Raw genomic sequence first — 144,179 nt, forward strand, 5'->3', positions numbered from 1 at the left:
TACAAATGATGACTTCAGTGATCTACTCAAGTTCTATTTATTCTACCACTTTTTCTTTATACCTATGAAGTACTGAAAATTAAAACTTGAGTGCTGAGAAAGGATCTCCATACTAAACGCAAAATGACTGGTTTCATAAATAAAAGCATAAGCACAAGCAGTAGGAAGCTAACTCCAAAGCCTGTATATTTTAGAACATTGTCTGATAAATCTGTTGGAAAAGCAAGCCTATTCTGTCTGGTCTTTGTACGGACCTCTGGCTGAAAACTGTCATTGTTATTGAAGAGTATCAAGTGGTCTCTCATAGGCCATGGATTCCTGAATCCGAAACAGGTGCAGTCACACCCTCTCTATAAACAAAGATAGTTTGTTTGAATAAATACAGCAGAGAAGAATGGGATGTATTAATAGCTAAATAGTGTCCTTATTAACAGTGAAACAGCTGGCAGTTTTGCATGACAGCACTCATTCCAATATATTTCATCCAATTGCAAAACTATAAGCACACCACATCAGGGAACCAAGGGACCACACACAAGCAATCAGCCATTCAACAGCACTATAATTGCTTCACAGTTGGAAGTTTGCTCTACTCAGCCACTGTTATTCTTTCAGTTTGAATTGTCAGTGCACTGCAACTGTCTAGAATCAAGTGTTTTTAATGCAAATAAGCTTGCTCAGAGGAACTCCTTTTGTTTTACAAAATGTGTGAGCAAGTCTGCTTCAGGAACAGCTTGCTTCTGGGCTAGGGCTGAGCCAAAAGGAGACAGACTTGAGATCTTGGCTAAATCGATCACAAAATGGTTACCCTGACATTGGAAAAAATTAATCCCCAATAAACTCTAATGATGCTATTAGACCCTGCTTGCAAACCTTTCCTTAAGACTTCCCACTGAGCAAAAGAGTGGACTCTTTAATTCCATCTGAGATGTATAAATGGCCGAAATGGTACTAGTAGCCTCCATAGAGCAGGGAAGCTTTTCTAGAAGGAATTGGTTTCAAGTACAACTAGGTTACACGGATAGAGATGTGTGTGTATGCACGTGTTAGTGTGGGTGTAGATAATAAACAGCAAGGGATAGGGTATTAGGCAGATTTATTAGGGCATACAGAAAATTATCATTCAACTTTATACACTTATACTCCTAAAAACCTAAGAGCTAGTAGGAGCCTAGTCTGAGGTTTCCAGTATTATTGTTGATTACTGTCTGATCTTCTAGTTTGCAATATGCATGCGTGCTGTCACTGGTGCAGCTTGATTCTGCAACTTCTTTTTTCCACCTGCCTGCCTCTCAGCACCCTCATACATGAACATTTCTATATCCCTCCTACCATAGCATAATGTTCATTTGGTATGTTTTCAAAGTGTCCTTCAAGAAGAAGATTAAAAAGCTCTTGGCTGTAGCTAGCCTAGCAGAATACATACAGATAGGAAATTATAACATCTCTCTAATTTGCAGGGCTTTTTGCTTTCTGGTTTGTATCACCTTTGGGGATTAAATACTCAAGGACTAATTCTTAATTCAAGGTCTGCTATTCAGTAGACCTCTCAGACTGTACACACAACAGGACTTCAGTATATCATTGTGATTTTTTTTGTTACTCCTTGACATATGGCTCTAGGTAATAAAATAATGGGCTATCCCAACTTGTTATCTGTTGCTGATGTTTCAGGATGACTTTCAGGTTGTCTGTTTTTGCTCCACCTCTACTGATGGCACCTTATAAATAAATGAACAGTTCTTATAGGCAAGACAATAGATTTGTATGAAGAAAGATTGCTGTTAAAACTAAAGGGAGACTCAGGCTAGCTTTGGAAATTCTGAGTCATGAGGAAAACAGCATTTAAAGAAGTCACCAACTTCACAAGAGCAAAGAATTTTTAATTAAAATTGAGTTATGAACTAGGATGTGCATGTGAATGGTCAATAAATGTAAACAAAACCTCACCACAAACCACAAAATGAAAATAAGTAGAAAGTCATCTACAGTCATGTTTAAAAATAAAATATTGCCAAATCTAGGCATAACATGAAGGTACATGCTGTAACTCTGTGTGTAAAACTAATTGGAAACAAAATCATTAATAAACACCACCATTTTATTTGTCATTGTCAGAATTATTACTTTAATAACCATGAATGCTCATTTTGCCTGTGTCACTAAAGTTTTTGCCACATGTTCCAGGAGTCAGGTTTGCACTATTCTCTAGCTCACGGTGCTTCAGGCCATTTCTTTCTTAGCAAGAGGTGAAGCACCTTAGAAGCAGATTCATAGAAATAGTGGTGATTCTCAAAAGGCAAAGAGCACTTCACACCCAGTTCAAAAGGAGTGGATCCAGTAGGATCCTTTGTATTTAATGTCCATTAACAATGGAAGTTGGTTACACCCATATGCTGTAATCCAATTCATGCAGTACAACACTGCTTTGCCATGTGAGCCATTGCCTGGTAAATGACAACAATCAGAAAATGTGCTTTGAAAGGGTTATTCTGAGATGAAATAAAATGATAGTACAAATTGTATTTACCATCATGATTTGAACCAACAATAAAGGAAACATCCTCTGCAAAGCACATGGATTGTTTATTTAAGGGTATTTAAACTTAAATGCTACAGAAATGGAATTCTCCCATTGTCCTCAACAGACATTTTGAAGAGACTTATCTTTTAAATCTGGACTGTTTCTAGCAATTTTGGCTTGCTATTCCATTTCCTTCCACTCTCTCCGAATGAGCCATTAAGGTTTAGAATGTTTTAAAGGTAATGCTGCAAGTATAAAAAAAAAAAAAAAAAAGGAAATGAAATAAACATATAATTTGAAAGGCAGAGGATTTGGAGTATTTGGTCCTTTTAGGTACCTGCTTCTAACACTAAGGATTTAAAGTCAGTATTAAAAGGTAATTCAAATCACCTAATTCATACCTTAAGATAGGTAATATCTCTCTAATTTTAACAGTCTTAGCAGATGCATGAAAAATTACTTTTAGGGACTGTATTGCACTGAGGTTTCTGCCACCTGAATATTTCACCACCACCATACCACAATGGCAGGGAAAGTCCTAGAGTGATCACAAGATGAAAAACTAAACATCAGGAAGAAAATGACTCATGTTCCTTAATTGATCTTGGAAAAAAAAAAAGTCATGGAGATCATAACCTCAAGAATATCCCTCTAGCAATCTGTATAGTTGAAATACTGAAGCATTATCTCCACAGCACTCTGAGCATTACTAATATAATTAATACAAATGCTGGTGTATCTGTATGTCTGTTTAAGGAACATGTAAAGTGTGCACAGAGCAACTATCTTCATGTGTATGCTCAGGACAAATTTTTTGATAAAACATTTCAAAATCATACTGGGCACTCGCTCTCCTTATTTTTCATTCTTATCTCTGCTCTTGTTTTTTTACAAGTTCACAGAGTAAAAGAAAAGTGCAGGGAGTTCATGCCTGTTGAAAAGGAATCACTGCTGTTGGCAGACAGTACCATATTGATGTGGATGCACTCTTTCTGAGGGTGCCTGGTATAAATGTATGCTTGTGAGCGACAGACTTCTTACTACTTTTATTTAGGTAGCAAGATGGATAAAAGATACAGTATCTCCTCACAAGAGATAACCCCCCCCCAAAAAAAAAAAAAAACAATCTCTTTTCCCATTTTGACTGTGCTGAGAAAATTCGCTTTGTTTCAAGGCCAAGAATAGGTTTAAAGACATGAGTTCAATGTTGTCTGCTAATTAACTTAATTAATTTACATAAAATCTAGGCTCAGAAGCGCTGTGTGCAGTCTAAGCTGTCAGAGTATATTCAACAGTGAAGCACAGTTTGGAATATATACCTCTGCTTTTGAAGAAAGAGTGATTCACCCACCTGAACATATATTGTGGGTTCTTGAATTCTCCCCTTTTTTCACATTTGATGGAAAATGGTTTATCAGCTGCTTTAACCACCTCCAGCTTTCCAAAACCTCCAACAAACTGTTTTTTCACTTTTCCTTGGACTGTTCAGGATAAAAGTCACCTTCAAGGTGCACACATGGGATTTAGGCGGCACAACTGAATTATCAGTGCCCAATAGAGCTCCTCATGCTGTTGTCATTATCAGTATTGTATCTGACATTATATCAAAATGTCTTGGGCTGTTTGCAACCAAAAATTGTGACCTCCTATTTAACGCTTCACTATGGAATACTAATAAATCATTGTTATATGACTGCTAAATCAGAGGAATAGGTACTGTTAGTAACACCCTCATATGACTATGTCCAGCATATTTTTCCAGTTTTCATTCCTCAGATGGGTTTTAGAGAGAACTTTTAGCACCTAGCAGTGTCTGACAGCAAGCAGATGGGCTGGAAACTGTTAGGAACAGGGGAGATGCTACCCATGCTGTGAGAAAATAGGTAAGAAAAATAGCTGAAAAAACTAGTGATTTGTTCTTTATACACTTTCTTCATGCAGCTATGCTGCATCTTTTGCAGTCTTCACATCAGCCCATTTCATGGAGGGGACTGAACTCAGAGACCCATATTCTGACCTCAGCTATGCAAAAAAAAAGCACTGCAAAAAGCAAGTCAGATTCTGTTGCTGTCTACATGAATGCAACCCCATACAACTCTTGCTTAATACATGGTATGAAAGCTATTTCTGGTGGAACTGCTCTCTTTCTTTTTTTTTCTTTTTCTTTTTTTTTTTTTTTTCCCCCTGAACTTGTATCAGCAGACTGTGCGATATCTTTCTTATCAGCAGAAAAAATGAACCTGCTCTGGAATGCAGTTGCACAGCCACTCCTTTCTACTGCTACAAAAAAAGGAAGAATTATTTAACTTCAAGGTTTCATCTATGATATATTTGAGTGAAAAAAAAAAAAAACACCACAAGTTCTTCATGAACTTTAAGGAATGCAGGCAGGCACTCTGTGTGACTGTTAGCCATCATGGCATGTTGAGGAGAATGAAGAGAAGCCCAGGCCTGAACAGGAACCATGTCCATCCTGAAAAGGAAAGGCCAAACAAAAAGCTCCAAGCCTGTGCTTCTTCAGCAGCTGGGGGTATGGGCTGATTCTTTTGAGCTTTCTGACACCTGACTAATTACCTGCCTTTTTCAAACTATCTTCTCCTGGACATAGTGTGAAAAATATCTCCTGAAATATCTGCAGTTCTTTCTTCTACCTTAGGTAGTCTGCCTTCGAATCTGTTACAGTACAGCAGCAGGACTGTGCTGGTCAACATTGTGATAGCCTGAAAGAAGATCAAATATCCACTGTTATTTTCTTTTTAGATTTATCAGCTGCTTGCAGTGCTGTTGATGATGTGGTATTAAATTAGTGGCATTAGACCAAGATGAACTTGGCCCTCTTCCTTGAGCATAATAACATCCAGACCCAGCTTCACTTTTGGAGCTGTTGCATGTCTTGAAATTTGTCAGCTTTTCCCACTAGTGATTTGAATTGTGGTAAATTGGTTTCCTCCTCTTTGAGTTAGAGGCTTTGCTGTGCTGTAGATTCATTCTCATGAGCACTGCAAAAAAGTTTCGGGAATCTTTGTGCAGACCCATAACTCTGACAGAGGAACCTCTGTGGCACTAATTAAAAGGTTCATTTATTGCATTTGAATCTGGCTTTCAGTGAAGGATGCTGTGTGTAATGTTGTGTGTAACATCTCTCCCTGAACTCAGAACGTATTCATGCAAAGACAAAGCCAAATCCATATTACAAAAACGTTACAGTTTAGGAAAAACAAACTAAAACATATTGCTCAAAATCTGCTTAGCAAGGAGGAGGGCTGGTGAATCAGAAATGTAGAAGCTATGTTGCAGCTATTAAGATCTTTGGGCTTGACTTAAAAAATAAAAATACATAATGACAAATAATAATGATAAAAAAAAATCTATAGCTGCTCCAAACAACAGCTGAAAAAGGATTAAAGTTTGATGCAAATTTTAATATGCTGTGAGATATTTCCCAGATGTAGGCATATAATATTAGAATTGCATTTAGTTTAATGCTGCATTTGGCATCCAAATACAAAAGGCAGGGACTCTTTTAAGCTGTATATAGATCACATACGCTGGACAAACAACTATGAAAAACAGCATAGTCTTTCCAAACAAGACCAGAAATCACATATGCTGGAGAAACAACGATATAAAAAAGGCATAGTCTTTCCAAACAAGACCAGAAATAGTGAACTAATCCTGTGGTTTTAGGCATATGACCTTTGTCTCATTTGGTGTACATTTAACTGTGTTAAACATTCACTTAAATGAATATCATTTCTTTACAATTACAGAAGGGTCATACATAATACACAAAGTTCCCTTGGCAACATATATGTTAGTCATGGATATTTCACGATCAGTTTTATTCCCCCCATTAGCTTCAAGCGATGCTCAAGTTCATGGCTTTAGTGTGTAGGAAATGAAGGTTTTGCCCATAAAAAGATTCCAAAGCATTGATTGTAACTCTGCACTTTATCAAGAAGAGTAACAGAATTACCTCCTTGTAACATCTGATGGGTACTCATATCAATTTTCTTTGCAATACACGTTAATTTCCCTTATTTGTCAGTTGCTATGGATAACACATAATTTCCATGTATGTGCTTGAATGTAAAAATTGCAAATGATACTCAGCACTGAAGGGCAGTTAGGAATGTTGCAGTTACATCAGAAAATGTGGAAGAAAAGAAAAAAAGAAGGTGTAGGGAAGACTTAAAAATATCAGTCAAACATGTTACATGCTAAACTTTTATAGATCAAACTGCCAAAAAAAAAATTACGGTCTATGATCTGGGTAGGTAAAGCAACATCTGTTTGTACATTATGATGGCTTTTCCTGATGTAAAAGGGGAAGGCTATAAAGAGCTGGAGGAGTAACAAGAATAAAAAAAAAAAAGTCTTCAATAATGACACTTAAGACTCTTTAGAAATTCCCAGTACCACCAGCAGCAATTTTCCCATTTTTTCTTCTCAAGAAAATCAATGTTATCAAGGCAGCTACATCTCGTTGATATTTTTCACCATGGTAAAGACACTATTTGGAGCCACGTAAGTCACAGGTGTCAGCTCAGACAGTGAGCGCATTCTGCTTTTGTAGCAGGAGAGTTTCATCTCAAGTCAAAAGGAAAGGTTTTTCTCTTGTAATCTTTAAAACAGAGCAGGGCCATGAAAAATCAAATCCAGCCCCCCTTCGAAGTGTGTCCAACGCCCAGAGTCTGTAATGCCATGTTTGATGCCCTGTGTTTTGGGGAGATATTTTCTTTGAGCAATTGCAGTGAAGAAAGCTTGTTCTCCTTGATGTGCTAAATTAATATTTATGTTGTTAAAATATCAGAGACACCAGAGAAAAATATTAATATAAAAAGGTTATAATTATCTTTAAAAATGTGGCAGCAATTGAAATGTAAATCCTAGTGAGCTGGGAGACTTGTTTGCATTGTGCCTGGGGCCCCCTGCCTGCCTGCTGCAGCTGCCATTGATCATTTCAAATCAAAGGAAGCTGAGGATGTCTCTGGTGGCTCGACTGGGAAAAAAGCAAGCAGAGAAAGATGCTCTGTTCTGCAGAACTGTTATCAAAAAATGAGCTAGAATGTGTTTCAAATATTGCTTCTGTTGAATATGGAGCCTTTCAAAGCTTTGCCCAATAGTTTTCAAAACACACAGAATCTAAAAGATACATTTAAAGTCCCTCTGAACTAAGCATTTGCTCCTTTCTTGTCTTTATTAGAAAATAAAAGTACAAAACTAATGTGCATGTGGTGATTAAATCAGAGGACTTTGCAAACAGTAAGACACCACCATTTTAGAGTGGAGTTTCCTGTTTAAATTCCAGTAAGTAAAGTTATTTTCAGAGGAATGGGCACATAACACAGGAAAGAAGAAATGCAAATTTACATTATTATTGTTTCCAATCATTATATGTCTATGCTATACTGGTCAAAGACAAAAAGTATGCCTTCAGCTGTCTACACTTCTATAATAGGAGATAAAATGCATCTTCAGTAAACCCTGAATATTACTGACTATGTAGACATTTCTTGAGGTCCATTAAATTCTATTTGACATACATTAAAAAGATGTAATCACAGATGCCAGTCAGCTAACCAACCTATTAATCTAGCTGTTTTTCCTATGAAAATTGTATTTAAAAAGGTCTATTTCAGTCCTCAATTTAATTTAGTCATCCATTTAAATTTCGTGTATTTATAATGTAAATGTGCCTTATTTGCAAAAGAAAAGCTCAGGACTCAGTGAAATAAATAGTTATTTCATTAAAATGGATACAAAAAACCCTGTGATTAGGGTAATTAATTTGCACACTAAAAGCTATTTTCCTAGTTCAGATCATTAATATTGATGGTGTTCGATTTTGTTCTCAGTAATGTTCCTTGAAATACACTCAGAACTGGCAAGCAAGGATGAAGAAGCAGCCGCTTGAACTAGAAATGAGGACTCAGTAAGCACTTGGCTACTTTCCCTCTTTCATCATTCAGAATTAATAACATACAATCATGATGCCTATGTTCCAAACTGAACTGGATTACTTGGACTGCATGGGATTATGTGACTCGTCACAAGTGAATTTTATTTATATATGCAGCTCTCATTGCATTTCTCTGATTTTATTTTATTTTTTAATTGAAAAATAACACTGGAAGAGATTATATGTCTAGGTACTCCATGCTGCTATACACATCATTGCCAGGTAACAAGGCAGAGTTTGCCAATAGAGTCTTTTGTCATTAGTTTTTCATCTGCATAATATACAAATTGTGCTGAACAGTTTCCCAGTTTGAGTCCTTTGAGTCCTACCACCAGATTCAGTCAAGACTCATATTTTGTTTTCCCACTGTACAGTGGATGTATTCCACAAAAGACCTTTCAGGAAAGGTGTCACATTACTGTGGTGCACTATCAATTACAGCTGTAGGCAAAGTGCTGTGAGAAGCAAGTTCTGGAAAAATTTCAGCCACATTATGCTGTTTGCATCTATACACTTTGTGGTGGAGAAGTCAGACTTCAGTACAGGTGCTGCATGTTTTAGTTGTACAGAAAAATTATGTGGATACATGGTATATGGCAAGGCAATATCTATGTGAGATATTTACTTAGCTTTCTGCTAGACTGTGCAGTTCGCTCTCTGCTCATTATCGTTCTCTGACATTTATTTAGAATCTCAAAGAAGTATCAGAAAGTTTTGGGTTTCTTTTAAACAAACTAGCAAAGTCAATTTTTCCTCTATTTTCCCAAATGTGGAACTTTTTTGTAGAATCTTACCCACTCCCAAGATGACCTTTGAATAACTTTTGTCTGAGTTCAAAGGCAATTTGATGTAATGGCAACTTAAATATCAACACTTTTCACTCATGAATGAGTAGAAACATGCATGTTATCTTATTATAGAGACAGTATTTAATTCACATCTGGTAACCTTAGACAATAGAAAACAGACATTTATTTTACATATATTCTACATAAACATGTACATCTATATATTTTTTACAGAAAAGTTCACATGGGTTTTAAAATAATTTCAAATTTATGTTAAAGTTGTTAATTCATAATATAAATGTATAAGTTAATATCTTCCTCTTTCACTGTCCTTCCTTAGGCACCATATTTGAATTCTTGATTTTCCATGTAATCAGATACAAAAATCCCATGAAGTGGTTTTAATGCTGTGAGATGGGTAATTTTTTGCAACATACATGCCATATAAAAATAATATATTAGAATATGAAAGGATTTAGAGCCATTTCTTTCCTCACAGTCTGTAAATTCATCAGGGCTTCATTACCAATGAGTAAGAATTAGTTCTTAGTTATTACAAAAACATCTTTTGTTTCCTTCTATATGTTTTGAATAAAGTATCCAAAAAACAATGCGGGATTTGGCAATCTGAATGTTGCAATGCAAACAATGAGAATGGTACCATCTGGAAAGCAAGACCCTTCAAAAAAAAGCATGCTGAATTACTAGCTACTTTTAAACGACATTCGTATGACTGCATATACACACCTATGTGTAAATATATGTACATTTATATATATATAAAAAATAGGCACCATATTTTTTCACTCTCATACACTGCATAGAACTCAAAATGTATGTACACACTTTTCATTTCTGCACTCTGCATGATTACATACATATATGTCTCATGAAAACACTATGGCATTTTGGGCTCCATACAATTTTGAAAAATTTTTATTCACTGTTAGAAGTTTGGTATCTGCTTATCTTACACCTTTGACATTTCTAAAATCTTATTTCCTAATGTGTTTCATTTAAGAAAATCCTTACCGTGAATAATACAGCAAAAACTTCATGATTCTTCTACTGTGGCACTTGTTGAAAACCAATAAGTCACTTCAAAAAACAGGAATTGCTGAGGAAAGTACTGTAGATTTCTCTAATATCTTTCTGTATTATTTATTGACAAAAGTATTTAACCATGATTTAGAGTGTAGGTCATAAGACAGCCTCGTTTCTTTTCACTCTGGATAGTTTCCAGTACAGTGTAGGTATATGAACAATACCGATACTTTCACAGGAATTTCTTTGAAAGCCTGCTTTGTCTCTTGGATACTTTAATGTCAATCATAACTCAGGAAGTTACATTCCTTGTGCAGTAATGGAGATGGTTTATGCACATTTCTAGTGAGGATCCACTGCCAACCTTGCAGAAAAGCAAAACCAGCAGCAGCCATTTGCACATACCTTTTCCTGATTTCACTGAACCCTCATACTGGCACACATGTACACTCACCTTCCACAGGACATGGCAGAAGAGATTCCTGAGGCAAAAAAAAAACCTCAGAGGTGACAAGAGTCTTCTAGGTCTATGTGAGAAAACATTAGGAGAAAATCTTAAATATCCCCTGGGTGAGAAGACTTCATGAATAAATTTGCTTAAAAGTCTCCAAACAGAATATTTCCGACATCTACAACAACAGAATAAATTTAAAATTGATTTAGCCATTCTATTTCATTCTTTGATATGTTCTATGATTTTTTTTATGCAATAAAAAAGGTATGTATTATCTTGGAGAGGATATTTTCGTGAATTGCCGGAAGCCTCCATTAAAGAGTTCAGCTGTGACCATGAAATACAGGTTCTTCTTGCCAGCTCTTTTCATTCTTTCATTGTCTGAAACTTCTGACAAGATTTCTGATAAGTCTTCATCCTCCCTTTCCTTTAAATATAACCATAATGTTTTTTTATTTTAGTGTTGCTACTTCAAAATTCTGCTCTTTCTGGAATAGCTGTGAGAAATTTCAAAAGCATTTAGAATAGTATATCAGACAAATTTATAAAAAAATGTGATTAAAAAGATTATCTTTTCCAATTACATATAAGTCATACAGAAATGGTTTGCAACAAGAGAAATTGCTAACAATGCTTTTGGTTTTAAAACAGCATATACACATTCCAGCTCTGGAAAATAACCCTTCCCCTACTATGCTTACAAAACCCTACTTTATTCTAATGCAAGACAATATCTATAATTGAATTTACTCAAAGCTTTGACAGCCAATTCTTTCCATAAAAAAGATGAATAGAACACTGAAGTTTTTTTAACCAATCCCAAGAATACTTTATTGCATTTACTTTCTAACTTGTTCCATGAATTGTTTCAAGTACTATCTACTAGGTACATTGTAATAAGACAGTACTCATCCATACAGAGACAACAGCAGCCAGGTTATAGCAATGTGCTAATTAAAAAGAGGAAATCTACTCTTTACTATTCATGGCAAGTGTACGGCAAATCACTTAGCTGTTCGCTTTTAAAATAAAAGCTTTTGTCTGTCTTGTTTACAAAGACATGCATGGGCTAAAAAGACTTTTACTAAAGCATGACGTTGAAAAGATATTACCCTAAGGTTTGATAGAGTAAAAAGCTGAAACTTTTATAGTTTAATGTTAGACCTTATTTTTTTTTTCCCTGGCTATACACCTTTCACAACATGTTTCCTTTAATTCACTCCAAATCAACAGCTAGGGGAGCAATGTGAGGAATGTTCCAGGATATATTTTGTTCCAAAGAAAATTATAGGAAAAGCACCCTTGCAAATTGAAATAAAGAGATCTCTAATGCCTAGCACTTAAATATTGTTCATCTTTATTAAAGCACTAGCAGAACAGTACTGCAAATAGTCAAGAAAACCATTACTCTCTTAGGTACTCTCTTGGGCTGCACTGTAAATAACTGATTCACTGAAAACAATAGTGTGAAGAATGGGTGAGCTTTGTTCCTAGAAATGCACAACACAGAGTGTTTCATGTTATTTGAAAAGTAGAAAGAGAGAAGATTGGGTAGTGACATACTATTTCATAAGGTTAATTACCTAAAATAAGGGCATATTAGGAAAAAGCGTGTCAAATCAAAGTGCTCCACTAATCAACATTTACTAGTAAAACTTATTAGAAGAAAGGATGGAAAGAATATTGTTTCTTAGAATTGTATTCCAGTAGAACAACAAACAGATTTTATTATTCTCCTAGGATAAGAACAAACCCAAACACCTAACTAGGCCAAAGATAAGATTTCTACTGTTCTCAGAATTGGCCTAAATTCTTGGCTCTGTCAGAAGTAATTTTACTGCTGCCTTTGATGGGAAAAGATTTAGAATAATCCTTACGAGGTCTGAAAAATCCCATTCCAGCTGTACACACTTTGTGCAAAAGATGGTGTTCCCCAGAGAACAGTAAGAGTGGGGAAAGACCCATGTCTTATGACAATCCTCTGCGTTATGTATCTTTTTTTTCAACAGAAGTTACAGTTTTTTCTGTTGTCTGTGCGTAGCCTAGCATAGATTTATAGGAAAGTATTGAACTGAAAAAGCTTTGGCCTCTACTTTCATTCTTCATTCTCATCCCCCAAAAGGCACTAACTGGTATCATTCACATTTTGGTGGGACCCTGATCATGACAGTACTGTGGTAAGAGAGTCTAAAACAAAGTCTTTCTTCATAAGCATGGCAAGTTTCGGGGGGCCATAGAGCCAGTACTGCCATTGCCCCCCCAAGGTGTTCAAGAAAATGTCTGGTTCTGGCAAGCTGAGCAAGAGGTCACACTCCCATTGTATGTCCAATAATGGGTGGGCTTGGCACACTGACTTCTCTTTAAGGTTGCACCTGCTCATGCATGCTCCCCAGCAGAATAGCTATTTCAGCTTTTGAATCTGTATTTCAGTTAGTTACAATGCAAGATGTAAATGCTGTCTTTTACTTAAGGACACATTGATTAAAAACCATAAGAAAAACAGAACAGCACAGATAAGATGTGGAAATTGCTGAGCAGTGGACAAGCTATGGGTATAGGAAATGCTCTTACTGAGTAAGTCACACTTGAAAGGACTGGATGAACTACTCTGCAGTGACTAAAAGGAAGGCAAGTGCAAAGCATTCAAAACTAGCCATCAGTATCGATATGAATCATTTAAAAATAGGTAGAAAAATTCACTTAATGATTAAATAATTCTGCCTTTTTTGTTCTTTTCTTGCTTTATGAGGAGAAAGTGTTTAACTGGTGGAAGCAGAAAGCAGGGAGAGCAAGAAATATTAATTCTGTAGGCTGGCAGCACTTCGCACAGCAGGGGAAAGTGTTGTGGTTGTATCATCAACACCACAGGACAATGAGCCTTGGCACCAGTGGCCATGTATCATCGTGCATGTTTTCTTTTTGTTTTAACATCATCACAAGGGATGAATAAAAAGTCTCTAAACAGAGGAAAAATTGCAAATTGCAGTGGGAATAAAAAAAGCAAAGTCAAGTCGGTGCCTTATGCAACTTACTGCAAAATTTTTATTAGAGGAGGTTTGGATACAAGCAGGATACAAGGACAGGAGACAGGGAATTCTATCATCTTAACATTCAGTGCTTTCCGCAGAACCTTTAAGTGATAAAAAGTCATCAAAGAAATGTCCTCCCATAATATTAATGACTCACTTGCTGTATCCAGAACCTGTGTTACACAAAACGCAAAGAGGTTTAGAAATCAGCTGCAGTGCTGAGGTATTCAGTAGTACATATGAATACAAATAAACAAGTCAGATGGCTGTCTGCTATCTACATGTCGCTGTAAATAAAACAAGGTGTCTCTCACTTACATTTCCAGCCATGTCTCTGAATCTACATAAAGGCTTTGCTATCCACAACAATGAATAACTGTATTATTGTAGCCACTTCATCCCTCAAAACACACCTTTGTGTTGTGACAGAAAAGAAGAAATATCACCCCTATTTGAAGCAGAAAAGAAACTTTGAACAGGCAGAATTTTGTGGAAGGCACTGATGTTATCATAGCATTTGAGAAAAGTTTTGAAAACCTCTAACAGAACCAGAGTGGTTTAACTTAATTTTAAGAAATGCTAACAGCTATTATTTGTATCCCATAATGATTAACAGGAACAGAAGTCAAGATACCTTTGTAGTGCTCTGTCCCTTGGATAATTTAATAGCAATATATGAGCAGCCACAAAGCAAGTTAGTAAATTGTGCATCACCCTGCAAGCCATTAATGATGAGTGAAGAAAACGATTTGTTCAATTCTCCACAAACAGAATGACAAAAAAGTGGCTTTTAGATCACAATGAATGACAAAAAAGTTAAACTGGCAGTAGATACATGATCAACACTTCGATAGTATCACAGACTGAAGGAACATGTGCTAATAAAGCATAATTTCCTAGTGAATACAAGCTGTGAAATGACGCTGTCAGAAATACATTTTACTATTGCCCTTTAACAGAACCAACAGAAAGACGAGATGCTAATTTTCCTTTACATGCAAAATCTTTGTCATGGATTATCTAGGGAATGATGCCTACAAGTAATATATTACCTTTTTTTCCTGCTTTATTTTATAGTGGTCTGTCCTGGGTTCAGCAGTAGCAGTCATTTTTCTCCTTCTTAGAAGCTGGTGCAGTGTCGTGGTTTTGACTTTCAGCCTGGGAACAGCGCTGATAACACTGATGTTTTTAGTTGTTGCTAAGTAATGGGTACTCTGACCAAGGACTTTCTGAGTCTCATGCTCTGCCAGGGAGGAGGGGAAGCCAGGAGGAAGCAGAGACAGGACACGTGACTCAAACTAGCCAAAGGGGTATTCCATACCACAGCACATCATGCCCAGTATATAAACCAGGGGCAGTTACCTGGAAGGGCTGGATCGCTGCTCTGGTTGGGCTGGGTATTGGTCAATGGGTGGTGAGCAGTTTTATTCTCTTCCCTTATTTCCCTTATCATTATTATTATTGGTGGTAGCAGCAGTGATTTGTGTTACACCTTAGTTACTGGACTGTTCTTATCTCAACCCGTGGGAGTACATTCTTTTGATTCTACTCTCCATCCCTCCTGGAGCAGGGGGAGGGAGGGGGTTGGGGAGTGAGCGAGCGTCTTCGTGGTTCTGGGTTACCGCCTAGGTTTAAAACATGACATGCTCTCAGCCAATGCACACGCAACAGAAGGGTGCACAAGACGCATCTGTATAGGAAGTGTAAGAGAAGAAAACCTCAAAGAGCTGTGATGGAAATTTTTTAATGCAGTTGCATCCCTGTATCTGTAGAAGAGTTATCTATGTAACTATGTCTCTGTAGTTATCTATGTGAGACATAATTTTTGGAAACATGTTTTCAGTCATGTCTGAAAGATTAGGAACTGTTGCCCGGCAGCAATTGTGGAGAACTGCCCAACTAGAATGGCAAAATATGCAGAAATAATTTTTTAAATTAAAGCACTTACTTGAAAGCTAAAGCTAGTTTTGCTAGTTGTGGAAAAATTGAGGCCATACAACATCAAATGTTCCTTTCTGTAATTTTTTACAAAAAAAAAGCACATTATACTGACTGCATGGCAAAACCACAACTCTTAAGAAACAGATGATGTGAAGGCTATAAACCTTATCACTCCCAACAGGACATTTTGCACCAGCATTTTTTTTAAAGAGAGCACTTGTTCCAGGTGACAGTACATTTGTCATTTTAGAATATTAAATTGTAAAAACTAAGTAAAGCTATAGAAATGGGATTAATTTTGTGTTGTCATGCTTATTCAGAACACACGGTCCCCTGGCACACACAGGAGTAGTAGAGTTAATCTGGAGTGCAATAACACAGACATTGCACTATTGTAAACCAGGAAAAAAAGCACAGTGGGAGGAAATGGAAGTCTCTTCTTTTTTATACTTTGACAGACCCTCTGGTTGTGGTTAGAAAGCAGATACCTTTTGCATTCCCTGGGCTTCCAACACACATCCATGAGCAATGCTCAACCTCTTTTCAGTAATAATATTCTGTTTAAAAAAATCCATAACTGCACAAAGATATTGTGACATAACACCTATCTAATTTCAAAGCACCTGGGCAGGAACATACCCTGCATTTCACCCTACATATATATATATATAAATGGAGATAATATAATATTTGAGATTAAAAAAGAGCAGACATAATTACCTGGAGGTAACAGATGGCAGCATTCCAGATTCTTAACGTGAAAGAAAATCCATATTTCAGAAATTGTCACCTACTTGTTAAGAGGAAATAAACATAGCTTTAAAGCCATGTTTGAACTCTCCCAGGCCTCTGCTACTATGGGTATGAGGAAAAATCCCTTACATTAGTTAGACAGGTCCTACAGATTTACCAGGGGCAAGTGTATGGCTTTGGTTTAAGAAGAAAAAGATAAAGAGGACAGCATCCACTGACTGAACAACAAACACCACAGAGTTGTGTTCAACAGCTCAATATTTAAGTGGCGACCAGGGGTTGGTGCTGGGACTGGTGCTGTTCAGCATCTTTGTCAGTGACATAGACAGTTTGCCAAGCACACTAAGCTGTGTGGTGAAGTCAACATGCTTAAGAGCTGGGCCAGTGACAACCTCATGCAGTTCAACAAGGCCAAGTGCAAGGTCCTGCACCTGGGTTGGGGCAATCCCAGGCACAAATACAGGCTGGGTCAAGACTGGATTGAGAGCAGCCCTGAGGAGAAGGACCTGGGGGTGCTGGCTGATGAGGAGCTCAATATGAGCTGACAGCGTGCCACAGCCCAGAAAGCCAACCATATCCTGGGCTGCATCAAAAGGAGTGTGACCAGCAGGTCAAGGGGGGGATCCTGCCCCTCTGTTCCACTCTCATGAGACCCTGCCTGCAATCCTGCATTCATCTCTGGGGCTCCCAGCATCAGACGGAGACCAGAGGAGGGTCACAAAGATGATCAGAGATCTGGAGCACCTCTGCTGAGAGTTGGTCTTGTTCACCCTGAGGAAGAGAAGGCTTCAGGGAGACTCGTTAACAGTCTCACAATACCTAAAGGAGGCCTACAGGAAATCTGGAGAAGTACTTTTTACAAGAACATGTAGTGACAGCACACTGTGCAATTCAGGTATACAACTCCTTTGGCCACATATAGTTCACAAAACCACTACACGCACTTTGGAAACACTTTTCAGGTGTCAGTCACCTTTAAGGAATAGTTTCAGTAAGACCAATATGTTCACCGCGAGCCTTCTGGTGTGGGTTGGTAGTTGAGTTTTCACAGCTCTGTGGCACTTCCTGTACAATGGAAGCTCAGTGCAGTAAAATACAATCACAGTCACACTGAAACAGGTACTGTTCCATGACTTAAGTACACCTTTCTGTTCTGTGTTTTCCCTTTCTTTCTTTTCCTGCATGATCATGTCTGGTTGTGTCTCCTGACCTCTGCTATCCAAAGTGAGTGGAAGACAGAAGGGTTCACCCTAACCTATAGGTATATGGTATAAGTTGCTGTTGTAAGAAAAGGAGAACTAAGTTCACGAATATGCTGAGTGTGTTGGAATAATGGTCCAAATGGACTGGGACTTCTAAAACTGCATGTGGTAGATTTCTGAAACATCAAGTGAAATCACAGATTTTGATAGCAGCATGTGAAAATAGTCTTGAAATAACACGCCATGTTACATAAGTGGATGTGCAATAAGAGTAAGTTTTTTGCTTTAATTAAATAAGCCCCAAAAGGCAAGGAAGTATCTGTCCTAGACAATTACTTTTTAGAGAATTGACAGATTGCTTATGAAGGCAAAAAATGGTTATTAAAATATTCAGATTATCTAAAATCATGTGGTTAGAAAGAGCACAAGAAGAAAACGTACAGTCTTACAACCAAATATGCTGTACCATGGACTTGGAATGATGTGCAATGTCTGTAAACAACTGCCTAAATTAAACTTTTATAAATGGGAAATGAAATTATTACATCAATAAACTTCACTGCTGGCTGTGTACTCTTTTTTTGTCTGAGTAGCTCTTATATCACTCACTTCTTACAAGTTCTTTAACTTGCTATTTAGTTAGATATTTTGTAGTCAGAGCAATGTCTGTACCTTGTATGAATTTTGATAAAAAGTTAATACATTTGGAGATGCATTTTAATGTTCTCAATTTCCTCAAGTGCACTCTTGCTTAGTGGTTAACCTGTAGTCGAAGATAATATCTGTAAGACAAGGAAGAACAAATACTAAGAAAAAGGAAGAACAAATACTAATACCAATTGCTTATTTAGGTCAGTTTTTTTCATATTTTTACAAATCACAGAAATCCCCAAACCCCAATTCTGGAAAACATATAATGGAAAAGAATATAGGAACACAGGAAAATTATGTATTGTGTCTTGCCCAGCAAATCCATAAGAGCGTGTATGGGGAGGAGGAGTGTGAGATAACTGGCCAAATACCGATAAAAGTCTAAACTTTATTCCAAATTTGTCTGCAGTTTTGCTTGACTTTTTCCTCATTTGTATCTTTATAGATACCACAAATAAATCTGTATTTATAAGTTGATCTGGTAATATTACTCTCGTCGTATGAGAGCTCATTTATAGCTTTATTTTCAAAGGAAACTAATATTAAAGTTGTACACAAGGAGTGTACTGGTAACATTCACTTCTGCAGCTATATGGTCTCTTCGTTTACTCTGTGTCTCTCACTATATTCCTGGTTATTCTCCCTAATTAATTACTTAAAGGTGTTATTGACATCGTGGTTTTAGGAAGAAAGAAACTCTGGTAAATATATGGACAGCTTCACTTAACTTTATGAGAACTCAAAAGGATCTTCTTGTATTTGACCTTCATAATACAACTGAATTAATATAGCTAAGACTAATGAACCAATTATTTTTTTTACGAGATAACAAGCACATAGGATTATTTGCCTCAAGTTTCTTTTTCATATGACTAACAAATGACTAACATTTCCACCACAGGTTGGTGTTTACATCCATAATCTGTTCCCAAGGAATTAGTACCTTGAGATTTACATTTAAATCCTAGGGTCAGAAGATACGCTGTAAAACTCATCCTTCATTGGATCTTTCCCTCCACTGGGAAGGGCGCAATGTGCACCTTTTCATAGAAATCCCTCTAGGAATGTGATTTTAAAGTAAAAACCAGGCCTCTGGCAAGTCCTGAAGGATAAGATAAAACTGCAGGAGGCGGTGTTGGGCAGGAGGCACCAATGACAGAGAGCTGGAATGTGCACAGCCCTCCTATAGTTTCATAGAATCATAGAATAGTTAGGGTTGGAAAGGACCTCAAGATCATCTAGTTCCAACCCCCTCACCATGTGCAGGGACACCTCACAATAAACCATCCCACACAAGGCTTCGTCCAACCTGGCTTTGAACACTGCCAGGGATGGAGCATTCACAACCTCCCTGGGCAATCTATTCCAGCGCCTAACCACCCTAACAGGAAAGAATTTCCTTCTTATACCCAATCTAAACTGCCCCTGTTTAAGTTTTAACCCATTACACCTTGTCCTATCACTACAGTCCCTGACAAAGAGTCCTTCCCCAGCATCCCTATAGGACCCCTTCAGATACTGAAAGGCTGCTATGAGGTCTCCACGCAGCCTTCTCTTCTCCAGGCTGAACAGCCCCAGCTTTCTCAGCCTATCCTCATACGGGAGGTGTTTCAGTCCTCTGATGATCCTCATGGCCATCCTCTGGACTTGTTCCAACAGTTCCATGTCCTTTTTATGTTGAGGACACCAGAACTGCACACAATACTCCAGGTGAGGTCTCACATGAGCAGAGTAGAGGGGCAGGATCACCTCTTTCGACCTGCTGGTCACGCTCCTTTTGATGCAGCCCAGGATACGGTTGGCTTTCTGGGCTGCAAGTGCACACTGAAGCAGGCTCATGTTCCTTTTCTCATCAACCAACACCCCCACGTCCTTCTCCGCAGGGCCGCTCTGAATCTCTTCTCTATCCTGTAGCTGTGCCTGGGATTGCTCCAACCCAGGTGTAGGACCTTGCACTTGTTGTGGTTGAACTTCATAAGGTTGGCATTACCCAACCTCACAAGCGTGTCGAGGTCCCTCTGGATGGCATCCCTTCCCTCCAGCTTATCAACCGAACCACACAGCTTGGCGTCATTGGCAAACTTGCTGAGGGTGCACTCAATCCCACTGTCCATGTCAGCGACAAAGATGTTAAACAAGACTGGTCCCAACAGGGTTTGCACTAGTATGCTTGGGGTGCTTCACCCACAGCATGTCAGTCCTCTGAGTCACATCTCCTGTGAGAGGGCAGTGGAAGATGCAGCAGATCATGTCATAGGTTTTGTCTGCATTGCATCTTCGCTATGCAATTGTGTTTCTGCCTCTCCCTTGCTAAGGTGACCTAACCCCAGACACTCCATTGCTTAATACTGCTGTAAAAACCTACTGATTGTGGCTTTCTGCAAGAGGATGTGACTTCAGTGAACTGTAATACTGTAACTGAATAACAGAAAACATCCTGCAGGGAGGTGAAAATGAATGTGATGTCAGGCTAAGGCACTATTTGATCCTCCTTTGCAAATCTGCATTTACTGAAGGCTGCAAACTGGAGGAAAAAAGACTAGAAATCTATGTAGCAAAAGGCAAGATGTTTGGGGGGGGGGGGTGTTGAAACTAGACTGCTAGACTGAAGTAATGATGACTCTGTCCAACACCATTAACACCATTCAAAATCAGTCTCAACTGGATAGGATGCCAGGAGTTCTGACATTAAAAGTCTCAGACTAAGTTTGGAACACATAAGAGACCCATAAGGATGGGTTTAAAGCTTTAGTCAATAGAGTTTATTAACCATGTTGAAATTCCTGTACGGCAAATGCTATGAAATCATTTAATAGGAGAAAACAGCAGTTTATGAAAATACAATTAGTCTGGGCATGCTTTCATGAAATGCTAGTTTAATAAAAGAAGAGCAAATGTCACAAATTGATGATGAACGCCATGATGGCATTTTCTTAGTCTAAAATTGTTTGTTTTTCTCACCTGCACCCTCCCAAATTTGCATAACATAGCAGGTATTTAAGGAATTACTGGAAGAGAGAAAAAGGGAAAAAGTCTGTCCAGACCTACAAGTAACACCTTGCATTTGATGCGCTCCATGAACACAAAAATGAAAGTCACACAGTGTACTGCATAAGAAGCTCATAAATTATTAACCAGCAGTCTCTAGATCTTTAACTAACAATAGCTCGTCAGCTGTGAACAGTTCCGGTCCATTTTTGTACAGCTTGCACTGTTATTATTTTTTATATTTTTTCTCAAGTAGGAGTACAAGTATCCAAGCAAACCTATCAGCAAATTTTCTCAGAAGCTAAAAAACTGCAGGCAAAACTTATCCTTGAAGTGTGTTCAATTTTCTGCCTCTTGCAGTTAGAGAGACAGAGATGTTCAATTACTCTATGTACAACATACCTGGTGATTCCATCATTTTAGGGCATGATCAAGCAAGCTAAAGGATCATGAAATACAGTAGGTTTATCAAGAATTTGCCTTGTGATAAAATCAAATCCTGGGAATAACAAACAAAATGCAAGTTAGAGGAAAAATGTCATTTTATTAGCTCCTTTTTAACACATTCAAAAGTGTGTATATGACAGCTCTTTGTCTTTACAGACACAGCTTTCAAACATTTTATCAAGTGAGGCTAAGAATACATAATCCCAAATAAAAGCTTTTTAGTACCCTGGAATCCTGAAAAAATCCTTTTTACTCATAACTATTTTTTTCATTTTTAATTTGTGCACAGCAGTAAAATAGTTTGTCAAATTCTCTGCAGAAATCCTTTTAGCTATCTCAAAAAATGCATTTTGGTGCAAACCTACTTAATTTCAAAAATGTACTTTGTCAAATTTTATTCTTCAAAAAGGTCTTTTGGCTGAGTTAAATATCTATCTTGTGCAAAACAATGACTATGCATCAGCTTGAAGTGATTGCGCAGTAGTTATTTAACCTGGCAAATGACAGCAAAATGTCAGCTGAAATGAAAGACACACAGCTCTGGGCTTATTACAGAAAGTGCAGATGATTCCTGCAACATCATAAATAAATAACACAGACTTTGTGTTGAGGTAGGCTTAACAGTAGAGGTTCTCTTTTCACCTCCAGCTCACTTCAAAGCACCCATAATAGAAGCTTTATTTGGTGATAGTGACATGCAGCAAGATAAGGTATCCTGCTTTTAATGCTCATATTTCAAGGTCACAGAGTGTTACATACCAAGTGCACAAGCAGAAAACTCAATCAGATAGTACCTGCATTAATAGATCATCAAAATATTGAAGGTAGATTCTTTTCGTGCCTGTAGGAAACGTTTAGCCTGGTTGGTAATTATGCAAGTAGGAGAGAGGGAGGTATGGAAAAATGTGTCAACATTTGTCACAAAAATTATGAGCAATTATTTGGCAATGGGGTTTGAATCCAGGATTTGTAGGCAAGTAGAAGCTTTTACGGACCGATCTTAGAGATCAAGTCTATCAGTTTACAGTGTATAGGCAACACTTACTTTTCTGTTCCTACAAGGGATGTGAGAGAGATATCCACTTCTGTTGCTAACAGTCCCTGCATTTCTTGCCCAACAGATACAAACTTCAGATCCACTTGTTCTCTTTCTTCTAAATTTGGTACTAAACCTCAGGTTCTAATCCTAAGCATGTGTTGGTTGCTCAGAATGGTAGACTGGACAAAAGAGAAAGCAGTGATTAAATATTCAGAGAAAAAATCATATATTGATGAAAGCACTGTGAGAAATGGTAGAAGAGACAAATTCTTGTACCAGCCTATGAATACATATATTTACAAAGCTCAACATTATTCTAAAAGCAGGTTAAGCAATGAACTTTCTATCAGTTCCTAGTGATGATCAGACTATTTCCTACAAGACAGCTCGCAGTATTTATTATGTATGGTGTGATGCACCCAGCTGCAAAGAGCGCAAAAGTTACATTCAGAATATGCTAACAGAAAACAAATTTTCTTTTGTATTTCAGTTATTTATGCAAATTACATTTTAAAACAACGTGTTATATGATAGTGTATTGACATTTGCTATCCATTTAGATTTGGTACTCTCTGAAAATCTAAGTTAATTTTATAGTGAGCATAAAGTAAGTGTTTAGTAACTTTGGCACTCTGTTCAGTATTGATGAACATTTTTACTTTTGTGGTCACACTATGTTAGGAAAAAAAAAATGAAAATAATACGTTAAGTAAAACTCTATTACCTTTCGCCTTAGCTATCTAGTTGATCCTAGCATGTATCAAAATCTTGAAATCTCTGCAGGTTCATAAGAAACATGTGGTCATCAAATGTTTGTTTTTCCCCCATTTCCTACAGTTTGGTGAGAACCTTTATATAACCTTGTTATCCTTTAGACAGCTAGTTTGGAAAGCTGGATTCTGGCCACCTTCAAGGTTTCTAAACAGAAAAACAACAGGCTGTCTCCAGGTAGTAATTCCCTCTCAGACTTCCAGAAATACCTCAGCTATTTAATACGAAAAGTCTTTGGAAACTTTCCACTATGATGCAGAAGAACATGGTAAGACAACTTTTGTTCATTGTTTTAAAAGGCTTGAATCTCTTTTAAATTTAAACCATCTCAAAAAGGTTTAAGTATGCGAAAATTCTAAAATGCCACATGAAATACCCAAATGATTTTCTGCAATGCCGTCTGTCTTAAGTGAAATTTTTCTTCCTTCGCTCATAAGATCCTAACTTCCATCAGCAGTAAAGCACCAAATACTTTTTCCAGTGCAGGTGTCACAAACATACTTTTTTCAGTGCTATTTATCCAACAGTAATCTCTTTTCATTTTATCATGACAGTGGATAGGGAACTGGGACATTAAATTTCAAAGTTTGTCATTAATCTTCTATATTCTAGTAGGAGGACCTTATGAAGACTTCATTACATATGAGTCTGTTCTCCAATTTATGAGTTGTTGACTGCCTTGCATCAGAAAGTAAAACCTTCCCTAAAAAATCTGTATCCCGGTAAAACTATACTGAATGGCTATCCTAAAACTATGTCTATTTTAAGATCTTGATTCCTAGACTGTATTGATGATTGCCTTGCAAGTTTCTTAAAAATTCAAACCGGCAATGTTAGAAACCTGCAGATGATCAACAGGGCCTCGTCTTCTCACATTAGGGCTGCTGGCCTGATGTGAGAAATAAATTCCAGCAGATCGAAGGCACTCAGGAAAATAATGAAAATTTAGCAATAAAGCTACAGAGTAAAAAAGGAAGTTCGGTTTTGGTTTTTAATCTGAGAATAAAAACAAGAATGTATGGTCATGACTGCTGGAGACAGGTTTATCTAAAGACAAATCTTGAGGTCTGCAACAATATCCTTACTTGGGGAAAATTAATGAGTGAGTAAAAACAGGAGTAAATTGACAGCAGATACATCTGGAAAAAGGGAATGTAAGAAAAGAACTGTAAGCACAGCTGGAGTGCAAGGGAAATCAGTCCTGAAAGAAAGATCATAAATGTTGTAGAAAAATAAGCTAAGAATAAAGGGTAAGGATGGAAAAGCCATATTAAAGCAGTTCCTCTGTACTGTTAAAAGTAGAAAACAAAAGTGACTTGACATGGAAAGCCTGTGATCTGAGTCTATCTCAGGAAGATCTTAGTACCTTTCACCAACTTCACTCAAAGTTATTGACACACTACAGAACTGGAATCAAACTCAGGAGCCATAAGCAGTCCAGTATTGTTTTAGAAAGGAGTTACTTGTGTCATACAGCTACAGATTTAGGTCAGACTTGTATCTGGTGAAAGGGTCTGAAAATGTAGAATTTTGAGAGATGTTTGAAATTCTCCTTTGTCTCTCTTTTCTTCACCATGTAAATAACTTCTATGAGGTATAAGCAAAACTGTAATTTTTTTCATAATTTCTCTTTCAAAAGTGTATTTTTCCACACATACCTTGAAATAAACAACACTTCATAGACCGTCAAATGAAGGTCTTAAAAACATTAACCTTTTCCATAAGCAAGAGCTGTATAAAATGTGCATTAGCTCATTAGCTGACATAAATTTGTGCAGCTTCACTGACTTTACTAAAGATAGTTTATATGTCATGAATATTAGGGTCCATATGTTTCAGAAGTGCTCTGCTATAAACCAAAAATAAATAATCTGGAAACTGAAGAATAATTAGAGAAATCTGCAGAGAAGATCTAGTTAAGTGGGCTATCAGTCATCTAATACCACACAACAGTTTAGACTTCATCTTTGAGGTGTCTTTGAAAAGACTCTAACAGAAATCAGTTTATGGATCACAAAAAAGCTCCATCTTAGGAACTTAGAGGGGAAAAATTTTAAAAGGAAATACTAGATGATATCATGAATGCTCAAGAACTTACTAGTTACAGGTAAGAAGCTTTTAGCTTCCTTAGATTCCCTTCAAAATATGCATTCTAATAATGCTGGTTCAATACTTCAGATTTGCCACAAAGCAAATAATTAAGATAGATGCAACCTGATGCCTTTATTTTGTTAGGCAATTTACTCCCATCTTTCTGCAGTCCATATTCTTTTGCCATTCTTCTTGACATTCACAGCTACAAGAGATTTAAGTGGCACTACCTCTTACTATTAAATTCTTCAAAATTATTTGAGGTTCTTAAAGCTAAGATTTTCAAAGCTAAAAAAAACCCAAGTGTCCACCTTCTGTAGTCCACTGCAGTTCATTGTTCCCACTTCTAATTATATGTTAAACTCAAACCATACTCCCACCCTATTGTTTTGGATTGGTTTTTTTTTTTTTTCATATTCCACTGCTTTATATTTATGCTTCAACTCCTTGAACTTTTCTATCTTTCCATGGGAGATATGGTAATTGACAAGCAATCACTGTCAGCCCCAGTAAAAGATTAAAATACCTAACTAAATGAAGAAAACGTTAGTTGTGTAGTTTTATGCAAGCCAGAGTACAGTATCTGAATCCTACTGATACTCCTACTGCAGCATGAGAACAGCGTATCAGATGGTGAAGCAACAAAACTTAAAAAAACCTTGAAGTGAAAAAACTTGCAAATAGCCTGCAGCTAGGATTTAATCTGAACGGCCAGTTTGGAAACAAGCTTAATGAATAAAATGTTCTCAGCAGAAGGTCAAATAAAAAAGCAGAGAGAAAAAAAATCTTGTAGCATAGTGCTCCCCAAACTCATTCCAAATACTTAGCAATTGCAATCAATGCTTCTGAAAGCCTTGCACAATTTCCATCTGCTTTTCACTACAGAAATAAGTGTAGAGGTTTGTAAAAACAAAAGGATTCAAAAATATCGATCTGAGGGATTATATGGTAATAGGAAAGGAATGCTCCAAGGTAAAATGTGAATGTCTTTTCCTTGGCTAAATATTCTTCTGGTCACATTTCTGTTATAATGCTGTTACATTATTTCTCTTGCTGAAATATTACATACATAGGAAGGAAGAGACTTTGGGACTTGCACAATTTGCCTACATTTACCCCTATTAATATCATTAGACAGGAGAATCAGTAACACTACAGCTAAAAGCTAGAGCTGGACTAACCAGTGCTGTATCTTCTGTTGCCATGGACTACATGATGAACTCTGCAGTGACCTAAATTTATTACAGAATAGTGCTCATTGCCGCTGTACCAAGCACTCTGTTGCAATTACAGCACATTAGGCAGAGGAGTGAATCTCAAGGGAAAATGTCTAGTCTTTTAATCAAGCAGTAGAAAAGTCAGAGTGGACAAAAATTACACTGCTGTATGTATCTGCAGTCAATCTGTACATGTACTTCTAACAGCAGTCTTAATTTTGCCCAGAAACTGTTTTTATTATATACAGGGGTCATGACTGTACAGTTCACTCAATCTTTTCTGTACTTCAAGTCTGGTTTTTTCTGTATTATATTCTCAACCTTCCTGAACTTTACTGGGAACACCAGAGATTTAAAATGACCAGTCTTAGGATTTCACCCTTAGACTGACCTATTTCAAATTAGTATATTCCTTTTTCTGTATTTTGTTGGTGCATCTCACAAATCCGAAGATCTAGGAAAAGCACACTGTGAGCTGAATGTCTGAAAACAGGCACACTGCTCCTGCAAAAACCTTTTAACATTTAATGGGATCTGTAAAGCTCACCTTACAAGTATTCTGAAATCTGGTAAGTCAGTCATTTGTTTTACTGGATAAGACGAAAGCTTTTGTAAACAGAGTATTTCAAATCATTTCTAATGGGATTTCAAAAAAGAAACTGTCATTTCAGAGGCAATATCTGAAAATGCTGAGGTTTAGAAAAAGACTAATTTGAATTGCAGAAGAAAATAGGTCATGAAAATCAAGGTGTATCTTAAACTCTGCTTATGGGCTATATAGAGGAGAGAGAGGAAGAAGTCTTTTTACTTCTATTCAAAAGAACAATAGGATGCCTAAAGATTTCAGGAAAAGCAAAAGCAGACAGAAAGAGATGATTCATATAACCCAACTTTAAGCACCTGTCTGAGACATCAAAGCCAGGAACCTCTGTCACTCTGGGCTTCCTGTAATGTGACTGCAGAGGGCTGGTGACCTCCAAAGGGATAACCAGCACCATGCAGCTCCGCATCACTGTCTGAATGTGCCTCTTTTCTCTTTCCAAAATAAGTTACTATTTAAGTGCAACTAGGGTCCTAACTTTGGTGTATGATATTAGATTCTATAAGATGACTATTGCAAACTTCCACTGTGCTCAATGAACAAAAGTGACATCAAAATGATGACTGCATTTTACGGCAACGTAAGAATATGATCTTGCAAACCCTGTTGCAAGTCAGGTTTCTTGGTCATTTAGTGGGCCATAGAGATGAGTGTCACTCAGCTGAATATTTGCAGAGCCCAAAAATGAAAAAACTTGGTTTTCTTATTCTGCTATTTCAGAAGTACATGACTAGATGCTACGCAGTAGTAAAATGCGGATGCAGAACAAAACAATTTACCTCCCAACACCTTTGTTATTTTGTTTTCACTGTAATTGCAGAATTATGGCCACAACCCTGGAAACAACCTTTGTGAGTCCATTAAATCAATCATTCACATTTTCTGAAGAAGTTCAGTTTCACTAGAATTATGGAATTATAATGCATATTTGTAACTAAAATATCTTTTGTAAACTGTCAGTACTGTTGATAAAATAAAAATTAAGGATGAGACAGTGTGGCATTTCACAACACTGACTCAAGTTGATGCAGAGACTCAAATCCTCGTTTATGATCACCAAGCCCTTTTTATCCTCTTGTTCGGTACTTTCCCAACCTGCACATACATACAACGTTCAATCTCACTGGCCCCTGTAAAACTCCCCAGGTAAACAGTCCAATCCCAATGTTGCAGACCCTCTCACAACCCTCACATCCTCTGGCCTACAACTGAGATTCCCTCCACAACTACATCTTGGCCCATGCTCCCAGGGCTTGCTTGTTTACCTTTCCTGTCCTTCAATGTTCCAACTCATTGCCCCAGGGCTTGTCAAGCACCAAGGCCTCAGAGATCATCCCCAAACTCTTTTTCATGCAAATCTTATCGCCTTCACTACCCACATCTCCCCCTTGTTTTGTGTATTCACTATAAACACCTACTTAAGGGCTCGATTAATAAGAAACTGCATAAGTTAACAAAAACTAACAAAACAAACATTCTTAATAATTTTTTTTTTTTGCCTAGCAAATAAACAGTTAAAGAACAGTTAACATTCTGTACTAACAACTGGTTTCGAACTATATAATTAAAATACAGATACATACCCATTTTTACAGATCTTAACAATTCAATTTCTTGCCGCTGTGTTGTTATACCCCCCAGCCATCCCACGCGTCCACAGGATTCGAGGCTGCCATTGCGGCCAACAGCAGTCTGAAAGGACTGGTAGGTGTGGCAACGAAGAGGCACAGGGTGTCTTGTCCTGTCACATTGTTCTCTTTTAGCTGGGCAGGAAACCACGGTAGGGTCAGTCGATGAAGAAACAGAACACAAGGCAGGACGAGCCCATCGTGCAGGGACCCAATGAGGTCCTTTATATGTGGAAACAGAAGCATACCCTCATCCCCAGCTTATTAAAAGGAATGGGGCTTGCCATTCATGAGTTTCAAGATTATGTACTTTTAACATGAGCTTTCCCCGTTCAAAATTCTTAGAACCCCCGAAATGGCGCTGTATAAGAGGTCCATTCTCCATCCAGCGATTTAAAAATTCCAAACATAACAAACTTTCACTATACGTTCTTGTGGGGTTAACCCTGAACTCCCCCTCTTTTTGTTTCATATATCTACTATCAATACCTGGCTTATAACACTACCATCATATTAGAATCTTTCTAGCTTTTGCCTTAGTATTTTGTAGCAGCTGCTGCAAATTTGCATGCTCTAACATCTCTTTCACAAGTGACAAATCCATACAATACAATGTGTAGTTTCTTTTTAGCAACTGGCTAATAAATACAGGTGGTTTCATACACAAAATCACAGCCTCTAATGATAGCTATTTTACAAGCACACATATTCAAGTTGTTACGTTTCAGTTGCCCCCAAATGATGTTTTCCAATCATTTGTTTTTCTCTCCCTCTATCTCATTTTGCCCGGGGTATTCATGGTCAGGTCCTGTAGCTTAGGCATCGGGTTCTTCCACTCGGCTGTCCAACTCATGGTGCGGGCTTGACAAACTTAGCAGGCAACTGACATGTACCTGTAGGTAGGCGCACACAAATATACCCCCTCTCCCAGGTGATCAGTTCTTAGAAGACAGGTATTCTGATGCACAAGGAACGTAAAGCAGCTGCAGAAGTAAACTGCAAAGTGTTAACAGTCAAAGAGTTTGCTGCGTCATTACCCGCAGTTAAAGGGCCAGGCAGGTTGGAAACAGGAGCTGCGCTAGCTCCTTCCGTTTTCAGGTCTGCATCGTCTCGTGGTTTTTTTTTTTTTCCCCTTCTTCTGCCACCCTGATGCTGCTTGGATGGTGGCTGATAAAGCCTGTGGTTGTGCTACCCCTCTCACTTTTTCAGTTAGTAGTTCTTGTTTCAACCGATCTGTTCCTCCAAGTCCTGGATTCACCCCCAGGTTACTTTAAACACACTAAGCAGGGCTCCTCCCATGCGCCCAGCATGTCGCAGACGCTGTTTAGGCTTTGTTTGGGTGTCTCTACAAACTGCCCCAATACTTCAAATAGGTTGAAAGGGTTTGTCTTCTTCGTGGGTTTTTTTTTAATGCACTACACGGCTCCGATGCCCATCCTGGCCATTCCACATGTGGCGCACTGGGATTCGAATCGGAGGGCAGCTTCTTTTGAACATGGTTATCAAACAAATAAAGGGGCCTTACTGCCTTTATACTCCCCCGGTTAAAAACTTTTACGGGATCCCCACAACACAAAAAACACAGAACACCATCTGCCCTCAACACACACACACACACACAGAGGATCCCACAAGCACGCTTCACACAATTACAGTATCTGAAACGCAAAATCCAGACACATGAGTATCACAGACAGACTGTATCCAATGAGTTGTATATGGAGCTCCAAGTCCATGGTCCGTCACAGTTCACCTTATATCTTTGATAAAAGCATACAAGAGACCTTCCCACCGCGGGTCTTGATCTGGCAGATACACCACCGGGAAAGCACACAATCCATCTACATCCCCCGTCTTGCGTCTCACTTTATAGCTGCCAATTTGTTGTAAGGATCTGGGGGATACAAATCAGGCTCCTTTTTTCGGATCCACAGGCCACGGGTCAAAAGGGCCATCCAGGTCATCATCAGAATTATCAAGCGGCAGAACCACAGGAGCAACAACAGCAAACTGAATTTTTGATCTCACGGCAGAGTCTGGCAAAGAGGGTGGTGGTGAGGAAGCTGAAGGTGCCGCTTCTGCCCCCTGTGCTTGTGAGCCGGCATGAAGTTTCAAAGTTTCAGAAATGGTTTTCCCAAGAGCTCAATAAAGGGTTGGCAACTTCATCATTTCTTTGTAGCGCAGTCCCACAAATTAAAACCAATGTTGTCCCAAATCTCTGGGGTATAAATATTAGACGGATTGACTTTTGATGCCCAGAGAAGGATACGTTTCAATTCTTCCCTGCGAACTTTTTTCCCATACTGCTTAAGAATCATAGCAAAAACGTCTAGAATATTTCCCTGCTCCCTTGTTAAAGTAGACCCCGTAATTCTCAGCCGCTTACCACCGTCCTACAAGAGGCAATCCGTACAGTTTGAATTCGCTTCCTTTCAGTGTACACCTTTGCTTACGTTCAGCAAGCAGTTCAGCTGAGCCACGCCACCTTGACAATTAATCGCTTTTCATGCCCCATGTTGGGCACCATTTGTGGCATTTCACAACACTGACTCAAGTTGATGGAGAGACTCAAATCCTCGTTTATGATCACCAAGCCCTTTTTATCCCCCTGTTCAGTACTTTCCCAACTTGCACATAGATACAACGTTCAATCTCATTGGCCACTGTGAAACTCTCCAGGTAAATAGTCCAATTACAATGTTACAGACCCTCTCACAACCCCACATCCTCTGGCCTACAACTGAGATTCCCACCACAACTACATCCTGGCCCATCCTCTCGAGGCTTGCTTGTTTACCTTTCCTGTCCTTCAATGCTCCAACTCATCGCTCCAGGGCTTGTCAAAGCACCAAGGCCTCAGAGCTCATTCCCAAACTCTTTTTCATGCAAATCTTATCACCTTCACTACCCACAAGACAGTATACACTTATGCTGTTATATTTACACTTCTCCCTATTCATCTATTTCTGCAATGGGGCCTTAGCAAAATATTTCACAGTAAGCACTCTCTGGCATATTCTGTGGAATATATGGCTCACCAAAACACCTTCTAAGAGGTGGCAGCAGATATGTCACATTCATTATAGCAAAGTGAAGATATTACAGGCTCATCTCTTTACGATGTATTTTTTCCCATTATGTGTTTTAATCACTAAACAGGCCACATGAATTTGGAGGGCATGGCAAAAATATGTATGAAAACGCAGAAGGAATTGTCCCTATACCTTCAGGCTGAGTAATATTCAAATACTAAACCATTTAGTACAGAGAACAGATAGCTGTCTTTGAGACTTTCTGTATCTGCGTTTTCACAGTGCCTTAGCATAAGTGCTGTCTACCTCAGGTATTTTTAAAGTGTCACTGACATATTTTACAATGCTTTCTTTTCCTCAAGACATACCTCCAATCTGCATGGAATAAAAAGTGTGGAGGACTTGAGAAATCAGCCAGAGGTAAGCCTGCAACACTGTTGTCAGAAGGTCAAAGAAAGATCTAGAGAACTGAAATAGGCCTCAGATGTGAAATATTTCCTGACATGTGAACAAAGTTTTGAAGAAATGAATACAGGTGGTTTGGAGGGAGACCTTAAAAAAAAAAAACACAAAAAAGCCAACAAATGAAAACAAGCAGAGACAGAAGGTAAGAAAAAAAATAAAAGGCAGATTACTGACTTTTAGAGTAATGAATGAAGTTTTCTCAAAGCAGAAATCAAGAAAATAAAATGAGTCTTCAGGAAGAGAATGACAAGTGCAGCTCTCTCTGCAAATAATATTAGGAATCAGAGGCCAAAGACAAACCCACTAATTTAACACCAGTTCTCACATAACACATGACACATTTAGGTAATTTTCCTTCTTTAAAGGGAGTAAAAATTATATTTTCAGTCTCATTGCATGTCTGTGAAGTAAAATCATGTAATTCCATTTTACAAATGGTAGCAAGGGGGGGTAAAGCAGGAAAACAATTTGCTATGCTAATTCAATTAACTACAAATATCACCTGGAATGCTTAACATCCTCTACTAAGTTAAGCATTTCTGCACAGAACTGCATTTAGAGGAGCAGTGAAGATCAAGGAGAAAGACTAAAACAGATGTCCCTTTCTTGTTACATTCCTCATTTTCACCCTGAGGAATAGCTAAAACCTTGAAGTAAAAAAAGGACACATTGAAACATTTAAACCTTTAAAATTATCTATTTCATGGTTGTGGAGCTGAACGTATATACACAAATACACATATATATATGTATATATGCATTCAGCAACATAGGTGGACTTTTTTCCTGGTACACTTTACTGATCTTTATTTATAGTTATAAGCTCCTTTACTCTTAGGAGAAAAGCTTCAGAGACTTCAGAGGAGCTGAGCTACCTGGTTTAACTACATTCAACATCTCAAAATTATTATAATGATAGCTACACTCTAGCTGCTTGATGGGAACATTTTGGCAGCATAGTAATTCCCCTGCTGTTATTATTTGATGTGCTTTCATGATTATTTGTATGAGGACAAAGCACTATAAAAGGGTTAGACATAAGCAAGCATACATCAGCCCACACACACACACAAAAAAGAAGTCTTAAAATGCTAGTAAAAGAAAGGGAAGGTGTAAAGGCTTATACAGCTTCTCAGTCTAATATAGTTTTTCACTGTCTTTATTACAGCATGTAAAACAGCAATCTGGGGTGAAATGGAGGACAATGTATAGAAAATAATTGAGTATTTGGCACTCATTTTCAAGTACTACTAAATGTTTAGAATCACTTGGAGTCTGCAATGGCATTTCAGAGCTTTATTACAAGGAAACTGCTACCACGCACCAGTAATACTAACAAGGAACAGATTTGTTGAGTGAGTTCCTTCCTTCTGGCTTCCTGTTTAGAGCTATTCTCATTATTCTGGCTGAAGGAAGTTAGAAGGTGCTGCAATTGTGTCCCCTCTTGCAATTATATATGGCAGCCTTGGTAACTGGAAATAGGACCCATAGTTTGGGGAAATAATCAGACAAGAAGCTTAAACTGTTGGTGAAGAACCCTGAAAGCTGTGGTTCCTGGCAATGCCACCGGATACAAATTCTGGCTACTGCCACTTAAGTCGGGAGAATTAAGATCATCTGGACTTGCTTGTGTTATTTCAAATGAAATAGCTAAAGCTACAGGCTGTGTCTCTGAAAATGAAAACGCTGCATCATGTCATTAAACACCAGTATTCAGGGAGCAAGGTCCCAGACACTGCTGGTTTAAAGAACACGGCTATATAGTTAATGAAGTCTAGATAAGAATAGCTGCTGGGTGTCAAGCCCAGATGAGACAGCACAACTTATGTCTTCACCAGTAAGTTTTCCTGTTTCAAGAAGAGGAAGACAAAGCAAATTGCCTCATGGATAGGTCCGCAGGACAACCTTGTTACCTAAATGTGCTCAGAAGTTGTTTGAGGGGCTGTTATTTTCCATGAGCTGTAAACATGGTAACAGCTCAGCGGTAGCAGGTGTTGTATCAGGACTTGCTAGCACACAGACACCTTTCAGAGTAGTTGTATACCATGGTCTTAGAGGACGCTTGTAGGAGTGGACCTGAGATTAGTGTATGTGGGCAGATGGTTAAAGGATAGGCAGCATGTCACCATCATCATTCAGCAACCTGGCCGCCTCAGCCAACTACTTCATAACCTTAACTACTTCTCAAAGACTCTATTCAGCCTTGGAAGCTTAGTAGCTGAAATGTTTCCTTCCCAGCAGCTAACAGAATTTACCTTTTGTTGTTTCTGAGATTTACATAGGTACTAAAATAGAGAAAAAAATGAGGTATAAAATACCTAAATTATTTCTGCAAGGCTACATTCTATAATAAGACTGGGAATTAGGCCAAGGTTTCCTGCAAAACTGAATCCTTATCTTGCATTCTATCTACTTAGACTCTTCCTCATTGTCTCATGATTTGCTCCTCTGTGGGAGAGATCAAGAGCTAAAACCTGGAAGATGCCTGGTTTCTGCACTGAAAATACTGCCAGAGATAATCTCCTCACAAGACAGCGTGTGGGAGGACTATAGCTTAATTAATCCCACAATGACTTTTCCCTTTTCATATTTTAAAATTTTGTGAATAATTCCCTACTTAAAAGATCACAGACTTTTCTCTGCCACACAGCTTTCCATAGTAACTGACCAAAGTATTCTGGTCTTTTTCCTACAATTATCAGAGTCTTCAGTCCTTAAGTAAAATGATTTACTCTGTTTTACATTTTTTAACTAGTCTCATGCCTTCTGGGCATGAAAACTCTCCCTGTATTCCTAGCTGGCATTTGCTAGATCACAAAAAGAGAGTAGTAACATGAACATTATGAAAGGAATAACTGTTCTTGGGTTTTGTTTCTCCTTTTTTGTTTTAGTGGGGTTTTTTGTTTTGTTTTGTTTTGTTTTTTTACCAGCAAAATAATGTTCATTCCTGTATCTGGGTTGAAATTCATTGGAAAAGTAAAAGCTGTACGTAGTATTCAGACATTTGCTGAAGCATCCAAACCACCATCAGCTTAACTTGGACCAGATTTTTTTCTAGCAGTAATTCAAATTAATATTTCTTAGTTGTTTTATGAAAACTGATCTGTAAAATATTTGGTGACTATTTTTTTACTTTGACACTTTTTATTGAAGGGCTGACCTTCAGTACATTCACAATCCAAGGCTGTTGAAGCCTCAGCATGTATGGAATATAAAAACTGAAAAACAGTTTTTTACAGAACACTTTTTCAGATGTGGAATTAATTTCTTAAACAGGCAGACAAAATGTACTAATAAAATATGCTTGTCTCCTGCTTCTACATTTCTAGAATATAAACATTACACCAGTGTATAATTCAAAGGGCTATAAATGTTGAAGGAGAAGGCATCATATTAGGTTAAAAATCAGAGACAGTGGATTGATTGGGAATTAAGGCTGGTGACAGAATAAACATACTCAGTCATTCGCTGTTACACAGAGAAATATTCCTGAGATATGAATAGCACTCCATGATTTGTTCAGTGCTTTTTTTCTTTCAAGGTCAGTGCTGCAAAGGGGGAGGAGGGGAGGGAGAAGCAACTCATTTCTCCTTTTCATGCTTCCTATGCCTTTTGAGAGGCTGCTGCATTTTCTAACCACATTACAGTGAGTTAGGTTTGCTTTCTAGATGAATTTCCAACAAAGAATATATTCAGTCTTTATCAGTCTGCACCTTTCAGAAGCAGACACAGGAATTTGAGCTTTTGAAAAGAATCAATGGTAATAGAGTTGCTGTTTTACTATTTGACCACCTCTGTCCCATGTATTGTTTTGAATTCTCTTCCCTTGTGTACATATCCAGACCTTTTCAATGACAGCACAGGTGCCTGCTGTCCTCCAAACAGGACAATTGTGGGAGGCTGCCTTTCAAATAGTGTTTTTCTATAACTCATGAACTTGGTTATCTTGTTTCTTTGATAATACTAGACAGTAGAAGTGCGGGCAAGGACACCAACTCCTTAATGCTTCCCTGTCATGGCTTCACACAAGGTGGGGATTAGGTGCTGCAGGTAGAGGTGAAAGACTCAAGAACCTTTCCCAGGGTCACTATAGCTAAAGAGCTTGCAGAGATCTTGCTTTCGTTTGGATACCCTCAAAACAGAAATTCCCAGCACAGCCCATTTTAATTTTGTGTTTTTCTGAAGAATGACACCATCCCCTGCCACAGACAGCACCACACTGTTTCAGTGGTGATACAATCATTTTGAAACATGAATACTTAATGTCAATGTGACTTAGGTTGTTGCTGCCTGCAATGAAGTTTGAGCTGAACCTTTCTGCTTCCACAAAAGAAAAGTTGGGTTTTATACCTGTTCAAATAAGGTAATTGGTAAATATATTGAGTACAGTTTGGTTTTGAATTTATGAGCAAAAAAAAAAAAAAACAAACCCAAAACAGTTTCCAAATTATCTTTGGATAATAATTTCCTTTAGCATCTATTGTGGTTCTTCAAAAGTGGTTACTACCAATATATCATTGCTTGAAAAAATTGTTTTACATGCTGTGAAATAAACTATCGTGAACGCATTTCTTTGTGAAACAGCATTCATTAAAATTGAATACTCTCTTATCTGGAAATTACACTTTTATCTAGTTACTTTCGTAAAATTATATATACTTTGTAATACTGTGCTAATGAGGCAAACAGAAGCAAACCAGTCATATTCCATGGTCAAAATGTGCATCAAACAGACCATATACAAAGAAAATGTGTCAATTAAATGGGTGCTGGCTGTTAGTGCTTACTGTCATCTAGATTCACAGGAGTCTTACTATTCACATTCTGAAGCTCCTCCTTCTTCAAGTGATTTTGTCAAATATTGATTTAGAAGAGAAAACTATTAACCTAGAAGTAACCAGTTAAATAAACATGATATAGATCCTTCTATTTATGGATATGATGACATTGAGGTAGTTGCTGCTGACTTACGAGCACAGCTTCAGTATCTGAAGAGAGCCTACAAGGGTGTGGGAGAGGGAATCTTCATCAGGGACTGTAGCTGTAGGACAAGGGGGAATGGCTTTAAACTTAAAAAGGAGAAGTTTGGGTTAGGTGTAAGGAGGAAGTTCTTTACTGTGAGGGTGGTGAGGCACTGGAACAGCTTTCTCAAACAGGTGATGAATGCTCTATCCCCAGCAGTGTTCAAGGCCAGGCTGGATAGAGTCTTGGGTGACATGGTTTAGTGTGAGGCACCCCTGTCCATGGCAGGGGGGCTGGAACTAGATGATCTTAAGGTCCTTTCCAATCTTAACTATTATACGAATTTATGATTCTATGAATCTCCTGTCCTCCATATTTTGCCGTGGCTGACTCCAGCTCTCTGTACTAAGGAGTCAAAGACAAAAAGAACAGTATCTCAGATTTTAATTTTGCCTAGGTGTTGCTTTCAGAGGAGACTTGCAAACAGGACCAGGTGTTCAGTTTTGGAAGGACATACAGGGCATGACAACAACAAATGAGGAAGTGTTACAATTCGCTTTGTGAGCAACGTAAGCAGATTGTTTTATGTAGATAATCATCTACTTAAGCTGCCATTTTGTCTGATATTCCTTGCTTTGCAAAGCAGAGTTGATTTTCAGTCATCAGTGACAAATTTCCTAACCAGATATCCATCTGTGTTTTTCCTGCTACACCACTACATCCTGTACAGAAGATCCACAAAGCAGCATTTGAGAATATTTGGATTATTACATTTAATTGGTTTTTATATGTTAAAGTACTAAATGACTAATGGCTGTTTACCTGGCAACCTGTTGTGATAATGTTATATTTTTTGTTTCCATGGGTCACATATTTTTTGTTTCCATAGGTCACAGCACTGTGAGGTATCATTCTTGAAAGCTCTAACCTTTCTGTTCCTGAACACTTTCTGACTCATTGACTGCATCTTTTGTTGTACAGGAGAATGTTCTAAAAATTATTACCATCACTGCAAATAATAAAAAACAGGGTATAAAAGTCTGTGTGTGTAAGGGGAAACCTGCAAGGGAACAGTAAATGAGAAAAGAACTGTGTCAGAAATAGTCTCTTTTGCATTACTATGTTGAACATGATATTCTAGAAGCAAGGAAAATACTCAATTACATATGGCGGAGGCATTTTAGAGGTTTTGTAGTACAGCAAATGGCAACAACAGTTAAAATTATCCATGTAGTTTAATCTAGTTTACATTACTCATGTAGTCTCTCATGAGTAATACCTTAATATGATCCATTCGAAATTGCACAGCGTCCCTCGCCCCAACTCAGTTTGCTGCTGCACCTGCCATTGCAAACTTACACAAAAGCTGTGATTTGGCATAATTTCTCTTTCATCCTAGTTCTGCCTGGTTTTTTTTTTGTTTGTCATTTCATTTGGCGTTTTGTTTTTTTCATTGGTTGGTTGGGTTTGTTTTTTTGGTTTCCTCCTTTTTAATTTTTTTTTTTTTTAATTTTTTTTAACTGCTTTTAACCTAGATATCCTGGGAGACTTCATACTTGATACTGAGTGAAAAAAATTATTATATTCACATAGCTTACACTTTGGGATAATAATTTAGCTGTGTCTCTGCAACAAGAAAAAAATAAAGCAACAAGAATTTGGAATTTCAAGGAAGAGAATTTAGCCTGTGTACATGTTATAATTCTAGAACATAAGCATAATTGTGACAACATATCAAGAGGGGTGTAACTTCTTTTTGGTCTCTATTTGAAAAATCTGAGAGCCCGTTATTCAGTTTTCTGAGATGCTGTATCCTATTGACTGCATGCAATGTTTAGAATACTTCCAGAATACATGGTCAGATTTTAACTAGATTTCAACATAACCACCATTTCAGAAGACCTTTCTTCTAACTCTTACATAGTAAGGCTGCTTTTATTTGTAAGCTATGTTTTAATACTGAAGGGAAATAACATGGCTGGTTAACCACAATTTAAAAATAAAGATGAGGTTCTTGAAAATAACCATCGTACACAGAGAGCCATGGGAATCTCAAGACATCATTTAGTTTTCTTCCTACCCAAAGGCAGGATCAATTATGCTATAGTCAGCTTTGACAGATGTTAGTCTGACTCCTTCTTAAAGACCTCCAGTGTGGAAGGGGTTGAAGGGGAGGGAGGCTCCTGGACTTTCTTTTCCCGTGTTTTGCTGTCCTGATCCTTTGAAACGTGACTTTTTCCACCCACAGTTTAAGGCTACTTTCTCTTGTTCTGCCTGCCACAGGCACAAAGATGAGGGGTATGCAGGGTCCAGCCTGAGTCTCCAAACTGTGGCTTTGTACTCTGTCTTTTCCTTAGCCAGTACACCTGCATATGTTCCCCACTTAAGGGCTCCTGCCATCTCTCGTTGAAGCTCTAGTGCGTGAAAAAAGGCAATAAAAGCAAAATATATGTCATCCAATTTACCAGAAATTATACACTATTATGATTGCTGAATAAATGTTAATACTACAGCTAAATATCCCAGTTCAGATATTTCAGCTCTGAAATGGATTATGAAACTCCTGAGGCCACAGTACAACAGAAAGGAAGAAAGGTGTTATGTACATATAAATGTGTACATATCTATCTTTTGCTTCCCCATTTGCATACTTGCATGTGTATATAACATGTTATTACATGTATTAAGTTAGGCCAACACCACCTGCTTTTTTCACCAGCAATATAGTGGTGTAGGCTTCTCAAATATCAGCTCTCCCCTCCACAAAACCCCCTAACAGCTGAAAACGTAAATCTTGAAGTCAGCAAAATAAAAAAATAGGCATTTTATTACACCACAGCATTTCCCTCCACTTTTTCTGTGGTATCATTTGAAGCCTGCTTTCTAAATCAGAAGTTGAACAAATGAATACTTCTGTCCTCACTTTCAGTTGTCAGCAGTGCTTCAGCGTGAGATGAAATAAATTGCCAGGCTCTTTCATCTTCTATAATCAGCTATGCACAGCTGAGTACACCCACAGCCCTGCGAGCTGCCTCTGCCAGCACTAATTCTGTGTGGAATACAAGGTCTTTGTTAGTGCAATGTTTCTAATGTTCTACACAGGAGTAGGTTTTGTTATTTTTATTTCTTCCTTTTTCCCATGTACACTCTTCTCCAACTGATAAGCTATTGTACAATCTATTTTCTGTGGGAGAGAAGCTTTTAGGTGGTAACATTTTCAAAATGTGCTTGATGTAGCATACTTCTTTCCAGTGGGTGCCGCTGATAGTATCAGTGCTTTTGCAGCATAATACTTATAAATTGTAGTCAGTTCTAAGGAGCCTTTAACCAATCTAACAGCAGGTCAAAACATTTCATTTTAGAAGTGTTAAAACTCTAAATTCATTGCTTTTACGTCAGTGCAAGATATTGTGGAGATTTACTAATCATAGGGTTATTTTTCCCTTTCCACCATGCTTGCCCTGCTCAATAGCAGTGCAGATCAGGGAGGATCAGAGTTTTCAAAGATTCACAGGTAGCCTGAAATCCTAGGGTGATATCTTGTACCAAATTAATCTTTGGGGAAATGCGACTCAATCAACTGAAAATCTGGCACTGTACATGTGTGGTCATGCATGTACAGATGGCTTTGCTAATGCACTTACTGGGCCAGGTGAAGGGTAACACAGCTGTGGCAACCCTACACTCCAGGTCACCAGCACAAACCAAGGGCAGTAGAATGAATTGTGGTATGGGCATCTGTGCAAGTCCCAGCAGATGCAACAAGAGCATCATCCGACCCACCACTCTTGCTGGCAGCCTCTGGGAGTGTGGCAAGGACCATCTTACCACAGAAACTGAACTATGATTCTCTAATTCCTTCCCAGAGTTAGTCCTTGAAGGCTAAAACTTTACAAACTTTGACATTTGAAAATGACAAGGCTGAAGTTTTCAGTCTCTTGTCCTATCCAGGTAAGCATTAGATACAGCTAAAACAAAAAGGTGAATGCTACACTTCAGTAATTAATGAGCTGAAACTGCCCAGCCAAAGCAAAATAAGGCAGAGCAAAACATCGACTTTCTACAGCCTTTTAATTGCAAGAACAGAAAACAACCCGTTTTCTACATGTTAAATGCTGTCAGTAGTACAAGCCTAAGATCTGACTACAGCCTGGTTTCTCATGGACAAGTACGTTTTTTGAGAAAGAGTACACTCATTAAGCAGTGCAACCTAGCAGGAGGTACAGTTTTATCCTAAAATAACCACAATCCTGGCCAATTTGGAGGCAGAAGTAAGATGCATACTACCTGTGAGAATCTCATTATCCCAAAACAGCATTATTTAGTTTTTTTAGACAGATTTAGTTTTTTAAAGCTCTTACAATTTAGTGGTTTTAAATTTCTTTATAAAATTAATATTTTAGAATCTGATCAAAAGAATCTGATCATTAACAAGGCAGATACCGTGGTGGGAGTTGGTTATAGACCACCCATATAGACCATGATGAAGGGGGAAACAAAATATTCTATAAGCAGCTGGGAGAGCTCTCACAGTTGCTACCCCTTGTTCTCATGGGGTACTTTAACTTACCAGATATTTGCTGGAATTATAATACAGCAGAGAGGAAGCAGTCTAGAAGGTTCCTTCAGCATGTGGAAGATGCAGCTGGTTGGTGAACCAGCTAGGGAAGGCACCCCAGACCACAACACTAGACCTATTGTTTGTGAACAGAGAAGACTTGGTCGGTGCCGTTATGGTTGGAGGCCATCTTGGGCACAGTGATCATGAAATGATAAGTTTTCAATTTTCGGAGAAGTAAGGAGGGGGTCAGCCGAACTGCTACCTCGGACTTCTGGAGGGTTGACTTTGGAGTGTTAGGAGCCTGGTTGACAAAGTCACTTGGGAGACAGTCCTGAAGGTAAAAAGAGTCCAGGAAGGCTGGGCATTATTCAAGAAGGTCTTAAAGGAAGAGGAGCAAGCCATCCCCATGTGCCAAAAGACGAGGCAGTGGGAAAGACCAGTCTGGGAGAACAGGACGCCTTGACTAGAGCATAGGAAAAAAAAGGAATTTATAGCCTTTGGAAGAAGAGGCAGGCAACTCAGAAGGACTAAAGGATGTTATGAGGTTATGCGGGGGGAAAATTAGAAGGACCAAAGCCCAGATAGAGCTTAATCTAGCTACCATTATGCAAGACAATAAAAAGTGTTTTCCCTGTCAGTGTTCAGGGCCAGGTTGGACAGAGTCTTGGTCAACATGGTCTAGTGTGAAGTGTCCCTACCCATGGCAGGAGAGTTGGAACTAGATGAACTTGAGGTCATCATCCCGCTGTACTTGGCACTGGTGAAGCCGCACCTTGAATTGTGTATTCAGTTCTGGGCCTGTCACTACAAGAGAGACGTTGAGGTGCTGGAACAGATCCAGAGAAGAACAGTGAACCTGGTGAAGTGTAGGAATCACAGCTCTGATGAGGAACGGCTGAGGAAACTGGGGGGGTTTAGTCTGGAGAAGAGAAGGCTCATGGGGAACCTTATCACTCTCTACAACTACCTGAGAGAAGGATGGAGTGAGGTAGGGTCTAGTGTCTTCTCCTAAGTAACAAGTGATAGGACAAGGGGCAACGGCCTCAAGCTGCACCAGGGAAGATTTAGATTGGATATTAGGAAAAATTTCTTCACCAAAAGGCATTAGAACAGACTTCCCTGGAAATGGTTGATTCACCATCCCTGAAGGTATTTAAAAGATGCATAGATGCAGTGCTTAGCGACATCATTTACTGGTGGGCCTGGCAGTGACAGGTTAACAGTTGGACTTGATGATGTTAAAAGTCTTTTCCAACCTAAACAATTGTATGATTCTATGATTAAGGTTACTGTCTAGCAGTGCAAGGCTTATTTATTATTCTAACTTTTAAAAACGTTTTAATAGTCAATAAAATTTGTCCTTGTGCCAAGTAATCTTCAGTCAGTCTTGAAGTCATAGCTGAAAGTGCTGTTAATTTTTAAATTACCCCATATTCACTGTTGATCCCCAAATCAACTGCCTGACCTTTGGGCACAAGAAAATAAAATCAAGATACACAGTGTTCTAATATGTCTGTATCCTTCCTACATTGAACTGAGTGCCACTTATGTCAGGGCTGAAGGGTGCAGCAGGCAATCACTGTGCTCTCAGAGCTGCCGAGGGAGGGGAAGGGAAGTGACTGGGAGATCTTGTCTCAGGCTTCTGCTCATTGACAAAACTGTAATGAGGGCTTTCCAGAAAACACATTTCAGCTCATGGCTCTGATGATTTTATGGCGTGCCCACTTCCATCCAGCTACGTTGAACATCACTAAGGAAGCTGTACTGTTACAGCCACAGTTCCAGTGGACTTTCTTTTGCAAGGATGCTGTAAGCCTGGCTTTCAAAAGCTGAATGGACACACCACATAATAACGTTTTTAACTGAAGGATAACCATGCTTCCACAACGGCTGCCAAATTTTTTATGAGTACCATATAAACATAAAATGTAGACTTGATGTGCCCCCTTCCCCTTGCATGATCACTCATAGATCATAATAATAGTATCTTTATATAAAATATAAGTATGCAAAGCTCTGGAAATCCAAGCTCTATAGCTACATCTTAAGTAAAAATGGTCTGGGCCAAAAGCAATACCTAACTACTAAGTATGTCAAAACTTAAAGCCAGATGTGAATTTTGTTCTCTATAAGAGAGAAAACCAGAACATTTAGAGTTGAACTTCCTTGAAATTTGGGGGTCTTTTCAAATCTGAAATCAAAATGGGAATGCTGAGTTTATTTTTAATGTCAAGAAAAGGTAAATAAAGTTAATACAGCAATATAAACAACAAAGTGTAGGGAAATTATAAATTAAGTCTAGTTGTGACTTTAGACCACTGCACAGAGAATTTTAAACTTTTCCCCATAGATTTTATCTTGTGTTTTCTTCAATTAACTCTAATGTACTTTTCAGAAATCTCTATCACAGGCGTGAACATAATCAGGAAAAAGAATAATATACACTACTTTCAGAAAATGGCTAATGGGGATTTCTTTCTGAATCAGCTATCCCTCATAGTTGTCTGTACTTCTAACAGGCTCTTGCCTACTGTTAGTGATGTTGAAATCAAGCGAAGGTCAGAGATTCCAACAACAGGTTCAAAGCTGACGTGTTTGGACCTGAATAAAGGAAAAGGCTATCCTTTTCCAGCCACCTTTAGGGAAACTGAGCATGGAGGTGTTTCAGGGCTCGCCTCCTGGCTGTAGCAGCTGATAGAGTATGATGGCCAAATCTCCAAGGGACAGGGAGGTCCAGCCAAGGTGCAGGTATGAATCCATGTGCATTATTTCTCTTTCTGTGTTGGTGAACCTGAGAAATAAAACTAAAAAAGGAAGAAAAGGCCTTGTTTATAACTAGGAAGGAGGGAATTCTGATGTCCATAAGCAATAAAAACATAAAACTTCTCCTTTTCATACCTGTCTGATGAAAAATAACCACCTACCTGCTTTTGACAAAGCTAGCAAGACCAAAACACTGGGTCCAACATGTTAATCAGACAGCAGCCCTACAGGTTGTATTATTTTTGTCAAAATGTAGTTCATCCAAAGCAATCTCCCAGCCCATTGGAGAAAGGAAGTTACCTTCCAGTCACCTGGAATAAAATTCCAACACCTGTCTCCCAAAACAGGGAGTTTTTTGAAAGATACTAAGGCTAACAGTATTTTCTCTCTTGCTCAGGCAGTATCTGGGTGCAATAACCTTCTCTGCACAAAAACCTCGATGCTGTAAGCTATCTACTGTAACAAATTTAAAATAAAATCCACATGCATAAAACAACATATATACATGCATATAGTACCTATATTATTGCTACTGTTGAAATATTTAAGAAATCTGCTGCAAGCTAGTTCCTTTAAACTTGACCAGAGATGTATTTGAAAAGTTTAAAACAAAATTTAAGATACAGTGTGATTATTGCTATTTATTGCAGCTAGCATAAATCAGAACATTAAATATTAACACAGGATATTGTCAAGTGCCATCATTTGTTCTTTGTATAACACTAGTTTCATCTAAGGACTGCTTAAATCATTTTATTAGTTAAAATAAGCAAATAAGCACTTTAAGGCTCACAAAATGGTTATGTTCCAGGTAACGTTTCCCAGTACTATCTGTCTTGTTCCCACTTGTCTGTTGTCTACAAAAAAGCTCTTTGTGAGATACGTGGATTGAATTCAGCTTTTCCCAATGTGGTTTAGTAAAAAGTGATACACTTTGTATAAAAATTATATCCAGCTAAATTAATAAAGAATAGCTGGAGCTGGAATACAAGTCAGTGAAATGAAAGGAACCAAACAGGTGCACAGTTAGATCTCCGCACGTTAAATGTCAGTAAAGATGGTATTTGCTTTTTAATCTTTTCTAGCTGTGTTTGTTTTTAGAGAGAAAGGTTTATTCTTGCAAAACATGTTTCATAACCCTCTCAGCAGTAGACTGATTGGCAAAAGCTTCTTTCTTAACTTTCTGTTGTATAATTAACTATTAGATATTATTACTATGTTTCCTGTGTTTGACAGTGGTTTTCCTTTTGAAATCAAAAGAAACTGTCTCCTTATCTACAGCTGGCACAAGGCTGAGACCACTGACAGAGAAATTTGCTTTCAGTCGTATATTTCCATTACCACTAATACACAGCATATGGGTAAGAGAGACACAAGAGGCAAACAGTACTTTTGGACAATGCAGAGTATCACAACCTTGCCATATTGTACATTAGATTCACGTTATACCCAGCAGTCAAGGAGAACATTGAATATGTTGATACTACAAGTTCGTAACATCCTTTCTCCCAAAGTACTGATATGATTTTACAGTACAAGGATTTGTATGATTCTAGACAGAACTGACTTTATTAATGGTCACTTATTAGATTCCTAAGATCCAAAGTACTCTGCAAGGCAGAGTTCATAGATTGTGGCCAAATCCTGAAGGCTCTGTAGAGAGTCTTCAGAATGAAGTGCATGACACATTATTGCATCAGATTTTCTACAAAGTACTTTTTTTGGTCTCTTTTTGGCTTATTGGCACTATGTTTTCATCACTGCAGTGTCAAGGGACTTTGTTATATTCACTAGTAGTAGTGGGGGTGACAACATTTTAAGCACATTGATAATACTGTGTAGTGGGAAAACCACTTCCATAGGTGTAGATATCCTTCTCAGAGAATTAAGAGTTTGCAGAGATACATCTGAATCCCAGGCTGAACTTTCTGAAAGTTTAAGACTTTCTAGAATTAACATTTTGGCTCCACTTACTACAGAAGTGGGACCTAAGTGCAATACTTGGATCCACCCCTACACATGGATCCAAATTTTCCCTATTTGGTGCTTGATAATAACTTCTGCTGAAGCCAGTGAGAGACTTTCCACTGACTTCACACAAAATACATCAGGCCCTTGGCTGAGAAAATATTTAGACAGGGGAATTCATCCCATCACTAATTTTAATAAACATGTTCTTAAACTTTGCTTTATAGCATTTTCCATTAAGAATAAAATCTAACAAACTGAGATGACTTTCTGAATATGAATTCTGTTCTAATGATATATTTCAAAGACTTTTCTAATGACAAATTTAAATACTTATATGAAATACATGTGCTCATTTATTATATATACACTGCTAAGATTTACAGAGGACAAAATGTGCGTGGTTTAAAAAATACAAATAAAATTTGGGTACTCTGCCTGAGTCTAGATAGTCATAGAAAACCAGCAATATCTATATGGTTCAAAGAAAAGCCAGGTCGCATTCAGTATTAATTTTAGAGATTAATTTAGAGATTCTGTAGAGGTCTCCTGGGAGTACAAAATATGTGTCAGTCTTTTTCTTGTTGATTCTTTGTGAAGAATGTAGTCTGTATAGCTAGAGTTTTGTACATGTAACAGTATCTTGGTTTTACACAGAAACAGTGGAAATCTCTTTAGCACATTAAAAAAAAAAAACTCTTTAAAGAAAAAATCCTACTATGAAAACAAACTATCCACAAGTGCTGTCTCGCTAAAGCTAATAAGTTCCAACAACTGTTAATTTTTTCTGGTTCCTCAGTGGAAGATTTACATTCCCAGTTATGCTGTAATCCATCTCAAAGGTGGCATGATACCAACACTCTTGGAGCAAGGGTCAAGTTGTGGGTAGAAGGGTAAGAGAAGGGCTCCAAAAAAGAAATAAATCTTGGTTCCTGCAGTTCAAAGAGCCGTCCCATCAGAGGACAAGAAGCTTATTTTGATTTTATATTTTGTTAAGAAAAACTGACATGAATTTGTTTGTGTCTGTTTGGGTTCTGCCAGATGGAAAGGTTTGCTCATAAGAGGCAGCTGTTTTAGCAAATTACTTCACTGTGATATAATGACTGAGTTATAACAGAGTATTGAGGAAAATCATTTCCCAATGAGATCATGATACCTAGAAACAATTTCAACAAGATTCTTCATTTACTTTGGAAAGGATTCAATTGGAAAAACTGATGATACAATGATGTATTTCTTTTGTTTGTGTTTCTTTCATATATGTATTAAGCATTTGTTTTTGCTTTGAACTAATGTATTTATTATTTTCTCTACAGTGATATATTCCCCTATTTAAAAATATAACTGCAATTAACACTGGGAAGGAAGTTACCCTGTATATAATATACCTTTCTGAAATATCTATTCTAAAAACTCACAATGAGTTCATTCTTTGGTTTTTATACAACTACTCTGCATGGCACGATTAAAATGATTTCAAGAGAAAATGTAAAGCAACACAGATAGGAAAACCTGCCTCCAGGAGGGTTATTTGAAGGTTAAATAAGGTTATTTACCTTTTATTTTTTGAAGTTTGAGTGAAGCTGGCTTGGCTAATTTGAAGAGCTGAAGCAAAAGCCCTACTTTTTCCCCATTTTAATTCTATTGCCGTAACTTTTTCTACAATCACAATTAGCATGCTGAAGAGTAAAGTGCCACAGAAACTTGATATTGGCAGGAACTTGGTCCCCTGGTCACAATGGTGCCTCTGGAGGTGTAGTAAAAATTGGCTGTAACAAGCTCTGGCAGAAGCTGTGCTTCCTGTGGCTGCTGCTACTGCGGCTGCCCAGCACTTGCATTTGTAAAAGAATCATCAGTTTTTTCTACGTTTTTTCCCCCAGCTCCATTTTAGGATATTTGTTACAGGCTGTATTCATAAAATGTGAACTGAACTGCACATACAAAAGACCTGGGTCCTGATAAGCATAAGGTGTGTGTAGCAGCGAACCTTGCCCATGCACGCCCTAGCAAGAATACTCTTTCCAGAGCCCGTTCCCACACCCAAATTGCTTAAAAAACAAAATCTTTGTGGCTTCCCCTCTGATCAAGCTGTTTCATTTAGTCATCTTTCCTTTGACTGTTAGGGCAGAAGATAAACTTTTAGTCCTGCTTACAAATCATTTAGGACACAGCTACAGAGATTGTCCAGGCACTAATCCTTTATGAGCTCCTAGCCTCTCACAGAGTAACTTCCCTGTGGCAAGCACTTACAAGGCATTTGGTAAAAAAATCTTGCAATTGCCTTAGGGAAATCTGTTCCCCATATATGGATTGTACAGATTAAAGTGATCAGTATATGTGAATTGCCTACACATCAGCAGTAGAAACTTGATTGCAATAAAGCTTGACATGGTTTATGACATCTGGCCACAGAAAGGGCATTCCTTATGCACCAAGGCATCATTTTAGGCCCTTCTGGAGGGGATATAATACTTTAACTCAGTTAGCCAGTTCTGTGGTTGCACAGTTCACTGGCCTGGGACAGCCTCTGTGGGCTAGCAGCCACAGCAGCAAATTTAGTCTAGACAGAACTCTTATTTACTTTTATGACGGCAAGCGTGTACTTTGAATGGACAGCTTCACTGAGCTGCTTACAGGGAAGCCCATATTGTCTTTCAAAAACAGTGACCAAGGCAGAACCTACCAGGAGTTTAAAACACTCCTTTCCCCATACATGGTTGTATTTCATTTAATCTTACTAGTTGCCCATTTTTGTTACATTATTATGAAGTTCTTTACAGTTTCCTTCACCAGTGAATCACTTCAGCACTTGTGTGGTCTGCTGTGTGTACTTCCACCATAGTATCTCTACCATCTTATTAATAAATAATCTAAATGCCAGCATCACTTCTTACCAGTTGGGAATGAGTCATTTATTCTTCTTCTTATCTTCCTGTTTCAGAACTCACAACACTTACACAACAGGACATCAGTTACTATATGCTGAATACACATTATAGGGTGCACTCAATTAACACTGTGTGGCAATATACAACATTTGTGGCTCATGTTTGCATTTGGATATCCAGCTGTAAAGTCTGTATTTTGCTTACATAATTCGCATATTCTGAAACCTCACGGGCTTTGTAAATATTTTCTGTATTTGGCAATAGGAAATACCATAATATCTATAACAAGGGAGTTCTACTTCAGGAATATGTTATTCAATTCCCAAATAATAATAAAGTCTTCATGATTATGCTATCTCTAGTCCACCTGGGAAGGAAGCTCAGTTTAATGACTTGTTTTTCCCTAAGCATACTTCAGGGATTTATTAACCTGCAGTGTTTCCTTCTTCATATCGTCAGACATTATTTGGGAAGGGACCTTTAGAAGTAGTGTCACTTGGGAAATCTGCTGGGGACTTATACTCCTCATAAACCTTGGTTTTTGCTGGCATCCAGGAGAGAAGGCTGGTGCATGAGCAGGCATCATCAACAGGTTACAGGCAGAAAAGTGGGCTGCTGGCGGGGAAGGCACCAGAAGCACGGAAAAACGTACTGGGAAGAACTCAGGAGAAATTCCTGGGAGCCACTACAGGAGTGTAGCACTGGTGGGGGCTGCCTGAGTTGTTACATCCCACCCCTTGCCAAGGCAGACAGTCTTGTAACCAGCCAGTCATCAAAAGGGTCCACAGAGCCCCTGTCTCAAGTCCCCTGCATATTCCTCCAGCAATAAAACCTTTTCCAATACCCCACAGCAAAATTAAAACCTTTAGTACAAAACCAAAGCCACAGAAGCTATAAAGTGTCACAGGAAATGAAGCAGAAAAGAACAAAGACACTTCTAATGTACTAAATCCGCAAAGTAGCAGGAAATGTGAAAATTACCAGATGACTTTAGAAGACAGATTACGCCACAGAGGAAGACAAAATAACGGCAATGGACCTGCTAATATGACCTTGGGAATTTTTTTTTCCTGAAGACATATTTAGCAAACTATAAGCATGTGTGCAAGTGATACTAAAAAATAACTGTTAGGCAAAGTAGGAAATTGTTCTTGACAGTCTGCATTCAAATTCGATAGCTTTCTTTCTCATAGTACCTAGGATCAACAAAATTTTTATGAAAAAGTGAAAGGGAGTCCTTGTTCTCATTTAAATGCCCGTGCATACATTGTACTTGGAAAGTCCAGTTCAGTCCTAGGATAAGGCCTGCCCAATGCTGAATGAGTTTCTAGGTAATCCAGATATCCCTGCTGACTGTGAAATGAGGTACGATTTTTCAAGGTTTTATAGTCCTTGGTCACTGTTCACAGGGGTGGCAAAATATACTTTTCTCATTAAAACATCCACATACTATTTCTGCCCCATGACGTGGGGAGTGCTGATTCTCAGAGGGAAGTTTAGTAGAATTTATTTAAAACACAGGTAAAACGATGCATTTTTTTTTTCTTTTCAGTCCAAAAAGTGAGTAAAGCATATTTCACAGAAAGAAAAGAAGCTCCATCCAAGACAAACAAAGCTTTTCAGACTAACCTGTTACAATTAATTCTCAATTGCTTATTAATGTTTATTAGTAGGAAGGGATAAGTGGGTTTAGAAATGGGGAATGCTCTTATCACAAAGTTTGTTTGTTACAGGATAGCAAATAAAGGAGTATTAAACTGAAAACACAGTGTTTTGTGAAAAGACACCCACTGCCTTCCAAGGGATTTTAGACACAGTATCTAACAACGCTGAATAACAGACAAACTGGAAACAGCTGGATGAGACAAAGGACTTTCAAATATGCAAGGTTTTTGTTTTATTAAGCAGAGCACATGTAACTTATCTTGGAATCCAGATAACTATTCTTTTCACAGCAATTAGCCTTGCTTCATTAATATGCTGCTTAACACTTGCTTGGGACTTTCTTTTCATTTTTTTCCCCCTCATGAGTCAAATATATTTGAATTTTTAAAAAAGATAATTAGAATAGATTGCATGCATTAAATCTGGGAACATCTACAGTCAGGCTCCCCAGAAGGCAAGAGACTGACATCTGACCTTGAAGCATTAGGGAAGTTATAGACATTTGGACCAGGACACAAAAGCCACAATTCCCGTTCTCATATATTACAAAAAAAAGAGACGGATTTGGCACTAGCCAAGCAAGAAAACCTTAGCCAGGATGCTCAGTAAACTTAAACCTTTCTGCAGCTCTAATTTTGCAGAAAAATTCAATGAGATAGTAGCATAAATGAGAATCAAGCATGATGCTGCAGCATCATAAGGTATAATTTGGAGAATTACTTATTATCATAGACTCATAGAGTCATAGAATGGTTTGGGTTGAAAGGGACCTTAAAGGTTATTCAGTTCCAGCTACCCTGCCATGGGCACCTTCCGCTAGACCAGGTTGCTTAAAGCACCATCCAGCATGGCCTTAACACTGCAAGGGAGGGGCAGCCACAACTTCTTTGGGCAACCTCTGCCGCCATCAGGCCACCCTCACAGTCAGGAATCTTTTCCTAATATCTAAGCTAAATCCACCCAGTTCCAGTTTAAAGCCATTCTCCCTTGTCTTGTCACTATATGCCTTTATAAAAAGTCCCTGTCCAGATTTCTTGTGGACACCTTTTAGGTCTGGAACACTGCTATACAGTCTTTCCTGAATTTTCTCTTCTCCAGGCTGAATAAGACCAGCTCTCAGCCTGTCTTCACAGGAGAGGAGCTCCAGCCCTCTGACAATATTTGTGGCCTCTTCTGGGGTTGCTCCAACAAGTCGATGTTCCTCTTATGTTGGGGGCCCCAGAGCTGAATGCAGGACTGCAGGTGGGGTCTCATGAGAGCAAAGTAGAGGGACAAATTCACCTCCTTCGGCCTGCTGGCCATGGTTCTTTTGATGCAGCCCAGCATATTATGTTACCACAGATAATATAGTTACATCCCGATTAGAAGTTAATTAAACAGGTATTCTTATGCATCCTGCTATCAGCTAAGAACATGAAAAAGTGAAATTCACCAGTTATCATTCTGTCTTGACGTTGATCCTGCTTGGAATCTGCTAATGGGTCTTGGTATGACAGAAGGCATGAAGGTGATGGCATTTCATATCAGCCAGTTGAAAAGTTCATAGTAAATGTCAAGCTGTAGTGCATAAACTTGGATGAATCTTTGCTTAACAGCACCTAAAGCCAGAGGCCTTGCTCAGAACTCATCTACTATGGTAACTAACTTTTAACAAGTCCAATGACATAATTTGAATCAAAGCTTTTCAATTCAAAGCAGAGAAAATGGGAGAAATTGAGGTACTACTGCCAGATGAAAGTCTTTTGGGAATAAGGGAAAGTGTCACGAGAGTCAGTGACAATAGCAAGTTGCAATGTGTCTCTTCACACTACAAAAGATATGTGTCCAAAGCCTTTTTGAAATAGGAGACTTTTTTCTCCTTACCTAAGTTTTGAGTAATCTTTGATTCGGGTCTGCACACATGACCCAAACACACCGGGGTCTAGAGGGATCACTCTGCCACCAGAGAGAAGTAGTCAGCTCGGTTTTGTTTTTAGCGAGGAGCAATTTCAGAGGAAGGAAGAAGTAAGAGGAAAACAAAACTATTCAGAATGTCAGATCAAGAGATCTTTCACCTTAAACCTTCCTGTGTTTCACTTTATCAGACAGCAGCTGGATCCATTCCTTCTCTTTTCTATTCAGTGATAAGCAGTCTTTATTGGTAAAGCCCAGAAGTCTGTAACCCTATTACCATTACTCTTGAAAATTCAGAGAAAATCACTGCTTAAAACCGAGTTTGCTCCAGAAGCAAGGACAAAAAACAAAAAGAAAACCAAACCCAAAACTGTGGGCTCTATCTCTGCTGGATTCAGCTGAGGCATTTTCTGCTGCTATGGCTTGTGCTGGTATGTGAGTTTTGAACTGGGGTAGCTAAGGAAAAGATGCATATTCATATCTGCCACGCCCACTTCAGGGCAGTAATCTTCAGCAGTGGCACAAAGGGACAGCTGAGAGTGCTAACCTTGTAAATATTCCCATTATGGCTTACCAGAGACAGTGATTCAGAGTCCTTGACATGAACATGTTATCTGTAAGATGATGGAAGATTTGCAATGAATTTTATTCATGTCTCAAAACAACATCTTGTCCTTCTCCAGTCTGTGTGCCTCCTTGCTCCCACAGGCACATCGTTCCTTGTCATCTCTTTCCTTCACATTGCCACTGCAATTAATTCACCTGGAGCAAAACCCTGCTCATTTTTGTTGCCAATCCAGCTGATCAGCACAATGCAGTCTCAGGGTTATTTTCCTTTTACTGAAGCGTGGTTAACTGGATAAACCCTCTGCCAGCAGCATTACAATTGACAGCCATTTCTCAGAAGCAGTCCCCCTCCCTTGGCGTGCTGAACCATTACACAAGCTAAACTCATCATGTGTGAGGGCCAGGCAAAAAATGGAGCCCCAGGCTTCTTGAAGCACAAGCCAATAGCATTAAGCAGCTAAGTACTCTGCCTGCCTTCCTTATGCTGTAGCTACAGCAACACTGTGACCATCTCATGGGGCTTACTGTAAATGAACTGGTACTTCTTAACTGAAATGCCTTGGTACAGTACAATAATGACTCCATGACAATAGCTTTGTACAGTAAATTACTATTCTAATCAGATATTTTATTGGTAGCAGTATACTTCCTAAAGCTAACATTTCATTTGCCTCCTTTGCCTTGTAGGAATCCTGCTGCTGAAACAATAGATAGCTATAAAGCTAATGGTCTTGCTTAAGCTCCCCCTTCTGAGAGAGAGAAAGAGAGAGAGATCATAGTCGTTTCCAGCCATTTGTGTTAAAATACAAAGAAAATAAGAATCATTCAAAAATGATGTGCCAGGCAGTCTGTATTAATATTTATGTTGTCATTAATATTGATAAGAATGCACCTTATGCTTTGTTGTCTACCCCCAGCATCCTTAAGTTCCCTGATATTCAAGCTAGTAGCCATTAGCTCGCATCTTCCTCTATACACAAAGCTTTAAAAAGCCTTGGCAGGGCTCCAGCTCACTTACGCTTAAATGGACACTCAAGCTTCAACGGACACACAGCTAAATATACGCCAATAATTCAAAATAGTATGACTGTACTGGGGCTGCTAGTAAATCCATCAAGCAGTAAATATCATCTGAAGCCAATGCAAGCTTTTATCTTTCCAATTTTGTGTATGTCTTTGTGAAGCCCAGGCATTCAGTGAATCATGTAATTTATTCTGCAGTGCAGAGCCTGGGCTGTCTCAGACATCATATTGACTTTTTTCCATCTGTCAGGGGCAGTCACTGCTCCGCTTTTGTGCAAACGCATCACATTGCATTTATTTATTTATTTAATCCCACTCTCTAGTGCAATTGGGCAAGGACACGTTTTTGCAGATCAACAAATACTAAGAGAAGGATCTGAATATCATTGCAACAGCATGTTAAACACTTGTCCTAACCAGTTTGTTAAATCAGCAAATGCACTTCAAGCAAGCACTTGTAATGGCTTAGAAAGGACTCCCTACTGCAATGTTTTATTAAGCCTCAAATATGCCTTGTTATTTTCTTTTGCTCTTTAGGTCAGCAGAGATGCCAGTATAATGTAAATAATACCAAACAGCTGGGCTTATTGACTTGTGGTCTGTGTTTGCATGGATATTCAGAAACGGTAGAAGATACAGAGATAAAAATAGATGGTATTGACTGGGTTAACATTCTCTCCCAGAGCTGGAAGGAACAGAATTGCCCTTAGAGGAAGAAGAGATGTCATGCGCATCCTGTGAGAGCAGCTGGGCTGGCCACAGCCTTCCTTCCACAGACGGCTACATGACATCACTACCAGCTTCATCCTTGCAGATTGCCCATACGCTGGCAGAGGTGGCAGGAGAAAAGGACTAAGTCAGTGCATTTGCCAGCAGTCAAGGATTGTCCTGCTGGGGAGATACAAAGCCAAAAGACCTTGGCCCAGAGGTAAAAGGTCAAATTGAAAAACTGTGGAAAGTTTGTGACTGCATGGCATATTTTAGTAGCTGGAAATGAGTCAGAGTCGAAACCTAATTGCCTCAATTCCTTGACATAAAAAGAGGTTTTATTTTGAGGGGAGAGAGGTGAGACTTCACTAGCTGTCTACCTCAAAATATAGGTCCTTTTTTTTAAAAAAAAAAAACTCGCACACAATATATACATATTCTCTAATTGCCTGTTCTCAACAACATTGAGCCCATACCATGTCCATGTGCAAATTCTGATTCAGAAATTCTCCTAGGTTGTACATGCAAGGAACATGCAACTATGGCTGTTCACCCAATTTGGAGCCCAGATCCTTGTATTTCTACTGCCTTTGGGGTGTGTGACTGATTTTAAATTCAAACTCATGGGTTTTAGGACAGTCACAGCCACGATGTAGTCACAGTTCCCTTTTGACTTTACCCAGTAGTAATAAATCTGCAAGACCAAACCTGGAAGTGCTAGTTATCTCATAAGCCTTTGCAACAAGAGTTTGCAGAAGCAGATCAAGCATCCTGGTTATTGCAATCCGAAGTAGCAAGCCTTTCCTGCACTCCATGGGATGGGGTGTGGGAACACAGAGAGCTGATGACTACTGTGATGTTCATCCCGCATGGTGCAATAGCAAACACTGCAGCCACCCTGGCCAGAAAGTTGCTTTCTTTTTCACTTTAGCACAGAAAAGTTATCATGCTCCAACCTGTGCCCCTCCTGAGCCCCGTCACTCAGCAAGTGATTAGAGATTTTGTTCTACACCTCTGTAAAGGCATGAGAGATGTGTACTACTGCATCAGGTATTTTCTTGACAACACCCATTTTTTAGTGATGCAGGAGTCTGCGATTCGTACTCCAATATGCCATGAACCCAAGGTAAATGTCCATAATCAGATATGCAGAGGCTGTTACTGGATTATAAAGCAAGACATTGTGGACCACTAAGGCTGATTTATCAGCACTTACATATAGTCACTGCCTGGCTCTTTAGCCATTTCAATGTGCTTTTATCAACCCAGCATTCTTTCCTAAGCCACAGGCAGGGACAGTTTTGGCTACAGGGAAATCAAAGCTCTAAAGACTCATGAAAACTATATAGGTAGAGCACCAAGAAATGACAGACAATTTAAAACCAGAAGATAAATTTATTCCTTCAAGAAGACTGAAAAATAAGGCCAGTCTCATCATGCTAAATGGCAAACTGAAAGTCAGCAGGTAGGTTACTTGCCAGCATAGAAAAATTAAACCAGTAGGATAGCATCCAACTTGATCCTCCAAAAGTCATGAAATATTTGCAAAGGTTGTGACGCAATAAGGTGTCAGATAGAAAAGTGATTTAATAATGTAAATTTCAATAAGAGTGGTCAATAGGCGTTTCCCCAAATGGAAAGGCTTTTCTTGTCCTTGAACAATTGTGAAAAAAATGAAAAACACCCATCCAGACTGCCTGGTGGGACAGTTGAAGCAATCCCCCAGCCCTATGTGGTTTCCACTGCCAGATAAACAAGTTGGCTTATGTCACTCCAGACTCAGCCAAAAAGCAAGGCTCTCTGGACAGCCAGGAAGTTTAGATGCAATGAAAGCTCAGGCCCAAGATAGTAACATATCGCAGATGTAGTTGTTTTAATCAAATCTTGTCATATAATTCAACTCACAAAGTGTACCTCCAGCACATTTTGAACCTCGCTGGCATGCCAATTATGAGCTGCAGAGACTCTGTATTTGCATATGAGAAGGCACAATAAGGAAGGATAAATTAATTATAATAGTACTTGAACTTCAGTTTACATGGGTTTGTAAATCTAATTTTCTTCTTGTTTCTGTAGCAAAGCAGATAAATTATACAATGGAATTAAAGCTGCCTCTTAGAAAAATCAAAACTGTGCTATCTCATCCGGGTTCTCACAGGTGTTGAATAATGCCAACTATACTGAAATCTACAATGGTTGAGTACTCTGGATCAGAGCCTTGAGACTAAACATCAGGGCAATACATATTATACTTTAAAACATCAGCACGGAGGCCTCTAAGGCTCTTCACTGTCTGTACTCCTCCATCTCACCCTCCTTCCTTCCCACACATGAGCACATGTGAAGCAATAGCACCCAAACATGCATTCAGCACACTTTTATTAATCTCCAGTTAGAAAGTACTGCCCGGAACACATTACCTACAGTGTCCTGAAAAGCAGCATGCTGCTTTTCTAAAGAAACAAAAGGCAACTCACTAAGTAATTCCCCAACACCTGAGAGCAATTAATGTGAGCAGAAGCAGGAAAGATCATCAATTATTTAAAACAAAATGAATAAGTAACATTGTCCTTTTCCAGCACTCATGAGTTTTATAGCTTCACCTGAATAAATTTAGGGGAGACAAAACCACAAGACATAGATACACCACAGGCTATAAAACACAGCAAACATAGGAAGAGAGGGCTCTGTCTCCACAGCTGTCTTCAGGGTTTCTAGTTCTGTAAGTGTGACGGGGCCTGTCAGTTGCTTAGTTTTGATACATGCACCCTTGCCTCCCATATTTTGAAATCCTATATTCTTTTCTGTACATTTCAGACTTTTCTTGTCAAATGAAGCTGGCCAGACTTTTCAGGCTGCAAAAGAGTGATCAAAGAGCAGCAGACATCTTCTGTGAGTTGTCACTCCCTGATTATAATGAACAAAAAAAAAGTATCTGTAAGTCATGCTGATTTGGGCAATACAGTGAAGGCTTCAATAAAGTTTCAGAGCAGGCGGTTTCCAGAGCTCTATGTGTTTTTTTAAATGCAGAACTGAGGGTCTTGAGGACAATGTTATAGTCTAAATCACCACAGACTTGAGTTGGACAGACGGGATTTCAGGGGAACATAGAGTTTATTAGCAATGCAATTGCTGAACATAACATATGGCAGAAGGAGAATTATATTTGGCACACTAATGGCTAAAGACTTTCAGAGCAAAGCCTATTAGACACAGTACAATAAGTCCTTTGTGACTGTTCAAGCTAAACAAGGCTTGAAGTGCTCGTGTCTGTTGTTCCCCCAACTCCTATTGGCAGTTTCAAGGAAACTCACAAGTGCTTCATGCAGAATAACACAAGCTTGCACAAGGTCATCTGTGTAAAATCCTCCTACAGATACCCAGAATCTTGACTAATTGTCTCAGATGAAGTGCACTATGTCATTACCATGGAGGCAAAGTACATCAGTAGTCCTCAGGACCAGATTCATGTTATTATTACTGTTGCAGTGCTATTAACAACATTTCAGGCTTTCCATCATTAATGTTTTTTAACCTGTTTTGGAAGAACAGACCTCTAAAAAGTGGAAGAGAGCCAAATAATGGGATAGAAGCTATTAAAAGAAGAAGTGGTGTGTTAAAAGCTGAGTTTTAAAGGAGAAACACATAAACTATGCCAACTAATGTCAAGGGTCTTACTTATATATTTATTTGCTATAGCTCTGTAGCTCCTAATGACTTCATTAATAAGAAGTTTTAAGTATGAAATATCTTCAGTGTCACCTAATTGCCATTTGGAGGAGGAAGTCTGAGCTATTTCTCTCTGAAGAAACTTGGTATTGCTTGCAGGTGTCACATTCAGCACCAGCAAAATAAAACACTTTTTCATGCAACTCAAGGGAGGTCCGTGCCAGGCTCCTGCAACCAGTGCAGAACAATGGCCACACAGAGGCAGCCCAGGCATGATGGGAGCTGGGGAGGGGCAGCTTCAGAAAGGATGGGAAGCAGATGTGGAGAACAACTCTCCAGGAGATACTGAGTCATGCTGGTTTTGCCTTTCCTTGATGAACAGTCCTCCTCTGGCAGCTGCGAATTTGTGGTATCTCATACCCCACAGCTGGATCTATGGTGCTGTACACACTGGGGATGTATTTCAGCCAGTGATCCCTGCACAGTGCCATACCAGGAGATGCACTCCTCCCACCAGGACTAAGCTCCTATGCTGGCTGCTCTGTGTGGGAGAATGAGTTTCACAAACCATGAGCTGCAATTGGTTCAGTGGTTTAGGCGCAGCGGAAATTACACAGCGGTAAAGAGGGCTTTATAAAGGAGATATTTAGGAGTTTAAACATGGAATTGTGTCCAAAAAATTAAGCTCTTTACGTAAGTGACAGTCAGGCATGTCTAACAAAATTCTTAGGTTTTCTAAACCTCTTTTCATAATTAACTTTAAAAGAGGACCCAATTAATACAGCCTTTGGCAGTAACAGATATCAAAGCCAACTCTTTGTTTTCGTTTGTTTTGCACTTCCGAGCATAGCCTTCTAATCACTGAAGCTCCTTCTCCAGTGTACAGCCCACCCCTGGGACTGGCTGCTACAATATATTTCTGGAGCAAAGACCTCAGCAAGATCCAGAAGCAGATCAGATATTTATATAGATATTAAAATGTACTGAGTTGTAAAACCAAGTACTAAAAATGTGATCATCAAGAGGAATGTAAACCCTCAGAATTCAGAACTTAATTCAATCTACCCAGGGGTAGAAGCATCCATACAGAGCTAAGAGAAGGCTTGTCCAAAGAACTGAGAGTCCAAAGAACCAGAGATAGAACTGACACCAAGAACTGAGTATTTCAATTTTCAAAATATTTTCATTCATGCATTTCACATGGCAGCCAAATAAATGCTATCAACAGTACCTTGGAGGAGAACATAATGGACATGACTTGCTGCTGGCCATAAAATGAAAAGTTCTCTGACTGCTTCTCTGGGTGAATGTTGCAAATTCAGAAAATTATTATAAACTGTTAAGCAACAGATTTTTATGTATGTATTTATATATAATGCACACATATTTTTATAATGCAACAGTTCTGTATATGTTGAATATCCTTACTGGTGGTATATGATAGATCTAGAATTTCTCTATTTTTTTCACTCTTGCTTAGCGCAGTAGTATATTTAAAAACAACATAGCATTTGAATTAAAGGAAAAATTTCTCCATACTCATCCACCCCCAAACCATAACATTCAGACCATTCCTTTCTGATGTTCAGGGAGTTTTTTTATTGTATATTAATTAATTCATTATTACTGTATAACTGTTCTCCAATCAGCCAAAGTGTAGCTCAAAACAGTGATACAGAATAGTGCAGAGAAGTAACTGAGTCTGGGGGTCAAAACCACATGCAAGCTTATAATCTGACTGCAGATCATATATGCAGTCATTTTGCAGAAACGATCCCATTCTTCAGACTATAGCAGTTATCAAGAGTTACTCTAAATAGTTATAAAGGCTTGAGCTGTCACAACTGTAACACCTGTACAACATCTCTGATGGGGTTGTGTATATGCTAGGGTATACGTATATGCTGATGAGCAGATGTTATGGAGCTTCCTTCTCGGTCCAATACCATCTTCAACTCAGCTGCAGAGGGACAAACCAAAGTCTGAGGCCGTGCATGCAAGCAGAAGAGACACTGGTAATCCCACAGCTGTGTCACTGACACAAACGGCAACTGCCAGGCTTCTGCTGACTTAAATATCAGTCAGGACTTTCCAACCTAAAGCAGACTTTCAATTTCAAGAGCCGGAAATTCTTGTTTGTAATGTGCATCAACTGCCATTGGATATAGACGATTATCTTTACACAAAGGCTATAAACAAGGTTGTTTACAACAGGATAAGATTTGATTTATGCAGGACTTGGCTCAAACTGTCCAGATTGGCTGAATGTGACCATTTTTCTGAAAGATGCACAGCAATATTCTCTGTCAAGCTGTCCTCAATATAAGTTAGCAGTGGTGTGTTAAAAGCTGTCATTCTCATTTAGCTACTGAAAAAATGGTATTTTGAATGCAGCTTTCCTACCAGTAAACAATCATTCTGTACCAAATATTTATCACCCTACTGGCACAAAGAGTTGAAAGTTGACTACATACAGAGTTTTATTATAGTACACAATATTTATATATTATAGTGTGTACTTCTTTCTGTAATTTTTATTCTCCACGTACATACCTCTGGGAATGAATTATGAGCAGGATTTTTTTTATTTTTTCCCCACTTTGTACAGTGTGTTAATATTGTGTATTCATAGACAAATGGAAGAAATGAAATCATGTCATTAGCCCTCAGACAATGTTAGCTATATTTTCATCTTAGGCACTTATATATTTGATATAAAGAGCTGACTGTGGTTTAAAGAGCTTACATAAGCCATGTGCTGTCTAGAGACATAGCATTAAACATGATTTGTCCAATTGTTTGCCCCTGCTCTCCCCGTAAGCAAAGTATAAAAGCATTGTGAGTTAAAAGATACTGTTTTAGGTCCCTTTACCTTTTTACTTTCTTCACTTCTTACAACATTCCAGAAGTTTATATTATAAGGGTCATTATTTCTGGAATTCAAGCTGTGTTTTCAATATATCTGTATTTTGTACTAATGTTTTGTTTAACTATATTCACCATGCATTTTATTTTACTTTAATTACTAAATAACCCAGTATTATTTTTAACAACTAACAGTGTGTTCCTGGAAATCATTTCAGTTTTATAATGGTAGGTAGAAATAGAGACTGTCTAGAAAGTCAAGCAACAAACAAATCCTCTGTTCTTCAACCCACAAAATGATTGCAAAATCCCCCTCAGTGCTGTGTAGCAGCATGATTGTTATGTGATATTATTACATTACTGTTGTATATAGTCACTTTGAAAAAGCAGAAACTGCTTTGCACTTAGAAACTCACTTTTCTCAATTTTTTTTTTTTTTAAATACTAACGTGAAGACATTCTAACTGTCTTTATGGTTAGCCTGAAAGTAAAGGGACTATTTACCCATTTTTATTTTTTTGAAAATTCAATTTGGGTCAGATTAAATAAATCAAGTAAGTATGAAATACTGAATTTGGGTCCCTCTTTACAGAAATTTCTAACTTAGATAAGCCCCTCATTGCACAGAATGCACAATTTCATCTGACTTTGGAGGTTCTGCTTAGCTGTCACGCCGATAATGTCCTAGATTCTTAAGAATGGCAGAAAATTAATCAATTCTGCCAGGCAAAAATTCAGAGAGCAATTTTATCAGAATTGTTTTTAGCAGTGTCTCTTCTTAATCAGGATGATAACTGATTTCCAAGCTGCTCCAATTAAGAGGATTCTACAGCAGCCAGAATCTGTGCATAGTATGCTGAAAACCAAAGACAGCTTAAGAAATTATTGCATATCAAAGTTGAAGAATATAATTAATATGGTAATTAAATTATTTTCACCAAAATGTCCTTTGTGGAGCTTAAATGCTTGCTTGTCTGACATGTCAATTTTTTCCTGACTTAATAATTTACAACATGCCCTTTGCCCTAGATCTTTGAAATTGAACAAGGGTGGCATTTGTCAGCAAGTTTCTCAAGTCTCCTACCTCTCATTCCATGAGCTGTCATTTGAAGAGTTACATTTAACTTGTGAAAAGGTCATTTTTCTACTAAGAAGAGAACTTGGTGTTTCACATGATTTGTGCCTGGAACCAAATTCCATTTTACCCTACAGAAATAGCTATGCATATACACACATCTCTTTGTGTGTGTACACAAATTAATGCTTTTAGAAAAACATGACAGGTTTTATGATAAGGACCACTTCAAAAACTTCTTACATATTTGTTTTACATACATGTTTTGTGGACAACATCTGGGAGAAATAACCATCATGTATGAATTTGTATTGTGATAATGAGGTCATAAGGACTACAGTCACTTAAAATAATCCACCTTCCACTTTTCTTTCATAACTTATTCTATATCTTCCTTTTTGCAACTGTATAATATGTGTGTTGATTTAAACAAAATATTTTCAAAAATATCTGAGGACATTATCTAACAAAAAATAGTGATAATACTGGGAATAAAATCTACAGAAGGAATTAGTAAATTGTGTCCTCCCATATGAAATAATTTCCTCTCTTTGGAAGCTGGACATATACACACATAATACACTGGACATCTATTTCTTTGCTCTTGCCATATGCATTTCAGTTTACCATTCCTTTATGTTGTCTATCATACCTTCAGATTTGATGTCATATTGCAAAGCAGATCAGCACATAATTTATAAGAAATACATATGCGGATTTTAAAAAGCAAGAAAGAGTTCCTTAGTTCAGTTGCTAAGTGTGTTTTTCTGTTTTATAAAGCACTCTGTAACAGAGTGGGAGAGCATTGTTCTTAGTGGTAGGCAGGAAGGTATCAGTGAGGCAGAAAGAAGCACCCCATATCTCACCTAGGAGCACTGGTTCAGTCACCACTGGTGTATCAGTCGTATACACAAATGGTAGTTACAGACTTCTGCAGCACACAAATCCATCACACATCTGGATCAAGGGCATAAGTGATTTGAAAGATTATCCATAAATAAATAGAGAAACCCCGCCTAAAAGAACTCCAGTTATCATATCGCATAGTTACTTGAGAATTACAGGTGAGGTAGGAACATTCAGATGTACGGTTGTCTCTGTCACTGACTTCTAAAATCTGATGGTCATTTCATTATCTAAACTAGAAAATCATGTCTCTTTTAAAACCACCAAGAATTCACTGAGGCCCTCAGATGTCTCTAATGAGGTGCTGTACGTGCAGCTCAAAGGTAAAGTCTGTAAAACAGCATCCTGTTAATGCTGGCCTCCAAGCAAGCTTTGCATCACCATCACTGCCCTGGAAGAACAAGGCCTTTTTCTCGATCCAGACAGGGGCCTCACATAGTCCCTGCATCCTGCTATGGCACCAGCTGCACAGCACACTTGTGATTGCGGGTGGCCTTCTCTTTCAGCAGCATCTAGCATCAGTTATATGTTCTGCAAGAAAAGGCTTTAGAGCAGCAAATTTTCGCTGCCTGATATATGCATGAGTTTGTAAGACCAGGCCAGCAAGTATCAGGTACCCACTGTCACTGGGAGAAGTCCTGTGAATAGGTCTTTGCAGCACACAACTCTTCCCTTCTAACAGCTGTCAAATGTTTTCCTCGAACAAGACTATGTACATAACAGCAGCTTGAACGTAGCTCTTTAGAAGTGTTTGTGTTTCATGAGGTGAAGAAAACTCTTTCCGGTCCAATGGAGACTTTTAACTGAGTGTATCATAAAGGATTTTTTTCTTTCTCTCTCTTTTATATCATGTAGAAATGTAAAAGTGACCATAATAGGTTTTCCTCTTTGCTGATAATATAGGGTGTTTCTGACAAGAAGGAAATTCAAGCTGACAGATTCTTGGCTCAGTTCAACTACTCTGACTGATGTGAGCTGGTTACCTTTCCCCCCTGTTTTCTTTTTAAAAAATAAATTATCACTGGGAAATCTTCACCTCAGTATGAGCCACGTATTTCTGTTACAAAGGTCAGCCCATTATATAATTTTACACATATGTCCAATACAAATCAATTCTGTTTGGCTCAAGTACACCTAAAGAGGCTCAGAACACATTCAATCCAAAATGTATCACATTCTGCTTGATCAGATTTCCAAGAATTAGATTTTTCTTTTTCCAGTCAACTGGAGTTAAATAATGTTAAAATTCTGCACAGGGTTACTTTATACAAACAGTCATTACATGGTAATTAATATTTCATCATTGATATAATTTTTTCTGTAGAATTATCACTTTTTATTTATATAAAAATTCAAATCAAACCACTTTGCTCTGTGCTATGTGGATAGTATTTATGAACCTCCGTAATATGAGATAGATTTGTTTAATTTAGAGTTCAGGGTTAAGTATTCATTCTGTAATAGAAAATGAAAAAGGGATCACTGCTCTCTGCAATGATCTACGTATCAGTCTCAGTCCAGGAAAGCATTATTATTTAGTTTACAAATTAGGCAGCTTTTTTGTCTTTTTGATAGGTGTCCAAAGCAGTTCAGCCAATGTTTCTGTTAGCTAAAGAGGCTTCTGCCTTTCCCACTCCCAGTGGATATGATACTTGCAAAAGCTCCTTGGCAGAAGAAAACAAGGACTTATGTTTGTACAAAACCAGTGAGACAGAGAACATTTTTACAGCTGCATGATGCAGAGCTTGTCTCCACCTGGCCCCGGGGTTTGGCAGCCAGGGCACACCTGTAGCCTGGTGCCAAGTCTGCCTGTGGGAAGGCTGCTGCCGACACTGTTGGGCATCCAAGGTCTGCAGAAGTGCAACCTTCTGACAATCATAGCTCTGTCACTGCAACCCAGGGGTAGATCCAGTTCTGCCAGTTGCATTTCCTCACAAAGGACCAAGTCTTCCTGTCTCAGACCAATACTGCCAGCATAGATGGCATCTTAGTAAGACAGAACACTATGAAGTGACAGACGCTCACAAACAGGCATAAGGTATTCAAGAGAAAAATGTTCAAGTAATATTAACCTAAAGGTATCATTATTAGGAGGCTAATGAGGAAACACACTCGCAACAGGAACAACCAGCTGATGCACTGGTGAAGAAGATCACTACTGGTGCTACCAGGAAAAAGCAGCAGGTCATAATAACAGGGGACTCTACTTTGAAAGGAACAGAGGCACCCATCTGTCGGCCTGACCCGCCCTCAGGGGGGGTATGTTGCCTACCAGGAGGGGCATGAATCAGGGATGTTGCAGAGAGGCTGCCTGCTCTAGTAAGTCTCACTATTACCCACCTCTAGTGGTCTATGTGGGTGCTAGTGATATAGACAGCAGTAGCCTGGAGAACATAAAGAAGGACTACAGAGCCCTGGGAAAGGTGGTTAGGGGCTCTGGAGCTCAGATTGTCTTTTTGTCAATAATCCAGGATAAAGGGGAGGACCTAAAAAAAGGCTACAAGGGTTAGCCAGGTTAATAAATAGTTAGAAGGGTGGTGCCATAGTTAGGGGTTTGGGTATTTAGAACAGGGGACTCAGTTTAGTAGGCCAGGTCTACTGGAGGCTGGTGGAACTGGTCTGACAACGAAGGGGAGGAGCGGTTTTTATAGGAGGCTTGCCAGTCTGGTCAAGAAAGCTTTAAAATAGATATGTTGGGGTAGGGGGGCATCATTCCACCCCAACACACACAGTCAGTAGCCAGCACCTATAATAAATGCTTGGACCAATGTAGAGATATTCCAGCCACTCCAGACAGTGAGCCGGCTTCATTTGGAGCTTGGCTAAGATGCCTCTATACAAATGCCCGTAGCATGGGGAACAAACAAGAGGAATTAGAGATGTGTGCATGTATAGGGGGATATGATATAATAGGCATCACAGAAACATGGTGGGATGGCTCCTATGACGAGTGTTGGAATGGAAGGCTACAGGCTCTTTAGAAAAGACAGGCCTGGCAGATGGGGAAGAGGAGTTGCTATTTATGTTAATGATAGGCAAGAGAGAATGGAACTCTGTCTGGGGACAGGTGAGGAGTCAACAGAGTGTTTGTTTGTGGGTCAGGGTTAAAGGGAGAACAGCGATGGGAGACATTACTGTGGGAGTCTGTTACAGACTGCCTGATTAAGAGGACTTTGCAGATGAAGAGCTCTATAGACAGATAGGAACAGCCTCGTGCTTACAGGCCTTTGTTCTCATGGGGGACTTCAACCACAATGACATCTGCTAGAGGGACGTTAAGGCCCGACACAAGCAATCTGGGAGGTTCCTTGATTGTGTGGAAGACAAATTCCTTCTGCAAGTAATAGAGGAGCTGACAAAGAGAGGTGCCATGCTTGACCTCGTGCTCACCAACAGGGTGAAAATGGAAATGGTTGGAAATGTGACACTCCAGGACAGCCTTGGTTGTAGCTATCATGAGATAGTCAAGTTCAAGATCCTCAGGACGGTGAGAAGAGCGTGCAGCAAGCTCACTGCCCTGGACTTCAAGAGAGCAGACTTTGGCCTCTTCAAGATTCTGCTTAGTAAGGTTCCATGGGATATAGCCCTGGAGGGCAGGGGAGCCCAAGACTGTTGGTTGATATTCAAGGATTACCTGCTACAAGCTCAGGAGTGTTGCATCCCAACTAGAAGGAAGTGCATCAGGAGGGCCAGGAGACCTCCATGGATGGATAAGGAGCTGCTGAGGAAACTTCAAAGGAAAAAAGAGGCTTATAAAAGGTGGAAGCAAGGACAGGCAGCCTGGGAAGAATACAGGGATGTTGTCCAGCAAGCTAGGGACCAGGTTAGGAAAGCTAAGGACAAGTTAGAATTAAACTTGGCAAGGGATGTGAAACATAACAGGAAGGGATTCTATAGATACATTGCAAATAAAAGACAGACTAGAGGTAATGTGGGCCCTCTCCATAAGCTATCAGGAGAACGGACTAACTTGGATTTTGAGGTTCTTAATGACTTATTTTCCTTGGTCTTCACTGGCAAATGCTCTGACCACACCACCCAAGTCTTGGAAGGCAGACGCAGCAACTGTGAGACTGAAGACCTTAGGCCCATTGTAGGAGAGGATCTGGTTCAAGAGCATCTTAAGAACCTGAATGTGCACAAGTCCATGGGACCTGATGAAATCCATCCATGGGTCCTGAAGGAGCTGACAAATGAAGTTGCTAAGCCACTAGCCATCATATTTGAAAAATCATGGCAGTCAGGTGAAGTTCCCAATGACTGGAAAAAAGGTAATATAACCCCCATTTTCAAGAAGGGGAAAATAGACGACCCAGGGGATTACAGACCAGTGAGTCTCACCTCTGTGCCTGGCAAAATCTTGGAGCACATGAAAAAGAACAAGGTGGCTGGTGACAGCCAGCATGGCTTCACTAAAGGGAAATCCTGGCTGACCAATTTGTGGCCTTCTATCGTGGGGCTATGGAGATGATGGACAGGGGTAGAGCAGTTGATGTCATCTACCTGGACTTGTTTAAAGCATTTGACACTGTCTTGCATAACATCCTTATCCCTAAATTGGAGAGACATTAATTTGATAGATGGACCACATGGTGGATGAAGAACTGGCTGGATAGTTGCACACAAAGAGTTGTGGTCAATGGCTCGATATCCAGATGGAGACCAGTAACAAGTGGTGTGCCTCAGGGGTCAGTGTTGGGACTGGTCTTGTTTAACATCGTTGTCGGTGACATGGACAGTTGGATTGAGTGCGCCCTCAGCAAGTTTGCCAATGACAGCAAGCAGTGTGGTTCGATTGATATGCTGGAGGGAAGGGATGCCATCCAGAGGGACTTTGACACGCTTGTGAGGTGGGCTGCTGCCAGCCTCATGAATTTTAACCATGCCAAGTGCAAGGTCCTACACCTGGGTCGAAGCAATCCCAGGCACAGCTACAGGTTGGGCAGAGAAGAGATTCAGAGCAGCCCTGAGGAGAAGGACTTGGGGGTGTTGGTCGACAAGAAAATGAACATGAGCTGGCAGTGTGTGCTCACAGCCCAGAAAGCCAACCATATCCTAGAAAGCTGTGAATGCTCCATCCCTGGCAGTGTTCAACGCCAGATTGGACAGAGCCTTGGGTGACATGGGTTAGTGTGAGATGTCCCTACCCATGGCAGGGGGTTTGGAGTTACATGATCTTAAGGTCCTGTCCAACCCTAACTACTCTATGGTTCTATGATCATCTATTTTTCTCCTATGGCTGAAATCACCTACTTAGTACTTAAGTATTACTATCTAAATAAAACTGATTGGTGTTAACTGAGCAGACTCTGGGAAAATTGTATCAGGGTGCTCAAATTGTGCTCTTTCTTGTTTAATCAATCACCTTTCTACTAAGCTGTGTCGCATTTTGCCACAAAAGTCTTAGCAGAGAAATTGGGCAGTGGCAAAATGAAAAACATTTGCTACAGTGCTAGAGTAATGACCTTTAAGTGCCTTACAGAGACCCTGGATTATACATCAGGAAGTACCTACTGATAAGGTAAAAGGGATGACGTTCAAGGGTGAGGTTAAAATAGAGTATGTATCACATACTTAAGGTGTCAGCCTAGTCCCTGCACAAATACATGGGAATCTTGAGGTATGTGTCCATTTTTATCCCCTCAGCTCTTACCTGCTGCAGAAAGTTTTAACACTGGTGTTCATCACCTTCATCTCTTTTTCTGTTTTCATCGAGCTTATTGTGTCACCTTAAAGGCATCAATCAAGCAGTGGCTGGCAGGACAGGTTAGGGAAGCATAGTGAAAATCTGCACTGGCTGGCCCTTAACAATACCTGAACTATTCATAAGTCTCCTTGAACAGGTCCCTAAAGGCAAAGAATAGTGCCATAGATTTCCTTACAGAAATGTCATTTTTATCTGTGACATAAAGCAGTAAAGGATGAAAAAACCCTATGCATTAAGTATGTTTAAAAAGAAGCTTATTCAATGATAATTACAGAGAAATGTAAAACCAATGATTGAATGGTGGAGGATTATTTACTGTCATTTCAAATTAACTTACTTTAAACCCTTCTATAGCACACTTCAAGTCAAGATAAGGCCTTTCTTCTGATTTCTTTTTAAAAGTAGAAAAAAAAAAGAGAGATCAGTGGTTTGTGTGAGTGGTATTTCATTAGATAATATAATTGGTAGACAGCCGCTGAAAACAAAATGCGCCTTTAAGAAAGTAGTGACTTAAAAACTAGTGTGAGGTCATGTAACCTCATTATTCTCTTTACATCTTACATTAGGTCAAAATACCAATACCTACTGCAGTAGCTTTCAACTCAGACAGCATATGACAGTGCTTCACTTTCAACTCTGACTTTTTTATTCTTTGCAAGGATTACAATCTGCAACACCACTGTTTCATTTTCATTACGTTGATGTTCTATCTTTTAGGGGAAATCAGTTTCACATTGTGTTATTCTTATATTCCTTAACAAGGTTTAGAAAGAAAAAGAAAAGAGGAATCCTTTTAAATTAAGAGGTCCCAGTTTGACAGCGCTTCCCAAATCCAAAAAAAAAAAAAAAAAGGAAAAGAAAAAGAAGGAAAGCTTTATTATCTGAATAGTTTGCTCGAAAAGAACATGTGGCAGTGGAACATTCAAATCCCAACTGTCTAAGCTTAAGTCATTGATGTGTATTATCTGCAGGCTGTTACCATTAATAAAGCAGCTTTAAAAGGACACTTCTTAAAGCATGGACAATTTCTTTGGGCTAAAACTCTGAGGACGCCCTCTCTATCCTTTAGCTGAAAAAAGAAATCCTCTTGTATATGAACACATATAAAAAGTTGTCTGCTCTTGCTGGACTTTCACAAAGTCTTTTTCAGAGTTTCTTTGCTTGACTCATAATTCCCTTTCTGTATAAGGCTGAGACAAGACCATTTCTAAGGGTTAACAAAGAATAATAATCACGTCTTCTGGCTGATTAGTAGCATGACAATGGCTACAAAGGCTTCCTTACCAGTCTTCCTTAAGTATCTGCTACTGCTTTCTTCTGCCCTCATAGAGGGAAAATTTTATGTGAAAATTTAATGTATTCTATCCCATGATCTTTGGGGTTTTTTTTGATTTTTTTTTTTTTTTTTTTTTGTTAAGACTGGGGGAAATTAAGGCTTTTCACTCTGACTCCTGGAATGGAATCTTGTTCTGATAACTTATGCAGATGAATGGATTCCAATAGAATAGCAGCATTTTCTTTTTGCTCTCTTTTGAGTGTGCTTCCAGTGCTTCCAGTTATTGGGAAAGTAAACTTCTTTCTTGGTGTGGTGTACATGCTTAATAACAACAAATTGCTAATGATATAATATGAAACAAAGGAGTGTTTAAGCAAAATAAGCACTCCTTAAAAGATACAAAGACCATTTCTAGTTTATGCATCTTCAGTTAAATGTTGGACAAAAACCAGCAACCATTTTAATAAATATATTGAGACCTATTTAACTGATGTTTACTTGATTGAATTTACTTGATTTAAACAGATGTTTACTTGATTGAAAACCTACTAGTGTCTGACTGGGCAAGTGATACGGTTTCAAGGGAACAGAGGTATATCTTAAAGAGGAAGCTAGCACAAACTTCTGATGAAGCTCTTTCATTGAATGCTTGCATTATAAAAGTAACAGAATCATTCAGCCTGTTCAGCCAGTAATATAACCTGAAATGGCAAACGTTTTGCAGCAAAAATAAAGCAACTTCATTCATTAAAATATGATCTAATTAATGGAACAAAGAATCAATTTCTGTCCTGCAATGAAATCTGATAGCTTTTAAAATATACATATATTACTGCATTTTAAAAATAGTCATAATACTCTATTATTTAAAATGCTTTGGAATAAAATACTCCCAGAGCTATGATGCTCTGTGTTATTTTCAATGCACAGTAAATATCAATCATTTTAAATCCCTGAAAAATGTAGATGCTGATAATATAATGGGAACTATGATCTGTAGTGATGCCATTCATTAGGAAGACAAAATTCAAAGTGAGATACAACATATACAGCAAAGCTCTAGGAAACACACTAGGAAAATTCAGCACTAGGAATGGTCTAGAATGACCTCTTAATGTGTTCTAGCTGTGACTCCAAAACCTGATATTAGGCGGATGCTGGTCACACGCTGCAACAGAACTTCATTGCTGACTGGAACTCAGCAACATGGGGAAAGAGAACACATGAAGCAGTTTGGGCAAAAGGAGAAATACTTTCCAGACCCAGCTCCCAAATTAAATAAAGTTTCTTTGTTAGCTTCCAGTTTCTTTGCATATTAGCTGTTCTAACAGCACGTTCAGATGGTAAACTGAAGCACCGCTCAAAAGGAACAAATTTTGCAAGAATCTCACCTAAAAATGCGAAAAATCTGTCCATAACTGATTTCATCAATGAGATTTTTACCTGGTTGTACATTGCCACAAGATTTGATTGTTTCACCTGTAGCTTGGGTAAATCATGAAATCAGCTTGGTTGAAAAAGACCTTTAAGGTCATCAAGTTCAACTTTTACCCCAAGATTGCCAAGTCCACCACGAAACCATGTGAAGCTGTGAGATGAACTTCTGCACCTGGTCACTCAGTGACAGCTTTCTCCTTGGACTTCAGAAAGCCTGTGTACTATCGCACTATTTTAAAATTCAGTGAATAAAACCACTCTCTGAATTCTGCTAGCAGCAAATGGACTGTAAGCACCCAGCATAGTGGATTTACCAGCATAAATCAAAGAAAAATACACTTGAGCTTGACAAATTACACCTATATAAAAACCAAACAGGACCCAGATCAGAATGAATAAAGAAACACATCAGTGAGTGATTGTACATACAGAGCACAAACTTGTGCTCTGCTTTACACATGCACACATTGAAAAAGCATGTGGGCTGCAAAAAAAAAAAAGAGAAAAAAAAATATTATAAGATCTGGCTTTCCCTGCATATGAAAAGCTCCACATTGCACTTGAGACCTCAGAACAGAGTAACTGATTCCCAGCAGTTCCTCAAAGACTAACATTAGCAAAATTACAGTTTAGGAAAGGATCACATAAGAAGCTTATTTTGTTATTTTTTTGGTAGTACACAATTTCCATCAACACAATCTTGTCCTCTCCAGCCACGTCAAAAATGTATGTATGTCCTGATATGACTGATGCACTCTTATACCAGGAATGCTTAAGAATCCATTCTGTGAAAAGTAGCTTCTTCATAAATGTTATGTGCAGTTAAAAAAAAAAAAAAGAAAAAAAAAAAAAAAAGAGGAAGGAAGAAAGAGAGAGAAAAAAAGAATCTTTACGATATTTTTTTTTTAATTTCTTACATTGCTTTTAATTAACACCTTCCAAATGTATAGTGAAGCATCTCACAGACCTATATATGCCAAGGATGCCCCACAAACATTTTCTCTGTGATAAACTGTCAAAGATTTAGAGACATCGTACTTGTCTACTCTGGGTTTACTTCCACAGTAAAGTTGTTCTATTCCTTTCTCCGAGGATTAAGAGTACGATTTGGATGCTTGCTAGATGACCAGTAGCATTCAGAAAAATAAATTATTTAAAAAATCTGTAAATGTAGAGGGAAAGAAAAGACATTAAGTTTTTATTAAATCAGATAACAGGATTGCTATCAATGCAGCAGTTTCCTATTGCCTGCTGAGCACAGTAATGAGGATTTAGGACTCTGTAAATGACACACTGTCAGAAAAACCCTCTGGATGCACAGCAAGAGTGGCATAGCAGCTTCATTTTCCTGCAGAACTTAATCTTATGAAACATTTATTTAAGAAACACCAAGCAATTAAAAATGTGCATGTGCATAGTTTTTGAGACGCCTCACTTCTTCAAGCTGAATACACACTCTTGCAAGCATGCCTAGAATTAGAAGATAACGTCTTTGAAAATGATAAGCTAGAACTACGTATTAGTCTATCCTCCAAAGAGAGATTTGTGCTCAAAATGATAAAGCTGATAAATTCTGAGGTTAACTATATGTGCAGAATATAATAAACAGTAATAGTCAGTCCTTGTCTCATTCAGCATCCTCAGTTTCTGCTTGTAAAGGGAACATTGACCAGGATTCTTGTAAGCAGGCTGTATAGCTGAAAAGAGCTGCTGCAGATTTACATTATTGTAGATAGGGTGAAACCTGGCAGAAGGCATTTGTCCATAATATATCATCCTAGACCCGATTCTCGTGTCCTTTCTGCATAATCTCACTGAGTTTCATAGAGTTCTGTCTCACTCTCATTTGAGAGGAAAGCAACACCCATTGAGTTTGACATGTTCATACCCGGATATATTTTAGCACTGATTCCAGGACCTGTACTGATACTGTCCACAGCAATTCAATGTCTGACGAGCTGTCTCCTTCAAAACAAGTCTGGAAAAGCTTTTCAGACTTCTTCTTCCCCCTAAAAATGGTGAAAGTGGAATTCAAATACTCAAACAATGCTAATTTTCTTGGATATCTTTCCTATTGTTAACTACCAGTGTTATGTATCAATAATGATTCTCTTCCCTATTGTATTTACACAATGCATTTTTCATACTATGCTATTCTTGCAGTAGCTCCCATCCTTCATCTTTCTGATAAACCCTAGGCAGGAAAAAAAGTTAGGTAAGTCCTGCCGTTCTTTTCAACCTCTTCTGATTAGAGGTAAGACTATGTGTTTGGAGAGATTTAGAACATTGAGCTTATTGACTGCAGACAGAAGAGAAAAGGTTGTGTCACTGTCAGGCTAAGCTTATCCAAGTTTATCCCTCACAGCTGCTAGTGTAGGGCCCACATAAATAGTGTACATACTTACTTACTTTGGTGCAGCCTGGCACAGACACAGCGTAGTGATCATTATATTATATATTATATTATATTATATTATATTATATTATATTATATTATATTATATTATATTACATTATATTTATATTATATATATTATGTATATTATATATATATTCATTGTGGGATCAGGAATACAGATATTATACAACATCCAGTTATACAAGGAAGAAAAGAAAAGCAGAGATATGCAATCTGGCTTAATCTGGCTGCAGCAAAAATTTTTGAGCACAAGTGATCAGCCCAGCCAAGGATACTTTTACTAAAGTTTTAACCTTCATACAGAGAGAACAGTGGATCAAAAGTCTAAGTAACAGATGGCCCAAGGTGCTTATCCTAAGCAGCAGGAAAATTATGTTTCTCCATACTAAACAAAGCCCTTACCCATACTTTTTTGTCATTTCTGCCTTCTTCCTGTGTACAAGCCTGTAATTTTTATAATTTCACCCATCATTAACTGCATTTTACATTCCCTTTTATGGGGCTGTTTACAAACACCATGTAGGTTACATTTAATCAGAAGAGGAAACACTATCGCCGTAGCTGTGAGGCTGCATGAATAGCCTCTCTACACGAGTCTGTCATGTAGCCAAAGAGGTTTTTTTTTTTATTTCACTAATTTGCTTGTGGCTTTTCTTTTTAGTTGAGTTTAGCTCTTAGTTCTTCTCTCCGCTCTTTCCTGATTGAATTTTATATCAACATGCAAAACCCAACAAAAATGCACATTATGTTATTGAATCATAGAATCATACAATGCTTTGACTTGGAAGGGACCTTAAAGATCGTCCAGTTCCAACCCACACGCCACGGGCAGGGACACCTTCTACTAGACCAGGTTGTTCCAAGCCCTGTCCAGCCTGGCTTTGAACAATTCCAGGGTCACAGCAGCCACAGCTTCTGTTACTTAACAACCTTGTTTCTTATATAGCTTACTGTTCCAATGTCTTCCCATCCTCATAGGAGAAAATTTCTTCCTACTGTCTGATCTAAATCTACCCTCTTTCAGTTTAAAATTGTTCCCCCTTGTCCCTCTCCTGTTGTAGAAAGTCTCTCTCCAGATTTCTTGTAGGCACTTTTTAAGGTGCTGGAAGGCGGATCTAAGATCTTCCACTCTAAGATCTTCTCTTCTTCAGGCTAAACAAGTCCAACTCTCTTAGCCTGTCTTTATAGGAGAGGTGCTCCAGCACTCTGAGCATCTTCATGGCCTCCTCTGGACTTGACCAAGCAGGTTCAAGTCCTGCTTGTTTTGGGGGCTCCAGAGCTGAGCACAGTACTCCAGCTGAGTAAAGGGAAGAGCAGAGTAAAGGGGGAGAATCCCCTCCCTTGACCTGCCGTCCACACTCCTTTTGATGCAGCCCTGGATACAAGTGGATTTTCTGGGTTGCAAGTGTGCACTGAAGCCATCTCATGTTGAGCTTCTTATCAGCCAACACCCTCAAGTCCTTCTCCACAAGGCTGCTCTCAATCCAGTCCCCACCCAGCCTGTGTTTGTGCTTGGGATTGCCCCAACCCATGTGCAGGACCTTGTACTTCGCTTTGTTGAAATTCATAAGGTTGGCATTAGCCCAACTCTCAAGCATGTCAAGGTCCCTCTGGATGGCATCCCTTCCCTCCAGCATGTCAACAGAACCATATAGTTTAGTGCCTTTGGCAAACTTGCTGAGGTGCATAAATCCCACTGTCCCTGTTGCTGCCAAGGATGTTGTACAGCACCAGTCCCAGTACTAGCCCTGAGGAGCACCACTCATCACTGGTCTCCACTTGGATACTGGGCAGTTGATCATAACTCTGAGTATGACCATCCAGCCAGTTCCTTAAGCACCAAATGGTATTGCCAAATCCGTCTCTCTCCAGTTTAGAGACAAAGATGTCATGTGGGACAGTGTCAAATGCCCTGCACAAGTCCAGAAAAATGACGTTGGTTACTCTTCCCTTTTCCACCAACGCCATGGCCCCATAGTAGAACACCACCAGATTTGTCAGGCGCAATTTGCCCTTAGTGAAGCCATGTTGGCTATTACCAATCACCCCTTCATTGTCCATGTTCCTTAGCATATTTTCCAGGACGACCTGTTCCATGATCTTACCTGGAACTGAAGTGAGACTGTACTTCCCCTGGCCTTCCTTTTTCCCTTTTAAAAATTGAGAGTTATATTTCCACTTTTCTGATCACCAGGAACTTCACCAGACTGCCAAGACTTCTCAGATATGGTAGGTAATGGCTCAGCATTATTGTGAGTTATGGGTTCTGTCAGCCACCAAGGGCTGACTGCACCACCCATGATTCCCCTTTTCTGCTTGCAGGATTAGCTGATGTGGCTTTGTGGAGAAGTGTAGCAGACTACGAGTAAAGCAGATCAGCTTTAAAGGTTTCTTTTAAAATTCAGAGCACACAGGGACTATGACAGAGCCATGCATTCAGAATGAGACAAAGCAGTACCATGAAGAATGTAAAATATATTAGTCTCCATTTTAAACCAGCGAAGTCACTATTCCTCTTTCATATACTTGATTGGTAATTTTGTGTGCATTAGTTTCAGAAAGTAATGTTTTGTATGAGATTTTGCCAATAAAATATTGCACTGACTAAGATGAGGACAATAAAGTATCTCTAGCCATTTTGCCAATAAAATATTGCACTGACTAAGATGAGGACAATAAAATATCTCTAGCCACTGTTTTCACATAAAATAGCAATAGATTCAATCTTATGTAATTACAGAGCCTGAGAGAAATAGAGTGTAAAGAATGTTAATATGCTTTGTGCCATAATACTAAAAGGTATTAAATCTTTTATTTATTTCATTACACTGCAAATATTCTTATGCAGGGCAACACTTTAAAAGCCTTAAATAGTAGGAGTGTATAGAAGGGTAGGCACACACAAGGATGAGCTGGGATCACAAAACTAAACGTATTTTCATGTAAGCTATTATTAGTGAGGAGACTTAGAAGAAACAGTGAATTTTCAAATAGTTTTCTGTGTGCAACTGATTGATTTTCTAGTGTTAGCATGAAGTTGTATGGGTAAAACAGGGGTATTGGTGGATGCTAGCTTTCAGACTATCATTATCATCGCTGTCAATCATTCTCTTTCCAGAATCTGATAGGTATACCTTTGTCTATTGCCACTTAAAATGCAGTACTGCTGTCATCTATAAACTCCATTTTCTTAAGGAAATTACCCATTCATGGAGAATTTTTAAAATCCAGCAAAAGGAACAGTGCTCGTGGTTCACCACTCAGACACAGAATGTGAGAATGCTGTTCCTTCAGTTCAGTTCATATCCTCCAAGGAACATAATATACTTTTTGGACAAAATCATGTGTGACCCTGGTATGTCCCTGGGTCAATAAAGAAATTCCATAACTTATTTACAATAATGAATACATCTTTTTACAGCCACTGATATAAAAGTACAGTGCTCCAAGTTGGTACCTGCAAACAGGCTTACTGAATGCTTCAGTCGGCAGAAACAAGCTACAATGTATGCTCTCTAGATCTCTTTATTGAAGCTTCACAAGAGGAATCTGGATCTTGTACTGACATAAGGTTTGGGGATTTTTTTTTTAAAGAATACGCCTTTGTTGTTTTGAGCTTGGTCAATGACTCCTCTTTCTTTCCTTTTCTGTAGCATAGAGGGAACATGGGATATGCTACCATTAACTCCATCCCCATGGTGCATTAAGCTTACAAAACTAATTCAGTAATTGACCTAAGCATATTCACATTTCCGTTCAAGACATGTAATTAAACTGCATCTATGCCTAGGTGCACCACTCTTGGGTCAAATCTTACACAGTGTTTTGATATCCTTCAGGTAGAGAAGCAATAAATACCATGATAATATAGCTTGTTTTGTAGCTGTGAAGCAAATAGTTAATATTAAAGTGGCCATCATAGAAAAATCATCCATGTGATATCTATTGTTGTCCTGGGTTCAGCAGTAGCAATCATTTCCTTCTTAGTAGCTGGTGCAGTGCTGTGGTTTTGACTTTCAGCCTGGGAGCAGTGCTGATAACACCAACATTTTTAGTTGTTGCTCAGTAATGTTTACTTTGACCAAGGACTTTTCCAAGTCTCATGCTCTGCCAGGGAGGAGGGGAAGCCAGGAGGAAGCAGAGACAGGACACCTGACCCAAACTAGCCAAAGAGGTATTCCATACCACAGCACGTCATGCCCAGTATATAAACTGGGGGCAGTTACCCAGGAGGGTTAGATCGTTGCTGGCGTCAGGCTGGTTATCAGTTGGTGGGTGGTGAGTGATTGTACTCCCTTCCCTTTTTATTTCCCTTATCATTATTATTCTTGGTGGTAGCAGTAGTGGTTTTGTGTTATACCTTAGTTACTGGACTGTTCTTACCTCAGCCCGTGGAAGTTACATTCTTTGGATTCTCCTCCCCATCCCTCTGGGAGCAGGGGGAGGAAGGTTTCGGAGTGAGCAAGCAGCTGCGTGGTTCTTGGTTGCTGGCTGGGTTTAAACCAAAACAGTTCTTCATGGTGCCCAGTGTGGGGCACAAAGGATTGAGATAATGACAGATCTGCCCAGAGTGTGTCTAATCATATCTGTGATAAGCATTCATTGTTTTGGATTAATAGTCCTTCCTCACAATGCTGATTTATTGGCTTTACCAAGCTGTTGCTCTTGATCTCGGAGTTTCAGCATGTCATACCTTACTTACAGCTGGTATTTGCTGTTTTATCAGCTGGGGGACCTGAGCTAATGTTGTTGCTTCACTGTACTTCATGGCAATGACTTGTAATACAACAGACTCATTGATCATGAAACAGATCTGGCTTGCGTTCCCAGTGTGGTCACCACCTCTATATTTTGGGAGGTATATAATGGAAGTGTTTAGCAATTACACATCTTTTTTCCCCTCCTCAGGTAGTCAACCTATGAAGGAGACATTCCTTTACCTTCCCCGCCATGCCACCAGACTATTTACAGTATCATTTGAGAGTTCTGAGGGTTTTGAATGGCCTTTGGATATCCTTGAGACTTGCCTGCTGATTGTGATGGAGATCACCATGTTGGCACATATACACACAACTATTTTTTCTGATCTCGAAAGTTGAGTCGGGTTTGGGTCTTGTCTCGGGTTAGACAACGATATAGAAGGACCAAGAAATTTTGCCCAAGGCTGGACAATCACAAGTGGCAGGGTGTGTGGGACAGTATGGGCAAGTACCTAGGCCAGCGGACCCCTTCACTGCTTTGGAACTTCACCACTGAACAAGCGCAAAATCCAGAAAAATTAGTAAAACACTTATATGAGGTGTGTTGTCAATACCAGAGACGGACAAATCATGGCAACGTGCTGGGCGTGGCCTATGCTTACAGAGCCCTGTTCAACACTATCCAACACCTTCAAAGGAAAAAAATGTCTCTGAATCTGGTGACAAAACAACAGACAAAGCAGTTACTCAAACTCCAATACAGCAGCTACATTAACCCTAGTGAGAAACACAGCAGCTACTCAAACTCTGACTACAGCAGATAATGCAGGTACTCCAAGTACAGCAACCACATCAACCCTAGTGACAAGTGTAGCAGCTACTCAAACTCCTATTGCAACAGACGGCGTGGCTACTCCAGCTCCAAACACAGCAGCTACACCAACCCCAGTGACAAGCACAGCAGCTACTCAAACTGACTACAACAGACAACACAGCTGATCCAATTCCAAGCACAGCAGCTACACCGACCCCAGTGACAAGTACAGCAGCTACCCAAACCCCAACAACAGATACTGCAGCCACTCCAACCACAGTGATAATCAGTGCAGCTAAGCCAAAGGACCAATCTGTGCCAATATCGGTTGCCCCTGTACACAAGGGGAAAAGCAAAAAAGAGGGAAGAAAGATGAAGATGCAAGATGAAGAAACAATACACTTACTACATGGGACAGCATCTGATCAGGAGTTATTATTACGTGAATTAGAAGAAGAAGAAGAAGAGGTGACTTTTTGACTCCTGACCTCAACCGAGCTATGGAATATGCGAAGAGATTTTACCCATCAACCAGGGGAGCACCTCATCACCTGGTTGCTCCGATCCTGGGACAATGGGGCTGATGGTCACAAATTAGAAAGTAGGGAAGCCAAGCAGCTGGGATCACTTGCTAGGGAAGGAGGAACTGACAAAGCAATTGCAAAAGAGAAACTGTCCCTCAGTCTTTGCAGGCGGCTCCTGGCAGCTGTGAAAGAAAGGTTTCCATACAAGAATGATGTTATGAGTCGTTCGGCCAACTTGACTACTCTAGAGAAAGGCATCCAGTCTCTGAGGGAATCAGCCATTGCAGAGATGATCTATCATAGGCTGGATGACGGGAATGGACATATAGATCCAGATGAAGTCGAATGTATATGACCCATATGGCAAAAATTAACACGAAATGCACCGTCATCATATGCCCACTCATTGGCAACAATAACCTGGAATGACAGCACCGCCAACAGTGGATGAAATGATTCAAAGGTTGAACAAAGGTCAAGGATGGTCATCCCATGAAAGCTGCAGCTTCGGCCTCTGGTGAGTAGGTTCCCAGATGGAGTGGAAGAGCTGATTTTACTCCACCTACTGTGATAAAGACTAATCCCTGTCAACAAGACATAAGTGACCAGTGTTGTGATGATTATTAGAGGGGCCCTGCCTCCAGCCAGGTGGAGATAGGGGACAATTGGATTTACTGGACTGTGTGGATCAGATGGCCTGGCACATCAGTCCCACAGAAGTATAAGGCTCTAGTAGATACTGGTGCACAGTACCGCCTGATACCATCAAGCTGTCAAGGAGTGGAAGCATCTATGTCTCCTCAACAGCATGCTAAGGCACATGAAAAACAACAAGGTGCTTGGTGACAGCCAGCATGGCTTCACTAAGGGGAAATCCTGCCTGACCAATTTGGTGGCCTTCTATGATGGGGCTACAGAATTGATGGACAAGGGTAAAGCAGTTGATGTCATCTACCTGGACTTGTGCAAAGCGTTTCACACTGTCCCACACGACATCCTTCTCTCTAAATTGGAGAGATATCAATTTGATGGATGGACCACTCGGTAGATAAAGAACTGGCTGGATGGCAGCACACAAAGAGTTGTGGTCAATGGCTCGATGTCCGGCTGGAGACCGGTAACAAGTGGTGTCCCTCAGGGATCGGTGTTGGGACCTGTCTTGTTCAACATCTTAATCGCTGACATGGACAGTTGGATTGAGTGCGCCCTCAGCAAGTTTGCCAATGACACCAAGCTGTGTGGTCCGGTTGATATGCTGGAGGGAAGGGATGCCATCCAGAGGGACCTTGACATGCTTGTGAGGTGGGCTGATGCCAACCTTATGAAGTTCAACCACAACAAGTGCAAGGTCCTACACCTGGGTCGGAGCAATCCCAGGCACAGCTACGGATTGGGCAAAGAAGAGATCAGAGCAGCCCTGCAGAGAAGGACTTGGGGGTGCTGGTCGATGAGAAAATGAACATGAGCTGGCAGTGTGCGCTCGCAGCCCAGAAAGCCAACCGTATCCTGGGCTGCATCAAAAGGAGCGTGACCAGCAGGTCGAAAGAGGTGATCCTGCCCCTCTACTCTGCTCTTGTGAGACCTCACCTAGAGTATTGTGTGCAGTTCTGGTGTCCTCAACATAAAAAGGACATGGAACTGCTGGAACAAGTCCAGAGGAGGGCCACGAGGATGATCAGGGGACTGGAGCACCTCCCGTATGAAGACAGGCTGAGGAAGTTGGGGCTGTTCAGCCTGGAGAAGAGAAGGCTGCGTGGAGACCTCATAGCAGCCTTCCAGTATCTGAAGGGGTCCTACAGGGATGCTGGGGAGGGACTCTTCGTCAGGGACTGTAGTGACAGGACAAGGGGTAACGGGTTAAAACTTAAACAGGGGAAGTTTAGATTGGAGATAAGGAGGAAATTCTTTCCTGTTAGGGTGGTGAGACACTGGAATCGGTTGCCCAGGGAGGTTGTGAGTGCTCCATCCCTGACGGTGTTCAAGGCCAGGTTGGATGAAGCCTTGTGTGAGATGGTTTAGTGTGAGGTGACCCTACCCATGGCAGGGAGGTTGGAACTAGATAATCTTGAGGTCCTTTCCAACCCTAACTATTCTATGATTCTATGATTCTATATTTCTGGAGTGACAGGAGGATACCAAGAGTTGACTGTAATGGTGGCTGAAATCAGCCTGACCAGGAGGAATTGGCAAAAGCACCCCATTGTGACTGGTCCAGAGACTCCATGCATTCTTGACATAGGCTGCCTCAGGAGAGGGAACTTCAAAGACCCAAAAGGGTACCGACGGACTTTTGGTGTTGCTGCTTTGGAGACAGAGGAAATAGTGCACCGATCAAGACTCCCTGATTCCCATCCATAAGATGATCCATAGACTGGAGAGCCAAGGAGTGATAAGTAGGACCCACTGTCGTGGTTTAAACCCGATCACAAAAGCTCATTCACTCACTCCCTCCCCCCCTTTTTCTCTTGCTCCCTGTTTCTTTCCTTCCCCCCTACCCCTCCCCGACCCTCCCCACTCCCGGAGGGATGGGGAGGAGAATTGAGAGAATGTAACTCCCACGGGTTGAGATAAGAACAGCCCAGTAACTAAGGTATAACACAAATCACTATTGCTACCACCAATAATAATATTGATAAGAGAAAATAATAAGAGAGAATTACAATACCACCATGGGAGAGAATACAATACCACCGCTGAACAAGTTCGACCCCCCACAAAGAGAGAGCGTGACCTTCCGGGTAACTCCCAGTTATCTCCCTGGGCATGACGTGCTGTGGTATGGAATACCTCTTTGGCTAGCTTAGGTCAGGTGTCCTGTCTCTCCTTCCTCCTGGCCTCCCCTCGTCCCCAGCAGAGCATGAGACTCACAGTCCTTGGCCAGAATAAACATTACTTAACAACAATTAAAAGCAATCAGTGTTATCAGCTCTCTGCCCAGGCTGGAAGTCAAAACACAGAGCTTGCTCCAGCTACTAAGGAGCGAAAAGGCTACTGGTAAACCCAGGACACCCACTCACCCTTTAATAGCCGCATATGCTCAGTGCAGAAGTCTAACGGAGAGTGGAGACTAACAGTGGACTATTGTGTCCTGAATGAAGTCACACTGCCATTGAGTGCTGCCGTACCAAACATGCTAGAACTTCAGTATGAGCTGGAGTCAAAGGCAGCCAAGTGGTATGCCACGACTGATATTGCCAATGCATTTTTCTCAATTCCTTTGGCAGCAGAGTGCAGGCCACAGTTTGCTTTTACTTGGAGGGGTGTCCAGTACACTTGGAACCTACCATCCTAGGGGTGGAAACACAGCCCTGCCATTTGCCATGGACTGATCCAGACTGCACTGGAACAGGGGCAAGCTCCAGAACACCTGCAATACATTGATGACATTATCGTGTGGGGTGGTACAGTGGAAGAAGTCTTTGAGAAAGGGAGGAAAATAATCCAAATCCTGCTGAAAGCCAGTTTTGCCATAAAACAGAGTAAGGTCAAGGCACCTGCACAGGAGATTCAATTTTTGGGATTAAAATGGCAAGATGGACATAGACAGATCCCCACAGATGTGATCAACAAAATAACACCAATGTCTCCACCAGCTAATAAGAAACACAAGCTTTCTTGGGTGCTGTGGGTTTCTGGAGAATGCACATCCCAAATTACAGTTCAATTGTAAGCCCCCTCTATCATGTGACCTGGAAGAAGAATGATTTTAAATGGGGCTCTGAGCAACAACAAGTCTGAGTAAATTAAACGCGAGATAGTTCATGCAGTAGCCCTTGGACCACTCCGGCCCGGGCCAGACATGAAAAATGTACTGTACAGCTGGGGAGAATGGTCCTACCTGGAGCCTCTGGCAGAAAGCTCCAGGGGAGACTTGAGGTCGACCGCTCAGCTTTTGGAGTCGGGGATACAAAGGATCTGAGGTCAGCTATACCCCAACTGAGAAAGAAATACTGGCAGCCTATGAAGGGGTTCGAGCTGCTTCGGAAGTGATTGGCACTGAAGCACAGCTCCTCCTGGCACCCCGGCTGCCTATGCTCGGCAGGATGTTCAAGGCAGGGTCTCCTCTACACTTCATGCAACCAATGCTACATGGGCTGCACTAATTACACAATGAGCTTGAACAGGAAATCCCAGTCATCCCAGAATTCTGAAATTCATCATGGACTGGCCAGATGGCAAAGGTTTTGGAATGTCACCAGAGGAGGAGGTGATGTGTGCTGAAGAGGCCCCACCATATAATAAACTGTCAGAAAGTGAAAAGCAGTATGCCTTGTTTACTGATGGGTCCTGCTGTATTGTGGGAAAGCATCGGAGATGGAAGGCAGCTGTATGGAGTCCTCGACGACAAGTTGCAGAAACTGCTGAAGGAGAGGGCAAATCGAGTCAGTTTGCCGAGATGGAAGCCATCCAGCTGGCCCTGGACATTGCTGAACGAGAAAAGTGGCCAGTACTTTATCTCTGTACTGAGTCATGCATGGATGGTGGCAAATGCCCTGTGGGGGTGGCTGCCGCAATGGAAGCAGAGCAGTTGACAACGCAGAAGTAAACCCATCTGGGCTGCTGCACTGTGGCAAGATATCGCTGCCTGGGTGCAGAACTGGTGGTGAAGGTACGCCATGTAGATGCTCATGTACCCAAGAGTCGGGCCACTGGGGAACACCAGAACAACCAATAAGTGGGTAAAGCTGCTAAGATTGAAGTGGCTCAGATGGACTTAGATTGGCAACGTAAAGGTGGATTATTTTTGGCTCGGTGGGCCTATGACACTTCAGGCCATGAGGGCAGAGATGCAACATATAGATGGGCCTGTGACTGAGAGGGGTGGACTTAACAATGGACACTATTGCCCAGGTTATTCATGAGTGTGAAATGTGCTACAATTAAGCAAGCCAAGCAGTTAAAGCCTCTTTGGTATGGAGGACGATGGCTGAAGTACAAATATGGGGAGGCCTGGCAGATTGACTGTATCATACTCCCATCAACCCGCCAAGGCAAGAGCCATGTGCTCACCATGGTAGAAGGAGCCACCGGATGGCTGGAAACATACCCTGTGCACCACACCACTGCCCGGAACACTATCCTGGGCCTTGAGAAACAGATTTTGTGGTGACATGGCCCCCCAGAGAGAATTGAGTCAGACAATGGGACTCATTTCTGGAATAACCTTATAGACACTTGGGCCAAAGAGCATGGCATTTAGTGGGTATAGCACATCCCCTACCATGCACCTGCCTCTGCGAAAATCAAACACTACAATGGGCTGTTAAAAACTACACTGAGAGCAATGGGTGGTGGGACTTTCAAACATTAGGATGCACATTTAAAGCTACCTGGTTGGTCAACACCAGAGGATCTGCCAACAGAGCTGGCCCAACCCAGACAGAACTTTTGCGTACTGTAGAACAGGATAAAGTTCTTGTGGTGCACATAAAGAATTTGTTGGTGAAGACAGTCTGGGTTATTCCTGCTTCAGTTAAAGGCAAACCCGCTCATGGGATTTCTTTTGCTCAGAGATCCAGATATACTTGGTGGGTAATGCAGGAAGATGGGGAAGTCTGATGTGTACCTCAAGGGGATTTGACTTTAGGGGAAAACAGCCAGTGAACTCAATTGTATGCTGTTGTCTGCTATGTAGCACTTTCATAGACCACCAACTAGATGTTTTCAGGTCACCAGCGACTGGCCTTGACTTCCCTCTGACCATCATCCCAACAAAGAATGAACTTCAATGAAACCAGACGAGCTCAGCAGTGACCAGCCAAGTTCCTTGGTGTCATCAGCAGGCAACAATCCGAAACTTCACGCCCTCTCTCCTGCTCTGAAAGACTGTTACAAGAGGTGGAGCCAGACATCATGGACCAGGTGGGCTCAGCAGCTTTATAGGGATTGGTCCATGCACTAACGAATGATCTCTCTTTCTCTCTCTGTACGTGTATATGTATATATACATATGAGACAAAAGTGATGGTATATTGAAAAATGTAAGATCTGAGCCTGATGTGAATGGCATGGAGTAAGGGGTGGACACTGTCCTGGGCTGAGCGGTAGCAGCCATTTTTCTCCTTCTTGGTAGCTGGTGCAGTGCTGTGGTTTTGACTTTCAGCCTGGGAACAGTGCTGATAACACCAACATTTTTAGTTGTTGCTCAGTAATGCTTACTTTGACCAAGGACTTTTCTGGGTCTCATGCTCTGCCAGGGAGGAGGGGAAGCCAGGAGGAAGCAGAGACAGGACACCTGACCCAAATTAGCCAAAGAAGTATTCCATACCACAGCACGTCATGCCCAGTATATAAACTGGGGGCATTTACCCAGAAGGGTTAGAATGCTGCTCGGTTGGACTGGGTATCGGTTGGCAGGTGGTGAGCGATTGTATTCCCTTCCCTTTTTATTTCCCTTATCATTATTATTCTTGGTGGTAACAGTAGTGGTTTTGTGTTATACCTTAGTTACTGAACTGTTCTTATCTCAACCCGTGGGAGTTACATTCTTTGGATTCTCCTCCCTGTCCCTCTGGGAGCAGGGGGAGGAAGGTGAAGGAGTGATAGAGTGGCTGCGTGGTTCTTGGTTGCCGCCTGCATTTAAGCCACAGCAATAGTGGATACTTTGGGAGGAAGTGAAATCTCAACACATTTACTTTGAAAAATTAAATTAAAATAATAGTAATTTTTGTTCTGTAATTTCATTTTCAGACTTACACAGCAAAAACTTTAGGAAAAATGAAACCAGTCTGAAATTAGTGCTGAAGCTGAAAGACTACAGTAGTGGCAATTTTCATAAGTGATTTCCTCTCTCAGGTCATGGAAGCTGTGAACTAAAGTTCATTCACTGGAAAGCATTAGGAACCCCACATAAAGTGTAGAAAATGGTATTTCCAAAGATTCTGACACACAACTAGTCCTTTAAAAATTTAGAAAAGTCATCAGTTTAGCTCTTTAGCTTTTCAGCAGTTTCCATTTGATCTTAGACCGCTGACTTTGGACAGCAGCTTCAATCACAGTTTGCTGGCAAGTGACTTGATGCCAACAATAACTGTTTGGCAGCAGGAGCTGACACATATGCTTTAGTTCTGCTGCAGTACCACATGTGTCTTCCAAAAACTGTGGTTAAAGACTGTAATAAAGATCTAACTGTTAAAGTGTTAGTGAGGAAATACACAGTCCCTGACTTCAGGTCTGGTAAAAGATCTAAGTTTAGAGCTCTGTTTTTTTGTTCAGATGGGATTATTTTTAGGTAGTGTATTTCAGCTTTTGACAGAGTATTTGAAAAGTTTGGATATCAATATTTTTTAGAGATGGGTGTCAGTTTTTAGATAACATCATTTTTTTTTTCAAATTTCTGAAAAATTGAATTTTGCAAAGTCAATCAAAGCAAATGAGGTTGAGGAGGGAGAACAGAGTCCCACTATCTTAAGACAGCCCACTGCCTGGTGCTTAGGGCATTCATGAACATGGGAAAACCCTCAAATAGTGAACTAGTTTAGGGCACTCACTTGTTTTCAAGAACATTTTAGGAAAATTTTACTTTGCTTCCCTTGCATATTCAAGGGAAGTATACTTAGATGTACCCAGATATTCTTCCAGAATTCTTGTTTTTCATCCAGTCTTTTTCTTTTCCCAGTTTTTGCAAAAGCATTGGTACATACTACTCCATTATAGGTTTCATCATTTAATAAGGTGTTAATTTAAGGAAAGAAAGTAATTAACAAGAGAGTTAATTGAACTTTGTATCACTTGTTGAGTATGGAATGTAAACTGTCTTGAGCTGTATACCTGCTTATCTACCTAGGACCTTATGGTAAACCCTCAATCATTAATTTGTAGAACAGTTACTTCTTTAACACTTTAAAAAATATTTCTTAGTTATTTTATTTATATTTTCTAGCTATAATTTTGTGTTGAATTTTGTTGGAACTAGATGTTTAGTATTGCCATTTTTCAGGCAAGGACAGAAACCAAATCCAGTCTTTCAATATATCTTACAATTTTCATAGGCTATCGATTTCCCGGTTGTCTTATTCAGTAAAAGTGCAATTATAAGGTTGATTAAAACCATTTTGCTTTACCCTAGAAGCTGATTTGAAGAGTAAATTTTTCAGTTTTATGGCAAAAGAAAACCAAAGCAAAAGAAAATCTGAGCAAGTTGTCTCAGATTCTGTTTGATTCTGTTTGGCCTACCTAGTGGGGCCTTTATTTTTATTATTAAATCAATCTCTGAACTGCAGATTTGAAGATTTAATCTTTGAGTTCACACATTGTACCTAAGAAGAAAATGCAAAAAGTACACATTTTCTAGTAACCTCACCTAAAGCATGTCAAGAATATCTGCATCTCAAGAATATCTACAACTCAGTAGCTCTTGCATTTCATAGTACTTTTGTCATCGTAATAGCTTTCTCCAAATAATGTTAGTTGCTAGACAAGAAAAAGAAAAATTTCATTTCACTCGTAATGAAGCAATCTTCAGCAAGATGTCAAAACATTCTAAGTAGCTAATGACATTTCTTGTGATCCATCTGTTGACTGTCCTTCCCCTTGGGACAAAAAGGGAATCCTTTTTATTAAATGTAAATCAGTATTTATATAAACACTAACAAGATGAAGAGGAAAACGTCGACAGCCTTCAGGCTTAGGGACTGTAAACATGTTCAACCACAATGTAAAACCAATATTTTTTCACACAGACAACCTTGTGAAAGTCTACAATGCAGGTACCTTGATCTCCAACTAAGGAGAAAACAGATACCACTTTATCTAAATTATTAAATATATATATATGGACACATATAGACACACACACATATATACTTACAATGTTGATGTGCACACATATCTTGTATCTCCTACTTGATCTTTGTTTTAATCCCCTGAGCACCAACAACAAGCAAAATGTACTGTGGCTTAAAAAAAAAAAAAAAAAAAAAAGACAGAAGAGATGTAACAGCATGAGCAGACACTTAAGGAGAGAAAGCAATGACTTCTCTCCCTGGAGGCTGCTGTGGGAAGAATGGCATATGCCAGCTCTGTCCCAAAGACAGCCAAGAGACATGGGAGTGCCAGATGTGTCTGTGGTGTACAATGATTTTCTGGCTTCTAAGTTTGTAAAGAGCTGCTTTAGTACATGCCTGGCTCCACCCCACCCACCGCAGCATCTCTGGCAGTTCCATGGCCACCTTGGGCTGTTTCCCCATTTTTCTTGTCATTGTCACATATTTGCTCTCCAAGACAAATGTGTAATAAGAAAAGTATTTTTAAAATTATATTATTGTGAAAAAAATACTCATAGCAAGCTAATAACTTATCTATATCGTACTCTTCTAAATATGGGTTAGGGTCTAAATCCTCAGGCTTTTTTCTATGGGCACTACAACATCATTTCCAACCAATTATTGGAGACCAAAGAGAGTAAAAATTGTATATCTAAATTCCTACCTCAGTTTAATTAAATCACTTGAATTCATCATTAAAATAAGACCCACTGACAGAGAATACTATGCTGTACTTTTGATGCTTAAAAAGCTAAATTACTTAAAGATTTCGGTAAAATTTGCCATAAGGCTATTATTTCAGATTATTGAAAGTCATGCCAAAATGCTCAATGTGCTTCGGTTACCCAGGTGATATTGCCAGTCTCAAGACCTGCCATTTTGAGAAATGGCAATAGACTGGTTTTAGCCACCATCACCTCTCAGCACATATCAGACTCTTCCCTTGTCATAGCGCTGCACATATCCAAATGAATCTATTGCATATACACTGTTCATATTGCACAGAGATCACTAAACCACCACCAAGATGAATCCTTTTGTGAAAATATTGATTTTACGGAAGATTACAGAAAGGGAGTGCAGAATTGCACAGCAGATCCAGTGCTTCTTTGTATGTTCAGCTTGGTACTGGCGATCAAGCATGTCAGTAAGCAGAGTTGTCACCTCCAGGAAATATCAGCATAGAGGAAGGGCTGTGGCGTGTCATCTTCCCTCTGTGATCAAAAAGCATCAAGTACGCAATCTCCTAAAATATTGCTGGATGCTGCTGACTGTAATGACTATAAAGCTTTCTTTCTGTAAACAAACTAATGCTTATTTGTTTTAGAAATCTGTATTTCCTGGACTAGTAGCAGTAACATTTATTGCTTGATCTGTTCTGGAGGGTTTTGATGTGCAATGATCCTTAAAGCTCCTACCATGTTCCTGTTCATTCGAAGCCAGTATCAAATGTCTCAAGATATTCTTAAACACTTCTCAATCCCTAAACAACCTTCAATATGCTTTCAAACATATTTTCAACAGTGCCTGCATGAGTATCATCTTGTGGTCTTTAAATAAATTCCATTAAATATATAGCATTTAATTGTAAAAAGGCAATATTGGCTGAAAGCAAGCTGTCGAAAACACCATGGTCTAAAATGCTTCTTTACCTTTGTGGGATTTTATCCTTAGCAATAGTCTTGGCAATACAGCAGCTCCTTTTTGGTTGGAGGCGGGTAAGCTTTTCTATAATGCTTTTCTTCCAAAATGGCAAATCTGGAACAGAGAACTATAAAGCACTATGATCAAGTAACCCCAAGGATTTACACACAACCATCAAATCCTTCTCCAGTTTGTTTACAATTTGCAAACCACAGGTTTGTAGCTGAAAAAATCTCTTTAATGATGTGTATTTCACAGCTACCAGTACCATGCGTTAAAGAGAGGGTGGAAAAAAAAAGAAATGAAACTTCTTACACAAGTGAATTAAAGATAAAATGTCCTCCTGTCCATTCATTTATTGACTTTTTTTTTTTTTTGTTAGCACTGAGGCTAGATACTCCTGTCTAGTTCTGAAAAATAAGCAAGAGTGAGGGCACTAGGAGGAGCTCACTACGTCGGCTCTTCCTATTGCAGTTCTAGTTACACATGCAAGGTTGTTTGTAAATACAAAATCTTTCCCTCTCTCCATTCCTGATTTTAATTCCCTGACTTAATATTCCCAGTCCTTAGACTTTCATTCTCCCTCCCTTTATGTGGTTCATCCCTCTCCCCTGCAAAATGCATCAGTTGTGTCTTTTAAATGTGAGGTTGAGGATTTCTGGTGAGATATCCCTTCACTGTTGATAAACCGAGCTAAGATGTGTGCTAAGGTCAATAATTTTAGAATGGTGGAAGGGCAGGTCTCACCATGTTGCTTCTCTGAGGAGCGAGATCAGTGTCAGAGCAACGGGGTAAAACTTGAGAGGTTTGGGTTCAAACTGCCAAACTGCGAGATTCCTCAGCATTTATACATTTGTTGGAGATTTTCCCAACTTAAGTGCAACAATACAGGTGTTTCCAGAGTTACATGGGAAGTGTCTAGGTACTACGCTGCAGAACAGCAACTACAAATTCAGAGCTTATTACACAAAGCATGGATGCTGTTCAGCTATTACTTAATAAAATAGTCTGTCTCCTGTCATTTGGGTTAAGCGCAATCTGAAGCACTAGCAAACTGTTAAGCTGCACCTGTGAAGCTTTTTGTAAAAGTATCCAGCATAAGGAGGATAAGAGGGAAAATTCAATCACTTTAAATCCTCATCACATTTTGGTAATCTTGGCTTGATTTCTCTGTCACTAGCTAGAAAGACCCTGTATTACTGCTCCTTCTACTTGCAACACATTTAGTTTTGTATACCCTTCCCTTCCCAGCTCCTGAACTTCATAAATGCAGCTCAGCACAAGCCTCTCCCCGCCTCATGAACGTGGTTGGTCCTGGCAGTGATTAGCTGATTGATGGGCTGTGTCTGGCACATTTTCAGAAGGGCTGCAGAGCTCCACCATTCCCTTTTCAGTGAGGTCCAAACCCTACAGCAGCATCCTGGCACCACAGACATCCCCTGTCTCAGGAGACCTAATGGGGTGGAACTTCCAGCAGCTGTGGATGATCTGAGCATGTCAGGATGCTATAAACTGGGAAGAAAACTTTGCTGTTGATAGAACTGGAAAAATCTACAGTCAGCTACAAGGGAAAAGTCTTCATCTACCACAGTCAGAGAAAACCCTGTTGCTTCTGTTGGCCAAGCAGCTGAAATTAAAAACTCTGTAGTGCAACTAATCACAGAAAAAACTCCAATTAAAACTATCCACTTTTTTTTATCATCTTGTGTGTAAGAGATGCTGAAGGATGCTACATGGTCATACAAACAGATGTCTAAGTAAATGCATGTGGTAATTATCAATGATTTTAGAAAAGTCTTAGTTGCTTATAGAGCAGTATGTCATCTTTTCCTTAGGGCTGTATATCATTTCCCATAGAAAAAGAAATTCTAATACCTATTTTATCATAACAAATGTATAGGAAATATAGTAATTAATATAACCACAATCTACGTATTTACTGTGTGGTTTATAGTTCAAACTGAAATATTATTTATGCACATGGACTAGCCTTTCCAAGAACACATCCATTAAACTGTACTTATTTTCTGTCTGAAGAGATAAGTCTTCAGTAACATTTTGGGGAATTAATGTCATATTAGTTACACATACATACAGTCTGATCTCCTCTTTTGTGTTCAGAGACAGAAGTTTCCAAAAGAAAGCCTACAGTTCAAAGGTTCATGGGATTTTTTTTGTTACATATGTTTTTCTTGTTTGGTGTATTTGAAGATTTTTTCAAATACCATTTCACCTCAATAGGTCAAATCCTTTACAGTTTGCTGATATATTTACTGTACTTTAAAGAGTTTTGTGCTATGAAAAGCACTTAAAGGTTTCAGATAGGAATAAAGATTAAAAGGACTCTTTTTAAATGAAAACTTAGAAAGAAATTGAATACCTTTAGAAGAGTTTAAAGAAAGAGAAATGACTAGACTTATGAAAAAAGTTTATGTGATAAAGAAAGAACCTATCTTCTAAGAGGGAACTATGAAAGTGGAAAAACTGCTAGAGCTCATAGAAAATACTGAGATCAAACACATGGGGGGAATTTTTCATCAAAATGCTAATGGTAGGAATTATCTATGCTCTTCCTGATAGTGATGATGAAATCTGTATAATTCTTCCTGCTCTCAGCAGAAGTGCTGTTGAGCATAAACAGAGAAGTATTGAATCACACATAGATTTCTTTAATTGAATCAGCACCATACTCAAGGGAGTTGGTAGCAAATCTGTAAATTTTTCTGGCAGCTCTCTTCATTTGGGGAATGACTGAAAGCCTGGCTTCTAGTAAATCAATGGTAACTTTCCCATTCAGCCCAAAGGACCTACAAGCAAAAGCAGTATTAGTAGTTTGGAAAAAATAAGCCAAATAACCACATAAAACAGATTCGTTTGCTGGTTAGTTTTAAATTAGACGTATCTTACAGTAAGTAAAGAACAGATGAGGTCTACAAAGCAAAACAAATCATGTTTAAATATTACCCTGGATCTTTCCAATGGCATAAAAGCAAAGCAAATTCTACAAGCTAGTAAAATCAGTGGAGACCTTGATATATTCACCCAGCTACTGTTCATTATAGTTTCAGGCACTTGTGTCTTTGTACATGTAGCTTTTGGCCAAAGAACAGGGCTAGAGGCATAGAAGGGGAATGACCCACTAGCTAAGTGGTTGTGAAAGACTGATCTGAAATCATACTCCACTGTCCATTGTCTCAAAGATTGGTACGAGGAATTGAAATGGGCCTCCACCGACCATTTTCTCAGAGATTGGTGGGAGGAGCTGAGATAAGACTCTTCTATCCATTGCCTGGGAGTTGGGAGTGAGGAGTTGAATTCGGACTCCACCATCCATTGCCTGAGGGATGAATGAGAAAGAGCTGACAAGACTCTTTTGTCCGTTACCTAGAGGATTGGTATGAGGAATTGCTATCCATTATCACAAGAATTGCTGCAGAAACCTGTGTGTGCACAGACACACTTGCAGTTGGATGCAAGACCAGAAAAACTGGTCTACCAGGAAGATTAATAAGTGACATGAAGAACATAGGCACTCCCCCCAACTCATGATAAAAAGGAGAGTAAAACATTGCCAAAAGGGGTACTTTCAAGGGGACTCCAGAAGGATGCCTCCACGAGGACACCCACTGCTGACAGATTCTTGGGGGATACTCTGCTGCGATACTACGAGACTACGAACCCTGCAGATCTCTCACCACCACCAATAACGGATCCCTGGGACACCACTAGATCCACCGTGGTGACTGTCTCTCTGCACCCAGATCCTTGCTTTATTTTCTTTATTGCCTTTTTTCCAGTTTGTCCTATTGCTATCACCGTTATTACAATAATTTCCCTTTCTTCTAGTAACATTTTGTAATTTTTAATAAACTGTCCGAGTACAGTACTTGACCTTGTTTGTGGAATTTCTTGGGATCATGAACTGAAACAGGGTCTGGCACTGGGGTTTTCTGCAATCAGACCCTGAGAGTGGTAAACAAAAGAGTTCCAGGTGCATTAATCCAGATACTGGTACATTAAGTTCTGTCCCAAAATGGGGTCCTGTAAGTGTTGACAAAAAATAATACTGAGCACATAATTTAATTAATTATTCCTTCAGTACAAAGACAGTCATTCATACAGAATGCAGCGGGGTCGCATTGAAGTCCAGAGTGGAGAGCTGGTCTAGGTGACTTTTTGCAAAGTTATTTTTACTTAGATCAGCCCTCCAATCCAGATCACCAAGTGACCCATGCATACCACTGCAGGGATGTGAAGCTGTCTCAGGACAACTGACAGCCACCAGAAGAAATGCTTATCAAATAACATTATGAGGCTTCTTATTCAATATATATCTGCAAGTTGAAATCCCAGAGAAAGAGAGAGGAAGAATTTTTAAGAAGGTGAGGTGAGTAACTTGGGACGTTACAAGTTTTCTTCTCTTTGGGTGACAGCAATTCTTATGCCTTGTACAAAGTCTTTTATAGCATTTCATCCCCAAGAACTGTAATAGACAAACTACCACCTCCACCTTAACTTGAACACAGCAGCAACAGGAGGGTAATTTCTAAGCACATTTGGTAGACACTTCACAGTTACTGATAGAACTGAAAAAGGAAATAGAAATCTGATTTGTTCAGTAAGGTCAGAAAGGTGCTTTTCAGTAATCCCAGCAATTGGGGAGCATAGCAAGAAAAAATGAGCCAACTAGAAACTGTACTGTTTTGGCTTTGCACATCTGATTTAGAAGTGACATATATGCTAAGCTGAGGGATAAAACGCTGACCTCTTTAATCAGTTATGTATACTGTTGCTTCTTGCGTATATTACACAGGACATTTTCTGAAAGTAGAATTCAAGAGCAACATTTCCTTCCTTCAACAGACTCCCAGAAACACTAAGTTGCTATTAGACAATCAAAAAGATAGTTTTCTTAAAAAAAAAAAAAAAAAAAAAAAAAAGAAGGTACTGCTCCTTTTGCTGCCTCCTAGCATGTGGCTTGTTGCAGAACTGCTGGCTGAAAAGGTATTTATTAAAAGAGAAAGAAAAAGCAGAACACTAAAAAAACACTTCATGACAAAAGGAAGTATTAACAGTGAATCCTGTACAATCATGTCGATGTCAGACTGGGGAAACCTGAGATCACTCTGACCTGAGGTAGGTGAACATATTTCTTACCCATCTTGTAGCAAGCTACACTGCACAACTCAGCAGATAGACCCAGAACTAGTGTTGGCTCAGGATTACTATGGTCACACAGCTTGAGATTCAGGTTTTTTTCCAGCTCAAATACTGTTTTTGCAATGCTTTTCATACTGCAGTGGAAGTAGTGGGGAACAACTCTAAAATACACACTAAAACCCCCCAAACCTAAACCAGTGATAGCCTGGTCAGTTTTTCTGATATTAGGCAGTGACTAGGATCCATGAAAATGAAAGAACTGACTAGTTTAGTACGAAAAATTCAAGGGATCTTTATATGATGACCACAGGAATACAGGATATATTGAAAAATTAGCTCTATATTTGCACTGAGGTTTTGGAAGACAAAAAAAAAAAATTACCTGAAGTTTCTTATTCATCACTACTCTGGAGTTTCTTGTCACCACATGCTTTTTCTTTATTTGACCCATTATGGGTGACTTCTCTCTCCTGTGCACCCCAAGCGAAACTACAGGGAAAAATAGAAACAAATTTCTTTCTCTTTTTTTTTCTTTTATTTTAGTTTCCTTCAAAGGCAATTATTTCAAAATAGATTTTAAGTTACCAAACTCGCTTATTCTGTTTGTTAATTCAAAATCCCAAGGAGTTAGGGCATGTGTAATACGAGTTTAAAAGTGTCATTTATCACACTTCAGTTTGGGTCAAGGCTGACTTCTATACTGTCTAAGGTAGACATAAACTTGATCTCTTATAACTAAGGGGTAATAAAATACTGAGAAACAAGTTGTGAAATTGTGCAAGTATAAATTTTTTCACCAAGAATCCAGTTCCAAGAAGATTTCTAAAAAGAGAAGGGGAAAGGGAGGCAGACAGTCCTACAGCAATTCGCACCTAGACTTCATGCCTCATTCATTTCTGTATCAATAGTGTCCACAGGAAAGATTCACTATTATTTCACATAATAGAGGGAGCAGCTAAATGACTGGCTTCATTGCACACTGCAGCTACACTGACATTTGTAAAAACATCCAAATCCAAAGGGATAAATAGTTCACAGCTTTGCTGAAAGATATCACTAAAGGGTTTTGATAGGTTGATAAAAAAGAATGAAGCTGTAAAAGTGTGGCATATCCAAGCTGCAGAGAATTTGTTCAAGCTTAGTATGTCTTCACTTTTCAAGACAACTAAAACCCTCCAAACATTCTTTTTCAACTACAAATGATGTCCATGATAAAGCATGGGAAGATAAAAAAAAAAAATGGAGGAAAAAAAAAGATAGTAAAATGGGTCTGTGAGCTTCAGGAAGACATTGACAGAGGGGAATGGCTTGTAATTTTCTAATTATTTTTTTTAACACATTCTTAAATGGGAATGAGAATTATACCTTAGAGCTCCTGTCTCTGTGGTTTGACAAATAGACAATTTGTCCATTGTAAAAGTAATGATATGTGTCATTTATTTTCACTTGTTCTTTTAATAGAATATTTTACTCCTAAAATTGCAAGGACAGCTGAAAAGCTTTGAGATGGCAGCAATCTGTGCATCACAGAAACATCTGTGATGACTAATTCTGTTAACAATGAATGCAATGGCTTTGTTGCTCATGATATCCTCTGCATTCCAAACACTTAAGGAGACTCACTCAAATAGACATTTATCTGTTTTCAACCCTGGTTGCCTCTTGTCCTGTCCACATTCCCTCCAGTCTGAGACGGGATACATTTCAAAACCAGTCTTCATCAGATAGATGGACAACTGTTGAAGAACAGGAAAAGCCCTCAGTTCTACCCAAAATACTTCACTGGTTGGAATGACAGTAGGACTAAGAAGTAATGCACTCTCCCACATGTTGATATGGCATACAGGGACTGAAAAGACCTGGACTGAGGATCAATAAACACAATCCCTCATGTTACAGACAATAGATTTGTAGAATTTCAGGCCCCAAGAGCTTCTTTACGTCTATGGAAGACACTGAGCCCAATCAGAAATCTTATCGTGTGGGATATTTTCAAAATATATCCAATTCGTTTATTTTCCATTTTTCCATTTTTTTTTTTTTCTGGCACAGAGAAGTCATGAATGGGTTTCAGACATACCCTTTTCTCTTGAGTTCTCCCTCCCTTCCATCAGTATTGGTGTTTCAAGGGTTCTTCCAATGCCTCATCCTAATTTTATCTTGGGGTTCCTCAAAGCTCCACTCGCCTATCTCTCTGACCCTCACGCCCACCATATTATTTGGAAGTTCATCTACTATCTCTAAGCTTCAGAGTCACGAATTTACCCTTTTATTCCAGACTGTCTTCCAAACTAAACTCTCAATATGCTTCTTCGATCTCCTGAAGATATTAAGCTTAAAATGGTTACATCTTCTTCCTGAGGCATTTCTGCTAATTTCCTACTCAGTTACTGTGGACAATGGTATCATATGTATTCAAATCACAAGGATGTCATCTTTAACTTGGTATGTCCCTTGTTTTCAAATGTCAAAAATATGCCTAAGGTTTTTGAGACTCCTGCTGCACAGCACCTCCAAATGTAGCCTTCCACACCTTCACACAACTGAAATATTTGTCCACGCCATCATCTGTCGTCTTCATTATTCCAACTTTCTTTTGTTTGGAATTGACAAAAGGAGCCTTAATTAATTGGTGTGCTCAAAATGCTGCTTCTTTCTAAGATCATTTCCCTGGCTCACTGAGTGAGACAAGCAATGCTTCACTTTGCAGCATAGCCTCTCCCTCCTCTACCACCATGTAAGTTACTTTTTGCAGCTGTTCACTGCTTTTCCTTGCACTAATATCTTTCATTCAGCTTTGAGAGGTTGAACACCCCTCCAGTACACAAATACTTCCTTCACAGTTCATCTGGTCAAATCTCAAAGAAACAGGCTTACACCCAGGATCCTCTTTATGCTTGGAAGAACTTCTTAGTAAACCCCGCAGAACTACTTAATGATCTTTCAAACAATTCCTGCAAATGCCCTTTCTCTAACAGAAGCTGGACAAAAGTTGGCCCATTGGTGCATACAATCCATTAGCTGCTATTTTTAACTGTGTCACTTCCTTGCCTTTTGCTCCCAATCTCCTGTGTAGACCAGATGGCAAGCTGGCCAGAGACCAAATTTGTGGTTTGCATCTTTATGAAGGGCTCAGCAGAGGGAAATCTCAGCTCATGCATGAACCCCCGAACATTGTGGTGTCACAAACCTATGAAATACTATTTATAAATTATAAATTATAACAACAACAATGAGCATAAACTCATCTAAGTGAGAAACACTGTGTTTTTAATACTTCTAAGGTCTTTCTTACAGAACTGAACTTTCTCATTAGAAACATTATCACGTTTGGCCTAAGTAGAGCAGGGTGGAGTTCAGGTCACCTGACACTAGACATCTTCATCTGTAGTAATTCCCTAGACTTCCTCTACTGTGGACAGCAGAGGAACAAACATGGGCACAATTCATCTCATCCTAAATAGATATCAAAGGCAGATGTGACTCATGCCCTTTTGGTACTTATTTCCTCCTTTGGTTACAAAGAAGGCTGAAGCAGCAGTGCAGAAGAATAAATATGTAGTGCAGATGTCTAGTTAGGTTAGACATGTAATACTATCTGGAGGCATAAGGCAGCATACTTTTCTCAGAGCATTTGTTAAGTCTTTCTTTAAGGTGTTCTAAGCACAAAACTCATACCAAGAACTTGCATGCAGGGAAAGTTTGTCTCATCAAACACAGCAAAAAGAACATAGTAGTTATTTTCTGATTATTCAAAAGGAATAGCAGCTGCTCGTTTCTGATATAGAATACACACTGGTCCATCGTTTCACCTGGCACAAGAACAATGAGAGCTTAAGTCTTGAATTTTCCTTAATCTTTATTTAGTTTTAATTAATTTTAAAGTTTAATCACCAACATCCCATTTGCCAGGTTTTTTGTACTTGACCTGAAAGTAATCTTTAGACAAATGTAAAAGCAAAGAGAGCTATGAAACACTATCTGTACGTTCTTTTGTCTTTGGAAATGTAAATTAGAGCACTGGGTGAATAACACTGCTTGGCTTTGTGTCATGAAATGTAATTGTGGGGCTACGGCAGGGTCAAGATTTATGAAGCTATTGGGACTGGAGTGGGCAGGGTGCCAGCTTACACCTGCAGCACATTGTTTTTGCTGCTTTCCAGTCAAGTAACATGGGAGTAAGAAACACTGGTTTCTACGCAGACATTATTTAACAGAACAGCAGGCACTTTCCTAAGATGGGCAGGAAATTTACAGACTGGGGGAAAAAACAATGAAAATAAAAGACATGAGAACTCTAAACTTGAATACCTTAGAATTTATACTATTTAAATAGACAATAGCTTTGAATATGAACAAAGATAGCAATAGAAAAAAGAATATTCTGAGGAACCCCCCAAAAGTAACTATTTAGACATGAACAAGAGAGAAAGAAATTGTAATAAAGAATTTAAATGAAGTAAACAATTTATACACACTAACATGTCTCAATAACAATTTATTTTTAACCCAAGAGGCTAACTTGCAAAAAAACAATGTCTTTAACTGCTATTTAATGTGATCTGTTAAAAAGCAAAGCAAAGCAAAGCATCCAATCAAATAAATAAAAGCATAAGCATATGTAATATCTCTGCCTCAGTGCCCAGGCTTCTATTGCTGCTCATCATCTTATTCTCCTTCTTATTTATCCACAGCTCACTGACCAGATTACACAACCACCAGCTCCTCAGGCTGCTGGGGAAAACAAAATAACCTTTACATGAGTCAAATGTGCAAAATTAAGGAATTCTGAAAAAAAAAAAAATCAGCTTTCTTCTGTATGCTCTACATTTCTTTTCTGATTTGCAATTAATAACTTATGTATAGAAAACAATTTTTTTGCTTAGACAATATCCGAGTAGCCCTAATTTGCTTGAATATATTCAGTGTACAAGTTTATATATCTTTGTATGAATTCTCTGTTGATTGGGTGCGAATATTCAACATTTACACTGAACACAAATGTCAGATCAAATAGAATTATTTCTAGTTTTCAAGTTATGAGCACACATTCATATGTCACATGTTAATTTAAATTGCAGTATTTTAAATTATGAAGTTCTCGCTTTTCCTAAATATCTTTCCTCAATCACAGAACTTAAAAGCACGTGTGCACAGAGTAAAAGAAACCATTATATCCCTCACCATAAATGGTGTAATTTTTTTTTCTTGGACTCGCATAACTATTTAATCAACTTTTCTTCCCAATAACATAAATTTCCATGCTAGGAAAGTTAGCTAAACAAGAGAAATTATAATGTTATCTTTTGGCATTGTGTAATCTTGTAACGGGAAAAAAAGTACTCTTAATTCCAAAGCAAACAAGAAGCTACAATGACTTATTACAGTCACACATCTGTACCTCTGCTTATGTGCTCTCACGGAGTGGATACGCTAGATCCTTCTCTGTTTAAGATGCAGGGAATAGAGTTCTGTCCTACCTTGTCAAGCACACATTCTTGTTTATAACAGACAGCGGTCAAAAAGACAAAAGGCTGGTTACTCAGCTGAAACAAATTAATACAGATAATTTCAAAGTCAGTGGGATTTTCAGATAGCAAGATTTTGGTACTGCCCCATTTCTATTTCCAATTCGAACTTCTTTGAATCTTGGTCCAAAGCCTTTTTTGTCTTTACAGAATTTCTAACTATGAGTTCTCCTAAGGACTCATTATACTCTGAGTTCTCTCCATCTGGGCTTGTACTTTTTTGTTACATGTTTAACTTGGCTTCCAAATGGTAATGTTGGCATTCATTAGCAAGATCTTCTAATTTCAGCCATTCGAGTGCAAATTTTTAATAAAATCTAAACAGGAAGGCAACTAGCACAGAAACGGTCATTAAAAATGTTTCCATTTGAAATAAAATGATCTATTTATTGTGTTAGGTCCATCTGGCAAGGATGAGGCTTCTGTTGGCATGCAGAAAATTCTACACGCCAGTCTTGGCATTGAGTTTCTCATTGGAAGCTTCCATTCCAGTAAAGTGTACCACAACACACTAAATAATTGGATGAAAATCATCTGATTATTTACGTTTTAAAAAGTCAGAGCCTTACTACTGCTTAATACTCAGAAAGAAGATTTAGAAGGGAAGTAGATACATTAAGTCTGGATTTAAATAAGAGAGGGTACCTAAACTCTGGGAACAGCATTACTACTCTACATTTTCATTGCTAGCAGCACTAACCAGACAATAGGTATGGAAATAACAATTAAGTTGAAAAGCCTGACTACTTACAACATCAGTATATGAACTTCTGTCTTTCCACTGCTGTTTAGGTCTAAATTGATAAAGAATACAAGAACATTTTGCATCTAATGTTTGACAGATCCTATTACAATTTCTTCCTCCTCATAGTGTACTTCTTAACAGTGCATACAGCAGAAAAGGGCAAGGAATTAATCAGAATGCCAAAAGAGTTGGGTTACACAGTATGTAGAAAGCACTTCAGCTACATTATTTGCACAATTTCTGTAGGGAGTTGTGAAATAGAGGTCTTAAATTTAAGGTATCTGGCCTACTTCCACCTGGATTCACTTCAAATTCGTTGCCTGCAGCTTGCTGAATACAGAGTGGCAAATCAGTCATTACATTGAGAACTGATGGCAAATTATTCCAATTCACATTTTTCAGCTGGCATGTTTTTTAACCTGGAGCAACACCAAATTGAAAAATTCTGCAAGCTGGGCATAAAAGCTGTGCTGTAGACTAAATACATTTCCAGTTCTATGAAGTCAACAAGGGGATTTTTCTCTGCATTTTTCCAGTTGCTATGCTACCCACTGAAGTTACAAGGTATACTAAATCATGAGCTCATCCTGTACTTTTTCTCCCTGCTACCAGTCAGTGTCAAAGCTGCCCAGCTCCTGTGATCTATGGTTTAGCATTGACCCTATTTCAATGCATTTATAAATGCTTGATACAGACTTAAACACTATTTGCTTCAAAGGTAAAAATGTACCTCTGAAATTAACCTGCTGCACTTTCTGATTTGAAGCACGGATTTTGATTCTATGACATTGCCAGGAGTTGTGTATTTTTCTGTTCTCTATCAAAAATTGAGCCATTATTCAAATGTCTTTCAATAGCTTATAGAGACATAACCCTACCTTATAAAGCACTGATACACATTTCTCACTTAACTTTTTGAGCAAACTCTGACAATGTCTAGAGTTTATGGACATGAATGAAAATTTTACTGCCAGTCTTACATAGCATAGAAAGGAAATCTGCCAACCCGAAACTCTGCTACTGATGTTATTTTAATCTGCGTACCCCAGTGGCCATTGAACACTAGATGTACTGAAATCTGTATTGATTTTGTGATGTTGACAATTGTAAATTTACAAGCTACAAGATAATATTTTAATAATATCCCAACAACTCCAAAATAAGTTTCCAGTGTAACATACCTTGAACTTGATACAGAAAACTCGATTAAAAAAAAATAAAAAAAGAAACAATTCTAATTGGTGGCTATCTTTCTTCTTTTTAAATGCAGTTTGAGCAGATACAACTTTTATTCCTGTAAGAATTTAGTGCATACCCTCTATTAATGCCATAAATGTATTTCTACGTTTTGTGATAGCATAAAGGCAACAGACAATTAATTTGAGCTTATCTTTCACAGGACATGCAACTGAGATAAATACATTCTTGGGTACATTCAAGAGTATCACTTGAATTAAATGAGTTTTGCCTGGACAGTTTTATAAGATTCTTCAAATACTATAGGTGGCTGACCAAGCAAGTGGCTTCTATCAGTATCTGTTCTTGTATTTGTGTAAAAAATTTGTATGTTCAGATAACTCTGGTTATAAATAAGTATGAAAACATTGGTCAGTGTAACACTTTCTATCAGTAGATCTCAGCATGTGAAGGTAGATCTTATCCATGTGGAAAATTGGGAAAGGAAAAAGGGAAAAGGGGAGGGAAATAGGGAAGAGAATTTCTTGGAGATCATAAAGTGAGCAAGTGGTAAATTTAGGAAGAGAAAACCAGACTGAAAAGTGAAAAAGAGAACTGCCTTGGGTATACAGCTTTGTCATACCTTTATGTTGAATGGACGTCTTTTCCCCAGCTATTCCATCAGAAAAATACTACCAAAAGGAACTTGATCTAGGCAAGAAAAGGGTCAGCATTCTTCCCATACTTCCCACAATGGCCCTTGGTGGGATAAACTTTCATCTGTCCCAGGAACAGTGAAGCCAGTGTCTGTGTTTGCATACTGAGGTACCTTTCCAATAAAGAAAAGGCAGAGATTTAAGTGTTGTTTTTTAACAGAAAGAAATAGAAAGATAAAGAAAACATATCTCAGTTACCTTTTCATTGGAAATGTCTAAAAAACTACATGGATTTCAGCACCAGTACAAAACCCGTGTTTCTACATATTATTTTCAACTTAAATTTGGCATGGAAAACTTAAAGGGAAAAGGTGATTTTTAAGCCATTTTTTACTTATAGCAACAACTATGACAGTGACACAGTAAAAAGCTCTGTTTATGTCAGAGAGGGGCTGGCAACTCAAATCCAACTGCCATGGAAACGTCAAGATGAAGCATTTTCAGTCAGAAAGCCAAGATTTGGTTCAGGGCCAAAACCCGAATGTTCTGTTCCTAAATTTGATCCAGATGCAGCCCAAAAGAGTAGCAGTCTTGTGATAAAAGCTTCTATTGTGAGAAAATCACATCTGAGATGCTTTGCTAACCCAAACCATACATTTGTGCTGGTGAAGTCAGTAGAGAAGTGGAACTGTCTGTCAAAATCCTGCAAAGAATGGGACCATGTCATGGGTAAGTTAAGCTAATAAACAATACAGGAACTGACTGCAGTTCTCACACCTCTCTCAGTCAAGCTGGACTGAGTGTGCTTCCAGCACAATCTAGATTTAAAGTAATTTAAGAATTGTGTGTTAATACTGTCACTACAGCAGTCACAAGAGGAAGGAGAGTCCACCACTACAGGTGCCACCTAAACATTCTTATTTCCACAGGGAGAAGATAAACCATATCAAAGAGCTGGTCACACATTTTGGTGAAGTTGCAGGAGATAAAGAAGTTATGTACCTTATGTGTTTATTTTTCACAGTGGTCTCTGCTTATGCAGCGTGTCCAAAATCTGTTCTCAGGCACAGCTATAATTCCCTCTCCATTGGTTGTTGGTTAAATGATGTCAGGTAAGTCTTTCACTCAGTAGAAAACATTAAAAATATTCAATGTTTTTATGAATAAATAGCAGTGGGATATCAAATTCTATATTTGAATAAAATAAAAATTTTGCTTATGATGACTTTTTGTGTTTTAAACTGAAATCAAAACAATATACTGAAGAACTGCATAAAAAGTTAACGCTGGCATGTACAAAAAGCAATAATCTTTCTTGAAATGTACTTTAACTTCCATTTTCTCATGCAGATGATACCTGTTACTGGTAAAAAATAAAAGTTTGATCAAACAACAGAGATTTATGAACATATTTGGCCCAGAGAGTTTGCTATTTAGATCTTTGTTCTGAATTATGCACATATTTATTTGACATCCACTGATATGCCAGTGAATTCCATTGCAAATGAAAGCTTTCACACAGTGAAAGAACACATCTACATTTTTTTCAGGACAATGTCTAAAAGAAGGTGAGATGCTCCTGAGAATCCAAATTAAGTCAATTGCTTAATTTTGTTATGCTCAGTTCTTTCAAGTGTTTCAGACTCAGCAAGTTTCTAGCTTGTTTCTGGAAAGGCTAAGTCTTACTTAAGTTGAAGAGTCTGTCATATACTAGCTAAGACTTTCTGACCATATAACAATATGTCTGGAAATCAAACCTAGAGAAAAAGCTTCATGTCCAATTACAGGCATGTTTTTGTTTCTTCCACTATATAAACATATCAATTTCATGAACTGATTCACCTCTGTTTTTGAAATCTAGTGCACAAATTAATTAAAAAATCAATGTCCTAGATATAAATTAAAATTAAGAAAAAATTTTAGCTTTCAGAGATGTCTGTTTCTTCTGTGTGCAAATCATTTGTCTTGGAAAGGCAACATTCTCAGTAATCTCCCTGGTAAGATTATATTCCTTATATTTGGCCCATCTTGCTCCACTCTTAGCCTATGGGAACCAAAGTTTGTTAGAAAATTTGGCTCATTATTTTGTAGGTTTTTTTCTCAGCCAGCCAAATCTGTTTTTCATCAAGGCTGATGAAATCCCACTGTTTATAAAACCTGCCCTCAATGTGTTTGTGCAAGTGTGACGTTTGGTTTTCAAGAAGCAATTCTGCATCTCTAGCTTCTACCTTATTTTATGCTTCAGTGAACAAGCTTGAAGAACAAAGAGGCTAAATTCATTCCTGAAGTAATTCCATTTACTTAAGTTGACTTTTTTCTTTTTTTTTAAATATGGTCTAACAAGTTCAGTCTCAGAGCCCTCACTTGACCATATACCATAAAACCCCAAAAATCTGCTGGAAAATTTTTCCCTTTGGGCTGTACAGATGTTTTCTTTCATTGTTCATGTTAGAGAACATCAGCAGTACCCTGATGACTAAAATATATTTCATCTTTTCCTACTGCTTTGCGTCTTACCACAAATGATGCAAGTTTTCATCTGTTGATATGTCTCCTTGAGATTTTTAGAGATTGCTGTCAGTCTGGTAAAAACTTAATCAAAGAATCAGGCACACCTACTGTCCAATATAATTTGGGGGGAGGGGTTTGACATTGGGATGATTTTGGCACCTTATAATTTGTATCAGACTCCATAAGCAAATTAGAACAAACAATTTATCTTCTAGAAACTAGCAGTGGTCTTTGGCTTTTGTGATCTAACTAATGTAATCACAGTCAGCAACCATTGTGCTAAGTTTTAAATTTTCAAATAAGCTTTTCATAGCTCACAGCAATATTTTAACTATGGAACTAATAGCAATTGGTAAACTTGGAACAGAAAGCTTAATGGATGACATATCAAAAGCTTGAACCCTGGCACTGCAGTTTTGAATGGAGTTTTGAGTGCCAGAAGCTGTGAAAATCCTTGAACAGAAACATGCCCTGACATTTCATTCAGTCTTTCCTCTTGCTTAGGTAGAAAATAATACTTATTTTTCTCCTTAGTTTTAATACTATGTTATTTATACCCACATAAAGTGTATTTTTTTTTTCTAATACATATACAGTGAAACCAGAATTTGCATTCTGAGTTCCTTTGTTGTATTCAGTCTGGGTGGTATGGAATAGCTTTTACAGTGTATTCTCTCCTCACTGGTGAAAGCCACATAAGTCTTTAAATGATTACTACAATCAAAGATCACCAAAGTGAAAGGATTTACTGCTAAACCTCAAACTAAAAAAAAAAATGACAGACTGAGCTTCCAGCAATGTAGTTAGGAAAATGCTGAGAAACTTTAATAACTTTGTTTATTCTTCTAAATGCAACATTGTATTAAAGTATGGCTACCTGTCATAAAATCTATAAGATGTTGCTGATCACAGCTTCTGGTGATTGTTACACAAACTGTAACAATTTTAAAGCAATTATCATTTTTATGTTTTGCTCTCTCAGGATATTTAGCTTCAGGACAAATGATGGATAACTGAATTTTTTAGATGTTTCCATAAATGATAATTCAGAGTCTGAAGAGAAGGTAAAACCAGTATTTTTTGGCATGGTACAACACCAGCATTTATGGTATAATGCTTACCTGTTCTTAAAAGTTGGTTGGGTTTTTATTTGTATTTTAAACATTGTAGACTTCACACTCCTTGTTAAACAGAAGAAAATAGGTGATCAGATAATGAGGCATAAGTTTGCCAAGGGTAACGATCTGGAACAATCTAATGTGTTTGTACTTTGAGCTGAACTTCTGGCAATAGTTATCACTGAGCTCACCTTAGTAGCACCTATAGAAACCAGGGAGGTAGCTTTGCTGCCAAGTAATCCCATACGTACGTTTCGGTCGTGTTTACTTTCTCTTTCTCCCTCCCTCCTTTTCAACATTTGTATGTCTCCTGCTATGGCAGACAGAGTTTTTTGAAGATACAATGAATACACACTCACTATGCCCACTAAGATGAGAAAATAGCATAGCCTTATCATGCACAGTTGAATTTGAGTTAGAATTATACAGCCAGTTTATGGGAGAACTGAGATCAGCTACATAAAAGTTCATTTGTCCCAAAGTTTATGGTTTACAGAAAGGAACTGAGAAAAGAAAAAATAAGAAGAACTAAAGACAAGAAATTGCCAAAAACAAATATGAAGGGAGTTTACTTGTAAAAACTTTACTGGTAAGTCATCCGGCCAATTCAAACTATAGCAGCCTAACAGAATTTAGCAAGCATATATTTCTACCCAATCATCTCTAGAACAAGTTTTGGGATTTTATTTTGTGGTTTCTGGTTTTGTTTAGTTTTTTTGTTTCTTTCTTTCTTTTAGTTTTTTGGTTTTGTTTTTTTTTTTGTTTGTTTGTTTTGGTGTTGGGGTGTTGTTTTTGGGGGTTCTTTTTGTGCATGTGTGTGTGAGGGGGTTTTTTAAAGATTAAGAAAAAGCAGAAAAATATTTAATTTGCCACAAGTAATGGCTATTTTTGGTAGAAATACTTAAAAGTCCACTTCTGAGAAAAGTATTTTAGTTCAGAAGCCAAAATAAAGCCCCAAAATAAAGCACATTTCCTGTGATACATAATGCTTTTCTGCAAATGTGTCTGTATGGAAAGTATATTGTTCACAAAAGTTATATATCTTATTAGAGAAATCATTGTTATGGCTGGGCAAGACAAAACAGAATTCTGAGGATTTGAAATCTGGATTAATATTTGGGACAAGAATGTGTTTTAAATTCACAGCATTCAGATTTAGAAAGGTTGAGGAGATTATTTATACTTAAATCTGTGAGCCGGGGGGGTTGTATTTCACCCCATTTTGTATGTCAGACATGAGCTATTTTACCTATTTAAGCTCATATACTAAGCACAAATATATAACACAAAAATAGGTGGAAACAAACTTTAATTTTTTTCCTACGTACCACCTCCAAATCAGCTGCCATAAACCAGACCAGAGACTAGTATCTTGCTTAAACATGTGTCCTGGGTTTACCAGGAGCTGTTTTGCTCCTTCTTAGTAACTGGTGCAAGCTCTGTGTTTTGACTTCCAGCCCGGGCAGAGAGCTGATAACACTGATTGTTTTTAATTGTTGTTAAGTAATGTTTATTCTGCGAGTCTCATGCTCTGCTGGTGACGAGGGAGGCCGGGAGGAAGCAGAGACAGGACACCTGACCCAAACTGGCCAAAGAGGTATTCCATACCACAGCACGTCATGCCCAGGGAGGTAACTGGGAGTTACCCGGAAGGGCAGGCTCTCTCTCTTCGGGGGGGTTAAACTCGTTCGGCGGTGGTATCGTATTCTCTTGTTATTTTCTCTTATCAATATTATCATTGGTGGTAGCAGCAGTGATTTGTGTTGTACCTTAGTTACTGGGCTGTTCTTATCTCAACCCGTGGGAGTTACATTCTCCTGATTCTCCTCCCCATCCCTCCAGGATTGGGGAGGGTCGAAGGGGGGGGGGGGTGGTGAGTGGACGACCTGTGTGGATTGGTTTAAACCACGACAACATGTCACTGGTCAGGCCAATATGCTTGCCAAGACATACACCGCATGCCTAAGCTAATCAGCTTTGCTGGAAATTTATCCCTTTAAACGCAGGGTTGTGCTGACTAACTATCCAGATCAGTACAGGATCCTGATCTGGGACATCCATAGGCCCTCTTTAACACACTTGCCCCCTATGTGTGGCCAAGCTAATGGATTTAAATCTAATTCAAGTATATTCTCCTAGACACAGTAATAGCTGAATTGCAGGAAGACAAAACCCTGGTGCACCAAAGCTACTCATAAGAGCATTAGATGTAACAATAAGACCTGTTACCTAAGTTACTTAGGAAATTAGGTTAGATGAGAGGGATTTTTAACAACTATGACCAAATTAGTGCTGCATGAAAGCAGGGAATGTTAAAGTGATATATGAATAACAAAGGCAGAAGCACCATGCCAAGATCTTACCTCGGCATTCTATTAATAGAACTTGGGTCATACAGAAAAGTCTGGTATGTGCTACATTTAGCATTTGTCATTGTTTTGTCAACATATAATACTATACAAAATGCCAAAATAGAAATTAAAACCTAAACTAGTAAAGTCCTTAACAACCCATGGACAGCAGATTGATAACATCAGTGTAATCAAGCCTTGAGCATCTTTAGAAGAAAATGTTGCTTGATTTCCTCTGGAAGTTTTCCAAGTTAGCTCTTTTTGGAAGCAGAAAAACCCTCATGTGAATGTGAACAAAAAAGAGGTGCAAATCCCCCAGATTTGCTTTTCCTGTAAGATCATTCGTTGGATATCACCAAATGTTTATTTTTTTCACAGTGATATCAATGTGTTTGGAATGAACAGTCTACATGACTTTGTATTTTGCTTTCAGAACACCACCGCCCCATCACACACACCCCCACCCCTGCAATTAGAAGTTGTGTATGCTGACTGACTCAGCTCCTTTTATTTTAGTGATCCAAGGAAATTCTCTCTTTTCATAAAAAACTAACATGTTAGCACATTTTAATCAGTTCTTCTAAGCGACTTCGACTACAAATAAGTAAAATAAAGTTCCCTTTACTACTGTCCTGGGTTTAGCAGTAGTAGTAATTTTTCTCCTTCTTAGGCTACTTAGCTGGTGCAGTGCTGTGGTTTTGATTTTCAGCCTGGGAACAACGCTGATAACACTGATGCTTTTAGGTGTTGCTCAGTAATGTTTACTCTGACCAAGGACTTTCTGAGTTTCATGCTCTGCCAGGGAGGAGGGGAATCCAGGAGGAAGCAGAGACAGGACCCCTGACCCAAACTAACCAAAGGGGTATTCCGTACCACAGAACGTCATGCCCACTATATAAACTGGAGGCAGTTACCTGGAAGGGATAGATAGCTGCTTGGATTTGGCTGGGTATCGGTTGTGGGTGGTGAGCGGTTGTATTCTCTTCCCTTGTTATTTCCCTTATCATTATTATTATTCTTGGTGGTAGCAGTAGTGGTTTTGTGTTATACCTTAGTTACTGGACTGTTCTTACCTCAACCCGTGGGAGTTGCATTCTTTGGATTCTCCTCCCCATCCCTCTGGGAGCAGGGGGTGGAGGAAGCGGGGGGAGTGAGCGAGTGGCTGCGTGGTACTGAGTTACCTGCTGGGATTAAACCATGACAGCTCTTTATGGCACCCAACTTCGGGCATGAAGGATTGAAATAATGACAGATCTGCCCACAGTGTGTCTAATTGCATTTGTGATAAGCTTTCATTGTTTTGGATTAATAGTCACTTGTTACAATTCTGATTTATTTGCTCTCAGGGTTATTGCACTTGGTCTCTGAGTTTCAGCATGTCGTACCTTACAGCTGGTATTTGCTGGTTTAGTGCTTATCAGGTGGGGGACCTGGGCTAAGGTTACTGTTTTGCTGTACTCCATGGCAATGACTTGTAACACAATGGACTCACTGATCATGAAACAGAGCTGGTATACGTCCTCGGCGTGGTCATCACCTCTATGCAATGGGAGGCATGCAATGGGAATTTTTAACAATTACATATCTTTTTTTTTTTTTTCCTTCCCTTGGGGGCTCAACCTTTGGAGGAGGTGTTCCCTCAAACCATCTGCTCCCACACCAGGCTATTTGCAGTAGAAGTAGACTCTGGAATAGTTAAAGATCCTGAATATCCTTTCGATGCCCTTGAAAGCATCCTGCTTTTTTTGCTGGAAACCAGCTTATCGCTGCGTATGCTTTCTATGTTTTACCCACGGCCATCCCACCCTGAAAATGCCCTATTTCATCTGATCTTGTAAGTTAAGCAGTGTCCAGCTGGGGTCTTGTCTAGGATTAAATGACAATGTCTGAAGATCACCAAGAGATTTTCCCCTAAGCTGGACAGTCATGAGTGGCAGGGTGTGTGGGATCGTATGGGCAAGTATCTAATCCAGTGGACCCCTTCAGTGCTTTGGAAGAGTTGGAGATGGAAAGCAGTTGTATGGAGTCCCCTACGACAAGCTGCAGAAACTGCTGAAGGAGAAGGTGGATTGAGTCAGTTTGCCGAGGTGAAAGCCTTCCAGCTGGCCTTGGACATTGCTGAATGAGAAAAGTGACCAGTACTTTATCTCTACACTGACTCATGGATGGTGGCAAATGCCCTGTGGGGGTGGTTGCAGCAATGGAAGCAAAGCAGCTGGATGCGCAGAGGTAAACCCATCTGAGCTGCTGGACTGTGGCAAGATATCGCTGCCCAGGTGCAGAACCTGGTGGTGAAGATGTGGCATGTAGATGCTCATGTACACAAGAGTTGAAAAGCTCTACAAATCTTTATCTTGCAGCATTTCAAATGCACGAGTGTTTCAATTTTCAGGTAACAGCAGCCTGAAATTACACAATTTTGTAATAGAGAAAACAAGTGAGATTCCACACTGAAATTCTATTCTATTTTATTCCGAGGCCCTGGCACAAGGACAACTCTAAATATATGCAAGCATGTAGCAGCTCTTTGAGAACGCAACACAACCTTGCCAGAGATCTTGACTGAACACTCACATTGTCCACTGTTCATTCATGTAATTGGTTTATAATTGATTTCTTCAGTAGATGTTCTGATGAGTCCAAAACCCTAAAACATTTCTGATTCTTACACAGGATTGCTGTACAATTAATTGTTTATTTAGGTTATAGCCTTACTGTTTTTTACAGGGGAAAACTCACAGCCAAAGTACATCTCTTGTGGTGTCTCCTGGCCAGGTACATACTCTTATCCAAATGTCCATTAGGACAATCAGTTGAAAGGTTTTAATTTGAAGAAAGGCCAAATCAGTCAGGAAAGTGAGACTCAAGTTTATCAGAAAAGGCCAATTTTTATCAAACATCCTTTTCTCCTATAGCTTTGCTTAAGTTTTTGGAGAAAAAGTTAATCTTTTTAACAACCTCCACCAGCCATAAAACCTTCTCTTGCATATGTCTTAACAGGTGGGTGGACCACATATTGTTAATGTATGGACATTTAGAGGGATCTTTTTTGACTGAGGAAGCATTTAACACCCAGAGATTGCAAAACTCAGAGCTGTAGACTGCTAATTCTAGGGCTTGCTGAAGCCACAAGTGAAGTTAAGTAGAATTGCTGTATTAAGCCGTTACAATTACGCAAACATTTGCTATGGAGTATGTTAACTATGCAGAAGATAAATGTATTTCCATCCTGCTCTATTTATGAACCTTTCTATATACAGGATGCTTTACAGCTTATTTCAGGAGGTAAGGATTTTTTTTGGTTGGAATAACAGGTCTAAGTTATGGGACAGAAATTTCCTGACAAATTATCTGTTTATTTCTGCCTGTGATTAAGGCACTAGTGCTAAAAGTCCATTCAGAACCCGAGAAACAGAGAAAAAGCAGAATACATGGACCACAAGTAGGTGCAGAGAATTAAGCACAGAGTGGTGTTTTTTTACTGAAAAAAAAAAAATCCTAAAACTACAAGGTGATGGTATTTTTTCCTTATTGTTTTTCCCCCATTAATATCAGAAAACATTAGACTTTGAAAGAACACAAAACTGGTATTGTAAAGTGATATTGCTTAATTTCACTGTTGGGGTTGTTTGGCTTTGGGTTGGTTTTTTTTTTTGAGAGGGGACGTGGAGCAAGAACATCACATTGTGGGAATTACCATAAGGAAATAAATACAATTTTTTATCTTTAGTCTTACTAGAATTAACAAAAATGTAGGAACTACAAAAGCCATTTTGAAAATAATTTCCTACAGAGAAAAATACCGTACAACAGAACAAAGTGTAAGCTTCCTACCATGATAAAAAGTCATAGAGAGCATCAGCATGCTAAATGAAGTTTCAAATTCCCTTTTTGCTTAGAAATTACACTGGCCTTGTTAGAAAATGATATGTAGCATTATCTTACAAACAACAGAAAATTAAATATGTTTTATGAAATTAAAATCTTTATATTCTTTAATAAGGATATTGTGAGGTACTCATGACTGAAACTGTACAGTAGAAAAGAAAACAATATTTTTTTCTTTTGATGTAGGAAGGCAGAACAAACAAGGGTCGTACTGAAGTACTGAGAGAAGAGCAGCATTCGCTCTGCGTGCCAGCTGCATGTGTGAGAAGTCTCCATGGCTTCCTGAATGTCTTCTCCAGTTCTTACATTGGAAGGAAAACTGAATTTATGGGGGTGTAAAATCATTACCTTATGAACACCCTGTCTGATTCAAGGCAGAGATGTGAACTTTTCATTCAATTTGAACTATGTGACCTACCCAGCAGGCCACCAGGAGGATGTCTTCTTAATTCTGTAAAATATATATATATATATGCACATATGCATATGTATATAAGTGTGCATGAGTATGCACACATATTAATTTCATCCCAAAGGGGAATTTTAAGATTTTGTGTCTTTAAAAGTCTCAACTGAAGGTAACAAAACTTCTCACCTTTCTCCAAGACAAGATAGATTGACCACACAGAAAAAAACTGTGTGGAAAGCCCCAAGATAAAAGCCCCAACCCATGGGTCAGACCCATGCATCAGCATCTTTAATTCATGGAGAGGCTGTGGAATCTCTACCTCCCTACTGCAGTGCCTACTCACGCTAGTGGCTTAGTAGAGTTGTGATCTCTCATTACGCCACACAGAAACTCTGTGAACTTGCAAAACACTATGTTGCTGTTGTTCCAGCCTGCGTCTAAAAAGTCTCAGTGAACAGCTGGCAAACCTTGTAACACAGAAGAATTTGTTGGTAATTACCAGTACTGATTAATCTCTACTGGTTTCAGGTCTAGGACAGACTCAGGTGCAGCCACCTAAAGAGCATGGAATTGTCTAGCCCACCAGACCCACCAGAATGAGAAAACAGAGGCTCTCTATGCCAATAAATAAAAGCATATCAGGAACCCTACCCTGGCACATTCAAACTGCTTATTGCGAATGGCGCTTGGCCCACTATAATTCCTGAACCATGCCTAGAAGTTTGTTTGTTTGTTTGTTTGTTTATTGTTTTGTTTGTTTGAATTGTTTTTTCTTTCTGGCATGGACCAAATCCAAATCATGTTGGAGACTGCAGGTGATACCTGCCCAGGGAAGGGAACCAGCAAACATTACTCTCACCCGTTCTAGGTGAGATCAGGTAGGATCTCATCCTAGGTAGGACAGGCTTCCCCTGGCTCTCCAGCTTACGTTAGCGAAGTGGGTAAAGAAGGAAAATTTGGAGAAGAACAAGGCAGAGTGTCAGCTGGGCAGCAATGAAGCCCGCAGATTACAGCACAAAAAACTTTTCCCAGACTTCAGGCCATTCCACTCATTATTTTAGAGGCAAAAACTGTCTGTCATGAGCTTTGATCACCTGTAATGGATTTTTTGACTGATTGTCAAGCAGAAAATTAAAATGGCTGGTTGAAAAAGCACAACAGTCACTGTGGAAAGAAGAGATTAATCATTTGTTCTGATTAATGAAAACATCATCACCAGTGTAAATCAAAACGGTCGGATATTATTAGCAACTGATACTTTCCTTAAAAATCAAAATGCCTTGTCCAAAAAAGCAAAGGCCAGCATACAAATTGCTGTACATTTATTTTACTAACAGCAAAACTAAAATGATTCCTTTCCTTTGCAACACAGGGATGGACATCAACAGACTTAGCACATTTTATGATAACATAAACAAAGATATAATATGAGGAGATAAAACAGAAATGCATTCATGAATGCTAAGTTATTCCAATATTTAAATTAATTACATGGTAAAAGAGTGATTGCCTCTTTTTATCTTATACTAACTACAAACCAGAAAAGAGATCAAGAAACACAGCTGGGCACTTATTAATTCTATTCTTCCCTCTACAATTAAACTTCAATCAGTTGCAAAGAACATTTGGGTTCTGTCCAATGTAGTTGCCATGCTTACAGCAATGATTAAAGAAGACCTATATGAACATCACCTGTAGCAGCATTTTGGAGGAAATTCAGTTTCTGGAAGAGAAATACTTTATAGTAAAAGAAACAAAGGTCTTTATACAGTAGGTAATATCCAAAAATAGTTATAATTTATGTTTCTACAAATATAAGTCTGGCTTTCCTTTTTTGGAAAGCAGCATCTCTGAAGTTTTATTTAAATATAACTACCTAATCTGAGCAGTCTGTAGAAAAATCTGGTGCCAGAATTCTTTAACATTATTAGTCGTAGACTGGGGTTCACCATAAATGTCCCTTGAAAACTTAGAAGCTGATGTAAAAATTGTGTAATAGAAACCAAGACTTCAATAACAAGTAGCAGGTTCTTAAATCCAAATGTTTATTGAAAGATCCAGTGCCTTTCTTCTCAAATTAAGAAAGAGTAGCAGCAATGAAAAGCAGCATGGTTTCCGCCCCCCAGCAGAAAAAGCACCCACTGTCACAATGATAACTCTTTGCCTTGGCCTGCTGGGCAGCAGGATCTGTTTTCCTTCCCCTGGAGCCAAAACACAATCCAGAAAGGAAAGATTTGTAATAACGCTACTTTAAAACATTAGTATCTGCCAGGCCACAAGAAGCTATGGCTGCCTTGGACATCAAATTAGATCAATTGGCCATCTGGGGTGAACACATGGAAGAAAATACAGATAACAGTGAGCAACAATTAGTCTCCTGAGGGTTTCAGGAAAGAGACTAATCAGTAGTGCAGAGAATCTTATCTCTAACAGAACTACCATTTGAAGAACTTTTACACTTGATGAAATTTAAAAGCCCCAAACAAATAAGAATGCCCACCTAATGAGACAGCTATCTGACTGTGCCACAGATACATGAAATGGAGATTCAAACCTTAGACAAATGCACTTCACCAAGAGTGCTGGGACCCTTTGTTGCAGGCACTCCACAATGACGGAGGGTCAAGCACCCTTCCAGGTGGTGCTATGGAGAAGCCTTAATAAGGACCAGAGCACACATCCCAAGGGCAGTTTGGGCAGAAAGACTCAAAGAAGGGGTCCTCCTCTGAGTTCAGACCAACCTAAATGATCTTGGGTACGGCAGTGATGTCCCACAAGGCACATTGCCCAGCAGGTGCTGGAGCAGCTGTCCCTGCCAAAGCAGATGATACAACATTGGTTTACTGTCCCCAAGGCTATGGAGGGCCTGGGTATGCTTTCATACAATCAACATCTGCTTGAGCTGTGGTGGGGAGGGGCGGTGCTGTGTTTGGGCAGCAGGTCCCTTCTGACCTCAGCCAGTCTGTGATTCTGTCAATTTACAACAGTAAGTACAGCAGATGATCCCAGGAGATGGATGCTTGTTTTCTGCATTTTTTAACTAAAGCTACTATTACCAAAACCAAATATATTGCCAGAGAAAATTTATGGTTTATATTTAAATTGTAATAGAAACAACAAAAAAAAAAATTTAAACTCAACAGCCAACAGTTATGACCAAGGCTGGATAGTTTGTCAGACTCCAGTTTCTTGAGGGATACATGATTCTCCACAAGGCAGTCATTTCTCGCTCTATGGGAGGTGAAAGAACAAATGCTACTTCTGCCTCCGCTAGAGCATTCCACCCCAACCCCTTCTGTCCCAGTTCCTCTCTCCTCTGGTGGAGGAGTTTACTGCCATTTACAGGAGTGCAGCAGAACAGAAACTGGCAGAAATCTGTGGCTTGCTGCCACTGCCCTTCTATAGATGAGTGACAGAGTCCCGCCATGCCTCCTGCCTTACTGGCCTGGGGATATACCAGAGTCGTTTGATTACAGACAGCAAAGGAAAGCTGTGTGCTTATGGTGAATAAGAAAGTTCAGCTGGGATGAATGATCCTGGCTTACACCGTGCTTGCCACTCAAGGCAACAAACAAGCAATATGAAAACAGGTCTGTGAATTGTCCTCTCTCACTGGTGTGCATAAAGCACGACTCCTCAGAGATCGATAAGATTACATGGCTATGAATTGGGTAGCCAAGTAAAGAATTTTCTCCTCGTAGTACGAATTCAGGTGGAAAGTAATATTTTTGTCAATGCAAAAGTGAAAAAAAGCCTTACCTCTCTGGATACAGTTATCCAGCAAAATTTTGGGACCAGTTCTATCTTATTTTAGGAAAGAAAAAAGTCAGTTGAGATTGTCTGAGTAAAACAAGGAAAACACATCTAGATACCAATTTATACACAATAATCTGCAAAGTATAAATGATGAATTTTATGTCTAATCACTGCACTCATTGCTACATAGATTAGAGACTGTTATTCTCTAGCAAACCTTTTGCTGAACATAGTGCTGAATATTTTCTATCAAACTGTTATGGGCTTCTTTTTTTCCCCTATTTTAGTTAAACTATATAGCTTCCTTTTGAATTGTTAGATCAGTTTTTTTTGGTTTATAGTTAGTATGTGAATGTTTCACAGTCTATAGGGTCTATCTCTCCCTTTTATAAATAATTCTTTTTTTCTGGTGCAATTAGGGTGCTCTGTGTTTTTGTAATGAATCTCAGAGGCAAATATGACAAATGGGAGATTTTAAAAGTTCTGTTACTTTCCTTCCTGACACAAGCAGAACCTGAAAAATCCAGAATGAGGATTAAAATGCTGTGTCTGAATATTCACATTACAGTTTATACTCTGTACCACACTTTTTGTGCTGATGGTTTACTGTTCTGCTGCATTTGTACTTGATGTTGAACTGTCTAGAGGCTTCTCAGAACTGATCCATTTGTCTATGCAAGCACAAATCAATAGATGCATTTTGTAAGGAATCTGAAGTTATTTCTGTGAATGTTAACAAGTGTATACAAAATGCATACAGATATTTATGATGCACCCAAGTCACTACCGAATCTGAATAAACAGCCAATGATAAGAATGCAAGAGTGCCTGTAACTTATAATGACTGTATAAAAGATGATGAGATGTTGTGGGTTATTCCTTTTCAGGAGACAATTACATCTACACCTAGTCTAATGGATATTTTTATTCTTCTGCCTATATGAAAAGATGTATAACAGAGACACCCTCGAGGCACATGTAAACCATTTCACCAAACAATTTGTATTTTACATCAAGTCAGAAAAAAATCCCTGGTTTCTTTACATAAAGGAATACAGACAAACAAGCTCCTTTATAGAAAAATGTTACACATCCATCTGAAAAGACACCAGATATTAAAGAAGTTATAGAAGCATATAATTCTACAGAAAGATGTCATTTGTTACAGTGCCCAGTTATCAGTCTTTTTTTTTCCTAAAATCTGTAAACCATTTCCTTCCTACTGTGACAGTGCATGTACTCAGGTGAGTTCTTTTATTAAAAAATATTCCCATGGGCATACTGAAATTTCTGATTTCTCTCCTCTTGTTTAGAAAAGTTACAGTTACAAAACCACGAAACAGAAGAAGCATCACATGACAAAGATAACCAGTCGCACACTATCTATATCAAATAGTCACATCTTCTGTCAGTCTGTTTCATTATTCTGACATATTTCCCCCTGAAATGAATAAAGTACTTGAGCAATTTTAAACAGCAAACAAACAAAACAAAACAAAACAAAAAAACGAAAAGCATTTTAATCTATGTGCATGCTGCTAAGAACATGCGAACAGAAAGAGGAACTACAATCAGTGAATATAATATTTGCAATAATATGTTCAACCTGTACATTGTTAAAAATTATAGATTTAGGAAAACCATGAAATCACAACTCTGACCTTAAGAATTAAAGTTGACACTAATCCTCAATGTACACAAGAAAGGAAACCCAGTCAATAAAACTTACTGGGTTTACTTAATTTATTTTGTACACGAAATAAATGTACATTTGTCTAATGAAAACTCAGAAATGCACACAGGCTGATGCTTGCCTACTCCCATTACTACTTTGTCTCCACACCCCAGGTGAGCACAAGGGAATGAATGTACAAAAGAAAGGGAAGTGGTCTAGGGTCAGATTTGCTTTGGCGCATGAGGTGGGAAGCAAATAATGGTGATGTTCCAACTTCCCAGATCTCTCCCTCCTAAAAGGAGACTCATGTCTCATCCAGGGAAACCCACAAGTTTCTAAGACTCATGCAACCTTCATTATGTGTCTTGTTTTGTTAAAATAGCCCAATCTGTGGATTAAGCTTTCTAAAGCTGCAGGTTTTCAAGATGAACTCTACCTTGCATCACGCCCCAAAAAGTGAACTATTTGTCCATCATTAGTGCCTGTAAGATCCCATGGCTACCCAAACCCATCCACACCAGAAGCAGAGAACCCAAGGTCCTGGAAAAAACTGTGCCACCCAACTTCCCTATCTGTCTCCAGTTAATATTATTAATCCATCCCAATCACAATTAAGCTATTTAGAAGGTGAGAATAATGTCTTGTGGCAGGATTGGTGTTTAGGTGTAGAAATCTATGAGCAGCTTTGTAAATGTGGAAGTGGAAATCCTTGAGCTCTCACCAACACTCTTTGATCCAAGCAGGTCCATCCACACTGGCAAATGCTGTCTTGAAAACTTAGTGAGGAATGAAAAGCCTTGGGAGTGTCCACTGTTAACCTTGAAAGAGAGTATTTCATTACCCAGATTTGTCTGGCTCCTTATCAATTGCTACTTACATGAGGAATCTGATTCTACACACTGAGCATTCCCCAAAGCTCAGTATAAAGAAATGTCCCTATAATTCTATTGTACCCATTTGCTTTGAGAATACATAGCCTTATAATGTCTTTTCTGATTTTATTCTTCTCACTGGCTTTTCTAGTATGTATGTATCCTGTGCAGTCATATTCCTTTCTGTGTTATCAGAGGCTTATGGATTCCACAAACAGCTTCCAATTTTTTTAATTGTCCATTTTGCATTTTTCTTGCATAAATGCAGAAAGAAAGCTCATGGAGAAAGAATGTCTGAGGACTCAAACAAGGACTTTACAGTGAGGGGAGGATCTGGAAACTGGAGGCTGGTTAATAGAGTAGACACACTCTATTAATACACGCCTTTAAATACTAAGGCTGAAGCCACTCTGCCTGGAACTGAGCAAGCTAATTTTTCCTCCTTTCCTTTTCTTTTTTTTTTTTTTTTTTTTAAATTAAAAAAAAATTATCCATAGGGTTGAAAAGCAAATTGTCAGTTACCATACTACTGAAAAAATGTGGGAAACATAAATATCTACTGAAAACAAGCATATTGGGAGGGGAAGGGGGAAGTAATTTTTTACAAGAACTTGCTTGTTCTCTCCATAAACAAAATCCCCTTTGTGTGCATATGTGCACAAACCTCCCATCTGTCAAATCCAGAAATGGCAAATATATATATATATGTTTTTTTACTTTTTTTGATAAAGGCTTGAGTTCTACATGAACTTATGTAAACAGCTGTGTTCCTTATATATAAGGCTGCCCACTGAAGGCACTATGAAGATAGAGAGGAAAGCAAGTGGACAGTAAGTAAAATCATGCTGCGTGCACACATACATACACTGGTACCTGGAAGCTAATATTTTCCCTCAGTTCCACAGTTCTGTGTCCTTCTCTCTTACACATTTTCGATTAAGTTTTCTAGAGTAGCCACTGCCTTCAGTTGATAACTTTAAGTTAGTGAACATGCTCTCAGGTCTTAAAAAGTAGTTGGGGATGCTGTGCAGATTTGTGGCTCGCTGTGAGAGGGCAGCTCAGAAGGGAAGTGTGTAGAGAAATGTGGAAAAGCTGTTCTGACACAGAAAAGTCTGTGGGCTGGGAATGTGTGAAGAAGTTGCAGTCTTAATTTAGATTTGGGGAATGCAATACTGAAGAAAACATCAAAGATTTCTTTATGTGCTGAGAAATGCTGAAATGTCACAATGAAGAATGAATGGCCTGGAAATAGGAGGGAGACAATGATTTTTTTAACCAAAGCACATATTTGGGGCCTTTTTTTTTTTTTTTTTTTTTTTTTTTGACATTGTTGCAACATGGACTCCAGCAGTGGAAGCCCAGGCTTTTTGCAAGCTTCCTAGTTGAGTGAGAAAGATAAACACAAATCTCTTTCACTGATAAACAGGGTAATTTTCTCAGCCGTTTCCACCTGTTCAGTGGGGAAATGACCCCATCTCACCTGTCTTTGGAGGACAGTACACAAAAGATCTTTCTCCTGGAAAGCAGTGACACCACTGCTGCAACAAATCTGTACCATTAGACAAGTTTGTCTCCCAGAAACACAAAGCTGGGGCAGATTCAACCTGTTCTGTACTGATCCTGAAGGCATCAGTCAGCATCTACACACCAGCCTTCTTAATGGAAAACTGGTGAGAAACTTCAATGAAGCAAACCACATTTTGTTCTGCTGCCACCTTTCAGACAAGGAAGAAAGACTGGAACACAGCAGAAAAGAAAAAAAAAAGAAAACGAACCCTACCTTTGGAGAAAAAAAATGGAACCAGATGCAGAGATGTAAAACATTTTTCATGTTTTTGCCATATTTAGACTTGAACTCTGTCATTCAGTTTGGCAAGTCTACACAAATAAAACCAGGATATTTCTTTTTCTCTAGTACCTTAATTTGATCTAAGACACTTTTTTCCACAAAAAAAAAAAACAAAAAACAAAAACCAAAAAACAACCCAGAAGTAAAAAACCCCATCCAGCCAGAATTCATCCTGGGATTTAATGTGTTGTATTGCTTTATTCTGATACCATAATAAGTCCAGGAAGTATAGTCAATAATCAGGAATTGTCACTGTGAAATCAGAGATCACATCACAATTTCTCAGCTGTGCTCTTCTCTGCATCTGTAGCAACTGGACGTGGTTTGCAATGGAGGCTTTTATGATTACAGGATGGGGAGAAAGCACAATCGCAGTAAGAAATTACAGAGTAGTTTTTGTAGCAGTTCAAGAGGCAGGAATATCTGCAGTTTGCTCCTGATATCATCGTCTGGCACTGCCTCAAATCCTCTTAGTCTTCAGCCCTCAGAACTGAAGATGTAAAGAGGAGAACACTGTAGAAATACCAAAAATAGCTATGTGGACAGCTAAACAGATGTTTAAACAGGGAATTCTCCAGTTAGGTTTTGTTTCAGTAGTTTTTCTGGTTTGTTACTGGCCCAGAAAGCAGAATAGTATTGGTGCTGTGAGAAGAGTAATTAAAGTTGCACAGTTCATTTGAACACAAGCATGACAAATTTCACAGGATTTTTATAGTCAGTATGATGTGCATCCCTCAGCTAGGAGTAAATCTGTCCAGCTCTTTAATGTGGGGTTTTTTTTTTTTGGGGGGGGGTGTTTTTTTGGTTTTTTTTTTCCAAACATACCTTTTCCTTGGCTGATTCAAGAGACAGCCTCAGTGCTTATAAACTCTCTACAATAAATTAGGTTATATTTCAGACTCCCTTCAAGTTCATTACTGTATTCTAGCCTTGCCTGCATCTTATATTCACTGTGTTCAGCAAAAGTTGCTATGGGAATTTCTGGGGAACAGGATGGTTATGACAGTATTTGAGAAGGATTTTGTAGGCAGGTGTGAAATTGTCATTTTCCATGCCAATTAGAGTATTGTTTCATATTTGAGGGATAAATATTCTTTTTGCTTCTACCATCAGATGCTTTGAAGCATATCTTAAAGATAAGATGTCCTGAGAGTGTGTAGTTTTTTCATTCTGAAGTGGATGGTAAACACCCATTTCCCATGGATGGTAAACACTGCCTGATAAAAACCTGAAAAATATCTTTGTGCTCTTTCAGAAAACAAAATCAAAAACAAACAAGCAAAAATACCACCCCCAAAACCAAAACAAACACTGGATATAGAGAATCCTGAGATGCTGTATGAATGTCCCAGGACAATCTTTTTTTCTAGATAGGAGCACAAACCTGGGTAAATTGTTGTAAGTGTTAGCGATGTTTGTTTACAGCTCTGAGTATTTTTCTATTACTCTAAGTGCATGACCGTGGGTTTTGTGCACGCTCATTTTAGCTCTCTGTGCACTTAGCTGCAAGCATGAGAATCTTGATCTAGATGCATCTCTGTCCCTGCAGCACATTAACAAGACCTGTAGTCAACAGCCTAATTTCTACCCTCTTTTCAACAGGGAGAGTGTCGGGGAGATGACACAAGGGAAGAGGGAGAAAAAGATAAAAAGCCAAAAAGAAAGCTTACAAATCTTGCTCATAATCTAAAGCTGATGTCATAACAAAAATCTAGTAACTTGAAGGGACAAGAGCATTTGCCATCTTGCTCTATCTCCAGTTGTGCTCTTCTCTGCCTGGGTGCTAGGTGACACATGGGTCCACCAGCCCCATGGCCCTGTGTATGTAGAAATACCTGTCTGTAAGCATTGGTTGTTCTGTGAGCAACACACGTTTTCTGTGTTGCAGTGAGTATGAACTGGTATCTGAAAAAAGTAAAAATCTTCTCTTTGGCACATGACATCTTGTATTTCTTCTCATTAGACATTATTTACAGTATTTTCTCTCCACCTATCCATATAATTCTGCTCCCCCTTTTTTCACCATTATTTTCATTGTTACCATGGTTGGCACTATGAAGCCTGGCAACAAGGCTGTTCTTATCAGTGACTGTTGAACAGGAATATTCCTAGGACCTCTGGAAGAACATGGGAACACAGGAGTCTCTTTACTGTGTGACATTAAAGTTGCAGCTAATCCGGTGACCAAGAGAGATATTGTCTCTCTTGATCACTGGGTTAACTTTAGAGAAATGATAACAAAAAACATTTAGAGAAGTTATCCCTGTAATATCTTAGGAATACTGCCTTATGTCCTGAAGCCTGAAGTTAATAAACAGAGAGCTTGATCTTACTTCAGAAAAGGCAAAGTAAGAGACTTTGATCCCAGAGGACTGGAGATGAATTAATAAAATCTCTGGCACATCTTACCTGCTTTATCTTGTCTATTATCCTCCCCTTTCATAGAATTTAATAGCACTGATGGGCAATTTTCCCCAAAATTCTGTTAAAAGCCCACTTAAACTGTTGATATCTATAACTGACATTCATGCCCCAGTTTTGTGCCACATGAAGAGCTAATGATAGTAATCTTGAGGTCATTCTTATTTCATCTGTTTGCATTTACAAGTAATCATGTCTTCCTACCCGATTCATCACAACTTCATGTTGCAGAAGATGAGCACTAAGGCAAAACACTTCCCAGAACGTGAGCAAAACAAGAATAGCAGAATCACCACTTATTTCATGAATCTGTCTCTACAATTATCTGGATTTTAACTCCTACTGCACTGACAGTTATTGATTCATGCAACTGGTTTCTCTATTTCAAAGTTTAACTTCTACATCATACTTTCCATTATTGTGTCAAGCAGTTTTGTCTTGGAAACACTGGATATTTGCTGACCAAAGTTCTATCTGTTCTGTTAAAACTTATATTTGTTTTGTAAACATATTCATTTCATTTCTGTTTTAATGACTTCTTAAAAAAAATCCTTCAAAAAACAAGATCATATTAAGAAAAGGTGTAAAAGGAGTTGTCCTATGTTTTTTATTTTTTGTGGAAGCATTGCTGATTCTCAAAAGACACTCAGTGCCCTTATCTGACCTGGATACTAGAAACTCTGTGCTTTGCCTCCAGATTTTACATTCCTCAGTCTGTCATTTTCTCCAGACTTTTACTATCTAAGAAATGCTGTGCGCTGATAGATATCATCAGGTCCTGATTAAAATTCATTTCACATCACCTGCTATTATTTGAAAGGAACAAAGGTCTTTTTTTGACTCCTAAGAACTGAACACCTAAGTCTTCTTTGAGGTGCTGAGCATGAAAACTGTCTTTGTTTGACAAGCAACATCTGATGATTCGTCTCTTTTCAACTCAACAACTGTCCACTATCGGCAATCTGCAAAAACTGGGGTTTAGTTTTGTCACCTCCAGGTGCTGCTGACAGCTAACAAACTGCTAGTTGGCAAGTGTGCTTACCCTTACCAATTTCCTAAGGCAAACGAAAAAGAAAGGTACCACAACTTGAGGCACAGCATTTGTTTTCAGGCTAACAGCATCTTTTGTCTCGAGGGAAGTTGCTTCATTTCAATACAATTTTCTTCTGTTCAAGGCCACTTGCTACATGGTGGTTAAATCCCATTCCCCTTTCACTCTTCTTGCTGGTTCTGTGTAAACTTCTAACAACTTCTGCCTCCTTCCTTTATTCGGGGCAAGTCTAAGCCAATGTTGTATTACAGGCACAAGGCACTTAAATGAAAATGAAAGATTAGCAAAAAAGCTTATCATGTGAAACTTCACTGTGCCAAGTAAATCCCAACAGAACATTTTGCTTGCATTTTTTTCATGACCTCAAAGAGTTTTGATTGATTTTCATGCTCCAAATGAGTCCTTGTATGTTGACATCTAAATATCCAAGCTTCTAAGTAATGGGATGATGATTTTCCGGTTGCAAGAATCAAGTACGGTTCCAGGCAATGTTAACAGGAAGCAAAACAGCACCACACAAATGGAAATTGCGCTGTTTTTTGCTGGTGTTTAGTTGCTTAGTCAGGTACATATTTGAAGGGTAACCTCAGAATGTTACTTAAGCTCTTTCCTTCAATAGCCCAAGCTGGAGAACAGGAAACTTTACCTGAAATGGCTTCTGTTGGTAGCCACATCTAGTGGCTTTTGTCACCAGGGACATATGTAAAAGAAGAGTGTAGGTCCTCAGGTCTTTTCCTCTGACTAACTCTCTTCTGATTTCTCTACACTCCGTTACTGGTTGCCAACATCTAACACACAGTGCAACTGACAGTCAATAAGAGAAACCACTTTTTAAAAGAGATAGTTTGTTCAGGAGAGACGTGTGCCCTGCAATTTTGAGGTCTGCCAGGGAAATGTAATGTATTACTAAAACATTACATTGTCCATTGGTTGATTTAATGAATGTAATTCTTTGGAGAGACTCCAAGTACTCTGCAAACTCTTTGAAAATTTGAGCAATAAAATATTGGCTTCACAGTTCAGATCTCTTTTTAGCAAAAAGTCCTCCTCACTGCCAGTCTTCCCTGGCATTCAGACAGTAAAGGCAACTGTTGCTAGCGTAATAGCTCACATGGTACAAACACTATGATCCTACAGTTTAGATGGTCTGTCAAGTTAGCTCGCTGCAGGCTCTCACCAGTAAAAATGGTACCTTCTCTTTCTACAGGACCCAGTAAAGTCACAGGTCCCAGAAAGTGCCATGTTTCCCATTAAGAGCTGTTAGCCTCAGTATCCATCAATCCTTAGTTTGTGTCAGCTCTGCTTATTGCCAGCTGGCACATGGGCACTGGCAATATTGTAGGAAGGCAAAGCAAGCCAGTACTAGCTGAACTCAGCAGTAAGGAATATGAAGAAATTGAGTATTTTAGCTACCAGCAGGGTATGAACAGTTAATAAGAAATTGAGGGCATGAAGCACAAGTTACCTTGGCATAGATGTAGGCACAGGAGTTTAGGAAAAAATTAAGAACATTGAAGTTGTTTGGTTCAGAGCTAACCAAGTCTTTGCACAAAGCCCAGATAAGGCTAATGGCATATCTGGTGTAGTGAATGAAGGCAAATTTGTTTTTCAAAGTATATTTTTGTACTAGGTCTTCCATGTAACCTTCTATGAAACTACAGGAAACTATAAACCATCTCTGTCTTTGGGTGGTTTGATTTAAGAACACTTGCTCCACCAGTGAGGCTCATCATCTGGACAGGTAAAATCCAGGACTTTAACACAGTGTTATCCCAACACATACACAACATCAACAAGATTAGCATGAGGAAGAACAAAAAGATGAGGGGACTACCAGATACCCACCATTTATTGCTACATGTGCGAGTGAGTTTTGTGTTTTGCTGCACCAAAGACTGGGCAGCAGACACTTAACAACTCTGCCATTACGAAAAATTGCCTTTATTGTCTACTCATGTACCTGTCATAGATGAATACCAAGTTCCTAAATGAGTGCTTGAGTAACGGCCTTGGCCGCTTTGTAATAGGTGGGATTTCTGTATAGACTAGGCCTGTATATTTGATTTTCCCCATCCATGCAAGGAACATTCTGTTTTGACAACAGGCTGGCTAAGGACCATGCTCTATACAACAGTTTGCTTGTCACAGCCTAGGTTACAGCAAAAGCCAATGCTGCTAGTTCAGTATGCAGTGAAGAGTTCAGCTCTCTTTTTTGCTAATTTACTTCACAAAAACAAAATAAACAACAATAACAAAAAAAAAAAAACACAACCAAAAAAACACCAAAACAAAACAAAACCGTAGGAGGAATTATAAGCACCACTAGTGACACTGGTTTGTTGTTAAGAACATTCATTACCCATTTGATTTCAATTGCCAAAAAGCAGATTGTGTATATTCACGCCGAATCTTGTGTGACTGCAGCTGACTCAGTTTCTTTATTTTTACTTAACATAGGAATATTTTTAGAAAGTAAGACAAAAGTCATGTGCAGCAACAAGAAAGAATGGGGGAAAATAATGAAGGCGATGTATCATGGTAATACAGAGGGGATAAATTTTGATATTCTGATTTTGAAGGAATCCAAAGGACTGAAAAATGAAATCGTAAACTTGTACCTGGACATGTTATACAATATCATAAGCTATGCCACAGGACTCAGGCAGTACCTCCTTTATCATGATCTCACCTTGTGCTTGTTTCGGCAATGGGCTCCCCTCGGGCATCACAAGTGCTGAATCTTCCTAATCCTATTAGACATGTCTGTCTAAAACATATGCCTTGCCATGCCGTTCACATCCTCGCCACACCATTGTCTGTCCTAAAACTCTCTGACCCTACACAGACAGCAAATATACAAAGCACAACTTTGATTAACAGTCAGCATTCACTTTCTTTCCTGGAAAGACTGGAATTGTCATTCCTTTGGTCTGATTTCTAGAATAACATAGATTAACTAGGAGAGATGTAGCCAGAGAGTATCATAATTACTGAGGAAATGCTGTAATCCTGCTGCACTTAATAACAGCTCATTTCTTCAATGAAGACACACGTCTCATAGCTGGCAATGACCCAACAGCCGTGCCAGCTTTACTCAACACAAAATATGGCTGAAAGCAATAGTGTGTAGAACCACAGTAATGGCTTCATCTTAATGGCATGTCCCAGTGCAATTACTTCAAAAGGTGGAAAAATTTGCTCATTTTGAAATACATGTGAAGCTAAATATTTCACAAACCAAGCCTGACTTTTTAAAAATGTATTTGTCATTCCCACATATTTCTTTCACACTTGAACCACAGGTTTCCAGGTTATAGATTATTAGCTGTTCCCCAGTGTTATAATTATGGGTGATGCGTTTAGCTCCTATGGATGGCAGGTCCCTGCTGCCTTTCTCATCATTGCACCTTGTTTTCTTTTATTACCGCTCTGTACAAGGCCTTTAAAGTATCTTGTAGACAAAGGACCCATTCACCTCTTGCAAGAGGAGATAAATACTTTCCTTACCACCTCCACTTCCTTTTGACCCTAATAGCTCTATTTGTCAAAATCAGGTTGCCTCACAAACATCAAACTGGCGAAGAACAGGCATATTGAGAGAACAGCAATAGGTATGGCAAAGCAGGTAAAAGAGGGATTGAGAGGGAAAGAGGAGGTGATAAAGGTTTAAGATCTCGCAGCTGACCAAAGCCTGCTGCTGACTGACAGATATTCTACTAATCAACAGTCAGGGTAAGAGTCATTCATGGTAGTTTTGTTTCCTGCGTTTTGTTTGCCACAGTAACCGTATTAACATGGGTCAATAGTTACAACACCTATAACGTCTAGCACATCATCTAACTGACTTGCTTATTACCATCTGTCACTTGAAAAGCTCTATTTGAATTCAGCTGCTGTTGATTCCTCATAAAGACTTACTTTCATAATTAGATTTTTAAATAGCATGAAAAAATGAGATTCCTGCAGGATTTTTTAGCTCAGTGATGATTCATAGTTAGCTATTTTAGTATATTAGATGCAATCCCCTTAATGACCTAAACATAAGTTAAGACCAGAAAACCATCTATAGCAGCTTTCAACAAAATGCTGACTCTTGTTCTATTTACATCTAGTAGCATCAAAATATATGTAATACTGGAAATGAAAAAAATCCCAAAGCCAACTAACCAACCAACCAAAGAAAAAACACCAATCCCTCCCACCCCCCCAAAAAAAAAACCCAAATAAAACAACAACAACAACAAAATAGCAATATGTACTTTAACACTCTTACAGAATTATGGGACTCTGAAAAATGACATGGTATTCTGCTAGTAGGTATAAAAAATCCCAGCTTTTTGATACTGTGAGGAAAATATATTGGTTTTACATTTTATGATTTCAAACCCTGTTGTCAACAGGTAACTTATGTTACCTTGTATTCCACTCATTACAGCCCACCATAATTCCTCCTGGCATGGCGAAATAAAATATATCCCTCTGTGCTGACACTACTTATTGTTTCTTCTCTCCTATAAATGATTTGTGGCTGTGTTTTGAATTTCCGTAGTATTTCCAGAAGCTTTTGAAAGAAACAGTACATTCAGCAGAGCAGACATACCAATATTTTAAGAAACCGAATAAAACCTTTAGTTCATTGCATGTCGCTGCTTAATTTTCCTCCTGCTACTTCTTGCAAGAGTTCCCCTGGCCCCTCTTTTGTTCAGACTCATCAAGTAGTCATGGAATTTATTAAACTACTTGCTTCAGGCTATTTGAGCATGTGAATGCTGCTCACTCCAACCCATATGTCATATATTGAAATAAATCGAAAATCAGTTTTTCTGTTTCTGTATACTGAAGTATTGGTCAAGCACACCTATGTCTCATCTGTGAGGGAAGGAAATACCACATAGAGAGAAAAAAAGCCAAAAGCACAAAAAGGGCTGACTCTTTTATCTTGGTACCTTAAGCTATTTAAGAGTCCATCAGCAGTTTCTAGTCCTGATCATTTTCAAACACCTTTTTTACTACTAAAGTATTCATCTTGAATTCCAGACATCCACTTGGGTTTGGCAAGGTTGTCAGATAGAGAAAATATATTTTCACTTACCAAGAAGGTCCTCATGATTTGAAGCCCAGAATGTTTTTTTTTTTTTTCCAGTGACTTTTCACACTAGAGTACTTTTAAAATACATTTTTTCTCAAATACTATAATTTCAGAGAAACACGGAATGGATGAAGTTCAGGGACTTCTGGGGGTAATCTAATCCAAACACTCTGCTTAAGCAGGGACACCTAGAGCTGGTTGAACAAGACCATGTCCAGATGGCTTTTGAATGTCTCCAAGAATGGAGATTCCACAATCTCCCTTGGCAATCTGTGTTAGCACTCGGTCATCCTTTCAACAAAAAAGTGTTTCCTGATGTTCAGACAGAACCTCTTGTGTTTCCGTTTGTGCCCATTGCCTGTTGTCCTGTTGGGCACCACTGAAAAGAGCCAGGTTCCATCCTCTTTTCATCCTCTTTTCATATCCTTGTACTTACTGATGGGAACCCACTGAGCCTTCTCTTCTCCAGGCTGAACAGTCCCATCTCTCAGCCTTTCCTCATATGTAAGAGATGCTCTAGCTGCTACATCATCTTTCTTGTCCTTCTCCTTGGTGAAGCCATGCTGACTACTCCTGGTTATTTTTCTTGGCCTTAATGTGCCTGAAAATGGTTTCCAGGATCAGCTGCTCCACCACCTTCACAGGAATTAAAGCGTGGCTCAATGGCCTGTAGTTCCCAATGTGTTGCTTCTTGCACTTTTTGAAGGTGGGGAAGACGTTTGCTTTCCTTCAGTCTTTAGATACTTCTCCCAGTTGCTATGATTGATCAAGATTATTGAGAGTGGCCTCGCAACTCTCACAGTTTCCTCAGCACTCATGTGTGCACCCCCTCATGGATTTACATATGCCCAGTGTATTCTCTTACCTGATCCTCTTCCACCAAGGATACCACTTCTTTGATGCAGCATTTTCCCCTGGGTCTCTGGGACCTGAAAGCCAGTCTTGTTAGTAAAAACTGAGATGAAGAAAGCATTCAGTACCTCAGCCTTTTCCATGTCCTGTGTAATCAGGTCCACTGTCTCATTGATCAACAGGCTTATATATTCCCTAGTCTTTCTTTTGTCATTTATGTACTTACAGAAGCACTTCTTGGTTTTGATGTCTTTGACCAGATTCAATTCCATTTCAGCTTTCGCTTTCCTAACTTCATCTGAGGATGCTCAATGTTTTTGTATTACTCTCGGGATACTCATCTATGCTTCCACCCTCTTTAATGCTTCCTTCCTGTGTCTGAGTTTGGCTAGGAGCAGTTAGTTCATCCACCCAGGCCTCTCATCTTGTACACTTCCTGTGATAGAAATGAAGCATAGCATCCATCGTGCACTGCCTACAATAGAGTTTCACACATTTCCTGAACTTCTCCATGTCAAAATTTTGAGTCACAAAGAAAATTTCTTCAGTCAATCTATTATTTTTACTTCTGTTCATTTTACTGTGTCACGTAATAGAGTCTGGACTATTGGTTTATTTAAACACCATTGTTACCTATGTAGTTAGACTAATATTTATGGAGCTAATTTTTCAGTGTTCACAGCAGGTTTCACTACCTAATTGAAAAAAGAGAAAAAGAATTGCCCCCACAACAGACAAATTCAAGCAACTATTTTGCCAACAACATTAGACACACTATCAGTGTCATGATCTTTGGCCTTTGATACTTTCAAAAGTTATCCCTAGGGAAATCATCTGCTGGAATGTTAATCTGTTGTTTCTCTGACCTTCTACACATGTACCACATTATTATTACAACCACATGCTTCCATTTTCATGCTGTCATTCTGACAATGGGGCCAACAGGCAATTCATCTCCAGACCAGATACATGGAACAAAGTGGGTACCAATAAATGAAATCAGACTGGAAATGGATACTTCTAAAATCACAGTAAGACTTCTTTTCTGCAAGATGTCCAGCTTTCTGATTATACATCATGATAGGTAATAAGTGGGTGGCAAATATATGACAAAGGCTCAGAGATGATTCAATGGAATGATCATAGTCCTGACATCTGTTTCAAGTGTTTCACAGCTTATTCCTAAAATACAAATTTCCCTCTGAAGAGAGTTTGAACAGATTTATCACTTGAGTTTTCCTAGCCTACATCACAGCTCTTTCTTATACCCAATGTTTGTTTCATCCCCCAAACTTAGCAGAACTGCACAATTTTAATGTGCCTTAAAAATAATAACAATAACAATAATAATAATAAGCTTTAGTACACAGATTGTTAAAAAATAAAGTCTTGCTAATAATCAGGGACCGCTGGTTTTTATTTATGCTTACAGTTAACAATATTCTTATCAGAGCCTTCTCATGATGACTCCATATACAGAGGCATGCATTTTCCCTTTCAAAGGCAGCAGCAAAGGGAAACTTATAGCTTGTCCTTCTTCCTGCAAAGGAGGAGAGAGGGAATGAGGGTAGTTTCTTTCATAATTTTGAAACCCTCCTGTGAAAGAGCTGTGTGCTAGTCCCTCCAAAACTTAGCTCACTTCTTGAATTTCCTAGTGCCTATGATAAGAGCCACTAACCAGGATAGACTAAGTGCATTGTATTAAATCATGGCAATTGTTGCAAATGATCTAAATACTTTAATCTGGTTTGATTTTTTACCCTCACCTCCTTTGAGACATTAAACATTTTGGTGCTATATTGTCCAATAGAAGCTTCTTTCAGAAATCTCAGATACATGCAACTCTAGCAAACAGTCAGAAAGTACACTGAATAGCATAATCAAACTATATAGGTTGTTTTAACTATATAATTATATAGTTTGTTTTAACTGTTTGCATCTAGAGATCAGGTTAAGAAAGCTAAAGCCCCGACAAAATTAAGTCTGGCAAAAAACATTCAGGGCAACAAGAAAAGCTTCTGTAGGTACATCAGGGATAAAAGAAAGATGAGGAAAAATGTAGTCCTCCTTTGGAAGGAAACAGGAGACCTAGTTATCCAGAATATAGAGAAAGCCAAGGTACTCAACCACTTTTTTGCTTCAGTCTTCACCAGCAAGATTGCCAGCCACACTGCCCAAGTCACAGAAAGTAAAGGTGGGGACTGAGAGGGTGAAGAACTACCTGCTGTAGGAGATGATCAGGTTCAAGATCATCTAAAAAACCTGAAGGTGCACAAGTCCATGCTACCTGATGAGATGCATTCATAGGTCCTGACAGAATTAGCAGATGTAGTTCCTAAGCCATTATCCATCATATTTGAGAAGTCATGGCAGAATGGTAAAGTTCCTGCTGACTGTAAAAGTGGAACTATAACCCTCATGTTTAAAATAGGGAAAGAAGGAAGACCCAGGAACTACAGGCTAGTCAGTCTCACCTCTGTGCCAGAAAGATCATGGAGCAGATCCTCCTGGAAACTGCGCTAAGGAACATGGACAATAAGAGACAATTGGTGACAGCCAACACGGCTTCACTAAGGGCAAAATGCACCTGAAAAATCTGATAGCCTTCTGTGATGAGGCCACAGCACTGGTGAATAAGGGAAGAGCAACTGGACTTGTGCAAAGCATTTGTCACTGTTCCATACAACACCCTTGCCTCTAAATTGGAGAGACATGGATTTGAGGGATGGACCACTAGGTAGATAAGGAACTGACAAGATGGTCTCACTCAGAGATTTGTTGTCAATGGGTGAATGTCCAAGTGGAGACCAGTGATGAGTGGTGTTCCTCAGGGGTCTGTACTGGGACAGGCAATATTGAACAGCCATGTCAGTGACATGAACAGTGGGATTGATGTGCCCTCAGCAGGTTTGCTGACGACACCAAGCTGTGTGGTTTGGTTGACATACTGGAGGGAAGAGATGTCATCCAGAGAGACCTTGACAGACTGGAGAGGTGGGCCAGTACAAACTTCATGAAATTCAACTAGGTCAAGTGCAAGGTGCTGCACCTGGTTTGAGGCAATCCCAAACACAAACACAGGGTGGGTAAAGAACGGATTAAGAGAAGCCCTAAGGAGAAGGACTTGGGAGTGTTGGCTGATAAAAAGCTCAACATGAGCCAGTTTCAGTGTGTGCTCACAGCCCAGAAACCAACCATATCCTGGGCTGCATCAAAAGGAGTGTGACCAGCAGGTCAAAGGATGTGATCCTGCCTCTCTACTCCATTCTCATGACACCCTCTCTGCAGTCCTGTGGTCAGCTCTGGGGCTCTCAACATCAGAGGGAGTCCAGAGGAGGGCCACAAAGATGATCAAGAGAGCTGGAGACCCTCTGTTAGGGAGACAGGCTAAGGGAGTTGGGCTTGTAACAGGCTGCAAGGACACCTTATAGTAGCCTTCCAATACCTAAACGAGGCCTATAGGAAATCTGGAGAGGTTCAAATCCCTGAAGAGGGACTTTTTTCAAGGACATGTGGTGATAGGACAATGGGGAATGGCTTTGAACTGAGAGGGCAGATTTAAATTAGGCATTAGGAAGAAATTCTGCACTCACAGTGGTGAGACACTGGCACAGGTTGCCCATGAAAATTGTGGCTGCCACATCCCTGGAAGTGCTCAAGGCCAGGTCGGATGGGGCTTGGAGCAACCTGGTCTTGTAGAAGATGTCCTTGCCCATGGCAGGGGATTTGGAACTAGATTATCTTTAAGGTCCTTTCCAACCCAAACCATGCTATGATTCAATTATGATTCACTGAAATATACTCACTCCAGTTGTGAACTCTAGGTCCTTAATCTTAAGGAAGGCTTGGTCCTCAATGTTGTTGAAATATTTCTGGCAACCATCATGATATTTTTGTAATGTATATTTAAAAAGAATCTTAGACTCAACCTACATTGTACATGCTTGTTACAGAGCTGTCATTACACAAATGATCAAAATGAAGTTCATGTCTTGATTTCCTAAAGTCACACAAACATTAAGAATAACTTATATACTTTTTTTTTTTTAATCCAAAACAGAAGCTAAGATGTTTTCTAAGTCAAAACTAAGGTAATATTTTGAGGTCTTTTATTTTGAGATCACAGTGATAAGGAAAAAAAGTTTCTTAAGCTAAAGAATGAAGGATTGAAGGGCAGCAGATGACAGAGTTCAAACTATATATTATGGGTAAGAAAAAGGTCTAGCAGAATGATAAGAATGCCAGGCTTTTGTCTTACTTTCAGAGAAAAACTTTGAATGAATGTACCTTTATCATAGCTGTAATATGTTTGAATGACATATTAAATTATTTAGGATACAATCTTAAGTTTTGGGGCCTGAACATGCAAACTGACATTTCAGCACTTTAGAAAATTTCTCTAATCTTCCTTTTAGGGCAAGTGATAAGAAATTTTGGTAAAGAGTCAAAGATATTTCCAGTACAAAATATGTGGCAAATCTCCAAACCAGACTTAATAACATATTGTCATCAGTTCTTGAGGGGGAATATTTTTTCCTGAGTTCTCCTGAAAGTTTAAAATAACCATATAAAAAAAAATGATTAAAAAATATCCATATAAACCAGACTGGTTTTCTGTGGACTTAACTCAAACCCCATCTACCATTTACTGCCTTTTTTTTCACTGCTGATAATATTAGATATGCAAACTGGACCTGGAAAATTATCATAAAGTAAAGAAAAAATGGAGATTAAGTAGAAAGGTGTTCATATCAAAGCAAACCTTTTTTAAAAGCATTTGAAAAAAAAAAGGTTTAAAAGTTACTAGCAATGACAGGTAGAAACATTCATTAAAGCAGAAATTTAAATTACAAAGTTGTTCATGCCCATAACCCTCATTTTACCATGAAAGATAGGGAAATCCCTAACCACAAAGCTCAGGACAAGCTAGGGAATTTTTCCCTGAAAAACATTAAAATTACAGGGAGGAAAAATACTGACAAATTCGAGAAACTGAAGTCATTTGACATTTCAGAAAAGAATAGCATTAAACAGTGGCAACATTGACAAGAATACAGTATGTGCTGCATCCATAGAAACAGTGATTATTCACAGAAATTCAGAAACTGTTAATCAAGAACTCCTTTTTGAAACTGGAAAAAATGTCATAAAAGATATAGATTCTTAAGTTAAATCTCTATGTTCTGAAGAAAATGGACCAATAGCCTAAGTAAGAATAAAACCATACAAAACCAAGGTAAGTCTAATTCTGAAAGGTCAAATGGTCAGAGTTTAAAAGCAAAATCACGTCAGAATCCTTTTGAGGCCAGTTGCACTTTAAAAGAGTTGCTAGCAGTAACTGGGTAGATAGAATTTTAGATTTTTCATAAGGCATTTGAAAAGTGGCCCAAAAATAAGCCATTAAGCTCTGTAACAACAGAGAAAAGGATAATATAACACTGTGGACAGAGAACTAGAGGTGGAGAGAAAGATTTAGTGAATGAGCCACATAGAACTTAAGTCTCTCATTGCAAGTAAAGTACATGTCTCCCCATTGTTAGGCAATGATAACAAACAAGAAAGGATGGGGTTACCTAAACAGACCAATATTGCCAAATATTCAAAGAATTGTAAATTAGGCCATGACAAGTGTCATGTGTTTTTGCAAGTCTCAATATGTTTAAAAATTACAAAATTTGCTAACTTAACTTCTGGTGTGCCCACAGGTGGCCAAGAATGCCAGTAGGATCCTGGCTTGTATCAGCAACAGTGTGGCCAGCAGGGCCAGGGCAGTGATCATCCCCCTGTACTGGGTGAGGCTACACCTTGAATCCTGTGTTTAGTTCTAAGACCCTCACTATAAGAGTGATACTGAGTTGCTGGAGCAGGTCCAGAGAAGGGCAATGAAGCTCCTAAACACTCAGGAGCACAAGTCTGATGAGGAATGGCTGAGGGAACTGGGCATGTTTAGTCTGGAGAAAGGAAGCCTCAGGGGAACCTTATTGCCCTCTACAATTACCTGAGAGGAGGATGGAGTGAGGTAGGGGTCAGTCTCTTCTCCCAGGTAACAAACAATAGAGGGAATGGCCTCAAGTTGTACCAGGGAGGCTTAGATTAGGAATTAGGAAAAAATTCTTCACCAAAAGGGTTGTCAAGCACTGGAACAGGCTGTCCAGGGAAGTAGCTGAGTCACCATCCCTAGAGGTATTTAAAAGATGTATAGACTTGGAACTTACTGACGTGGATCTGTGGTAGACTTGGCAGTGCTGGGTTAGCGGTTGGACTTAATGGTTTTAAAGCTCTTTTCCAATCTTACCAATGTTATGATTCTACATTACTGGATACTTTAATCTTTCCAGGCTCTTGTCTGCATGTAGGGAAGACAGAAACATATTTCTAAGATAACTGAAAGATGACTCAGAGAACCACAGATGAATCCAAGATCTGAGATTTTCAGAGATGCTGGCTAGCATCTGGGGTGGGTGGCACATGCCCAGTTTTGGTGCAGGTATACATGTGCAGCTCCTTGCTAGTGGACAGCTTCAGCCCCCCAGAAAACAAAGTGCCTTGGAGACACACAGGACTCTTCCCAAAGACTGGTCCCTGGCAGGGCATAAAACTTGCTCTCAGCTCTTCTCAGCATTGGCTCTCTTTGCTGGCTCTATAGTATAGTTATTCCTGGTCACTGAAATAATGTTGCAGGGTGTAAGGCTCTTTTTTTTTTCTCAGCTCTGCAGCAATGCCCTGAGAATGGAAGGAATTTGTTAAGATTTGCTTCAGTACAAGCAAATCAGAGGGTACACCTACATTAGGAAGGAAAGAGATTTCCCCAGCCTCCTACCTCACAGCTGTGTTTTTACACTCTGGTTTTCCAGCTGCCAGATAGTCACCAGTGTGTTACCCTAAGAATCATAAAATACATTTCTGATGGCTTTTTTTTCTTTTCCTGTAATATTCCAGAGCATGACCTTGCTGTTACTTCCATCTAAACTGTTCATGATATTCCTGCTTAATTACTGGGATATGTATATTATATTATATAACCAAATCACTCCAACTGTCGAATTGAATGCAGTATATTTGTTCCCTGGTGCTTCTGCCGATCTACTCATTTCAGGACATTGGTTTCTCTGTGGGTTCTGCATCACCACTGCACACATTTTGTTCTTAGAACATTGGCATTTGTTTTTCTCCCTAAGAAAGGTCATAACATAATCACAGGAATAATTAAGAGAAAAATATTTTTCCCATACCACAGATGTTAAAGCCACCGAACTGATGAAAGTATATTATCTATTAAAAAAAATCAGATAAAGTTATGTCTATGAAATACTCATAAAGATGATATTTTTTAACAATTATTTTTATTTGGAAGAGAAATGTTTCTTAATATCTATAAAAATGTCATTTATATACACTTTTGGGAAGAACCCTAAAAGTACTTTTATTCCTTTAGGATTTGAGAAGTTATATTTTCCATGTTGCTATTTCCTAATATCAGAAGGCAAAAATGAAACATCAGGTACTAATAGGTAGAGATAAAAATATGTTGGAATCGAAGTACATTTATATCATATTTTAGAGTAAAGCTTTCAGGCAGATATTGACATCAATTCAAACAAAATACCAAAAGTGATTGTGTGGCACCCAATCTTAAAACATACTTGTCAGAAGATAAGCAGCAAAATAACCCAACACCATATAAAATAGAGGTGAGATGAAAGCAAGAAAAAAATAAAAAAAAGCTTCTAAATTTCAGGAGGAAAGATCACCAGAGGAAGGAAAAAAATAGTTCAACATTTTCAGAAGTTTCAATTGTGAGAATTATGCTATAATATCTATTGCATTTATAATTAATCCAACATGAACTTTGGCTCTAGTCGGTAAAACTGAATGCAATTATTCACTGATTTGGAGTGGATCAGATGTTTAGGAGCTTGTCTGGGATAAATTTTTGAGGTAGATCTCAATTTCAATGACATTAGTAAAAACTTCCCATTTTACTTCAAAAGTAAGGAGCTTCATTCTTCCTGTTGGCAGGCACCTTTTGAGGCAGGCAGGTAAACTCCTTTTCAGACACTGTTATATTTTGTTAGGTTGTATCCTATATCCGTGTTTTTTCATTCATCTTTATCTCCATCTGAGCTAACCACCCTTTCATCTGACATCTGTATCTTGGATCCAGGGCTCTTCTAGAGCTACCATATTTCTCTCTAGGATGGTTTATTTCTCTGTTGTTTAAGCTAATGTAAAATACTGGCTTAACCAAAATAAAAACTCAAACAAATTGTCTGGGCATGGTATTGTTTAAGGAAGCTTTCCTAAAACCATATTCCTGTTAAGAGTGACAGTGTATATTCTGGTTTTTCATAAATCTGTAGCTCATGTAACCTACAAATCATTGAAGACAGATTCCTTGAATTTAAATCAAGTCCTCAAAACATCCACAGAATATTAAAGGCAAAGAAAACTAAGAGGTTTAAATTTGGGAATAGACTTATCTGTGTACTCTCCACACATAATTTGAACTTCACTTAAGTAACAGGGGTTTGAGTTTCATTATTTTTTCTCTTGTTTTAGAAGGAAGGATTGGTTGGGTTTCTTCTGCTTTCTTTCAGGAGTTTTTGTTTGGTTGGGTTTTTTGGTTACAGGAGGGGTTTTTTTGTTGTTGTTTATTTGTTTCTTTTTACATACCTCCAGCTGCACACTAAATACATAAAGCCACAGTCTTATTTCAAGGTATACTATCACAGCTTCAGGTGGAGTAAAAGCAGATGTTAGCTATGCTGTATTAGTTAGGCTACAGACTGTAACAAATAGAGCATGTGCTCACTGAAGTCTGATTCAAGGAGAATCAAAAGCATAACCAAGGTCAAGATAGAGGGGAACTTATCTTTCATAAAATGATACAGGTTGGAAGAGACCTCTGCAGGATACCTTGTCCAAATTCCCAGCTAACGATGGGCTGACAAACAGAAAGTGGCTCAGGACTCTGACCATTCAAGCTTTGAATCACTCCAAGGGCAGGAAACTCTACAACATCTGTATGCAACACCTTTCAGTCTTTTAATACCTTCATGGCATTCTTTCCTGATAGCTCACTGGAATTTTCTTTGCTGTAACATATGACTTTTGTCTCCCAACCTACCACTGTACTTTTCTGAGAGTAGTCTGGTTCTGTCTTATCTGTAGATTGCAGTGAGGTTGCTGAAGACAGCAATAAAAGTCTACCATTAGACTTCTTGAATTTTCTGCTGTGTGGAAAGAGTATGTATCAAAGTGGCACAATCCATTTTAAGAAAAAATTGGGCAGGAATAAAGTGGAAGAACTGAAAAAGGTACAACAAGGAGGAATGGAGCAAAAGAGGATGAACAAAGTGGGGAAACATCTTGATATCCAAAACCTAGGTAGCTGAAGGAAGGAGCCGCAGAGAGGTGTATCTGTTGATGGTTAGTCAGCTGAAGGCTGACAGCAGAAAATAAGAAAGCACACAGGTGCATGTGCTTTGTGCAGCAGATGAACCACTGTTTCACAAGAGCTGGGGGGGTTTAAGAGTCTTCTAGTGATGAGCATGCATCAATAACCTCTGGAGAACTATAGTATCCCACACATAGGTTTGAGACCTTCTGTCACCATATGAATGTAAGTCACAGAATCATAGAATCATAGACTGGTTAGGCTTGGAAAGGACCTTAAGATCATCAGGTTCCAACCCCCCTGCCATGATCAGGGACACCTTGCACTAAACCATGTCAGTCAAGACTCCATTCAACCTGCCCTTGAACACTGCCAGGGATAGAACAATCACAGCTCCCTTAGGCAATCTATTCCAGTGCCTCACTATCCTCACAGTAAAGAACTTCTTCCTTTTATCTAGCCTAGATTTCCCCTGTTTAAGTTTGGACCTGTTACCCCTTGTCCTATCACTACAGTCCCTAGTGAAGAGCCCTTCCCCAGGGATAGGGCCTTCAGATACTGGAAGGCTGCTATGAGGTTTCCACAAAGCTTCTCTTCTCCAGGCTGAACAACCCCAATTTTCTCAGCCTGTCTTCGTGCAGGAGGAGCTCCAGTTCCTGTATCATCCTCATGCCCCTCCTCTGGGTTTGCTCCAACAGCTCCATGTCCTTTTTATGTTGAGGACACCAGAACCGTATGTCACCTTCTCCTGATACGAATAAAATTTGTGCTGTCAGAACAACTTACAAATCTAACAAAATATGAGGCAAGCAGGGAAAAGTTAGAGAAATTACTTCAAAATCATTCTGCTGCTCCAAACCAAATTGGTAATGCAGAAACATTACCAATTTGGTAATTAAAACACCCTAAACAAGAATTAAGGATCCATGAAAAAAATGCAAGCTGTGTATTGAACAAAATCTGAAATATGTCCATTAAATATAAATGAAAAATAGATATCAATGATCCTCTTTACTTCATTCAACTCTTTTTGAGGATAATGAATCTGCAAGTAGGAATAAGAGATAAGTATACTCACTGATTTGATATCTGTCCTGGAACTCATGCATGGACTACTTGACCATGTATCTTCTTCACAGTCACTTTAACTGCCGTACATAGTCGGCTCAGGAACAAATCTGGACTACTTAGAAACTAAACTGAAACTAGAGGGAAGAAAAAAAAATCTAGTTGTTACTGATAGCTCTATCTCTTCTTCTAATGTCATATCCAAAAGCTGAAAAATAATAGTTCTTTACGCCTTATTGTTCACCTAAGGAAAGTGCATGTTGTGATAACATTCATTTTCCAAAGTGAAATATCTTTCATTCAATGAACATACTATGATTTTTGCAAACATGGTTTCTAACTCTGAGAAGTGAGACCTCTGCCATGTCAAAGAGTTTTATAGCCTTATAAAGGTAAAATAGCTATTTTTAAAATGTGTTATTCTGTAAATGCTTTTGTTTAAACTGCTATATGATAATTGCTTCTAAGCAGATGAGATACTTCATGAACAGTCCTCTGTAACAGTATAAAAACTCTTCTTGTGGCATTTCAAAAGAGTATACTCTTTTATTTGCGGGTTTAGATTTTCTTCAAAGAAAACCGTCTTATTACCTTCACAAGTCAGAACCTTCTAAAAGTGTCTGACAAAAGTATTTGATAAAGATCTAAAGACATATGAAAACCTTTGATATATAATGAAATAATTTTGAATCATCCTTCCACACACAAGAGCAAGACAATGCATCTTTTTGAAGAAGTATAATCTACTTGGCACATAGCATCAATATGAAGGCTTTTTTTTCCCATTTGTCGCTGAGCTAAAGTAATTGCAGTGAATAGGCATTAGTTCATAAAATCAATCACTAATTACTAAAATAAAAATAACTAAGCTTCATTTTCCTGAAAAGAGAAAGGACAGAAATATAGAATCTAAGCAAGAAACAGTAATGTGGCCAAACCCAAAAATGCTGAGACTAATAATATGAATAGGATCTGAATGTGCAGCTTGTAATCTGGGAAGGACTAATAACAAGTTTAGTTTACATGAAGTTTTGTGTCAAATGGGCTTTTTCAATGTTTGTTTTCATTGACTAACAGATGTCTGACAGAAGACCCGAGATAGAAATTTGAGAAACTGAGCTGCAGATGAAAGAGGAAGAATTTTGCTCATTAAACCCGGCCTGGTAGGACTGGTAGAAATG

General features: G+C 39.0%; 2 long non-coding RNA genes across 4 annotated transcripts in view; both read left to right on the forward strand.

The window, feature by feature from the left end:
* The first annotated feature begins 23,722 nt into the window (after nucleotides 1–23,722).
* Nucleotides 23,723–95,298, forward strand: LOC136005098 (uncharacterized). 3 transcript variants are annotated; one of them, XR_010608679.1, is made up of 4 exons: nucleotides 23,723–23,861; nucleotides 32,525–32,582; nucleotides 55,601–55,845; nucleotides 58,443–58,616. It is a non-coding gene; the product is annotated as an uncharacterized LOC136005098 (long non-coding RNA). The 3 variants fall into 3 exon arrangements; XR_010608680.1 differs by lacking the exons at nucleotides 55,601–55,845; nucleotides 58,443–58,616 and adding an exon at nucleotides 92,678–95,298; XR_010608678.1 differs by lacking the exon at nucleotides 55,601–55,845.
* Nucleotides 95,299–144,125: 48,827 nt separating this feature from the next.
* The window catches only part of LOC136005749 (uncharacterized), a 1,904-nt gene continuing 1,850 nt past the window's right edge, over nucleotides 144,126–144,179 (forward strand). Inside the window, exon 1 of the long non-coding RNA XR_010608871.1 lies at nucleotides 144,126–144,179. This exon is cut by the window's right edge and continues 44 nt beyond it. This is a non-coding gene — a long non-coding RNA (uncharacterized LOC136005749).

Source organism: Lathamus discolor, chromosome Z (assembly GCF_037157495.1).
Source record: "Lathamus discolor isolate bLatDis1 chromosome Z, bLatDis1.hap1, whole genome shotgun sequence".
Classification (NCBI taxonomy): Eukaryota; Metazoa; Chordata; class Aves; order Psittaciformes; family Psittacidae; genus Lathamus; species Lathamus discolor.